The 142,809-nt window shown below is 36.7% G+C and overlaps 16 protein-coding genes across 21 annotated transcripts; 6 read left to right on the top strand and 10 right to left on the bottom strand.

Moving 5' to 3' along the window:
• Positions 1–1,131: 1,131 nt before the first annotated feature.
• On the bottom strand, positions 1,132–3,097 carry LOC140819403 (glucan endo-1,3-beta-glucosidase 14-like). Its single transcript, XM_073179485.1, has 3 exons — positions 2,574–3,097; positions 1,469–2,505; positions 1,132–1,400 (listed from the first exon to the last, which is right to left on the bottom strand). The coding sequence occupies exons 1-3, from the start codon at positions 2,671–2,673 to the stop codon at positions 1,317–1,319; spliced, it is 1,221 nt and encodes a 406-aa protein (XP_073035586.1). The 5' UTR covers positions 2,674–3,097; the 3' UTR covers positions 1,132–1,316.
• A 116-nt stretch (positions 3,098–3,213) lies between these two features.
• On the bottom strand, positions 3,214–5,342 carry LOC140819405 (methyl-CpG-binding domain-containing protein 10-like). 2 transcript variants are annotated; one of them, XM_073179487.1, is made up of 3 exons: positions 5,118–5,342; positions 4,948–5,041; positions 3,214–4,183 (listed from the first exon to the last, which is right to left on the bottom strand). In XM_073179487.1, the coding sequence occupies exons 2-3, from the start codon at positions 5,023–5,025 to the stop codon at positions 3,707–3,709; spliced, it is 555 nt and encodes a 184-aa protein (XP_073035588.1). In that variant the 5' UTR covers positions 5,026–5,041; positions 5,118–5,342; the 3' UTR covers positions 3,214–3,706. The 2 variants fall into 2 exon arrangements, with proteins under 2 accessions (XP_073035588.1, XP_073035587.1); XM_073179486.1 differs by having other exon boundaries at positions 3,214–4,192; positions 5,118–5,341.
• Positions 5,343–7,459: 2,117 nt separating this feature from the next.
• LOC140819686 (uncharacterized) lies at positions 7,460–8,992 on the bottom strand. The gene is made up of 3 exons (XM_073179862.1): positions 8,253–8,992; positions 7,977–8,149; positions 7,460–7,852 (listed from the first exon to the last, which is right to left on the bottom strand). Exons 1-3 carry the CDS (start codon positions 8,823–8,825, stop codon positions 7,687–7,689), a joined length of 912 nt encoding a protein of 303 aa, XP_073035963.1. The 5' UTR covers positions 8,826–8,992; the 3' UTR covers positions 7,460–7,686.
• A 9,221-nt stretch (positions 8,993–18,213) lies between these two features.
• Positions 18,214–19,069, bottom strand: LOC140820007 (EPIDERMAL PATTERNING FACTOR-like protein 8). Its single transcript, XM_073180303.1, has 3 exons — positions 19,002–19,069; positions 18,736–18,890; positions 18,214–18,564 (listed from the first exon to the last, which is right to left on the bottom strand). The coding sequence occupies exons 2-3, from the start codon at positions 18,824–18,826 to the stop codon at positions 18,296–18,298; spliced, it is 360 nt and encodes a 119-aa protein (XP_073036404.1). The 5' UTR covers positions 18,827–18,890; positions 19,002–19,069; the 3' UTR covers positions 18,214–18,295.
• A 32,080-nt stretch (positions 19,070–51,149) lies between these two features.
• Positions 51,150–51,920, bottom strand: LOC140819719 (uncharacterized). The gene is made up of 2 exons (XM_073179899.1): positions 51,681–51,920; positions 51,150–51,525 (listed from the first exon to the last, which is right to left on the bottom strand). Exons 1-2 carry the CDS (start codon positions 51,838–51,840, stop codon positions 51,281–51,283), a joined length of 405 nt encoding a protein of 134 aa, XP_073036000.1. The 5' UTR covers positions 51,841–51,920; the 3' UTR covers positions 51,150–51,280.
• Positions 51,921–52,801: 881 nt separating this feature from the next.
• Positions 52,802–56,629, bottom strand: LOC140820273 (phospholipase D alpha 1). 2 transcript variants are annotated; one of them, XM_073180613.1, is made up of 4 exons: positions 56,546–56,629; positions 56,215–56,317; positions 53,575–55,474; positions 52,802–53,490 (listed from the first exon to the last, which is right to left on the bottom strand). In XM_073180613.1, the coding sequence occupies exons 2-4, from the start codon at positions 56,305–56,307 to the stop codon at positions 53,057–53,059; spliced, it is 2,427 nt and encodes an 808-aa protein (XP_073036714.1). In that variant the 5' UTR covers positions 56,308–56,317; positions 56,546–56,629; the 3' UTR covers positions 52,802–53,056. The 2 variants fall into 2 exon arrangements, with proteins under 2 accessions (XP_073036714.1, XP_073036715.1); XM_073180614.1 differs by having other exon boundaries at positions 56,478–56,606.
• A 2,805-nt stretch (positions 56,630–59,434) lies between these two features.
• Positions 59,435–60,954, top strand: LOC140819494 (protein TOO MANY MOUTHS). Its single transcript, XM_073179615.1, is given in 2 exon segments — positions 59,435–59,890; positions 59,892–60,954. Coding segments are annotated over 2 exon segments (1,452 nt in total). The 5' UTR covers positions 59,435–59,464; the 3' UTR covers positions 60,918–60,954.
• A 560-nt stretch (positions 60,955–61,514) lies between these two features.
• On the bottom strand, positions 61,515–73,088 carry LOC140819355 (pre-mRNA-processing-splicing factor 8A-like). The gene is made up of 26 exons (XM_073179401.1): positions 72,619–73,088; positions 71,440–71,563; positions 71,233–71,325; positions 70,703–71,093; positions 69,944–70,430; positions 69,046–69,836; positions 68,869–68,954; positions 68,562–68,744; positions 68,107–68,421; positions 67,624–67,928; positions 67,084–67,538; positions 66,837–66,963; positions 66,466–66,707; positions 66,224–66,347; positions 65,952–66,141; positions 65,753–65,860; positions 65,157–65,410; positions 64,398–65,014; positions 64,213–64,319; positions 63,875–64,129; positions 63,319–63,792; positions 62,993–63,154; positions 62,623–62,820; positions 62,266–62,544; positions 61,939–62,181; positions 61,515–61,856 (listed from the first exon to the last, which is right to left on the bottom strand). The coding sequence occupies exons 1-26, from the start codon at positions 72,936–72,938 to the stop codon at positions 61,665–61,667; spliced, it is 7,122 nt and encodes a 2,373-aa protein (XP_073035502.1). The 5' UTR covers positions 72,939–73,088; the 3' UTR covers positions 61,515–61,664.
• Positions 73,089–83,839: 10,751 nt separating this feature from the next.
• LOC140819622 (adenine phosphoribosyltransferase 5-like) lies at positions 83,840–86,681 on the top strand. Of its 2 annotated transcripts, XM_073179791.1 has the most exons (7): positions 83,843–84,137; positions 84,325–84,435; positions 84,535–84,627; positions 85,057–85,206; positions 85,298–85,356; positions 85,823–85,893; positions 86,308–86,681. In XM_073179791.1, the coding sequence occupies exons 1-6, from the start codon at positions 84,047–84,049 to the stop codon at positions 85,877–85,879; spliced, it is 561 nt and encodes a 186-aa protein (XP_073035892.1). In that variant the 5' UTR covers positions 83,843–84,046; the 3' UTR covers positions 85,880–85,893; positions 86,308–86,681. The 2 variants fall into 2 exon arrangements, with proteins under 2 accessions (XP_073035891.1, XP_073035892.1); XM_073179790.1 differs by lacking the exons at positions 85,823–85,893; positions 86,308–86,681 and adding an exon at positions 85,440–85,790 and having other exon boundaries at positions 83,840–84,137.
• A 1,303-nt stretch (positions 86,682–87,984) lies between these two features.
• On the top strand, positions 87,985–95,779 carry LOC140819391 (uncharacterized). The gene is given in 12 exon segments (XM_073179470.1): positions 87,985–88,531; positions 89,173–89,241; positions 89,735–89,824; positions 90,335–90,459; positions 91,156–91,351; positions 92,029–92,178; positions 92,180–92,205; positions 93,145–93,274; positions 93,887–94,047; positions 94,674–94,765; positions 94,905–95,001; positions 95,388–95,779. Coding segments are annotated over 12 exon segments (1,491 nt in total). The 5' UTR covers positions 87,985–88,222; the 3' UTR covers positions 95,434–95,779.
• Positions 95,780–96,493: 714 nt separating this feature from the next.
• Positions 96,494–101,110, top strand: LOC140819685 (signal recognition particle subunit SRP54 2). The gene is made up of 9 exons (XM_073179861.1): positions 96,494–96,884; positions 97,260–97,359; positions 97,572–97,725; positions 98,613–98,763; positions 98,845–98,993; positions 99,455–99,555; positions 99,665–99,822; positions 100,374–100,488; positions 100,663–101,110. Exons 1-9 carry the CDS (start codon positions 96,654–96,656, stop codon positions 100,989–100,991), a joined length of 1,488 nt encoding a protein of 495 aa, XP_073035962.1. The 5' UTR covers positions 96,494–96,653; the 3' UTR covers positions 100,992–101,110.
• Positions 101,111–101,637: 527 nt separating this feature from the next.
• Positions 101,638–104,399, top strand: LOC140820028 (checkpoint protein hus1). 3 transcript variants are annotated; one of them, XR_012115334.1, is made up of 3 exons: positions 101,638–102,697; positions 103,875–103,942; positions 104,189–104,399. XR_012115334.1 is itself a non-coding variant. In XM_073180325.1 (2 exons), the coding sequence occupies exon 1, from the start codon at positions 101,731–101,733 to the stop codon at positions 102,685–102,687; it is 957 nt and encodes a 318-aa protein (XP_073036426.1). In that variant the 5' UTR covers positions 101,639–101,730; the 3' UTR covers positions 102,688–102,697; positions 103,875–104,086. The 3 variants fall into 3 exon arrangements, 1 of the variants encoding a protein (XP_073036426.1); XR_012115333.1 differs by having other exon boundaries at positions 104,223–104,360; XM_073180325.1 differs by lacking the exon at positions 104,189–104,399 and having other exon boundaries at positions 101,639–102,697; positions 103,875–104,086.
• LOC140820030 (VQ motif-containing protein 11-like) lies at positions 104,188–104,862 on the bottom strand. Its single transcript, XM_073180326.1, has one exon. It carries the CDS (start codon positions 104,763–104,765, stop codon positions 104,190–104,192), a length of 576 nt encoding a protein of 191 aa, XP_073036427.1. The 5' UTR covers positions 104,766–104,862; the 3' UTR covers positions 104,188–104,189.
• Positions 104,863–109,435: 4,573 nt separating this feature from the next.
• LOC140819523 (glycerol kinase-like) lies at positions 109,436–112,047 on the bottom strand. The gene is made up of 4 exons (XM_073179652.1): positions 111,752–112,047; positions 111,174–111,395; positions 109,888–110,854; positions 109,436–109,795 (listed from the first exon to the last, which is right to left on the bottom strand). Exons 1-4 carry the CDS (start codon positions 111,883–111,885, stop codon positions 109,550–109,552), a joined length of 1,569 nt encoding a protein of 522 aa, XP_073035753.1. The 5' UTR covers positions 111,886–112,047; the 3' UTR covers positions 109,436–109,549.
• Positions 112,048–116,682: 4,635 nt separating this feature from the next.
• Positions 116,683–123,676, top strand: LOC140820274 (pyrophosphate-energized vacuolar membrane proton pump 1). The gene is made up of 8 exons (XM_073180615.1): positions 116,683–117,046; positions 119,795–120,369; positions 120,445–120,824; positions 121,144–121,230; positions 121,337–121,667; positions 122,149–122,559; positions 122,956–123,015; positions 123,093–123,676. The coding sequence occupies exons 1-8, from the start codon at positions 116,791–116,793 to the stop codon at positions 123,294–123,296; spliced, it is 2,304 nt and encodes a 767-aa protein (XP_073036716.1). The 5' UTR covers positions 116,683–116,790; the 3' UTR covers positions 123,297–123,676.
• Positions 123,677–124,150: 474 nt separating this feature from the next.
• LOC140819462 (DEAD-box ATP-dependent RNA helicase 35-like) lies at positions 124,151–128,096 on the bottom strand. Its single transcript, XM_073179566.1, is given in 4 exon segments — positions 124,151–125,206; positions 126,588–127,186; positions 127,188–127,508; positions 127,981–128,096. Coding segments are annotated over 4 exon segments (1,788 nt in total). The 5' UTR covers positions 127,984–128,096; the 3' UTR covers positions 124,151–124,341.
• Between the last annotated feature and the right edge of the window lie 14,713 nt (positions 128,097–142,809).

Genomic DNA, 142,809 nt, shown 5'->3' with positions numbered 1-142,809 from the left:
GATAAACTTCACGATATAGCTAACAAACAGATTCTTCGAAAAAATTACATCAGATAAAGTAAGAATTATCCAGCATGTCTCCGACCGAGAACGTTTTGCCCGAAGCCGAGTTGGGGTATGAAACAGAACGATCGTAAGTGGAAAGCTCGTGTTCTTCGGTCATTGATAAACAATTTGTTGGACTCCTAGACTTCCTAATATAAGACCCGATCCCACTATTACGAGGTACATCCCAGCCCATTCCATCTCCGACTGCACAAATTTTGCGCTGCAGCAAAAGTGGCCCAAGCAAGAGTCGAGAATGGAGCTCTTTTCCTAATTCTTTGGAACGTGGAAAGGAATAGGAAATTATACGAATGCTGCTATCGGGTAACTTCATGTTTGGTCATTCAAATCAAGATTGACTTTTCCAAGTTTCTATCGCCCTAATAAACTCCTTAAAAATAATATTTAATAGCTAATACGTCCTTATTTTTTAAAAATCAAACACATTTCATCATCCTTATGTTATAATGCTCATACATTTACCCTTTCCAATAAGGGGTTTTATGTTTGAGTTTAAAAACACATACTCTAAATAGTTTCTCAGTGTTCGTTAAACAATTTTTAACGAATGCTATCACATCATTATTTTATGATCTCACGTCATTAATCTCCTATGCTACATAATACTCTGGTTAAAAAAACTAAAATTGAAAGAAAAAAGTGCAGAACAGTGAACTAAAATCGTTAATTTTCCGAAAACAAGAAAATGAAGGCGAACATAAATTATACAAATTTAGTGTTTTTCATTTATAAATCTTCCACAACCCAGTCCCAAATAATTTTTCTCACTTCGGTATTAATCATAATTTCATTAAATTTTTATATACAAAAATAAAATTTAAAATATAATCAAGAAGTAGTGTACATATAAGAGCAAGACGATATATAGCTAGTATTAATTATCATATGATTAATCGCATATGAAAGCTCCATATTATTAAAAATCCCTTGTGAAAAAATGTTTTCAAATCTTGAGAAAATCCACCCTTGTCCATACTTGATTTCAGGGGTATATGTGCTCAAAAAAATCATCTACGACATTGTCACGTGTAAAGTTTTTATTGGCGCGAATTATGAGACATTTAGAATAATTTGTTTTCATTCAATCACACTGGTATGCTTTGTACAAGATGAACTAACTTCCATGCATGATGAATCAAATTAAAATCCCTTTTTGGAATCAAAGTAAGCAAAAGGAACGAAACAGATGAATTTGAATGTGAATAACTCGGCTGGCAACCGCCTGATTTCTTCCAACTTTTAGCTAACAATCAGGAGATGATAATAAGCACAACTGCTGCACAGATTGCCCGAATAGACAGCCGCTGGAGTCCACACCAGTTTTGTCCATTCACCTGAGAATTAATGCAGAGTAAGTAATTTGTCAGAGTGGAAACAAGAATAGTTTCTGTATTTTTCATACCTTGATGGATCCAAGAATGGAGAAACCGGAACTTGGAACGAGTCCTGTGAATCCGATGTCATATGAAATGCTTCCATCAGCCTTGAACAACCCAAAATTCCTTTCTGAAGTCGGTCCTGGCTTCGAGTTCTCGTTAAACAAGGCAAATATATAAGCCTTAACCACCATCTTTGGCCTATATGGAGTCCCTTTCTTTTTCAAAAGTTTCTTCCGTAAATTACGATTGTAAGTCCTAGCGTTTTTTAGATTAGCTCCCACTTCATTTTCATCTCCTTTTGAAGCCCAACCGGTCTCAGAAACTATCACTTCCATTTTACTAAAACCAATCTTTTCCAACGCAGCGTAAGCTGCGTCTATCTGAGCCTCAAACATGTTGTCGTAATGAAGTTTAGTTCTAGCATCGTAAATTCCGGGGTTCGGCTCAAAAAGAGCGTAGTTCAAGTCGATATGTGATGGATCACTAATATAGGCTAGAAATGGATAGGCATTGACGTAAAAAGGAGTGTTAATTTGTGAGAAGAATTGAAGGAGCGGCCCCAGGTAGGGAAGTAGAGTCTCCTTAAACGCCCCAGCCGAGGGCGGGAATGAAATGGCGAATACGCCCTCAGAATGCGGGCTCGACACTTCTACTTTATCAGCTAATTGGAGACGATCAAGGGCACCATAGACATTCCTCACAGCCGGCACAAGAACCTCCCATAGTTCTGTATCAGTACCTCCTAAGACCTCGTTTCCAACAGCAATACCAGTTATAAGCGTGTCTGGAAGAAAGGGCTCCACGTTCTCTTTTACCCATGCTATCGCATGGTCTAGGCCTATGCTCATGTCTCTCAAAGATTCATTCGGTAGGCCAACGATTATTTCGATTCCGGACCCTTTAAATGCCCTCAAAACTCCGTGATCAGGGTCATAGATTCTGATGTTCTTGATCTTGGCCGCTTTTAAGAGGGTCACAACACTTTCTGGTGGTGGAAGATTGTCCGCTACCCTACCGTAATTTACTCCATATGTACCAGTAAAAGCATGAACTGCCAAACCTGAGAAAAGTAACAGAAATAAAATCAGCTTTACAAACGGAAAAAGCGCAATTTGAGATATTGTATACCTTCTGGTGAGAGAACTCTCGAGAGCATAATGAACCAGAGGAAGAACAAAAGGAAGTTCATGGCCTTGAAACGAGGAGTAATTATACAGGGACGATGCATTTGTAGGTGTAGGGACACTAAGCAATATGAATATGACAGCTTCAACTCCGACTCTGGCAACAGAAGCAGTTTCTTGTAAGATGCAATGTTTTCTCTGCGGCCATGCCATTGTCAATGATGATAGACGAAAACATAAAAGATTCCTAACCTTAACCTAAAGATGAGCAAATATTTGGGATTTCTGGAGGGAAAACGTTGTTCAGCTTTGTGGGATTGGAATGAGATTCCTAACTTTTCATCACCTCCCATGCTTTTTTATTCTTGAATCTTAATCCTTTTGTTTCACTCTCTTTTTGGAGGGACAAAAATTTTTCTTGTAGGTCAATGGTCTGCGCCTCGTGCCTGGATGCTGCCAACGAATTGGTCAGATGTGACAATCACCCTCCACTTAAATATCAGTTATTTCAGTCGGCGATTCATCAAACGTCGTCCCTGTTGCGGTGTCACAGGACACGACGTGCAAATTAACATCACAAACTGCCACATATATCTAACTTAAATGTTCTCACATGAGACGAACATAGCAATAACATTCAAGTATTGTGTCAAATAAACAAGTCCCTCCATTAACAAAGAGAAGCTACAGGCGTCAAATACAATCCACAGCTGACTCGCTAACTAAAAACAAATGTATCCCAGCCTAATTATTACAAATCAAAAGTACGTTCGCCCAGGTTGATGATGTCAGAAATAGTTACAACAAAACTTAACTGACTGGTAAATATCGTTCCTGTTCAACAACTAATAGGAGTCGAAGAAGAATGATGTGGAGCTAAGGTTGGTTGATTCACCTTGCCATTCTCCATAACATCTCCTTTCATATTCTTTTCTTGCTCCTCCACCTGCATCTCAGTTATGTCTCTGTTTTCCTCTACGGCGACGGCATATCCACCAGATGCAGGTGCCACGCCATTGGCGTAAAACTGTTTGAGCTCCATCAAGACCCGATTGTGGATTTTCAACAGGTCCAGATATCTGTTTGTCTTCGGCCTTGTCTTTCAAGGTTGAACTTTCTTCGATCCCATTAACTTTTTCATCCTATCTCAGCCTTGTCATCCTTTGCAGGGGTTTTATCATGTATCCCAACAGCAGTCACAGCATTCTCCTGTGGGACGTCCTCTTGCAATTTTTCACCTTCACACTCGTCCTCGGTTTCCTTGTTATCTTCGACTTTCTTCTCATTGGATTCCCCACCTGGGATTTCAATTTCTTTCGTCCCTTCAGTTTCTTCTTTGTCTGCATCCATCTTTTTATCTTTCTTGGCAAGAGACGATCGTCTGCCGCGTTTTGTAGGTGGCTCACTTTCTTTAGATGGAGGAGTTGCCTTGACCTTCTCACTGATCCTTGTTGATCTTCTTGGAGTTTCACCGGTGCCCCAGTCAAATTCCGATATTGCAGGATTTCCAGGGTATAATTTCAGGTACTGATCCAGCTGTTTGCGACTGTTTATCTCCTCCCCAGTGGGCGAAATAAATAGTATCTCGTTTTTTTTCGGAGTGCCTCCTTTTTTCTGCAAATACTGCACAGAAAATAAGAAAAAAGATGGGACCGAATGGGTGAATGAAATAACAGGGTAGCATGCCCGATACCCTATTAGATAAAATCAAATTACTTACCAAGAAAATACTTCACAGTTCTAATTTACAGAAAAATACACAGAAACTTTAAAGACACGCTTGCAATCTCCTGACAGTCCTCACATCACATTTTACGATACTGCGCATGATTGAGGAAAAAAAGCCCATAGATACTATCTAAAACGACAACTCAATTATTTCCTGAAATGTGATTGCACACAATTCCACGAAAAGGGGAAAAACATACACCAACAAGTTCGAAGCAGCTAGCTCACACAAACTCAAGGGTAGTGTGTGTGAGTTCTCGAGGCAGATTTGCAGAACTAAATATGATCTCAAAAACAGGAAATTATAATCGCTCCTTGTGATGTGAACCAGAGAAGCTACCAAAGATAATGAGAAAACCGCAAGAAATACACAAACTCAATAATCGTTTTGGTGAATAAAAGGTTCCAAATAACGATGTCCATATCCAAAATTTAAGCTAGCGATCAACTATAAAGTCTAAAACACAGGGAAAACAAGAAACATTTTGAGAAATTTAAGATAAAAAAACAAATTTTTGAAACGACTACTGGCTCAACATCACTTGTTTTTTTACCAATATTTTCCATAGTAGATCACCATAAACAGCGTCCCTCACGCAAAATTCAAGCTGTAATTCAAACAACAGAAGCTAAAAATCCAAGAAAAATACCAATTTCTTCCATGAACCGGGAGCAGGGAGCTCCACCGAAACAACATCGTCCTTCTGTCCAGAGTAAGCCTCCGCCATTTCTCTCCACCAAAACCTGAACACCAAAAAGGAAGCTCAAGGTACTATACCACACGCAAAGGAAGAACCGAGCTGAGATTTTTTCCCCATACCTTTCACTCTTCCAGGAAGAAGAAGAATATGCCCCAAAACTTCACCGCCACGACGCCTTATTTCAGAGGGTACAACGCTAAAGCTACCTCGAGGGCACCCGAAGAGGCTAAACAGGACACGTGCGATCATTTACAGCCGTGAGATTTGACCGTTGAAGTTCTTTATCTGAATCCTCCAGAAGAGCCTGCACACGTGCCCTCAGGCGGGTGGCGGTTTGAAATGGGGTTACTTTATCGTTATCTCCACTAACCTACGTTTTAGCGATGACTGAAAATGACGCGCGATCTAATGGTTGTGCGTTGACGGGGGAATGTGCGATCGTAGGATGCGGTGTGTGCGATTCACGCTCTAAGGAAGAGATTGTTCGAGAGTGGTGTGTATGGATAACGTTATTGAAATGGTTTTATTAACTGAATTGGAAGGAGGATTTGGTATCCGAATCTGGATTAGGATCTATTGAAGCATTTACACAATGTTATTTTTAAAAAATACGTGACAATACTTTTCAATATTAATAAAATGACAAAAATTTGTAAAGATAGTTTTATCGGTCGTAGTTTATGAAACGGATCTTTTATTTGAGTCATCTATAAAAAAGTATTATTTTTTATGCTAAGCAAATTACTTTTTATTGTGAATACCGGTAGGATTGACTCGTTTCACATATAAAGATTCGTGAGACCGTTTCACAAGAGACCTACTCAAATAAATAATTAAAATTTTAAATAATTTCATTCATTTTAAGAATTATTTTTATAAAAAATATCTCAAATTTTTATTAATAATATAACTAGGTAAAATAAAATATAATAATTATTTGTACTGCTTCTAAATACATTTTGCAAAGAAAAATTAACAAAAAAATACCAAGTTACCTAAAAAGATGGTTGTTGATGAAGATTTGTTCCTCTCAATGACTACTGTGAATTTGAATGTCTTAACCGATAACGAGCATTAATCAAAGACAAACAGGCGAATCGAAGGAATTGTAAGCCAAGTGGCGGAAGGTTCGATCCTGGGTGTGGGGACAGTGCCCACACCCAAAATCAAGGTTGAGATTCATATCATGGGGAATAAAAAAATTTAAAAAAAATAAAAAATTGGGCCAGAAAAAATTCTGGCCCTTAGATGTACCCCTACAGGCACTGCTGTAGGGGTAGGGTGAAATAATCCCCAAGGGGCCATATCAGTTGAACTTCTTGGACATGACTAATGAATCCAGGAGGCCAAGATCAAGCCAGAAGCATGTACATCCCCTTTACACGCTCGCAACATCCAGAAATTTGTGCAAACAACATCATACATGATACATGGAGTGGTATACTCGATCGTTTAGTCAGTGAATCGTTTAGTCAATGAGGCGTACCTAAGTCGACATAGCTCCACGTATATGTTCTTTGAAGCTAGAACCGAAGTACAGAAGGAAATGAAATAATTCAAGCTTAGGGAGACAAACATGGCTCAAGAGTGTCGATACAAAGCTCTTCTCTCCACGAACTCTTTGTTTGAATGGTACTTGACGAATCTCCAACTCCAAGTCGGCTAGGACGAGAATAACTTCCACAGGAGCCAGTCAATCAACCAATTTGAGTCCATCAATCGTAAGTTTATATTGTAGCATCACTATCATATTACAAAACCGTGTTCTTACAAAAATCATAAATACTGCATCACTGCACGTTGATTCAAGTTGGTGAGTGTGACTAAATGTTAACGCGTATGTCCTTCTTGGACAGTGATTGCTGGTAGAGACATAACAAATAGGAGTCAAAAAAGTATCCGGGAGGGAAGCAGTGTGGCTGGGAATTTCCTATAAGGTCAATACTTTCCCTTAAAAGGGACCCCATGGTTAAGCATCAAGCAAGTGTTGAGGCCTCAGATTCACACAACCCACAGCATAAAAACAAGAGGATAATAAAACATGGATATTCTCTTGGCTTTAGAATCCAACGGTCTATATCTATCTACAACTTGATTACACACACATCACTCAAATTCAACATCGAATACCTGTACAAAAGGAATTGAAAACGAGTTCTTGAATTTTCAAGAGCAAACAATATCAGATAAGATATTTAGAGATGTTTGGAACAGCTGTTGGCTCTACCATCTATAACAAAGGTGAACAACGATCAAAACATGATGTTTGTGAACAATCAAGAACGACAATTATTACATCCACAATCTGTAGTATTTATACATATCATACAAATATTGAAAGATGTTATTGATTTGATTTACATAGTTATCGCTTGTTCTGTGTTATAAAACAACGGCAGGTATAGATCTGCTGGCATTCTTGGTACCAGTTTACATCTGCATCCATGCAGAAGTCAAGGTGTATACGATGTTTGTGTTTAACCTCAGAAAAGGATCTATATCACGGCATAATTTAGATTTCTTAGTCAAACTACGAATCAAGAACGCAAATATGAAAAACAAAAACCTCTTCTTGGTGGGCCTTAGAAAGGGTGCAAACACACTATTGCATTATGAATAACAATACTCTGTACATAGTAGACTACATATGTATGGTACGTAGTTTACATGGAGGAAGAGGACTTAGATTCAAGAAGCTGCAGCTAGATGAGGCCAATGAGATTCATCTTGGAAAAAGTTAGATGGTGAGTGATACGTCTTCACTTTGCATTCGCTTGTTTTTAGATCCTCCTCCTCGTCTTCGTGATCCGCATCCGCATCCCACAGGAATCGAGCATAGGAAGCTAGAACATAACTGCACAGACGTGAAAATTTTGTTGAGTATATGCAACAGTTCAGTCAATAAACCGAGAATGGGTGCAAGTTGAGCTCTGAACAATGATATGCTAATGGAGAATGGTCTCTGAACAAGAAAATACCAGTCATTGGGGTCAGATTTAACAGCTTGTTCAAAATAAGTTTCAGCTCTAGCAGAATCCTTGTGTGTCTGCCATATTAGATCAGCATAGAGAGACAACACATTGCCGTCGTTTGGATTAGCTAGAATTGCTCTTCCACAGTACTCTTCTGCTTTTGTTAAGTCTCCCTTAACCTACAAAACATGAATATACTACAAAATCAGTATCCAGAATTAGGCACAATCGGGAAGTTGAAACATACTGCCAAGATTGGAACTTTACTGAATAGTCACCAACCTCTTTCAAAAATTTAGCGTAATTTGCTAAAAAGAGAGGATTCCCAGGATTTGCCTCAATCATCGTCTCATAATAAGCGTCCGTAATCTCTGATCCACGCCAACTCCCCGGATCTTGAGAATCAGAACCCGATCCGTAATCCGACCGTCTCCCACCACCACACATGCCACCACCTTTGCTACCACCACCCCTGCCCCCCGCCGCCACTGTCTGCGGCGTCTTCTTTCTCTCAGTTATTAAGCACCCTTCATCAACTCTCTCACCCACCGCCGCACCCAACCCGGAGCTTGACAGCAGCATGTGCCCCATCTCCTGCTTTATCTTTACCGGGCTAGGTGCACCGATTCTCCGCAAGCTCTTCCCGAGCTTCGGATCCGAATGATCTACTGCTTGTCGGGTGAGAGAACATCTCCCTGGACTATCATCAAACGAAGTCGTCATGCAGACTGATCGTATGCGGGTTAACTGCGGGAAGGCTAAGGGCAAGGTATCCGATTCCGGTGACGACAACACGGCTGATGAGTTGGGCAGCCATGAATTCAAGATCGGCATCGAAGAGCTTCTCAGCAGCATAATAATTTTCAGTGTTTTCCACTGTCTTGAGACTGTTTAAGATAAGAGTACTCAGGCGGAGGTCCGCCGTTTCATGCGGAGAGGAGGTGTGGAGATAGGCAATTTAAATGGAAGTATGGGAAAGGCGAGTTGGTCGAATGCTGGCGGGCTGGGAAATGGACAAAGATTATTGATGGGTTGCTGTAATTCACACCGTGCTGAAAGACAGAGAATCGTGGTTGAAAACAATAGTTCACGTGCAAATTTGCTAGGTGTCGGGCTGGTAATGGCTACGGAGGTCTCCGGCGGGGCCAACTTCACAAGGTATAGGCCCGCCGACGATGAAATAGTAGGTGGCTATGGTATTCTTTAATATTATCTGTGAAGACCATATAATATATATAGATTAAAAAAGTTCAGTATAAATATACTTACTATCCATTAACTTAATTTTTAATAAAAATATATTAAAATAAGGACTGAAAAAATACCTTAGTTTTTTTAGAAAAATACAATCAGCTAAATAAAGTTCAGTATTTCATGATGAAAAATTTCAAAAATACCTTTTGACCATACAATTATTGGAATAACTACTTATGATCGATATTAAACATCCATCAAATCGAAAGTTAAAATAAGGAACCAAACAAAATACAGAGACGACTACAATTAAAAAATTATATAACTTCTAAATTTTAGTTGATGTAAAAAAAAGGGCAAGTTGTGAGCAAAATCGCAAGGTTTTCAGCCTATTTAGTTGGTTCATCACTAGTCAGTAGTTTATCATGTAGTGATGGTCGAGTGGTTCCTCATTCACTAGTAAAATAGTTGGATCACATATTTTCTTTACTTTTTTTCGAGAAATATTTTGCTTTTGTAAGGTCCAGAGGAAAACTTTAATTGTGTGGATCTTCACCACTGCGATTCGTCTTCGTATTATATTTTCGGTCAGATCTGGGCCAGAAATCTTTCTCGAATTCTGGCTCTTTCGGGTTTTGGCATTCTGAGCAGATTTTTTCTAACCATCTTCCTACATGAGTCATATTGCAGAATTTACGACGAGTTTCTTTACTTCCGGCCAGCTTGCTATTTTTACTGAAGATTTCTTTCTTTTCAAATATTTCTTCTACAAAGCTTGTAGTTTTTTCCTGTCAAGGTTTTTAGCATAAAATATTCATTAAAATAATGTTGATAAAACTTAAATCAAAACTTGATTATGTCTATCTCTGTGAGAAAGACCCATAATTTCTAAGCTCGTCTAATGGAGATGTCGTCTTAAGTGAGTGATGAAACAAGAGGTGTGTCATTCTTCGGATGATCCTTGATGAAATTTTGAATGTGCATGTGTGGTATTCTCAACTTGATGAAGTGAAAGGCTTCATCATTCATGCGAGCCTTTCCAGTTTGTTATGTTGTACTAAAAAAGTAAAGCTCCAAAATATCTCTTCTTGATACATTTTGGTAGTCCCAGATTTTATTTATTTGTGTTGTAATATCAAATACTAGTTCGAGTTATCTCCCTTCTTCTGGCGTCTAAGTTTTCCTATTGTTGAAAATCTTTTTAATACTTGTTGGGTTTCCTAAACATGTGTTTTCCCCTCATTTATGACTTATTATTCTATTTCCTGAAGATAGTCTTCTTGATTCTAGTTTAAGATTTTGATTTATTTTTAGAATCGTTTTGTCTTGGATTTAAATATTTATTTCATGTATTAAAGGAAACTCGATTCTTTCCAAATAAATTGTCTGAGCAATTTTTTCAAATAATTATGATATTTCAATAAATTCATTTCTAATAAATAGTTATGAGTGATGTGTATTTGATCGAGCATATGAAATTTGATAGATAACATAATACGACCTATCATCCAATTTCATCAGCCTCTTTTCTTTGAATTTTTGATGCAACGTTAAAGCTCTATTGAAATCTTGATCTATCAGGTTATAGGCAATTCTTGGGTAAATTACTCTTACAATTTTTCATGCACATATATTCTCTGAGATTGTTCCCAATATTGAATCTTTAAGATTATCATTCATTTATCACTAATAGCAATGTCAATATATGAATATATTTCTTCTTTAAAACTATTTTGTATCATGATCTAAATTGCTCCAATATAAATCCACGACATTCTTCGTTCTACTTCTATCTTGAGTTTCTGCAATTTCTCCTTAATTTCTTTAGAAGGAATTAATTGCAACTCATACGGTTTCCTGTAAGTTCCATTGGATTGACATTTCTCATCTGAAAACTTTATAGATTAGATGATATTTTTTGTTTATTAGGTCAAGACTTCTTGAGATTTTTGTTCATATCCTACAGAGAATCTTTGATATCTATGTAGGCTAGGATTTTTCTCATTATCTTTTGGATCATGCTATAAGATATTGTCGTCTAGCTAAAGAAACCAAACAAGTCTGCTTTTGTTCCTTCAAATTCTTCCCGACTCAAGATTTCTTCTTCATACATACTCTCGTTTGAAGAGTCTGAAGGATATCTTCAAATTGTTATACTTAAACTAGATCTTAGTAATAAGTTGTTTCTTCAATATTTGGAGTTGATTGGAAGCATTTTATCCATTTTCTTTCATTTTTTGGATAGTTGATCGAAATATGACATCTTGCTTCACATGTCCAACAATTATAATTTTTAAAACTTTCACTAACTCGAGTTTGAGATCTTCTGAAAGTTTTCTTTGTTGGTGTACACCCTATGCTTCGAGATGAGTTCGATATTTGGGATGGCATCCTACTTATTGATGGACCATTTATTTTCCCAGATTTGTTATATCTGACTTTTTGTCTAGACAATATTGTTCTTTATTTCCAAGAACTACTCCTACTTCTTCTCCTCCCGACATAGGCATTATATCTAAAGCCCTTCATTTTCTGTCTTTGTGACGTTGGAAGATCATTTTCCTTATATCATAAAAGAGCTCCATGTAATATTGGTGAATTATATATAAATTTTCCTTGCCAGAAAAAGATTGGTGAAATATATATGAATTTTGAAATATAATATATGTTTTTACTGAAAAATTGATCGAACATGATGTTTTAATCATCCTATATTTGAAAAATAGAATTTATCATCTATAATCATCGTATATTTGAAAAGTAGAATTAAAAATATTATCATCTATTATAACTTTAGATAAAATTTATGATAATTTATTCATTTACCGTGACAGGGGAGGATAGAAGTTGAAAGGGATTGTGAAACGATAAGATTGATACAGATGCAATGGGTCAATTAAAAAGTATTTCTACCTTCACATACTCGAGCGTTGCAGACACCAACGGTGAGCAATTAGTGAACAAATTTCTCCAATCTTTTTCTGGTAAAACAACAAATTTAATATATTAAACAATATTTTATGTTCTTTTTTTAAAAAAAATTCAAAGATATTATAATATATAATAAGATGATAGACTTTAAATTTTAGTGTCCCGATGTATTTTTTTTATGTTCGATTTTTTTTTTAAAAAGAATTTTACAAAGAAGGACTGCATCTGTGTAATTGGGAAAAAATTCATGTGAGACGTCTCACGGGTCGTATTTTATGAGACAAATATTTTATTTGGGTCATCCATGAAAAAATATTACTTTTTAGGCAAAAACTTGTGTGATACGGTCTCACGAGTCGTATTTGTGAGACAGATATCTTATTTGGGTCATCATGAAAAATATTACTTTTTATGCTAGGTATTACTTTTTATTGTGAATATGAGTATGGTTGACCCGTCTCTAGGGGTGAGCATTCGGTCATTGACCGAATCGAACCGAACCGAAATATTTAGCCATAACCGAACCGACCGAATTAATTTTCATAACCAATGAAAATCGAACCGAATTAAATCGGTTAATTCGGTCGGTTTAACTTTAATTATATATATAAATTTTTTTTTTGGACAATACAGTTTACACAAATGCATAAAAACATAAAATTACACGCATCACAAATATATAAATTTTATTTGAACACAATTAATACATATTATATCGATTTAAAATTAAAAATTAAAATATTTATAAAAATTGATAAATAAAAAAATTTATTAAATAATAATATTTATAATATCGGTTAATTCGGTTGACCGATTTCAAAATTTTGAAAACCATAATCGAACCGAATTAACCGATATAACCGAATTTTTTTAATTTGAAAACCAAATTTCTGAAATAACTGAACCGAATTTCCGAATTGGCTCTGTTCGGTCGGTTAATTCGGTTTAATCGAAATCTTGCTCATCCCTACCCGTCTCTCAGATCCGTGAGATGGTCTCACATGAGACTTACTCTACATTTTATTATAAGAGTATTATTTTTTATTGTGAATATCGATAGGATTGACCCGTCTCACAGATAAAGATTCGTGAGACCGTCTCACAAAATATCTACTCATGTAATTGTCACCAAATTTACAACTTTTTTTTAGAAATATTGGAACTGAATCTATAACCTCTAAATCCATGTTATTTATGCAAAGCTAATTTTCAAGTTTATGAAAACATCCATTTTAAAACGCCTCATATTCTTGTATCATTTCCAATTCTTCGGAATTTTGCGAGCCTTCGGAGTGTTAATTTGTTTTATTATATTTTACGCATACATTGAGTATGTCTCGATTATTGTTTATATGTACATTAAAAGATGTTCATAATTCGTTAATAATTTTTTAAAATAAATGGAATATATTTGGATGGAATTATGAGAGTAGGATTTCCACGATAAATTTCAAAGATTCACGAAATTAAATTATTAAAATTTATCTATCAAATTATTATTATTTTTTTAACAGCAAAAACTTGTAATTTTATTGAGAAAAATCAAGAGTTACAAGATTTACTAGCCACAGAAAGAACTCGTCATTCTTCCAGACAAAAGATGAGTGGGAGCAAGAAGAAAAATGAGCAATACTATGAGCCACATTATTAGCCAATCTATTCTCATAAGTAAGACTTGACACTATCGGCTTCTGTACCAGATCTTTGATTACCGAAGCCCGTAATCTTACATAGCTAATGTCATCCTTAAAGGTCGTGACTGCTTGCACTGTCAATAAAGAATATGTTAATAACTTGATACCTGCATGAACTGCCTCTAGTTCTCTCATAAGCACTGAGATTGGTTTCGAAATTTGTTTCCCAAATTACTAGGCATTTGGTTGGGCTCAGCTCATTGAAATGTGGGTAAAATCTTTAATCCAATGGGCCTGTTCAGCCCAGCGTAGAAACCCAGCCCTAAAAATAAATTTAATTTTAAAGTAAGCAAATATCTCTTTCCAAAAATTTCGGGGGAAAAAATTAAGCCATAATAAGATGAACTTTTCTTTTGTTTCTAATATTAATCCAAGATAAAGTTTCTTGTGATACAATATTTATCTGTGAGATGTGTCAATCCTACCGATATTCACAATAAAAAGTAATACTTCTACCGATATTCACAATAAAAAGTAATATTATTAATATACAAAGTAATACTTTTTCATGGATGACCCAAATAAGAGATTTGTCTCACAAAATACGACCCATGAGACCGTATCATATAATTTTTGTCTTAATCCAATAGCAATATTTTGCTCATCTATACTAACTAAATAAAGCAAAAAAAATCATGATGACCAAATATCACGTTCGATCAATTTATTCTTGAAAAATAATCATGATTTTATTATTGGTCAATACGATTTGAAGGATTTGAGCTTCTATGATAGCTTGTGGCTTTGAAATCTATGGAGTTTTCAGTTTTCCAAAAAGATTGAGATTTATCTGACATTTGGAGGGTTTCATAGTCGTGGTAGACAGGGGCGGATTTAGTGTAGGGCGAACGGGGGCCACGGCCCCCCCAAAAAATTTAAAAAAAAATTTTAGTATATATTAAATTTTTTTAAACTAAATATATAAATAGATATATATATACATGGCCCCCTCAAAATGAATGATACGTTCATGTATCTCAGTGGCTAAAGCCACTTATAATGTTTCATCCGCCCGATTTCGAAACCTGGGAGCGCTTATTTTTTCTGGCTTAGCGACGGTTGTGACGGAAACCGTCGCAAAATTTGCGACGGTTTCTTAAAACCGTTGCCATATAGCGACCGTTTTTAAAAAACCGTCGCAAATTTCGCGACAGTTTCTTATAACCGTCGCCATATGGCGACGATTTTTGAGAAAACCGTCGCAAAATAAACTTAGCGGCCCCCCCTGTCCCTAAATCCTAGATCCGCCCCTGGTGGTAGACAAAAAAATCTAATAGATGAAGAGAGACAAAGATGTTGCAAGGTGTTACTCGTTAAAAACTCATTCAGACACATTCATAAACACCAGGTATACATGAGCATGAATGCATGATATATTCTATAATGTTTGTATGATGGAGGATGAGAAAAATAGTGAAATATAAATACTTCTTGAGATGGTGTGGCTGGATGCGAAAGAGTTTGAGGGTGGCAATTTGTTTGAAAGTTGAATGGTGTCTCGACTCTCGATGTGAACCACGATGCGACAAGAATTGGCGAAGAATCGATACGGGTAAGTGAGAACACGGCGGGGGGTCCAACTTTATTTATATGAAGGTAAAAGTTTGAGAATTGATTTGTGTGTGGACTTGGCTATTTGAATAAAGATTGTAATAATTAGTGAATAAGATTTAATCGAATTTTACTTTAGTCCATCGATAATTCAATTCAATCAACAACTCGAGCAAATATTCTATTTAAATTTGATCAAATTCAATTCATGTCATATGGCATCTTTTCCAGTAGATTTTCTTCAAGTTTTAGCATATTACTCCAGTTTTTCCAATTGTATTTGTAAATCTATTTTATTTTATTAAAGTTGAGGACATGATAGTAACCACCTAGGAAATACATCAACTTTTTCTTTAACTTTACTTTGTATGATACTAATATCACACTTTTGTTTTTTGTTTTTTTTTTCAAAAATATTCAACACGCTTTTATTTTTATTTTTAAATTTTAACAATTCAAATATCAATTTAGTCCCTTCATAATTTGTCAAATTTCACTTTGATCCATCGATAATGATGAAAAAAACTATACACACACGCATCGCGTGTGCATAGTAATTAGTTTTTTTATTATGAATCATAATAGTATGATTAAATTTGATTTTGTTAATGGATTTTTTTTACAATTTTCATTACATTTATCGGTTAAATTATTAGGTTTGTGGCTATATCCAGGGAGTTAGAACCAACCAAATAGAGATTCACAATGTTTGATAAAAGAGGTCATATAAATCGTAAATTTAATTGGCACGATCACCTGTCTCGCACTTCCCACAATTTTATGTGCAAAAACATATTTTTAATATTTTGTACTTTCATCCCGGAAAAAACTTATCATTAATTCCTATAGTTGTTATACATGTTTGTGTACTCAAAAATCATATGTTAGTGTTAGATCTGAAACATTTTATACTCAAATATCATATATCAGTACCGTATGTTCAATTTTTGTACCGATTTTCATTCGAGAAAATACATGTAATTAATACAGTACTTGTTATACAAGTTCGAATACTTAAAAAATCATATATACTTAGTTTCAGATGTGAAAAATTTTGTATTTAAATGTCATATATCCATCTTATATTTTTCAATTTTTTTGTACTGAATTTCATCAACAATTGGTGGCAAGGAGTGAAAAACATTTTTTTTTATAAATCAGATACTCCAGAAAATATTTTGTTCTTACAAGAGACTAAGCACAAATACAACTATGTTATTGATGATGTATTGATCATTTACTCTTATATTATGATATATATCAATTTTTAACATATTAGAGAGAAAATAATGTCATGATCAAAAATATCTTTTTCTTTATCTTGAAAAATCAAATTAAGTTTCTGTAAGGAAATTTTTTAGAATAATTTTTTTTTCAAATCAGGGAAAAAATTAATTTTTGTTTTTTTAACAAAAAATATTCATATAAAATAATCCGATATACAAGCATGCAAGAGCAAAACTTAAAATTGCATGGATTATGTGTAGGAATTATTACCTGGCTTACGCATGCAATTGAAATAGTGACTGATTTTGAAAGAGAATAAAAAAGAAATAGAGATTAATATTCGATGGAAATACCGACAAATTAAATATGGTGGTGTCATGTCATTTGAATGCTTTCAAAACAAAAATAGTACACCAACCTATAAAAAAGAGAGTTGGGAAATGTCCAATCAATTTTGAAATCAAAGGACGATTTTTCTGTCCTTGGCCCCATTTATTTAACAAAAATAATAACATCATTAAAATATAAACTTATTATTTAAAGTAATAATTTATAATCAATACACAAGATATTATTTATTGAAATATCTGATAAGTCCATGGCAAGAATTAGAAATCGAAACAAAAATAAAAAAAATACAGCCAACAACATAATAATTGGGAAAAATATCTTAAATTTAGTAAATTTTAAAATTAATTTCTTGTTGTTTCAAGATTCAGCTACATTAATAAAAAAAACACGCAGTACATTTTAAACACGCAGGTCTCAAAAAAAATGTCAAAACCAAAATAAGATATATAATTATCATATTTTTTTTCGTAACAAATTTTATTAGAGAAAACATATATAGATCCAAATATTTATGGTGTGAACAAAATATTGTCAAATAATTTTTGATATGATGTAAATTGAACACAAATAAAAGGGTAGATTTTTGTGAGACGATCTCACAAATCTTTATCTGTGAGACGGATCAACCATTCCGATATTCACAATAAAAAATAATATTTATTCATGAATGACCCAAATAAGAGATATGTCTCACAAAATATAACTCGTGAGACCGTCTCACACAAGTTTTTGTCCAAAATAAAAATATGTTATTGGGATTCAAATAATTGGTTTCGTTATAAATTTTAATAAAATTAAATATTCATATATACACCCGATTTAGTTACGATTTTCTTTAAAAATGATTTAATTTATCCAAATCACTGATAATTCCTTGGTAAGAAAATGTAACAAAATAAAAATACAGGAGAAAAATATCTTGATTTAAATATAATTTTAAAACTAATTGCATGTTGTTCAAAGATTTAGCTACATTAATCTCCAAAAGGTTGAATTTTTATATGAGTTAGAATCCTCTTAATCTTAGATCGGAAAATAAATCAAGAGATGTGCACGAATATGCAAAGATCTGAGGGAGAGTACAACAAACACCGATCTACAGAACATATCTAATCCTACGATCTTTCAAAACATAATATTTCAGTGAAAAATATGTTTGATAATCGATCATGTCACTTCACCAACCTACGTCTCCCCAAACTTTACCAACTTGTTTATCTCGTTTGGCAGATTAAGCTACGTTAATAAACAACATGCGGTACATTTTAAAGACATCAAAATTCACATCTCGGAGAAAATGCCAAATCAAAAACATAACATAAATAAATATAATTACGTACAGAGCCATTAATGGATTTTCCTAATATTTTATGAATTTCAAGGTTGATAGAACTTATCTCCACACCTACATTTCCAAGAAAGAAGATAGTAGCTGTCATCTTCTCTGCGGGATGATTTTTCGTAAGCCCTTTCGATGTTTTTATTCTTTTTATTATCGTTGTTCCGGTGAGGTGGGATGACTAGGGTGGCTTCACATGGCCTGCAGTTCATGCATTTGTCCACACTACAAGCTGGTGGCCTCGATCCAAGAATCATCTTCTTCAGCTGCTCGTCGATATTGATGCTCGATGTATGATCCATCCCACCTGCAGATTATCATCCAATAATCAGTCAGATCAAGAAATTAAGTGCCAAAAACCTCAAGCTGAATGTGCAACAGAAGATGACGAAGCAAACTGTTTTTACATGCATAATCAAGAAGCTTCGAGTGTAAAATTCAGCATAGAGAATACAGATGGAGTAGGGTTGTTTTTTACCTGATTTAGAAGGGAGCAAAGTGAGAGAAAAGAAGAAGATGGCCAAGGCTGCGAAACTGAGAGATAGATGATAGTTTGTTGATAGAGCCATCACCCCCACAGAGGCAGCAAATGAAGCTACCTAGGCACTCAGTTGCATCTAACATATCTGCATGCTAACATACAACCAAGTGTGTGCGTGTAAGGATTATTGAATTGCTATCTTTGTAACATTATTATTAATATTAACGAAAATATGGATGAAAAGTGAAATTCTTTATACAGACAAGGTGAAGCACTGTATCCAGAGGAAGGGACATGAGTGGTACAGTGTTGTGATATCATTGGGTTTAGATGACATCTCACACAGAAAATAATGTTTTGGTTTCTCCTTTTGTGAAAATGTAGCGTTTCATCACTGTGGTATGGGGGGAAAGTTTGAAATGACCTTTTCAGAATCTTGCGCCACTACGAATTTTACTACGGGAAAGAAAATTATAATTTATATGTATCAACATTGTTTGAACAAAACAAAAGTCTGTAAAAAGTGTATGATTTTGAAAAAAAAGAGAAAATTGAGTGCACACTAAATGAAACTATTGTTCTGCATGATATTAATTAACAACTTTCTTGGGAAAATTGCCTTCCTTTCTGACGGACAAAAAACCCTGAAGTCAATGACATGCGTTAGTTTAAGCTGACTGTGAACATTCGTTTGTGAATATTGTTGATTAAGTTGGAAATTATGTAAAGATGGAAAATAGAAAAAAATGTATGTTGACGGGAATAGTTTTCATGTTAGATTTTCTCAAAAGCATGTTTCTAAACTTGAAAGAACATGGTAAACAAATACACGGAAGAAGATCGAGAATCGTGTTTATTTCTTGGTTTGAATCCTTATGTATTTTTGTCTTTTACGCGTCTTCCACCCAAAAATGATACTACGGTTGTGCCGACTCAGGTATGTCTCCCTTAATGATCTTTGATATGGACTACAATTCGATTTGACTACAAATATTCAAATCTTTCTAACAATTGATGCATTTTATTTGGAGATGACTGAATATGAACTTTGGAAAATGTTAAGACAGGAAATCCATATTTTTCGTATGAAAGTCATCGGGTAGGACTTGGGAGCAGTAACAGTCGAAACCATTCCGAATTTCCGACCTTTGTGTTGATGATGTTTGTCAAAAACCATCCTATATTAAGAAAATATTTCGACAATTAGTCAAGTTTTATGATTTGTTTTCTGCTCTCATTACAAGAAACCAAAAAGTGGGAGCAATTACTTTCTCGAAAAATATATGTGTACGGATCTTAGTTAGATTTCACAGTGGCAGTCCAAACATATGAGAGAGCACCTCTGCAAAGAAAGTATTTTTACCCACTTTTGCCACAGTAACATGGAGATTTGGAGAATCCAAATGGTAATTTTGCGCCTATGACTGTAGAAACACGCTTATAACGTCATTTGTCAGTGATCTTTCCTCCTGCTGTTGCGTGCAGTTTCCATTTCAGAGAATACCAAGCCTCCTATGTGAAAAAAAAGGTTTCGTTACTATGTTCTTCAGTAGGACAAAAAACTTGTGCATTTTCCCATTAAATATGAGAGAAACAATCCACCTTACAGTCTCTAAAGATTTTAAATTCTTCAAGTGTATTTTTTCCCTTAATATTTCTCAGCTTCACAACTCGAATGCATGCCAGAAAATGTCAATGCCTTAGATTACTTACACTGCCATCGATTATATAGCCGATCTGACCATGATATATACTCCCGGTGGAGCAAAGACTATATATGTTAGTTAATTCATGGTGGCTGACAGGAACAAATATTCGTCAATACACCTGGTGTAGCATAGAAACTGCTCTCCGGAATATGCATGAACCGCAATATCCAACATTAATTCGTGCTACTTTACAGTTAAAACAGTTGGATAACAGCATCAAGAAACCTATATTTGAACATATAAAAACAACAATGATTTTGATCCAAAAAGAAAAAGAAGAAAAGAACTCCAATGTACGTACGTAGGCTTATGCAAAGCAGGATATATGGCTTTTCTTTTCTCCAGATATTTCTCCAAGTTTCAATTTCTTAATGTTGGAGAAAGGATTATTTATGGGTATAGTCGTATAGACGATATTCCTGCCATTTTGTTCCAAATTATCTTTGAAAAGCTTTTACTCTAAGAGTTTCATTATAAACTCGAAATTTTTCATGTTTTTAGAATTATAAAATTATTCGTTGCAAGTACGAATTCATAAATTTCAAGATTTGCCTAATATTTGAATCAAAATTCAGTGAGGTTTCTAGGGTTCGTATTTTTTCTTAAAAAATCCCCTCGCATTTTCTATTCTAAATAGAGTATTCAAATCATCAAGAATATTAGAAGAGCAATATAAGATTAATGTTGTATAAATAGAAATGAAGGGCTAAAGTTACTATAGTAGGTGATAAACAGAAGACAGAAAGAGAAAATTACATTTTTTGTCCAACAATTTGTTTTTTTTTTCTTTGTCATATTATTGAGAAATTATCTGTTTTAGTTCATCTGTATTTCGTATTCAATTTTTGTCTATTTTCAATCGGAGTGATTACGTGACACCAAAAAATGATCGTGTGACTAACGTGTCTGATATCACGTCGATACTCCGATGAAAAAGTGCTGATAAAGAATTTAAAAAGTACAAATTGGTGGAACAGAAACCGTGAATTGACTAATGACATGATTTAAAATGAAAAACGTACAAACGATAACATCAAAAATATAATTTTCCCAATAAAAACATAGTAAGTTTAAATCTAGGGAAAATAAATTTAAATTCAGTAATTGTAAAAATAGGGGGAAAATTACTGGTGATACCCCTATAAGGGCTCGGGTCCTGGAGGACCCGGGAAATGTCATTGAGTAGCCCCTATAGAAACCGGGAGGGCGATTGTTACCCACGCGACTGGGCGCTTCATACATGACCGGGTATTTACTTACCTCCCGAGCAACTAGGGACCGGGCTTTCATGCTAAAACCGAGGGCTCAATACTCGAGTAACTTACTTAGAGGATCTTACAGATTTTAGGGCAGAAAGCGACTGGGCGGGAAGTCAACGTCTTCCGCCTGAACGTATCCCCGAAAATATGGAGAAGAAAGGGACTGGACATGCAGTCAACGTCCCTTATTCTTGGAATACCCACGAAGCTATCGGGTAGAAAGGGACCCGACAGGCCGTCAACGTCCGAGGGTACAGGTAGTAGGTGAGCACGCGCATCAAGGTAACCCTAGCTTCTCTTCAAATAGCAGGTATCGTTGACATTCTACCTGTCTGAAATTTCTTCACTCTCAAGCATCCATACATATTGCTTTAAGTTCCTCTCTCGACAAACCTGCTGACTTAAGCATCGGAGTGGTCACGCCGGACACCCTTCCGGCGCCCATTCACGAGTTCCTTTCATTGTTTGCAGGTCACGATCGAAGCCATCTACCTTGTTCATTTTCCTAACAACAATATAAATTCTTGATTTGACCCGGTGGAGCACCCGACCCTGCTCATCCATTTTACCCGGATCACATCATTGGCGCCGTCTGTGGGAAATTGAGACTAAGGCGTTGATATGGCTCACACGAGGAAAACTAACCAGAACACTTCCCGGGTCCAGGGAGTTGACGCGAATCATTCAAGACAAGAGGACGCTCCTCCCGATCTTATCACTATGACTCCAGCGGAGTTTGATAGACGCATTAACGAAGCCGTAGAGAGAGCTATGGCTAGGCGGGAAGCTTCCCACCATGATATACCACTCGAGAAGGAACCAGAAAAAGAGCAGGAGCAGCAGCAAGAATTGAGGGAGGAGGAGAAGAGGGAAGAAGTGGAGGAATCCTCTGCTGGTTCTAAGTCACCAACGATGGTCGAGGAAATGCTGGAGTTAAAACAGAAAATGAAAGTCCTGGAAGGACAGCTGGAAAATCGTGGTTCTTCTCGGACGTTTGTCAAAGGACGCCCGTTTGCTGAGGCTATCATCCGGGAACCTCTTCCTGGAAACTTTAAATCTGCTAAAGTAAGGGTATATGATGGAAATGAGGACCTGGAAGAACACTTGGCCAGGTTCGAGAATATGGCTATGCTGCACTGTTACACCGATAGGATCAAGTGTAAAGTGTTCTTGACCACGCTATTGGAGTCAGCTCAAAGATGGTTTGATGGGTTGGCTCCATTGAGTATTAAATCATTTGAGGATTTTCAGAAAGCCTTCTTACACCATTTCAGCAGCAGTAAGAAGTATAAGAAAACTGCTTTCAGTTTGTTCGAGGTGAGACAGGGGCCGGAGGAAAGTTTGAGGATGTATATCAAAAGGTTTAACAAAGTGGCCTTGGATGTGCCAACTTGTGCTGCAGAGACAAAAACTACTGCCTTCACTCAAGGCTTAAAAGAGAGTGAGTTCTTCAAGTCGTTAACGAAAAAAGTGCCTGAAGATTTTGAGGATTTGCTGTCTCGGGCAGAGAAGTATATCAATATGGAAGAAGCCCAGAAACAAAAGAGGGAAGCCATCAGGAAGGAAAGAGGGGACCGGGCACCTAAGCCCGAGGAGAGGGGACCGCGGCGGGGTAATCCAGGACACTTTTCCCCGCATGTGCCTTTGAAAATTATCCGTGAAAGAGAAGTGCAGGAATGCAGTAGGGATCCGGTTCCTAGTCATCCGCTGTCCCAACCCGGGAAAAGTGGATTTTGCACCAGGCATGGTGTATGTCAGCATAACACCGAGAATTGCAAAGCTTTGAAAAGAAGTTATATCCCACCCACCAATCAGGGGCACGACCAGTACACCAAAAGGTCGAGAGGTCCACCTTGTACCCCCCGGCCACCAGTATCCCATGCTCGAGTAGACTCAAGAAACAACCCGGGAAACCATATGGGTAGGAGGAGGGAGCCGGAACCTGAGAAGAGGAGCCCTTCATCCCCTGTTGCCGGATTGATTAAGATGATATCGGGAGGATCCACCGATGGAGATTCAAATCGGGCCAGGAAATCAAGAAGTAGGCGGGAGTGTCTGGAGGTGGAAGGATCTAGGAGGAACGAGGCCGTGATCAGCTTTGGCCCGGAGGACCTGAAGGGAATAAACATGCCCCACAATGACGCTTTGGTTATCCAAGCCCGGGTGGCCAATTACGACATTCTGAGAGTCTTCGTGGATTCTGGCAGTTCAGTCAATGTGATTTTCAAAGATGCCTTAGTGCAGATGGATTTGCAAGGGTTTAAGTTGGAAGCTGTGGAGACTGCCCTTTTTGGTTTTGCTGGACATGCAGTTTATCCGGAGGGAGAAATTGTTCTGCCACTCACTCTAGGCTCCCGAGACATCAAGAAAACGGTCATGACCACCTTCACAGTGGTGGATTCCCCATCATCTTACAATATCATTCTGGGGAGGCCGGCCATGAATGAGTTGAGGGCAGTAGCATCTACTTATCATCAAAAGATCAAATTTCCAGTGGGAAGCCAGGTGGGAGAAGTTCGTGGAGATCAACCCTCTTCCCGAAAATGTTATGTGGAAGGTATCCGGGCAGATCAGGGCAAGTCGAAAAAGGAGGGGAAGAAACCCAGGGTGGAGGAAGTTTGGAAGGGTAGAGTGGAGAAAGGAGAAGTTCACTTTGTAGCAGAGGAAGAGCAGGAAGCTGTGGAGATAGGACCAGGCCGACAGATCCGGGTGGCCCGAGACCTCGATATATCCACCCGGGTCAGTTTACTTAAATGTTTAAAGACTAATATTCATGTATTTGCCTGGTCCCAGCAGGAACTAACAGGGATTTCACCCCTGATATCTGAGCATCAATTAAACATTCTCCCGGGAGCTCACCCGATCAAACAGAAGAAGAGACACTTTGGTCCCGAGAAGGACAAAGTTATTGATGAACAGGTGAAAGAGTTGCTGCAAGCCGGCCACATCCGGGAGGTACAATTTCCTACATGGCTCTCGAATGTGGTGCTGGTACCCAAAGCTGCCGGGAAATGGAGGATGTGTGTTGATTTTCGGGACCTCAATAAAGCTTGTCCCAAGGATCATTACCCATTGCCCCGGATTGCCCAGTTGGTGGATTCCACCTCAGGCTTCGAGCTGCTCAGTTTCATGTATGCCTATCCGGGATATCATCAAATTCCCTTAGCAAAAAATGATCAAGACAAGGCCAGTTTCATCACCTCGGGAGGTACATTTTGTTATGTTGTGATGTCTTTCGGGTTGAAAAATGCAGGGGCCACATATCAGCGTTTAATGGATAAAGTCTTTGAGAAGCAGCTGGGAAGGAATCTGGAGGTTTATGTGGATGATATTCTGGGAAAATCAAAAGAGGTGATGGATTTTATTGCTGATTTGGAAGAAACCTTTACCACTCTGACATCTTATGGAATCAAGCTCAATCCTGCTAAATGTATTTTCGGAGTCAAGAGTGGTAAGTTCTTGGGCTTTATAGTGACAGAGCGGGGGATCGAGGTCAACCAAGAAAAAGTGAAGTCCGTCTTATGTATGCCTTCTCCCCGATCTGTCAAAGAAGTGCAGAAGCTGACCGGGAGGATTGCCTCCCTATCTCGGTTTATATCTCGGTCAGCCCACAGAAGTTATCATTTCTTTCAGGTTCTCAGGAAAGCCCAAAAGTTCGGATGGGATGACAAGTGCGAGCAGGCTTTCCAAGATCTTAAAAAGCATCTAGCCCAGCTTCCAGTTCTGGTAAAGCCTGAGCCCGGGGATAAATTGTTTGTCTATTTATCCACTACTGAATATGCTGTCAGCTCTGTCCTAATAAAGGAAGAAGGCTCGGATCAAAAGCCTGTCTATTATGTCAGTCACGCCCTAAGAGGTCCCGAGCTGCGGTATAGTGAAGTGGAGAAGATGGCCTTGGCTTTAGTTGTGACTGCCCGGAAATTGCGGCCTTATTTTCTATCGCATCCTATTATCGTTCTTACTAACAGCCCGCTTGGAAGAATTATGACTCACTCTGAAGTATCCGGGCGGATGATCAAATGGAATGTGGAATTGGGGGAATACGATATTGAGTATAAGCCCCGGTTGGCCATAAAAGCGCAGGCTTTATCCGATTTCCTATCTGAGATGATTCAACCTGCTGAGGAAGAGAGATGGAGGGTGTTTGTAGATGGGGCTTCTTGCCTGGTTGGATGTGGAGTCGGAGTCGTGATAATCTCCCCATCAGGAGAGAAGATTAAATTGGCAGTCAAAATTGGTTCCCGGGTAACAAATAATGAAGCAGAATATGAGGCTGTTCTAGCCGGCATCCGAGCTGCTCGAGAAATTGGAGCGGCTAGGATTATATTGTATTCCGATTCACAGTTGATTACTCAGCAGATCAAGGGCGTGTATGAGGTCAAGGACGACAAAATGCTCAAATATTTGCATCTCATCAAAGCCCAGGCAGTCGTATTTGTGGATTGGAGCATCGAACAGATACCCCGAGAAGAAAATGGAGAGGCTGATGCCCTAGCAAAAATGGCTGCTTCTTTGTCGGAAGACAGCACCCGGGAGGTTTTATTTGTTTCCCGAGCAGTTTTAACTATTAAAGAAGAAGAAATGTTGACAATACCCGAGGATTCTTGGATGACCCCTCTGATCAAATTCATTCGGGACAATGAATTGCCCGAGGAGAGAGCTCAAGCACAGAAAATAAAAAGACAAGCCCCCAGGTTTGTTCTCTTAAATAATATCTTATACAGGAGATCATTCCAGGGACCATTGTTGAATTGTTTGAGCGGGAAGGAAGAGATTTATGTTCTTCAAGAGATTCATGAAGGATGCTGTGGTGAGCATTTGGGGGGAACATCTTTAGCTCGGAAAGCGATGCTAGCCGGGTTCTGGTGGCCGACTCTTCACCATGATTCAGCTCGAGTGGTCCGGACTTGTGAAAGCTGTCAACATCATTCCAACTTTCAGCACAGCCCAGCCACTCCTATGAAGCCTGTTTGGGCATCTTGTCCTTTTGATCAGTGGGGTATGGATATAGTCGGCCCATTTCCAGTTGCTCGGGCCCAGAAAAAATTCCTGTCGGTAGCTGTGGATTATTTCTCCAAATGGGTGGAAGCTGAGCCCTTGGCTAAAATCACCGAGCAAGAGGTCTTGAAATTCTTATGGAAGAATATAGTATGTCGCTTCGGCATACCCCGGCGATTGATCTCGGATAATGGGATACAGTTTCAAGGAAAAGAAATAACGTCTTGGTGCCAGGAAATGAAGATCACCCAGTCCTTCACTTCTGTTGCGTACCCTCAGGCCAATGGACAGACAGAAGTTGTAAACAGAATCATTGTGCAGGCTTTAAAAACAAGACTGCAAGGCAAAGGGAAGGACTGGGTAGAAGAATTACCCAGTGTACTATGGGCATACAGGACTACTCCCCGGGCACCTACTCAAGAAACTCCGTTCAGCTTGGTGTATGGATCTGAGGCCATCCTTCCTGTTGAGATCGGTCAAACATCTGCCCGGGTAGAATCTTACCCGAGCAACAATGAGGATAGCCGTGCATTGGAACTGGATCTATTAGAAGAAAAGAGGGACCAAGCCATGATCCGGATGGAGGCATATCGAAACCGGGTCATGAAATCCTACAACAAAAAGGTCCGAGTTCGAGACTTGCAGATAGGGGACTTGGTGATGAAGAAGGTTAATCCAGCTGGGGATGTGGGCAAGCTCGAAGCTCGATGGGAGGGGCCTTACAAAATCATTAAGAGAGTCAGTTCAGGATCCTTTTACCTAGAAGATGCTCAGGGTAAACTTCTTAAGAGACCTTGGAATGTACTTCATTTGAAGAAATATTATGCTTAGCCAATGTACAGCTGTAATTTTCACTTTGAAGAAATAATAAAGGATCGTTTTCCTCATACTTTTGCCTGCTATAAGTGATATTGCGTAAAACTGAGGAGACATAAGCCCAGGGTTCTACTCCCTGGCTCGGGGCTCCGTACCTCGACCATTCCAAAGTCCCGGGACCTGTTCCTCGGCCTAAGGTTCCGCACCTTAGTGTTACATAAGCCCAGGGTTCTACTCCCTGGCTCGGGGCTCCGTACCTCGACCATTCCAAAGTCCCGGGACCTGTTCCTCGGCCTAAGGTTCCGCACCTTAGTGTTACATAAGCCCAGGGTTCTACTCCCTGGCTCGGGGCTCCGTACCTCGACCATTCCAAAGTCCCGGGACCTGTTCCCCGGCCTAAGGTTCCGCACCTTAGTGTTACATAAGCCCAGGGTTCTACTCCCTGGCTCGGGGCTCCGTACCTCGACCATTCCAAAGTCCCGGGACCTGTTCCCCGGCCTAAGGTTCCGCACCTTAGTGTTACATAAGCCCAGGGTTCTACTCCCTGGCTCGGGGCTCCGTACCTCGACCATTCCAAAGTCCTGGGACCTGTTCCCCGGCCTAAGGTTCCGCACCTTAGCTCCTCATAAACCTCGGACACTACATCCTGTTAAGTGTCCGTTCGTTCCAGACATTCACATCACAGATATCCATTTAAAGTGCGGAAGGCTAATACCCGTTCACATGATTTGGTATCTTAGTTAGTTCTCAACACTTGGCAAATTGTTAGATTTGTTAGAACAAGAATATCCTGATTATATAAGGATCGAGTACTGAATTTTTATAAATATTGCGAAGAAGGATAAAAGGAAAAGAAAATATTGCATTACTACGAAGCCCGAAGGCAGGGAGTGAACTTAAAAATGAAAAGATTACGAGCCTATTCTATATCAGCAGGGCTGTTTTCTGGCTCTTTCGCCTCCTCTGTCGGCTTCTTTATTTGCTCTGCTTCTGCCTCTCCAGGTTTTCCTTTTTCCTCCCCCTCTACGGACTTCTCCTGCTTTTCCTCCTCTGCAGGTTCCTCCCCGTCCTCCTCTTCTGATGTACCTTCATTGCCTCCCACCCCGGCTCTTGCAAGAGATGCAATGGCTAGCTCGAAATCTGGAAAGTTGGCTCTATCCTTGGGGATAAGCTCGGCTTCCTGGAATTGTTGAAGGCATCTTTTGAAGCCGGTCTTAAAGAAAGGATAGGCTCGATCCTCAACGGCCGCCTTGAATTCTGAGGATCCCAGGAAGGAAGTCCGCAGTTGCTCTTTTTGGCGCTCAGACTCGGCTAGAGCCTTCTCTGCTCTTTCAGCCCGAGACATTTGTTCTTCTACAGCATCCATCAGGGAGGCGTTCTTGCGATCAAGAATCAATTGATGCTTTTGAAGAGTTTCCTCCCTGATATGACTTTCCTTTAATTCCTCCCGGGCTTTGGCCAGCTCCGACTGAGCAGACTCCACAGAACCCTGAAGGGTTGCCACTGTCTGTGAATGGAATCCCTTCAACTGAGCAAGCTCCGCTTGAATAAGCTCGTGCGTCTCTTGGAAGACCCGGAGTTGGGGAGCCTGGTGGTTGGCTAAGGAGGACACCTCTTCATAGGCTGACATTAACATATGTGCACCCTATTTTTCAAAGAGAAGGCAGGGTTGGCAAGGCCATAATAATAAAAAGAGAAGAGAGGAGAGGGGAAGAAAGAAGCTTACAGCCAGAAGCTTGTTCAAGCCATCCAGGCATCGAGGGGTTGGTGGCATGCTCTTCAGGAAGGCCTGATCAGTAGGAAGGAGCATTTGCTTGAGGAAGTCTGCCCCGACCCGGGAGACTCCTTCGGTGGAGAAGACAGACCCGCTGGGCTGCGAAGGGAGGATGGGCCCTGTCAAGGGCCCCTGGAAAGATTCTGGGAGAGGCCCTTGAAGAGATTCCTGTGAAGGTTCTTGGAGGGGTGCCTGGTCATCGCGCAGAAGGGGAGGCGTGTCTGATTGAATCGCTTGAAAGGATGCCTGGCCTCCCGCTTGATCATCCTCGCTGAGAGTCACCACCGGGATGGTCGTGACTCTTCTTGGCCTTTGGCTAAGGGGGAGGAGGTCCTCATCATCTTCCCTGGATTCAGGCTCCGCTCTCTTAAGTTCAAATTGTACCCGGGCCGTCTCCTTCGCCCGAGCAGCCACATCCTCCGCTCTCTTTTCAGCAGCAGCCTTTCGGGCTGCCCTTTTCTTCTCCTTGGCCGCCTTCTCGGCTGCCCACCTCCTAGCAAAAGCCTCCTCCATTAAATCTGCATATAAAGCAAAGGAGGTTAGAATCCAAGTGCAAATATCAATAAAGGAGATGATGGCATAACAGGTAAATGAGAATTACCGGGCTGAAGGCCCGAGCCAGCAACTTCGTCGACTACTCGGTTAATCGGATCTTCAGCCCGGTTACTTAGGTGATAGGTGGCCAGATGCTCTTGGGTTATAAGGGTGGAGGAAGAAAACTTTTGACCCTCCACCAAGGCTAGGCTTCGGGTATAAAACTCCTCAAAATTATACGCTTGGGGAAGCTCTGGCTGACGAGGAAGAGAAGGAATGAACCCGGTCGGACAATCGAGACTAGCCGGGAGTTTGATAAAAAAATATCTGCCTTTCCATCCCTTTTGAGAGGAGGGGATATCATCAAGGAAGCGGGCATTAAGCCGAGCAGAAAGGGAAAAAGCATTATCACCTAATCTACAAATAAAAAAGTAATGAAGAACTTTGGAATTTATTACTAAGTCATGCATTCGGAAGAGGACAAAAACCGAAGCCATAATCCGGAAAGAGTTGGGATGAAATTGATTAAGAGGTACACCAAAGAATTTGGCAACCTCGATATAAAATAAGGGAATAGGAAATCGGAGACCATTTCGAAGCTGGTCTCGGAAGAAAGTAATATAACCCGAGGGAGGTTGATCAGCCCGGTCAGAGGGCTTGGGTATGAGAATAGTGTGTGAAGAAGGAATGACCCCCAGGGTTCGAAGTTCTTCCTCTGCTCCTGGACGCAAGGAGCTTGGCAGAGAAGAAAACCAGGGAATCTCTGGGAGGTCGGCTGAAGGTTGGTCAGGTACCCGGGCTTTACCCTTACCCTTATCTTTTTTGGGGATCCGGGATATGCCCGAAGAAGAAGGTTTAGAAGGTCTCGAAGAAGATGGGGGTTTCAAGCTTATAGGTTTGCTGGCGGCATGGGTAGAAGGGCGGCGAGAAGTGGGAGAAGGAGACGAATCAGAACGAAGAGCAGCAGATTCATACCCCGCCGAGCCTCGTGCATTGGCCCCGGAGGTGGAGGAAGTAGAGTTAGACATGATGGAAAGGAAAAACTTACAGATACGGTGGAAGATCGTCGGAGCAAGGAAACTTTGAATGCCGGAACTGCGAGAAGAGAATTTGCAAGGGCTTCGCCGAGAATGCTGATTTGAAAGTGATTTTTGGGAAAACCTAGGGTCGCTATATATAGGAGATGGGGAATGATCGGAACCGTCGATTGAGTGAACACGTGTGCGGTTTCGATGTGCCTCGAAAGTCGCGACGGGCAGAACGAAAAGACAGTTACACAGATCGAGATGTCATGATGTTTTATCTCCTCGGAATGCGAAACATTACTAGCCGTCGGGATAGATGAACACGTGTCGTTGTAGTGACGTATGGATAGGCCGGGAGGTTTAGGAGAACTCGGCAAGTTTGTTTCATAGCTCGGGAACCTAGAGACCCAGGACGGAGATTTCTAAGTCCGAATAATCCGAGACCCCGGCATCTTGTTATAGTCAGAAGGTTCGATAGCCCGGGATTATATTTTAAGTTCAGGGGGATCAGGTTATTACAAATAACTGTAAGTCTATTGATTCGGTCCGCATAAATTCGCACAAGATTTATTTGCAGAAGAGTAAAGCAATAGAAGTCGATAAAATTTCCATTACATAAAATAGCGGCGAAAAGTTATGGGATCCATTATGTTAGATACAGAATCCTGCCACTCCGTTATCCAATTAGTTAATTCGTGAATGCGGAGGTCAATGAAGGATTCATTCTTCATTATCTTGTCCAGGGCATGCCACTCTTTCCACAGCATCATGTGCAGCAGAACTTCATCGTCAACCAGATCGGTCACCCGGTCTACTACGAATTCTCGGATATACTTCCTCGCTCTGGCTCTTTGCGCTCGAGTAGTGGCCAAGCGATTGCGATAGGTATAATCCAAGTCATGAGCCTTGTCCCGCACGGCCATGACCTTCGCCCATATATGTTCCTCGATTTCCCTCTTCAGTTCCTCCACATGAGGACGCATCTCCGGGGTCACCAGGACATGTGTACTGCTGCAGGCACTGGAACCGCTTGAATTCGACATTTTGAATTGAGGGTCACTTTACATCTATCCCCCCTTATTTATAGGTGAACGTTTTTAAATGTGGAGGAAATACAAGGGTCCCAGCCAGCGGAATCGTCCCCTCTATGAGTCAAAGGAAAAAGTTAATCGAAGCTATCGAATCTAAACACGTGGGCGGTCAGGATATTCCTTGAAAATTGTGCTAAGAAGGTGAAGGGGCATTGACGGTTACCAAGGCGCCCGACTGATACATCTAGGAATACGGAACGCTCTCATTCGGTGAAAGTTTTAATGATGAGTTGTATATCATCCGGATACCACGTGAATAGTCCGGGAGGTTTGAGATCCCGTCACATTATTCTAAGCCCGGGAGGTTTGAGATCCCGGCACATTATTCTAAGTCCGGGAGGTTTAAAACCCCGGCACGTTATTTTCAGTCCGGGAAATTTGAGGCCCCGGCATTTTATTCCAAACGAAGCTCTAATTGCTTTGTTTAAAGTAGGTGAGATTTTTGTTCTGGATGATTCAATCGCGTATTTACGAATTATATTCGGTTTATCATTGATAAACGTGCGAAGAAGAAAGTGAAACAAATAAACAGATGTTATTCATAAAGGAATCGCTCATGCCTAGCACCAATTATTAGTACACCTACAACATGCTGCCACTCATGGATCCAGTTGGTTAGTTCAGGAGACTGGGCGATGTTAAAGGACTCAGAGGAGGAAATCTTTTCCAGTTGACGCCCTTCCTTCAGCAGCATCGCGTGAAGCAGGACTTCATCAGTAGCTAGCTCGGCAACATGGTTGACTTCGAGCTCCCGTTTATACCTCCTCGCCACCGTTCTTTGTGCCCGAGTGAAGGCCAAACCCTCTCGGAGCGTGGCATTAAGATCTTGAATCTTATGCCAAGTGGACATCACCTTCGACAGGACCAACTCCTCAATGGTCCTCTTCAGATCCTCCATATGAGGAGGTAGGGTATTGGGCGCTGGAACGTAGATGCCACTGCAGACCGTAGATTCGCTCGAACTTGCCATGTCGAAGATGATTATCTCTTACCTTCCATTGCCTCCCTGTATTTATAGGCACATAGCATTTATTATCGAGGTAGACGAAGAGACTGTTACGAATATCGAGGTACTAAAGTATTAATCGTCGGAAGGGGAAAGGACACACGTGATTATCGAGGCGTTAGACTTATTTCTTTCCTGAAATGCGAAGCGTCTCCAGGAAGGAGTTAAGGCTTACACCTGTTATCATAACAATCGGGACATCCGGGTAAGCGGGGAAATATTTGTATTGAGTCCGGGAGGTTTAAGGCCCCGGCATTTTATCTTCAGACCGGGAGATTCGAGGTCCCGGCATATTATTGCAAACCCGAGAGATGCGGAGCTTGAGCACCCTTTTTGTTTTAAATACGGAATCCTCACGTCTCCGTTCGTTACTTATTATTAGTTAATCCTGTCAGTCGAGTTATGCAGCCCGTGGGATATGCATCAGATAAAGTGGTGCAAAGACAGTAAACTCGGATAATAATTTTATTTAACGAAATTACTTCGGATTACATCGAAATATGCCTCCTCTACGAAGGCTTTCCACAGGAACATCCAACGTCTCACTTCTCGTGTAGCCCTTCCTTCGTAGCCCTTGGTGTCAGTGATATCGTTGAGAGTGTTCCTCTCTTTTCGAAGCATCAGTTCGTACATACGGTCCTCTTCAAAAGGGTCCCCCAACTCGGAAATATTTAGATACTCCCGATACTTCTCCAATTTCGCCAGAAGCCGAGGAGTATTAGCCTCACCGCAGTAGTAGAGAAGCTGTAACTCCTGCAGTGCCTCCCAGAAGGCAAGAATCTTGTGAAAGACCTCCTCCTCTATTTCCGTCTTATGCCTCTCTGTAGATGCATTCATGAACTCTTCCGCCAGATCAGGGACGCTGGGATTGCTAGCACCTGCCATTGTATCTTCCTAACAACACTTTGCTGGTATGATGGCGGATCGGTAAGGCACTATTTATAATAAGAACAAATTAATAATGACCGTTGATCTTCAAGATGCCTGAACGGTTGAGATAAGTTTTGAAAATTGTGCCGGGAGGTGAAAAGACGTGCACAGTTGTCGAGGTGTCAGTCTTATCCATTTCTCGAGATGTGGAGCGTTTTCTAGTAGGAATTAATTGTGGGTGCATCTCATTATAACGAATGCAACATCCAGAGGGGCTGGATAACAATTCGTTAGGGTCCGGGAGACAAATCATCCAGGTGTGACATCTCTTCTACGGGATATTTAAAGGCTCCGATGCTATTATACACCGTGAATTATTTCACACCAATCGGGACAGCGAGTGAGACTCTAGCCCGACTATTTTAGGGATGGGTGGTGATACCCCTATAAGGGCTCGGGTCCTGGAGGACCCGGGAAATGTCATTGAGTAGCCCCTATAGAAACCGGGAGGGCGATTGTTACCCACGCGACTGGGCGCTTCATGCATGACCGGGTATTTACTTACCTCCCGAGCAACTAGGGACCGGGCTTTCATGCTAAAGCCGAGGGCTCAATACTCGAGTAACTTACTTAGAGGATCTTACAGATTGTAGGGCAGAAAGCGACTGGGCGGGAAGTCAACGTCTTCCGCCTGAACGTATCCCCGAAAATATGGAGAAGAAAGGGACTGGACATGCAGTCAACGTCCCTTATTCTTGGAATACCCACGAAGCTATCGGGTAGAAAGGGACCCGACAGGCCGTCAACGTCCGAGGGTACAGGTAGTAGGTGAGCACGCGCATCAAGGTAACCCTAGCTTCTCTTCAAATAGCAGGTATCGTTGACATTCTACCTGTCTGAAATTTCTTCACTCTCAAGCATCCATACATATTGCTTTAAGTTCCTCTCTCGACAAACCTGCTGACTTAAGCATAGGAGTGGTCACGTCGGACACCCTTCCGGCGCCCATTCACGAGTTCCTTTCATTGTTTGCAGGTCACGATCGAAGCCATCTACCTTGTTCATTTTCCTAACAACAATATAAATTCTTGATTTGACCCGGTGGAGCACCCGACCCTGCTCATCCATTTTACCCGGATCACATCAATTACCATGGTCGTAGTTTTTTGGTATCAACCAAGAGTCAAAATATTAGGAATAATTTTATTTTTTTAAGAATAAATATTAAAGACAAGTATAAGATAGTGTGTTGGGGATAGAGGAACAAATCATATGAGCAAGAACTATTTAAAATTACTATTACCAGAAAAACAAACAGTCCAATCTTGTATCAAGCAATTAACATGATTGAATTATTATAGTAGTTAAAAGGTAAACCTACAATAAAGTTAAATTTTAGATCTTTTACACCCCCAAGGTAGAAGGTGTTAGACAAGACCGAGAAGATCGGATCACAAAAATTAATTTCTTGTGATTTCAATCTTCTCCTTTTTTCACAGTATTGATTGTTCTACGTATTTAACACGAATCAATTAATTACAACACACAGGAAATTAGAGATTACCTTTGAAGCGTGCTTACGATCTTCCTCTGCACTGGATCTACGCTTCAAACCTCCAAGCCTTCTCTGGTGTTCTCTCAAACTCTAAACGTAGGATTGTGTGTGGTCACAAGTTACAATATCACATATATATATGTACAATATATTTGTGATATCTTGTAACAAAAAGATAACTAGAATATCTTTTAAAATATGAATTTAAATGGACAGAATATATTATACCATATCTAGAAGATTAGCTGATAAACTTCCATGTATAATTCTGTCTAGATAAATTTATCCCACATATACCATAAATTATAACTCATATAATTTATCCGAGTTTATATTAGAGCCACCAAAGGGACCTGATCGGATTCAATTAAATTAAGCTCCAATAAATTAATTTGATCCAATCAACTCATGATTTATCAAAATAATTTATTAATCTTATTCTATTCCACTAAAAGGATAAGACTGCACTCTCAAATTAATTGATATTACTGAAGCACAAAATCAATAATAATATCCTCTAATTTATCGACCCAACATATCACCTCTGTCGATCAATTAGAACATCTAAAACAGGGTATCATGACCATATAACCCATATTAGATATTCATAGCTTCTCAACCCTCATCTTCTCTTTGACAGTCCCATGTGATCACATCACATAATTAATTCAACAAGAATGTTGAACTACTGAGCTCAGATTTTACTGTCTATAGAAGAACTTGTGAGTTTATGATCATACCTATTGACTAGGTGACAGATTCCATATTACGAATATATGTTCTTTGTTATTTCACTTTAATTCCCAAAACATCGAGATATTTACCAATGGTTTGGTCTCACTCATTGATGTATCAAAGAACTTCAAGTTAGTAATCAAAGTTCATTATCCGCTCAGGATTAAGGTGTTATGTACGACAATCAAGTGATTTTGAATTAGTATGGTCAAATCAAATTCAAATCTCACGTGGTCCAGTCCAATACAACAAAATGTATCCTCAATTTTATTACCAAACCAAAGATAGGCTTCAATAAAATTGAGACGATCTTATCAAAATAATTTGTCCTTATTTATTTACCGATCGTGGACAATAAAACTTTGGATTGAATTACAAATTGAATCTTTCCGTGTTTAACGACTTAAACACTCAATTTATAATAATACAACAATTCAATGGACATATGCATTGCTCAAAGTAAATTTATTTAAACAAATAAATGAAGATTATTTTAATTTCAAAATGTCATCAACATATAACAAAAGTACTCAATGGGCATCATACTATCGAACATTTTCCTCCCACTTGCCCTAGAGTAAATGAGTCATGTCTAGTACACCCATATTTTGAATATGTTCCTCAAAAGCTCTAGCAGGTAAGCTTTTGGTGAAAGGATCAGCAAGATTTTCAGCAGATGCTATCTTGCACACTGTCATGTCTCCTCGTTGAACAATATCCCTCACTAAGTGATATTTTCGTTCAATGTGTTTTCCACGCTGATGGTTTCTTGGTTCTTTTGCATTTGCCACTGCACCACTGTTATCACAATATAAAGTAATGGCATTTGATGCAGCAGGAATAACCTCAAGGCTTAGCAAAAACTTTTTCAGCCAAACGGCTTCTTTTGATGCTTCACAAGCCGCTACATACTCTACTTCCATTGTGGAATCAGCCATACATGATTGCTTGATACTCCTCCAAACAACGGCACCACCACCCAATGTGAATACAGATCCCGATGTGGATTTACGAGAATCTCTATCAGCTTGAAAATCAGAATCAGTATAACCCACATGTGCCAACTCTGAAGCCGAGTAAACCAACATATACCCTCTAGTTCTGCGAAGATACTTGAGAATATGCTTTACAGCAATCCAGTGCTCTGGTCCTGGGTTTGACTGATATCTACTAACAATCCCAACAGCATAACAAATATCTGGTCGAGTGCATAGCATAGCATACATAAGACTTCCTACAGCCGAAGCATAGGGAACTCTTTTCATGTATTCCACTTCACTTGGATTCTTGGGATTGTGGTCCTTTGACAAGTGAATTCCATGTCTAAAAGGTGTTTGACATTTCTTGGAATTTTGCATTGCATACCTCACCAATATTTTATCAATATATGAAGATTGAGATAAAGCAATCCGTTTGTTCTTCCTATCCTGAAGGATTTGGATACCTAGAACATAACTTGCTTCTCCCAAGTCTTTCATGTCAAACTGTTGAGACAACCAATTTTTAGCAGATGTCATCACCCCTACATTATTCCCAATAAGTAGGATGTCATCCGCATATAGCACAATAAAAATCACCTTGTCATCCAAAATTTTCTTATAGACACAAGGCTCATCAAGATTTTGATCGAAACCATAATCTTTCACAGATTGATCAAAAACGATGTTCCAAGACCTTGACGCCTGCTTAAGTCCATAAATAGACTTTTTCAGTTTGCATACTTTATGCTCTTGACCGTTGTGAATAAAACCGTCTGGTTGTACCATATAAATGGTTTCGTCAAGATTTCCATTAAGAAATGCTGTCTTGACATCCATTTGCCACACCTCATAATCAAAATGAGTTGCAATGGATAAGAGGATCCGAATAGACTTTATCATAGCCACAGGTGAGAAGGTTTCATCGTAATCGATTCCTTCTCGTTGGCTAAAACCTTTGGCTACCAATCTAGCCTTAAAGGTCTCTATTTTCCCGTCTATTCCTCTCTTTCTCTTGTAGACCCACTTACACCCTATAGGTCTCACACCTTCAGGAATGTCTACAAGAACCCAGACGGAGTTAGTGTACATGGATCTCATTTCTGATTCCATGGCACTCCTCCATTGGTCAGCGTCAACATCCTCCATAGCTTCTTTGTACGTGATGGGATCCTCCTCTTGTTCAATGGAAACCGCATCAAACGATTCTCCATAGAGCAAGTGTAGTGACCCGTTCCAGAATCACCTACTAAACAGAACTTAAGCATGCAAAATTAACATTTAAAACTGAATCAGGTAAACAGCGGAAAAACAATAATACAACCCAATCGAATCTGTAAGTACAAAATACTTAAACAACCAGATCGAACTAAATTCCAAGAACAAATACCAACAACTACAGGTCAACCTCTGCCAGCTCCCTGTCCACTCCCTCCTGGACCGTCTAACCTGAGACCTGTCCCATCGAATAGGGTGTCCAAAACAGAGATAAACCGAGGACGTGAGCATAAAACGCTCAGTACCGAAAGCATGAGTATACAAAACTATGACATGCATGTATGCAAAATGTACTGGATACCAGGATCTGGGTATAACGAAATACTGCTCAGACAAATGACGTCAAGGTATGTAGCACTCTGCGCCGTCGCACCAGGAGGTGGCTCCCATACCAAATGAACCTGTGGATATACCGGTGACCTGACCACCGTCGGCCAACGGGGTCCAACCATCCACAACAAATGAGGGCTGAGCACCCTCTCAACAGGCTATCTCAAAGATAATCAGGCTCAACATGATTATGCAAATGCCGCATAATAAACCATGCATCATATGACAGATAATAATGCAACACATAAACATGCAACACATAGTAAAGCATACTCAATCCTGCTATCTCGGATAGTACTTTCGTACCTCAAACCAGTAGATCCTAGCAATCAGCCCTAGAATCAAGCCTACAATCCAAGTGATACCATATCACTAAACCACATCTAAAAGCCTTAACTAGACTAATAGATACTCCCAAATCTCAAAGGGAACCCAGAACTATACCTGCGTCCGTAGTCAGCCCACTGATGCCGCTAGCCCCCAACTAGAGCACAGCTCCGCTACAAAACCAGTAGCTCCCCGCTAGTGCCCGAACCTCGGGAAAAGACTAGAAACCCATCAGAAACGACTAAAACGCTCTGGAACTCTCGGAATTGGCGAGTGAAAAGTGAAGCCTCGCGCTTCTATTTATAGACAACGATCGGACGATCCGATCCACTTCGGACGCTCCGATCCGGTACACTTCGGACGATCCGATCCACTTCGGACGATCCGAACATTGCATGTCTTCCATGTGTCCAGCCACATGTCTTCGGACGATCCGAACCCTGATCGGACGATCCGAACTCTGACATGACATGACTCGTCTGACTCCGAACAGAACGGTCCATCCGAACCCACTTCGGACGATCCGAACCAACTTCGGACGATCCGAACCCGGTTCGGTCCTTCCGATCCCACCGAAATACAATTAATCCAATAATTAACTCAAATTAGGCATCGGGATACTACATTCTCCCCCTCTAAAAAGGATTTCGTCCGCGAAATCGAGTCTGAAGAATGACAATTCTGAACAACAATACATTCAACTTAAGAATGAATTACAACTGAAAGCACAACTGAAATTACAATCATAACTGAAAATACTACAACTAGAACAACTCTGGATGCTCTGACCGCATGCGACTCTCTAGTTCCCAAGTAGCTTCTTCAGTACCTCGGCGCTGCCACTGCACTAAGACAAGAGGAATAGTCTTATTCCGCAGTACCTTATCCTTCCGGTCTAAGATCGAAACCGGTCTTTCCACAAAAGACAAATCCGGATTCAGCTGAACTTCTGTCGGATGCAAAACATGAGACTCATCCGCTACGTATCGTCTCAGCAAGGACACATGAAACACATTGTGAACACTAGACAGATACGGTGGCAAAGCTAATCTGTAGGCCAAATCTCCCACACATTCTAAGATCTCAAAAGGACCAATGAATCTCGGAGATAGCTTACCCTTGAGTCCAAATCTCAGAATCCTCCGAAAAGGTGATACCTTGAGAAACACTTTCTCGCCTGCATCAAAATGAAGAGGTCTGCGCTTGGTGTTCGCATAACTCGCTTGTCGATCCTGAGCAGTCTTGATCCGCTGTTTGATCACAAGAACTTTGTCCATGGCCTGCTGAATCAATTCTGGACCCTCAACCTGTCGTTCTCCGACTTCTTCCCAGAACAGGGGAGTACGACAACGTCGACCATACAATGCTTCAAACGGAGACATACCAATACTCCTATGAAAACTGTTGTTGTATGCAAACTCTATCAGTGGCAGATGATCCTGCCAAGCTGGCCCGAAATCCATCACACAAGATCTCAACATATCCTCAAGAGTATGAATAGTCCTCTCTGACTGACCGTCAGTCTCTGGGTGATATGCAGTACTCAAACTCAAGGTAGTGCCCAAAGCTTGCTGAAAGCTGCCCCAAAATCTAGATGTAAAACGAGGATCTCTGTCACTAACGATACTCACGGGCACACCATGAAACCGTACAATCTCCTGAATGTACAACCGTGCCATCCGATCGAAAGTGAAATCTCTGTTATACGGAAGAAAATGGGCAGACTTAGTAAGCCGATCCACTACTACCCAGATAGCATCTCTATTCCCCACAGACATAGGCAAGTGAGTCACGAAGTCCATCGTGATATGCTCCCACTTCCACTCCAGAATAGGAAGATTCTGTAACAAACCTCCGGGTCGTCGATACTCAGCCTTCACCTGCTGACAGACTAGGCACTTGGAGACATACTGATAAATATTACGTTTCATACCCTTCCACCAAAATCGAGTCCTCAAATCTTTATACATCTTGTTGCTCCCTGGATGAACACTCAACTTGCTACGATGAGCCTGGGACAAAATCTCCTCCCTCAAAGTGTCATCTTCCGGTACAACAACACGACCAGATAAGCACAAAAGACCCTCGGACTGATAGTGGAATCCAGAAGTATTATCTCCATCAGCCAACCGAGCTAATTTCTGAACCTTAGAATCAGACATCTGAGCATCTCTAATCCGAGAATACAAAACTGGCTCGGACAAAATAGTAGCTATACGGATACTCTCTGTTCCCTTCCGATGCTTACAATTGAATCCCATCGAACAGAAATCCTGAATAATCCCAGATACAGCACAAGTCTGAAGAGCAGATAACCTCACCTTGCGACTAAGAGCATCGGCCGTGAGATTCGCAGATCCTGGATGATACTTGATCTCACAATCGTAATCCTTGAGTAGATCCATCCAACGACGCTGACGCATGTTCAACTCAGCCTGAGTGAACAGATACTTCAAACTCTTATGATCAGTGAAGATCTCAAATCGCTCACCATACAGATAATGGCGCCAGATTTTCAAAGCAAAAACGATCGCTGCTAATTCCAGATCATGAACAGGATAGTTTTCCTCATGAGGCTTTAACTGTCTCGACGCATAAGCAATCACATGCTCATTCTGCATCAGAACACACCCTAGTCCCTGTAAAGAGGCATCGGTGTAAACACTGAAACCACCAGATCCAGACGGTAAAGCCAAAACAGGCGCAGATGTCAAACGTCTGCGAAGTTCCCAGAAACTCTCTTCGCACTCTGATGTCCACTCAAATGAAACATCTTTCCGAGTGAGCTGAGTGAGTGGCTTAGCAATCTGAGAGAAGTTGGCAATGAAACGGCGATAATACCCAGCCAACCCCAGAAAACTGCGGATCTCGGCTACTGTCGTCGGACGCGACCAGTTCAATACCGCTTCCACCTTGCTCGGGTCAACTGAAACTCCCTCGCTAGAAATGACATGACCAAGGAATACAACCCTGTCAATCCAAAACTCACATTTACTTAGCTTCGCATAAAGCTGATTCTCGCGAAGTGTCTGTAAAATAATCCTCAAGTGTTGTGCGTGTTCTTGCTGATCATGCGAATAGATTAAGATATCATCTATAAACACCACAACAAACTTATCCAAGAAATCCCGAAATACCCGATTCATCAGATCCATAAAAACTGCTGGTGCATTCGTCACCCCAAAAGGCATAACCAGAAACTCATAATGCCCATACCGGGTCCTGAATGCAGTCTTCGATATATCTCCCTGATGAACTCGAAGCTGATGATAACCAGACCTTAAATCAATCTTGGAATACACAGAGGTACCTTGCAGTTGATCAAATAAATCATCAATCCGTGGCAACGGATACTTATTCTTTATCGTCGCACGATTCAACTGCCGATAATCTATGCAGAGCCGCATAGAACCATCCTTCTTTTTGACAAAAAGAACTGGTGCTCCCCACGGGGACACACTGGGTCGAATATACCCCTTGTCAAGAAGATCCTGCAACTGCTGTTTCAATTCTTGCATCTCCGATGGAGCTAAACGATAAGGAGCTCTAGAGATTGGTGCCGTGCCTGGCACTAAATCAATGCCGAAATCTACTTCCCGAACAGGAGGAAAACCAGGAATCTCCTCGGGAAAAACATCCGGAAAATCGCAAACCACTGGAATGTCACCGACACCGATACTACCTGCGGACGAATCAATAGCATAGATAAGGTAGCCTTCCCCGCCCGACTCTAAAGCACGACAGGCTTTCAGAGCAGAAACCACAGGCATCGAGGGTCGCGCTCCCTCTCCATAGAAAAACCAACTGTCGCCCTCAACTGGACGAAACTGCACAAACTTCTGATAACAGTCCACAGTAGCTCTAAACACAGTCAGCACATCTATTCCCAGAATGCAATCAAAATCCTCCATCGCAAGAATCATCAAATTAGCAGTTAAAACATTACCCTCAAACTCTAGAGGACAACCCAAAACTAGACGTTTAGCTAACACCGAATGACCCATCGGTGTGGAAACAGATACCACAACGCCCAAAGAAGTGAAAGGTAACGCATGACGCTTAGCAAATCTCGCCGATATGAATGAATGCGATGCACCAGTATCAATGAGAACGTAAGCAGGTAATCCACATAATAAAAACACACCTGCGATAACTCTCTCGTTCTCCTCAGCCGCCTGATCCTGGTTAAGAGCAAAGACCTGCCCTTGAGTACGCGGTCGGAGGTTAGAACCCTGAGTAGACTGTCCCTGCTGTGGCCTCTGATGAACTGAAGCCTGAGAACCAGATCCTGATCCTCCGCCCGTCTGTGGACAATCTCTCTTCATGTGGCCCATCTTACCGCACTTGTAACAAGCACCCGCAACCCTGCGACAACGCTCCGTCGGGTGATCCTTCCCGCAGTGCTGACACGGGCCCCTCTTCTTCCCAAAATGGTGAACTCCTCCAGATCCAGAGGAAGAAGAAGTAGATCCAGCCTTCTTAAATGCTTGGGCGCGGGGACCCAAAGAACTAGTAGGACGAGCAGACTGCATGGCTCGACCTCTCAACAAACTGCCCTCAGCCTGGCGACAACGATTTACAAGGCCCTCATACGATGTCGGATCATCGCAGACAACAACCCGATCATAAATCTCCTGATTGAGGCCCTGAAGAAAATGGTTATACTTGGCCATAGCATTGTCACTGACATGCGGAACATATGGAAGCAACTCAAAGAACTTCTGCTGATACTCATCAACAGACAAACTTCCCTGCTTCAGATTGATCAACTCAATCGCCTTGGTCTGCAGAAGAGCTGGCGGAAAGTAAAGCAACATGAAAGCGGCTCGGAAATCGGCCCAAAGAACTCGACCCTGTCGCTGAACTATCGGTGCAGAGGTAGACCTCCATTACTTGCGCGCACCACCCTCCAGCAAGAAATCAAGGGTATCAATCTGCTGCTCCGCCGAGCACTGAAAAGTCTTGAAGCAGCTCTCCATCCTCTCAAGCCAGTTCTCCGCAACATCCGGAGTCTCACCGCCCGAAAGAGGTTTCGGCCCCATCTGCAAGAACCGATGCATACTAAAACTCCGAGGCTCATCACGACGGTGTTGACGACGTTCTCGATGCTCTCGACGACGTTCCCGATCGTCGCGGTCTCCCCAGCGTCCAACGCTGCCATGACTACTAGCATCGTCGTCAAAACCAGACATCTCTTAGCTACAAAAGTTACCAGAGATTAAACCCAAAAGAACAGTTCTAAATCTCAAAATCTTAATGCATGCTCTGATACCATAAATGTAGTGACCCGTTCCAGAATCACCTACTAAACAGAACTTAAGCATGCAAAATTAACATTTAAAACTGAATCAGGTAAACAGCGGAAAAACAATAATACAACCCAATCGAATCTGTAAGTACAAAATACTTAAACAACCAGATCGAACTAAATTCCAAGAACAAATACCAACAACTACAGGTCAACCTCTGCCAGCTCCCTGTCCACTCCCTCCTGGACCGTCTAACCTGAGACCTGCCCCATCGAATAGGGTGTCCAAAACAGAGATAAACCGAGGACGTGAGCATAAAACGCTCAGTACCGAAAGCATGAGTATACAAGACTATGACATGCATGTATGCAAAATGTACTGGATACCAGGATCTGGGTATAACGAAATACTGCTCAGACAAATGACGTCAAGGTATGTAGCACTCTGCGCCGTCGCACCAGGAGGTGGCTCCCATACCAAATGAACCTGTGGATATACCGGTGACCTGACCACCGTCGGCCAACGGGGTCCAACCATCCACAACAAATGAGGGCTGAGCACCCTCTCAACAGGCTATCTCAAAGATAATCAGGCTCAACATGATTATGCAAATGCCGCATAATAAACCATGCATCATATGACAGATAATAATGCAACACATAAACATGCAACACATAGTAAAGCATACTCAATCCTGCTATCTCGGATAGTACTTTCGTACCTCAAACCAGTAGATCCTAGCAATCAGCCCTAGAATCAAGCCTACAATCCAAGTGATACCATATCACTAAACCACATCTAAAAGCCTTAACTAGACTAATAGATACTCCCAAATCTCAAAGGGAACCCAGAACTATACCTGCGTCCGTAGTCAGCCCACTGATGCCGCTAGCCCCCAACTAGAGCACAGCTCCGCTACAAAACCAGTAGCTCCCCGCTAGTGCCCGAACCTCGGGAAAAGACTAGAAACCCATCAGAAACGACTAAAACGCTCTGGAACTCTCGGAATTGGCGAGTGAAAAGTGAAGCCTCGCGCTTCTATTTATAGACAACGATCGGACGATCCGATCCACTTCGGACGCTCCGATCCGGTACACTTCGGACGATCCGATCCACTTCGGACGATCCGAACATTGCATGTCTTCCACGTGTCCAGCCACCTGTCTTCGGACGATCCGAACCCTGATCGGACGATCCGAACTCTGACATGACATGACTCGTCTGACTCCGAACAGAACGGTCCATCCGAACCCACTTCGGACGATCCGAACCAACTTCGGACGATCCGAACCCGGTTCGGTCCTTCCGATCCCACCGAAATACAATTAATCCAATAATTAACTCAAATTAGGCATCGGGATACTACAGCAAGTATCTAGAAGGTTGTCGAATGACCCTCCCACTACGTCTAAGCTGTGGAGGTTCTTGGTTGATTGGAATTGATTGTCGTTGTCTTAAGTTCTCTTCTTGATCATTTCCTTCATTCTCCATTTGGATATGATGGGGTGACCGATCATTGGAACCAATGTTTTCTACCACTTCATTTGTTTGGAAACCAGTGGTTAATGGTGGTAGAAATGTGAATTCAAACTGAGTAGGTTCAGTGCGGATCTCTGGAGTAGATGATTCAGTAATCTCTTCCAAAAGAACCTTACTCTTTGATTCACTCTCTTCTATGTGCTTGTCCTCTAAGAAGGTTGCATTTGTACTTACAAATACCTTCTTGTCTTGAGGACTATAGAAGTAATATCCTCTTGTTCCCTTAGGATATCCAACAAACATGCATAATTCTGATATAGGTTCCATTTTATCCATCTTTCTCTTTAGCACATAAGCATGACATCCCCATATCCGAATATGTCTTAGATTAGGCACGCGCCCATTCCACAATTCAAGGGGTGTTTTAGAGACAGACTTAGAAGGAACCATGTTCAATAAGTATATTGCAGTTTGGATAGCATATCCCCAAAAGGATGTACTGAGCTTAGAGAAACTTAGCATAGATCTGACCATGTCCAACAAGGTCATATTTCTCCTTTCAGAGACACCATTCTGCTGAGGTGTAGCTGGTGCGCTCAATTGGGATATTATCCCATTATCTGATAAGTATGTTCTAAAGTCACTGGATAGATACTCCCCACCTCTGTCTGATCGAAGTGTTTTTATGCTCTTACATAATTGTTTTTCCACTTCATTTCTGAATTCCTTGAACTTTTCAAAAGATTCAGATTTGTGGGACATTAGGTAAACATAACCGTATCTAGAGTAATCATCGGTGAAGGTGATGAAATACTCAAATCCACCTCTAGCTTGTACACTAATTGGTCCACATACATCAGTGTGCACTAATTCCAAAACTTCATTGGCTCTATGTCCTTTAGATTTAAAAGACCTCTTAGTCATCTTACCTTCCAAACAGGATTCACATACAGGCAATGATTCCACCTTTAAATTACTTAAAGGATCATCATTTACCAACCGTTGAATTCTATTAAGGTTAATATGACCAAGTCTCAAGTGCCACAAATAAGTTTCATTAGTGGGAGACAATTTAATTCGTTTGTTGGACTCAATGTGATGCAAAGAGCTGTCATCATGTTTTAAGACATATAAATCGTTATTCAAATGTCCCTTGCAAATAAGAGCTTTATTTAAGGTAATATCAACCACCATTTGTGAAAAATGGACATAATATCCTTGTCTAAACAATAAAGCAACAGAAATCAAATTTCTAGTAATCTCCGGAACATAATAACATTGTCTTAAAACCAAATGTTTATTATTCGAAAAATAAAGATAAACAATTCCAACAGCTTTTGCAGACACCACAGCCCCTGTGCCAACTCTTAGAGTATGTTCCCCTTCATTGAGGCTTCTGGTTACTTGGAACCCCTGCAAAGTATTGCATATATGATTAGTGGCTCCAGAATCTACAATCCAAGTATCAGTAGAATCAACCACTAAACAAGACTCAATAAAAGATAACTCACCACTACCCTGCTTCTTGGAAGCTAGATATCCTTGGCAGTTTCTCTTCCAATGACCCTTCTCTCCACAATGGAAACATTTTCCCTTAGGCTTGCCATCTACCTTGACTTTCTTCTCATTTTGTTGTGGACCCTTCTTGTTGGGCTTCTTCCTTTTATTCCCATTTTTACCTTTCGGCTTGGAATAAGACGGCCCAGCAGAAGCAACAACAAATGCATCACCAGTTTTAGTCTTAAAAACACTTTCAGCATTTTGGAGTTCCTTCATCAGCTCAGTCAGGGACATGTTTAGTTTATTCATGTTATAGCTAACTTTAAACTGTGAGAACATCTCAGGGAGAGTCTCAAGTGCCATGTCAACCTGTGTCTCTGATTTGATTTCAGCCCTTAACACCTCAGCCACGTTAAACTGAGCGATTAATGCAAGCATATGATCTCTCACGGGCGTCCCAGGTTTCATGCGCATGTTCATAATGGTTCGAATGGCTGCTTGTCGTGCCTGACGTCCTTGATGCTCAAACATTTCTTGGAGGCTATCCATGATTTTCGTAGCAGTGTCCATATTCTGATGTTTCTGTTGCAGCACATTTGAGATGGATCCCAAAATGTAGCAACGGGTCATATCATCAGAACTGATCCACTTATCATAAGCTTGCCTTTGAGCTGTCGTGGACTCCGTCGTAGGCACCAATGGACAGGGTTCATTGAGCACAAACTTGTGTTTCTCCGCAGTTAAGACAATCAATAAATTACGTTTCCAATCAATGTAATTTTCTCCGACTAGTTGGTTGTTGGTTAAAATCATAGACAATGAATTTCCAGACATTTTTCTGAAATTAAAATAAATTTAAATGAGCAATGCAATAATTAAAATTTCGTGTTATGCATGAAATGCATTTGTAGATCCCAAAAACTACTACAACACAGCAAATTACCTAAAACTCCAAAATACATAATTTTTTCTTTAGAAAAAAACATGTTATTTATAGCTAGGCTGGGACCCTCCCACTAAATTCAATATATCTAGCAACTCATGCAATATCAATTTAGTATTGCTTGATTTTGGCCATCAAAAATATTGTAAAAATATTCTATAGGAAATTCTCACAATATCATTGACTTAAGTGTATACCCTTAAATTAATTTATTTATCAAGTATCAAATTAATTATGTCATTTATAGGGTGGTCACAATTAATTTTACTATAAAATAATTATAATAATTAGTCCAATCAAGTAACCGAAACAATGTAGCCCTCCTATAGGGAGACCAATAAAATTGGCACGAGGCATACATAATTCTTACTAATGGACTAATAAGGGAGACCGTGGGCTTATTAAAAAATATACCCTCTCACACTTAATATTTAAACTTTAATTTTGGGTTTTATCCGATTAATAAAATCATGACTATTTTAACTCTTAAAATAGTTCAATTATTAATCAAAATATTTATTCTCCAAAATAGAATAAATAAAATTTTATGCATGACAATATGGTACTTAAAGCGGTGTTTATGCAATCCACGTGGCATGATACATGAATGAAAAATATAAGCAATAATTAAACAAGAACAAATTTATGGCTCATCCTAGACACAATAAAATTAAAGATCTAATTGAGCCCAAAAAATTGGCCCAACACTCCAATTCTTAAAAGTGTCCAGCCCAAGTTGATCCAGCAACTTGTTTGGCCCAAGAAAAACTCCAGATCCGACCCGAAGCCCATGACCCGAAACCCGCGACCCAGAACCCATTTCGACTTCTCTTCAACCCTGCAGCAAAAAAACGCCGCCGCCGCCGCTGCCCCCACGCCGCCGCTGGAATCGTCGGAAACTTGCCAATGCGAAGATTTACACCGCGCTAGTCATCCAGAAACCACCGAGACACCAAACCCATTTCGAAAACGAAAATCGGTGCCCGATTTTTCCAAGATCCAGCGCGAAAAATTTTGTGATTTTCGGATCTCAATCGCGCCCACTCCAACGTGAAGAACGACGCATGAGATGGACCGTAAGTCACTTCGCACTCGTTCCTCACCCTCGCGGCCGTGGCGTTCCAGATTTCGCGATCCAGATTTGCACTTTCATGGTGGTTTTTGGAAATTGCAGAACAGGCCCCTGACGATTTGAAGAAGGTGCACTCCGGTCCCTGGAATTCTTTGGACGAAATTGCAATCTGGTCCTTGTAGTTTTAATCGAAATTGCATACGGCCCTCCAATTCTTTAAACAGTAACAGAAAAGCCCAAATCCGAAAAAATACAATAAAATTGCACGAAAATAAACAAGGGGAAACATGGAGTCGTAATCCACCCCCTTGGTTACAGACTCGAAAATACGAAATACAATTTCACCAAAAAAACTAAGGCCATAAACTGTTCAAAAATTAAATAAATCAATCCATTCAAACCATAATCACATAAAACTAACACCGCTTTAAACTAAAACATGCATAAATAATTAATTAATTCGAAATACGCAAAACAATATCAAAACCCGTGGCTCTGATACCACTTGTTAGACAAGACCGAGAAGATCGGATCACAAAAATTAAATTCTTGTGATTTCAATCTTCTCCTTTTTTCACAGGATTGATTGTTCTACGTATTTAACACCAATCAATTAATTACAACACACAGGAAATTAGAGATTACCCTTGAAGCGTGCTTACGATCTTCCTCTGTACTGGATCTACGCTTCAAACCTCCAAGCCTTCTCTGGTGTTCTCTCAAACTCTAAACGTAGGATTGTGTGTGGTCACAAGTTACAATATCACATATATATATACAATATATTTTTGATATCTTGTAACAAAAAGATAACTAGAATATCTTTTAAAATATGAATTTAAATGGACAGAATATATTATACCATATCTAGAAGATTAGCTGATAAACTTCCATGTATAATTCTGTCTAGATAAATTTATCCCACATATACCATAAATTATAACTCATATAATTTATCTGAGTTTATATTAGAGCCACCAAAGGGACCTGATCGGATTCAATTAAATTAAGCTCCAATAAATTAATTTGATCCAATCAACTCATGATTTATCAAAATAATTTATTAATCTTATTCTATTCCACTAAAAGGATAAGACTGCACTCTCAAATTAATTGATATTACTGAAGCACAAAATCAATAATAATATCCTCTAATTTATCGACCCAACAGAAGGCTCATTACGGGTTCAGATATTTTCCTATAAATATCAGCAGCACCATAACTGCTCTCCACCTATATTTTCAGTCTCTGACTTGAACGTCAGAGGGGCTACGTTGGGACACCCTCCTGGCCCTCTTCTCACAGTTTTATTCGTTATTTCAACTTCAGGGCAATTTCGAAACCTGCGTCTAGACTAGTGACACTTGCTGGAATTGGACCATAAATTTCTCGTGTATATCACATAAATTTTTATATGAGATAAACTATCGTTAGTTAGATTCCGATACATGTAAATGGAATGCACAAAAACTCTGTTTAACGAGTCAATTGTGTGAGGCGAATCTCCTACGCACTTGACTCGACCTATGAAAAAGTATTTTTTTTAGTCCATTTTCGACGAACTGACATGTATTACGAATATAGATCCGTGTAACCGTTTCACAAAAAACATACACGATGAAACGTGAGATCGGAAAATAACATGAACCAATTTACACGTCTAAAATTATATATTGTTGAAGGTAAAATGGGAGCTTTATGAAAATTTAGATCGGATCAAGAAAATCAATAAAAGCATAAATAATTACAAGAAAAGAAATATGCTATCATAGAAAGAATATTATTAATATTTAATCATTTGTATTCTGAAGTGTTCAAAGATTTGTTATTCTAGAATTTATACACCCCAAAACTGGAGATTTTAGAGCTAATTAATCTTCCTGTATTTACAAATGGTGGAGAAAATCCAAGAACCATTTTCTTCTTTTTTTGTCCAAACATTTTTCTGTACAAGAATTCTTCCCAAGAAAACCAAAAAAAAGACAAAATATACATTACAACCAATCAAAATGAGTCAATACGAATATTCCATAGTCTGGAAACGATTCTTCAGAATCCCACTGTACAAAGCCACTCGATTCGCAGGCATATTTCTCCGTAATCCAAGCATCTCTTTCCCGCAACGATTGCTCTCAACTTCAGCTACTTTCTTGTTTCCCTTTTTGTCGAATTTCTCATTCGAGTCCCTTCTTGAATCCAGCTTCACGTCATCTGCGAATCGAACCCTTTTCCTCCTTTTTCCATCCCTTCTCTTCCCACCTAGACATGCAAAAATGTTGAATAAAAACCGTACAACATGCAAACCAGGGATTGATCCAAGAATATGATCCATTATAATTGCAAAACTTGAATAAATACCAGGATTGAATCTAGAACATTGATACAAAAAAAATTTGTCTTGTTTCTGGTTTTACCTGATGATAAACAAGATTTCAGTTCTTGTTTTCCATGGAGAGGGGAATCTTGATTTCTGGGAGTTGGGGAATATCTTTCGTGGAAAAGATTGAAGATGATTATGGTGCCAGCAGAGGCAGCCATGGCTGTGGCCAGGACCAGAGCTTGAGAAGTCAACATTTTAGCGCAGAAGAAAACAGGACCACAGAACCAAACAAATTGCTGGAATTGTAACGTATGGGGGGGCCTAAACAGGCTTTTATTTTTTGAATATGAAAATCTGGTGGGGTTGGTTGTTTGCGAGTTGGTATATTTATTTATTATTTATTATTTATTATTTATTATTTGTAGATATTGTTGCCTATGGTTTAGAGTGTTTGGTGGGGTAGTTTATCATTTGATCATGATCTCTTCAAAATCTTTATTTCTTGTCTTCTCTACTAGTATCAATCAATTAAAAGTCGATGACACCATTTTTTCTAAAACATAATGCATATATCATACATTTTTATCATACCATCTCACGAGTCAAACGTACATGTTACCGATCAAATTATCCTACTGTTTTTTATGTATAAAAAATTGGTGAATTAATGAGAAGAAACAGTCTGGAAAGAGACAATGCATTCATGGTTTTCATGTGTTATACCGAAGGTTCTTTCCAAAGTTGCGTATGATATTATTACATGTGGAGAATGTTGTGGAACATGTTTCTTTGGTTCTTTCTAGTTCCCTCTTGTTTTATGCGTATGTCTTTTTTTCTCATCAAAAAATATTCTTGACTTGCATAAAATATTATCAATGTTTATAGTTTCAAGTGATAGGAGTTCGTTTAAGCAAGATCTCGAATTTGAGTGTGCAGAAAGAACTATATGCATAGAACTTGTGATGAACCTGATCGGATTCCACTTGCTATTTGTCCATGATACAAAGGACAGCAGGTCCAAGAATGATAAAAACCCAAGTGTCCAACGTTCCAAGAAAGTACTAGGCAAAATTGAATTCTTGTACCGTAAGCAGACGATCATTGTTGACAACGCGAAGATTTGATGCCATATTTCTGCTATATTTATCATATATACGAGGTTATCATTTAAATGACATACGATGTAAATTTAATCCATATTTCAGTAAAACAAGCTAAAGTAAAATGCAAATGTAAGATATAAACTCGAGGTGCAAATACGGAAAACTGCATATTCAACACACATCAGTTCAGTCACAAAGCCGACAAAGATCAGAAACAACTCGAACCCTTAAAGAAACACAACATCTCTGCGGAATTAAAGCACGATATCCGCAGATCAGCACACAAAAACAACGCTTTTATTCGCAGGAAATAAAAGTTCATAGCTGGTTAAGATGACAAAATATATGCATGGCATTGTTGCACGTCTTAGGTGGTAAGGATAGGTGGGAGGTAGTCAGACTTTGTGCCAAGGACACGTGCTTTAGTGTCAGGGAAGAATTCAGTTCCAGGAAGCTCTGTAATATCGCCTTCACTGGCGATCCCGATGGGGTAGCGGAGCAAGTGACCGGGAAGATCCTTTTCAAGCTCTTCACACGAATAGAGATCCCAATACTTGTCAGCTATCTCATTCATTTTCAGAGCACATTCCTTGCTTCCCGGATGAAGAAACGTCTCGTCCAGCATGCCCAAATGCTCGTACCATAATGACATTCGGAAACCATGGATTTGGCCTCTTGCTGGCTGCCTGTTGGCTAAATGATAGGGTTGGTAGGCTCCCATGGCTATCTCCGAATCCCTAGCACCATCCATTGATCTTTGGTTGATGTTGGCTGATCCAATTATTATGTACTCGTCATCAACTGCAAGACAAGAAAGATTATCAGAAACCTGTAACAATCAGTTCATGGAGAGATTCAAACATCAAGCCAGAATTTATTACAAACCTATCAACATCTTGGCATGTACGTATATCATAAAACGGCGAGCCTCCTGCGCTTTCAGATAATCTGTATCAGGTTCTGGTTTTTCAGAAGGCTCGTATTCGCCACTTCTCTTGACCTCTCTATTCCCAAGGCAGAAGAACGTCAAGTAATTTCGAGGGTCCTCCACAATGCCTTTAGCTTGAAGAGCTAGAATGATGTCTTTATACATCATCTCCATTGTTCTCCTCTGCCAATCTAAGATAGCTTGAACAGATGCACTCTCTGGAATCCCTTCAGGCCACATAGGAACGACTATGTATACGGTGAACCTTTCTCCAGCCTCGATCTTACTAACAATCTTCAAAGAAAGTTCCTTAGGAATGAGATGCATAGCTCCAATATCTTCGACCTTAATATCATGGCCATCCCAACCGAAACAGCTTCCAAGAAAATACTGATTTTCGATGTAAATAAAATCTTTGGCCCGACGTATGGCATGAATATATGCATCTTGAATGCTCCTGTCAATTATATTATCTTTTCCACTAACGAGACCCGCTTTGGCCGCATCTTCTGGCGTTTCAGGGAATCCAAAGGCCGCCCCACCATCAATAGATCTGAACAATTGGACATTCCACGTCTCTTGATCATCGGGGTATGTAGCTGGCGATGGAGGAATAATAACATCCTCCAGATCCCTAAAGTTGAGTAATATATCCTTCCCACCTTGCTTCTTCCATCTCTGTTCAAAATTAAAGAGAACATCCCACGCAATTGGCCCTTCCAACCGAGAATGAATATCATGCCAAGGCTCCCTTGGCCCACCTTTCGTGATTACAGCTCCAGTGAAATTAGGCTGATGAAAATCATCGTGATGGGCTGTGTCTAGTGTCCTGAAAAGCGAATGGAAGGGAGTGTCGTATCTCCCATCACAAAGATCAATACCCCCAACAAAACTCACGATTCTCCTCCTCTCGTCCTCTCCATTAGGCAAACTACTATCCACCACAACAATCTTCTGATGATGAGTGAACATGGTAGAAATTTGTAAATCTTGAACAAAGCTTCCACCATCATCTGGATTACGAGGGCACAACACACAATGCACTTCAGTCCCTTGGAAGTAATGTTCAGTTTCTTCATCATGGGTAGCCATCAACCCATCTTTTTTCAGCAGACCAACAGAAGTTCTATCATCCCAAACAAGCATAATAACCTTCACGCCTTCACTTGCTTTCTTCTTAAGCAGCTCACCCAGAGTCGTATCACCTCCTTCCTTTTGCCTCCTAGAGTCTCGTATCAATGATATTTCTGTGTAGACTGACCATCCAGTGATGTAAATCAAATGTTTTGCATTGGTAATCGCATCAAAAACATCTTCCCAGCATCTGTGGGGCTCGTAATACTTTCCCCCAGATAGAGGGATCTTTGGAATAAATCGGTCTGGTACATGAGCATCCTGGTATAAAGAAACCCGACAACATTTTCTCTGAGCGAAGAAAGTATATGGAACCCCAGGATACTTGGAACTTTTAATTCCACGAGCCCAGTTACGATCTCGAGTCAAATCAAAAAACTGCAACTTTACATGGATCTTAGAACCTTCACTTATAGGATTCTTGTCATTGTCCAATATCTCAACCCACCTATCCACTTCTTCCCCTTCCATAAGCTCAGGAACAGGTACATAAGCTCTTCCAATTAAAGTGGCACCGATGGGATTGTCGTCTTTGACAGTGAATATCACATTTGATGCCATATGTGCACAGTAAATATGAAAAGACTCGTACCACCTAGGGTTACTAGGTTCGTTTTCAATAATTTTCGTTCTCCCAACTCTAGCCTTTTCTAAATCAATAGTTGCATAAATTTTTTGAGTTCCTTTGCCAATACCAATCGTTTCCTCAAAGTTCTCCTTGAGCTGATATAACATTAACCAATGATATTTATCAATATCGATCAACAATCAACACGACAGTCGATATAATAAACAGCAACTCGGGAAAAAATTAATGGAAATATTAATATTTTCATTAAATTAGCAGTATAACTATTGCAACAACAGTCAGACCTGCAGACCTGATATTATTCCATATACGTAAAGAGCATTAAGAAGGGGTGCACACTCCTGCTAAGTCTAACAAAGTGATGAATTTATAATCTGCAAGCTCTGTGAATTCCTTGCAGTGAGAACGATGATTGCTACAGAAAGACTCGAAAAAAACGAACAAAAGAACTTTCCATAATACAGTTCAAGAAATATTCTTCACGAATCTGATCAATGAAGTATATGATAAGATCAAGGACAAATCACATCGAGCAAGTTGAATTGAGTTAAAGCATCATCATCACCTAGGATTTTCTAAAAAGTACAAGTGTGTGTATATCCAAGCAAAGTCAATAAAATTCAAACAGCAACCATACCCAAGAAGATCAAAACACTATAGATCCTGAGGGAGTCAAATCAAACTATCAAATGCTTCCCAAGATCCCATCTCCATCTCCGGAATTCCACAAGCAAACGGCATATAACTAAACTTACACGAATCAAAGTCAAATCTTTACAAGAACAGATCCAACCCACATGGAAAAAATTGTAAAAACAGCGAAATCCAACAAAAAAGATAAAAGATTTAAACCAAATGAACGATGATTTTATACCTTGCTGAAAAAATTACCACCCCCTCCACTTCCCAACCTATCCACTTCATAGATCGTGACATGGAGAGTCCCATGAAGTAATACCTGAGCCATTTTTGTTCACCTGAATCACAAAAAAGAGCAAGAAGTTCCACATCATTTTCCAAACTCCAGAGGCAAACCATAAAATAAAAAACCCGCAGACCGTTTCCTAGTCAAAATCAAGAAAAATAAGAACCTTCAAACATTAGCATTTTTTTAACAAAAGAAAAATATCATAAAACCTTGCAAAGTGGGAAATTAATAGAAGGGTTTTGTCAGGCCAAAAAACGGAATGCTGTCCGATTATTACCGTGTGCAGAAGTCGGCAGAACTCCGAGAGGAATGGATTGTTTTTGCAGAGCAGCACGAGGCCTATCCACAAAGAGAGAGGATATTTCTATTTTTCGTTTATTAATAATTAATAATATTACTAATATATTAAGCCCGAATCTCTATGATATATATCCAAATTTTGTATGGTTTGCGTTGAAGATCCATTTTTAAATGAGTAGGTCTCATGTGAGACCGTCTCACGGATCTTAATCCGTGAGACGGGTCAACCCTACCCATATTCACAATAAAAAGTAATACTATTAGCATAAAAAATAATACTTATTCATGGATGACCCAAATAAGAGATCCGTCTCACAAATATGACCCGTGAGACCGTCTCACACAAGTTTTTGCTTTTTTAAATTATATAATATAATTATTTATATTTGTTGATTACTATAAAATAAATATTTTATAAACTTAACATTCTAAATCTGACAATTAAAGATGTTTAAACCCAATCGATAAGTAAAATTTTATATGGTTTATAGGTTTTAATTTTACTTTTTATATGTTTACAATTTGAAATTTAATCTGGTATATAATTTTAGTTGACAATATTAATTGATTACGAAGATAATAATAATAATAATAATAATAATAATAATAATAATAATAATAATAATAAGACGATATCATATATATTCATATCTGTGAGATGAGTTGACCTGATTAATATTTAGAATGGAAAGTAATAATTTTGTAATAAAAAATAATATTTTCCAAAAATCAGATTGGATAAAAAAATCAAGCTAACAAAATTGATATATATTACGTTCTCATTTATGAATTTTGTGTAATAATTATTATTAATTATTAGACAGTTGCTTTATTTGCAATTGGATACATCATTAAAAAAAATCAAGTACATATTATTATCAAAATAAATATCATTATTAGAGTATGGTGGTGGCTGCTTGCTCGCTTCTCTAGCAATTATGTCACATTAATTTTTTGAAATCCCATATCTAGATTATGACAAAAACTTGTGTGAGATAATCTCACGGATCGTATTTTGCGAGACGGGTCTCTTATTGGTCATCTATGAAAAAATATTACTTTTTATTGTGAATATCAGTAGGTTGACACGTATTACAGATAAAGATTCATAAGACCGTCTAATAAGAGACGTACTCCTAGAATATATATATATATATATATATATATATATATATATATATATATGTATGTATATTCTATATTATATATTGAGACACAACTCATTATTAATATGGTCAAATTACACCAAAGTAATATTATTACCACATTCATCAATTATATGAAATATATTTTATATATTCTTAGAATACCTTTTTTCAAATCTTTCAATATTATATTTATCTATATATTTTCAAATTCAGTTATATCTTTATCTATGTTTTTAAATTTTTAGATAATTATATAATAGAAATCTGGACGCGGCCTATATTTGGCATTGGAGGGAGGAGGAATGTGAATTTGCCGACAACTCGAAAGAAATAGACGTTTGTACATTATGGAACATAGCCGGTTAGACACCTCTGATCGCATCATCGATCATGATATTCTACTTAACATGGATACCTTAATTTTTATTTTTATTTTAAGTATCGGATACGTCAAAATCCGTATCATTGACTTTGTTTAGGGTTGACCATCATCCAGATACATTTTGGACACGGCGAGGACACGTCATAGACACGCATGAATACGTTTTTCGGATACGTTTGAGCAAAATTGCAAATACAATTTCTAGGGACTAAAAGAAAATAATTTAAAATAAATTTGACTGAGCTTTTGAATCCCTAAATACATTTTTCCGTCTCTTTCATTCCATTTCTATAATTTTTACTTTTCAGTACTAAATTTATATAAATATAAATATATATAATATTTATATATATATATATATATATATATATATATATATATTAATGATTGTTGTATACTAGTCGTATCGTGTCTAATATTTTTAAAATTTGACGTGTCGTCGTATCCGTATCTTATTCGATACGATACTCATACTCGTATCCATGCGACATAGCCTCCCACTTGTATTTCTTATGCAGTTACCTGAATTCATACAAAGACTTACTCTCAGGTGTGAAACATGAGCATCTCTTTGCTGCAAACCACTGATGTACATCCAGTCTGAATGTGCTCTTTTTTCGGATACGCTAAGCACACTACTTGTGAAGCTCGAGTAGAAAAAATGAATGGTTCGTAATATCTTCGAAGGCAAAAATTTGTGTGAGATGGTATCACGGGTCGTATTTTGTGAGACAGTATCTCTTATTTAGGTCATCCATGAAAAAGTATTACTTTTTATGCTAAGAATATTGGCTTTTATTATGAATATCAGTAGAGTTCACCTGTCTCACAGATAAAAATTCGTGAGACCGTCTCACAAAAGATCTACTCATCTTAAAATACTCTTTCGATTGACATCGACGATGTTGCATTTGTTGCGGAACCGGCTTACCTAATCTCGGATGGGGATCAAACACTTACATTTTAAAGGTATAGTCTGCTTCAGTGGGAGAGCAGAGTATCGTGCATTAATAAAATATAAGGTTGAGGCTCTTAGTTCCAAATGTTCATTATAAGATAAATGGTAAATAAATTAAATATTTCATGATAATTATTAAAAATCAAGGGCCCGCACAAATTGAATTTTATCTACACTAAAACTCTATATAATAATATACAGCAATAATAGAAATGAATCCTAAGGTATGAACTCCGTGATAGACATTAATACTCCAAGGACCTACTCCTCTCAATACCCGTGACCTCATTATTACACATTACTTCAATTTATGTAACCAACAATTTCACCAACTTATAATTATATCATCAAATTCCTTACTTATATATTTGTTTTCAAACTTCATTTCTCCAACTTGCCCACCAAAAAATGGATTCCACTTTCTCTACAATATTGATCATATCATTATTACTCCTTTTAGTTAGATTCAGCATGTCGTTCACCGTGATCATGTCCGATTCGGGTGCGCCACCTGCTCTAGTCGATGGGCCGCAATCCGGTCTGACCAGCTCCAGAAGTGGAGCTAAAACTGACCCTATAGAGCAAGAAGCGGTGTATGATGTGATGAGAGCTACCGGAAACGAATGGGCTACCGAGATTCCGGATGTGTGCCGTGGTCGTTGGCATGGGATCGAGTGCATGCCCGATAAAGACAATGTCTTCCATGTCGTATCGCTGTCGTTCGGTGCATTGTCCGACGACACGGCGTTCCCGACTTGCGATCCGACCCGTTCTTTCATCTCCCATTCCATTACTAGGCTCCCACATCTTCGGACCCTATTCTTTTACCGTTGCTTTACCTGATAACCCACAGCCAATCCCATCTTTTTTGGGCTTGTTGGGCTCCAATTTGCAAACTTTGGTTCTTAGGGAAAATGGACACATTGGGCCTATCCCATATGAGATAGGCAATTTGACCCGTTTAACAATCCTGGATCTCCACAGAAACAATCTAAACGGGTCGATTCCGATTTCACTCGGCCGGATTTCCGGTCTAAGTTCGTTAGATTTGAGTGGCAACAGACTCTCCGGTTCAATTCCTGATGTTTCTTTCCAAAGACTAAGCATACTAGACCTTAACCAAAATCATCTCACAGGTTCCATCCCTACACAACTTTTAAGCTGTGATTCTCTCCTAAAGGTAGATTTAAGTCGTAACCGCATTTCGGATCCGACACCGAATCTAAATGGTTTGAAAGACCTTATCCTTCTGGATTTAAGTTACAACATTATATCAAATCCATTCACATATCCTTTCAAGAATCTCAACTCCCTCCAAGCTCTAATCCTCAATGGCAACCCCTCAACGGCTACGACAATCCCGGAAGACGCTTTCGAGGGATTGAATAGTTTGATGATCTTAGGTTTATCCAACATGAATTTAGAAGGGCTGATACCGGAGTCAATAGATAAGCTGACAGAACTGCGCGTGTTGCATCTTAATGGCAACCAACTTAACGGAACCATACCACCAAATCTTGTGAATTTGAATGGTTTAAGTGAGCTTAGGCTAGATAACAACAGATTGGAAGGGCCTATTCCTTTCACAAGAGAAATGGTTTGGAGAATGAGAAGGAAATTAAAGCTTGATAATAATTTGGGACTTTGTTTCGATGCAAAAAGTGGGCTAGGAATTGATTTGGACACCTTGTCTGATGCAGGCATTGGCCATTGTGAGACACCGGAAGTCGGGCCAACAGTTACTCTGCAACATATGTTGAAATCAAACTCCAAATCAAGCGCTACGATGCACAAAACAACACTTTTGAGGAGTTTTCTTGGGCTGACTGCTGTTTTCTGGTTTGTTTTATGGATAGTGTGATCGAAGATTTTCTTGAAATTTCAGTGTAAGATTGTAAATATAGAGTATTTGTGAGTAGATGGTAAATTTCATTTTCTTGGTGACATTTTTGTGTTAGGTTGTGCTTCTTGTTTGTTCGAGTAGTCAACTGATTAAAAAAATTGTTGAAATGCCAAATTTTATGATCTTTTACCTTCTTTGACACTCGGATAATTTGCTCGATTAGGCCAGCCGTCTCTTATAAAATATATATATATATTATATACAAATGGAGGAAGAAATATTGTGGCGCACACAAATAAAAAATTGTTTAAGATGTGACGAAGGTGAATATTCGCTCGAGATTGATTTAGCCCAATGTTTATTACCAGTGTACAAGCATTTTATATTTTTTAATTTAATTAAAAAATTGGCAAAATGTTAAATTTAATATAAACAATCACAAAGAAAATTTAACTTGCAACGATCTTTTGGTGTTATTGAATTACATTTTTATATTTTAAAAAAAATAAAAAAATTTATGAAAAGTGGATAACTTGAGTACGATACATTTTAAAATATTTTTTTTTTTGTGAAATAAATAGATTCTGAAGAGCGTCGAAAGTATTTTTGCCAAGGGAAATAAACCTGCAACTACTTTACTGAACAACATAGAAAGAGAGAGACATTTGTTGGATTTCTTCAAAATGAGTTGCTCAACAGAAGGTAAATAATAAAATACCTTCGAACTTTAAAGTACAAAAAACTCTGGAGGTAGGGAATACTACATTATACAAAGGTATCTTCCCTATCACCTTCTGCAGTTTCGCCTTCCTCCAAGTTGCTGAATTCCAGGAAATGAGTAGGCCGATGATCCTCGTGATAGTATTCTCGAGGCGTCCCGAGTTTCATCCCATATTTCATGCTCACGGTATGTTTCACGCCCATAAAATTGTAATTCCATGGACCGTTGTCGGGTACCTGCACAACCAAAATTGATCACAAATGAGACTGGCAAGAGCAAGCAGATTACTTAAAAGAACTGGAGGAGGGTGTGATGTACCATGTAGAAACCGAGGAATCTATCACTCAAGAGCATTTGAACTTTCTCGTAGAAAGTCGGAAGGTAGCCATAGGGGTTACTCGCAGCATCTGTGTTGCTTTTTCCCCATTCATAACCAGAAGGGGTCAACTTATACGCGGTTAAAGAGCAAGAACCAGGAGTAAAACTGCATGTCAAAATTATGCACTTCTCTCCGTCCCATTGTTTGTTGTTTGACAAGATCCGTGCATGAGCAGCAAGGTCCTACATTCAGCATTAGATGATGATATGAGAGTATCCATGCAAAATGAGAGTAAACGAAGTATATAGATCGGGTCAAGTAGAAACCTGGGGTGACAGCTGAGGCAGTTCATTTGGTTGTGTATGCATCCATCCTAGAGGCTCCAAATCGTTCAGGAAATCATGCTCAGGAAGAGCTGATGGAAGATGAACCTGCTGATGAGTCCCCCACTGAGGGGGCATTGCAATACAACGAATCTCTTTGACTTGAGGGTTGTCTGGAGGACTTATGCCATAAAGGTAACCAGAAATTTGGGTGCGGAGGTCAGCAATACATATAAAGTTCTTCAGAATATTTTTAGGCATGATGTACGTGAATCCGGTTTCCTGCTCAAGAAAGGCAATCTTAGCGAGTGTTTTCCATGATAAGTACTTGATTCTAATATGACTTCAGGATGAAATTACCTTAATGTCTTCAGAGTTCACATATATGTGATTCACCCGGAGATGAAGATTTGTGGCGGATATTGCTCTGACTCGCCAGTCGGTTTTCGAACCAAATGCTGCTTGCTCATAGGGACTTGTAGTGGTGACTATTAATTCGTCTCCATGCACATTTGTGGTCCTCGTAGTGACTGCAGTGAGCTGACTAGCCTCCTTTGCCTAAACGGACATAAAAGTCAATTTATGATTAAAAAAAAAAAATTTTTTTTTGATAGGAAACATTAATATCTTAAATTAAAACATAGTTACATCATAGGCTTGGATAAAAAAATACAACTACTAAGCAGCAAAACAATAAACATACTGCAATTTATGCATGAGATGGGATCACCTGTTTCTCTATCTCAGCAATTTGTTGTCGCTGTTGTGAAGGTGGAGTAATCTCAGCTCCAAGAATTATATCACGGATCTCGGACTGGGTTAATGCGGACGTGTTCACATTGTTCTTCTTCGCATAGTCAGAAAGTATAAGATCTCTTAGAGCAACTTCAACCTATGTTACAGTTCACAAGAGAACAAAAGCATTAGAGAGAGTTGTTATATTTAGAAGCCATCAGTGATGTGAAATACAGAAATTTTCCCTCGGAACAGAAAACTATTGCGACAGCCACTGTCATACACATGGGCAATACACGGGCATGGACCGAAAAATCTCACCTTCATCCACTGTTCATCTGATAACGAAGGCCAGATGTGGTGAGCCTCGGTGACAATTGTCTTATCAGGCTTCAGCAACATCTTAGCTTTCTCATTGTTGACATGGAGGGCACGTAAAATCAATATCAGCCTAGAGAATGCCGTGTAAGATGAGATACTTTTCAGCCAATCATCATAAATGTTAAACAACACCATTTGTGGCTCTGTGGCCTTCAATATTAGATCACCAAATTTTTCGATCTTCAAGCAAGCCTGGAATGGTAACTGTAGCTCACTTCCTTTTATCACAATATTAGGGAAATCAAGCAAGTGGACCTCTAATGGATCCAACATGCCCTTGCGAGTCACAATAATCTGTTTTGGCTGTTCTTCGACAGGCAATGACCGTACCAGAGCAGCCACTTCTTCAGCAGTTTTCCACTTGGCCAGCTGACCAAGACGCTTTTGCCCAGCCCAGACACTTGTGTGGATAACCTGTAAGAGATTTACACAAACACAGTAAATTTATGCATAAATATCAAGATATTCGGGAAATATAGCAGGTTGTACAACCAACCTTCAGAAAAAGTTGACCAGTTCTGGGGTTGAAAATAAAAATGGCACCATTAATAGGTTTTGTCGTAAGATTTCCCTCAAAAGTTTTGTGAATGGTGACTCGATAGACATTTGTGTCATCAACAAACCAGATAATCTGATTGCTAAATATCTCCCCATAGTTCTGAGATGATAGATAAGGCTCTGTAGGTTCTGAGGAATACAACTGCAGCCCTTTTCTTATACGTTCTCTTAACACGTACAATGCTGGATTTGACTGCGTGCAAAAGATTTTAATATTAGCATGACTAGCTAACTAATCGGCAACAATAAATGTTAAAACAAAAAATTGAATGACACCTTCATAATCTTGTTCATGGCCTGGGCAAGTAATGGTTTTGACCCAGGGAACCAATTTCCAAAAGCAGAATGCAAGTTGTAGGCGAGATCCAGTCCTATCATTACCCCTGCACATGGAATCAACCAAGTTACTCGTCTGAGGTGTCAGCACTTGTAATAAATCATCTATTATATAAACAGCATACCAGTTGGTGCTGGATAGATAGACATATTATCTGTTGTGTAATCCATAAATTTTGCCCTGTTATATCGCTCAATATCATGGGAATCATAGTCACCCCAGCGAAGTTGAACATCAATCCAGTATTTATTGCTGGCTTTTTGGTCGAATACATCCTTCGATTCAGCCACAAGACTGGGCTTTGACATATGCCATCTTTGAGCGGCAAAAAGGAGAATGTCAGCACATGAGCTGTTCATTTTGTAGCTCTTTCTCGGATGAATTGTCTCTTTCTGAACAGTTTCTATCTCCAGAGCGTCCAACTCTTGATCCAAAACCTGGCAAAGGTCCATCACCACACTCTCATGTATCTTCTGCCACAAATGCGCACGGAATATCTGAATCAGAGATATCTTAAGCGTTGGTATCTTTCCATGCATAAAAATCCCTGTAAGATCCAGCTGCACTTGGAAGCCAACATATACATTTGCTCGGTTTATAGTTGGTGACCACCATAGTGTAAACCTTCTGTTAGGAATCTGATTGAGCCCAGATCTTTGTGCATTGGTTAATTTCTTATACTTCATGGACTCCTCAAAACCTGACGCTTTCTCCCAGAAAAGACCCTCCCATGTAGGGAAGCTGAAAAAGCAAGGAAGAAATATGGTGTCATCAAGTGGATAAAGGCAAAGATCGAGCAATAAAATGTTCAATCCAACATTTCACAAAAAGGCATTTCCACATATAAGTGTATTAAGGGTACAATAAACATACTGTTACTTACTATGTTCCCTTAAACAATGTATGCTCAAGAATTCCTTCAACTCCTCCCAGAGCTTGAATGACATCAGTACGATAGTTGTTTAAGTTCCACAACTTCCCATCATGCCTTTGGTGTGTCCACCAAAATGGATTTTGTTTCAGGACCTGATACTGTTTAAAATCTGTTCTCACCCTCCACCCTTTGTCATAAGCAAGGGTGTGTCGATCCTTTTGAAATAGAGTATTAATTCGAGGTATTCCACGATCCCAAGAATCCTACAAATCAAATAGAAAGAAATGTGTCAACATGCTTTTATTAAAACAAAATACAAGAAATATGCCCTATCAAGGAGAACACCTAGATAAACCTAGATATTACAAGAAAGGCCCAAACATGCTAAACCTTGGCGCACAATGTCCGTCAAAACTCTACTTTTTCTTTCCTTCAATGATCATGTTTTACATTTTTCGAGGGTGTGAAGGGAAAACACACTAGAGAGATACCTTGAAAATTGCAGCTACTAACATTGTTAAGTGTGTCACTAATATTATACCCCCGGAAGGCAAAATTAACAAAAAACCTACAGATTGGAAAAGTAAAATAGTTTTTAGGCTTACTTCCAAATCTTCCAGTGTTAAACGTCTGTTCTGTGCCTGGGCCTCCTGCCTCTTCAATGCATATTCAGCCCAAACACGCTGTGAATCAATGAACTCACTCTCCCATGGCTATCACAAAATTGAAGGCAAGATAGAGGTAAACAACAAGGTGAATTTAGAGCAAAAGACATGATAAAAGCAAGATTTCAATTCATCATACCTGTATGTAGCGATACAAATTGGGAATTAGTTGGTCCTCTTCATGACTCATTCCACTTCTAAAATGAGTCACGCCAACATCTGTTTGTTTACTATGCCGAAGGTCACTCTGAGGAATCAATATGTGCCCCATTGAAAGCATTCCAAGACCTCCAATTTCCTTTGGGGTGTAAAAGATGACAGGTGGGAACCTGAAAAGAAGAAATTTCAAAAAGATCTCAGAAATCAGGAAACAGAGAAAACAAAACCCACAAGAATAATTCATATCTTTACCTGCTAGGCATCTTCGAATTCAGCCCGATCTTAATACGAGTCTGTATTTTATTTTCACATTTTACTAGCAAATCTAACAGCTCCTGTGTGTGCACAGTTGCTTCACGGAAATAAGTCATAAGACCTGCCGGAACAAAAACTATTCAGTGTAAAAATAAAAGCAACAGCAGCACTACAACAATATACAGTTCATGCATTTTGGAAGAAGCTTCGAGCTCTAGAAGGAGATACTGAATCATTACCTATAAGAGCTGTATTCCATTTGTTGACAATCTTTGTAAATGTTGTTGAACCAGAGGACATGAGAATCTGTCTTACTCGATTCTCAAACACTTTCATGTGTTCATCATCTACCCGTAGGAAAGCAACAGCAGTGCGTTCTTTTGTCTGCTCATTTTGGAGGTTCCAAACCCCATCTCTTGTATTGCTAAAAGCCTCTTGTGTCATTCTTATCTTCGGTAAAATACGAATTTCAAATCCAGACCTGCACACATCATTAATTTATTATGTTTCAAGTGATATGCATATGTGTGCGTGTGTACATCAATTATATAGCAGATATACAGCTATATAGTTGAAAAGGTAGAGTAACAAAAGAAATAGTCTAAAGTACATGCTAAAGAGCAAGTTCGGATTGTCTTTGCTATAGACAGACACAAAGCTGTTCTCCCATTCAAGTGTGGTGATGCTTCTAGGTAGGCGGTTCTTCATATCCCAAAAGACACTTCTCCCTAAATTGACTGCAAGATACAAAATGCCATGACCAAAAGTTTGCATCGAATTTAATTGGCTTTGACATTACAATAAAAATATAAAATAATACTAAATAATTGAAGGTGGTTGGCAAAGAAGAGCATTACCATCATGCTTCATGAGTCGCATTCTGGCATCTCTTGGCCAGCACTTTTTGTTATTATAGCCAACCATATTTTCATTGTTAGGATCAGGATGCTCTGTGAGGTATCGCTGGATAAGGTCCCGAGCCTCTTCATGGGTAAAACGAAATAGTATGTGAACCTTATCAATGTATCTGGAGTACAACCGAATTGGATGCCGTGTTTCAATTCTAGTGTCATGGTACGTAATAAACTCATTAGGCATCTGTGGTGGACCAGCAATTTCACTGGCTCGAGTTAGACCAAGAAGTAGAAGATCCAAGACAAGTCCAAAGTACTGCACCACAAAAGAAGCAAACTGCAGACCACGAATAAGCCCATATGAGTTTGTATGACTCATATCTTTGTACGAAAGGACAACGTTATTCTTCGCAGTAACATAATCAGCTATGTTATGGTCAAGAACCAGCCGAAGAAGCCTGCAACAATATTAAAATATAATATAAGCACGTGATTTTAAACCCCCCACCCACCACAAAAAACAGAGAAAATCATGTTGCTTACCTGTTAAGCATGGTTAGATCAATTTTTTCGAAAAATTTCTCAAATTTAGTCTGAAGCATCACCACACACTGCCCTTCACTGGTGTCCCAAATGCTTTGTAAGTTATTTATACCCTGACACCATTTGTAAACGAGCAATGGTGGTGGTTCTGAATCTGCAGGCTTAATCCAGTTCGGAAAAAGGTGGCGCTTATCACCTTCGTACCACAGGTACTGATCGAGATATGCATCAGTAATCTTTTCAAGTGGTTCAATCTCATAAACTGGAATTAGATAGCTATACAGATCCATGAACTCAATGCCAACCTGCAGACCACTCAAGTATCAGCTTAACATGTTTATTTTCGAAAAATTGGGTGCAATGGTAAACCGCAAGTCTTTCTTATCATTAAACCACAAAACATTTTGCACCTTATGAGAATATTTATGCTTCCCAAAAGCTGTGAATTTACATAAAGGAATTTGGATTTCTTTGGCAACTTACTTCCTTGAAGGCACGCTGTGTAAGCAAATGACGCTTAATACGAGACAACGCCTCATGAGGATTGTCATAGGCTTGTTCAATCAGACCCAACTCTTCTCTTTGTAGCTGGTTTAGCCTGACAGCAACACTGTAAGATTCCTTCAGTCTCTCCAAAGCAAGAATGAGAAGCTTTGTGTCATGCTTGTAAGATAATGGAGGGAATGGTATAGGAGAGAATTTTCTTGACTCCAACCAATGCACAGTAGTTGTGTATATTGCCACGGCTTCCTCAGGTGTGACATATGGGCCATCTTTCAGATAGTTGTGCTGGCGTTCCTGAAGAGAGTGAAAAAAAGAAGTTTCAGAAAGTGGCATTACAGAGAATATTAATAAAAACCACAGGAGGAAGAAAGACTGGAGCAAGCATCCAGATTACAACACAAATTCTAAGTGAGAACATGATAAAAAGATCGTACCTGTTCTGCCTTTAGCCAAAGGCGAGTCAACCTTCCAAGATTCTTTCGACAAACAGTTTTATCAACGGTTGCTCCTCTCCTGATACGTTCACGATTATAATGAGCAACATTCGTCCACCAATCAGCTTTTGACTTGACATAACGTAGTATCATGTTCTCAATGGGAACAGGTAAACCAGGTACCTAATACGAGGAAAGATAATTGACAACAAACTTCAGCCCAAGTCCAATCAAATAAAATAATGATATTACCATCAAGATCATCGCAAGGAATTGTCAAACAGCAAAGAACAGCAAAGATACATACCTTCCAGGGAATATTTGCTTTCCAGCAACGCCATGCTTCACTCAAATGCTGCAAAATAGTTCTTGCTTTATTCTGTTTGATACCCTCTGCGGAGTCAAATGGACATGGCAAAAGGACATTTAAGTCACATGGTAGGGGGGAAAAGATAAAAAAAACAGAAACTGTTTATATACTAACCTGGCATAGCATCAAGAACATCGTGCATGACAGCAGCACGAAGCTCCAAATCAAAGTGGCTTTCAACACGCTGCTTTGTGACTGTTTTAGCCACTCCTTTGGAATGACGTCCCTCAAACTGTCTAGCAAGTAAATTCCCTAACCACCTTTCCAAGAGAGGCACTATTCCACGAAGAAAAAACAACCATACCCTCCACATAGGTGCCCAAAAACCACATCCAGGACCTTTTCCAACAGGCCCGGTATTAAATCGGTAATAAATCAAATGCTTCAAATCTTTGCACATTCGTATCTGCCGCATGAGCCTGTATTTATACCGGTACATACCGGTTAACTGGCCAACGTGTGAAAAAATGTATTGCAGCCCATCTGCCAACTGAAATGCATCGACGTTTCCCAACCGGAACTGAATATTCGCATCAACAACAAGCTTTGTCAATCGCAGAATTTCACGACATAGATGAAAAGCATTACCAAACCGTGACTTTTTGCGTTCCTTGGTGGTAAGGGTCTTCACAGGCTTCAAGTTAAAATTATAGTCAAGGTGGAGATAGTTCAAATTCTTCCTATGGATCAGTAAATTCAGCATATTGTACCCTTGCTTACAAACTTGTAGGCCAGCTTCAGCCCAATCAAGTTCAGTAGTCTGGAAAAATTTTGTGGATTGCAGAGACCTGAATAAGTGCTTCTTCTTCTGAGCCTTTGGAGGTCGGTGATGCAGTTCATTCAACACAAAACATTTCAACAGTTTCTGGTAACTGACTCGAACTTTAACAGGGTATGATGGAGGACTGAAGAAATGCAATCAGGAGAATATTAGGAGAACAAGGTATTAATGGATTTGATAAGACAGTCGTTCAACATGCATAACCCTAAAAATTGAAATTTGGAAGCTTACCAGTGTTCCTTAAACCATTCAGACACAAGAGGTATGTCTTCAGCCCGCCGCATCCGACCAGATCGCATGCTAAAGGGGCGTGGGGCAAACAAAAGTGAAATTCCAGCAGCTGTAGTGTCAGTGTAGATTGGCGTACCAGAAAGTAATGGTTCGACCTCCTCCGGCAAGACAAAATCATCATCTTCATCATTTTCATAATTCTTCTTATCTCTCCTATCTTTGTTCGTGCTTGTTATTGGGTGAATAAGAGGATCGTAATAAAATGCAGGTAAATCGGGATCCTCAGTTTTTATGTACATCACCATTGGAGTGTGATAGATGCAAAGCTTAACTTTCCTGGGTCTATTATTATACAGGTGAGGGAAGGCAATCCTGTACTCTGTCCTGAGAGGAGACCGGATGATAAGTTTATTGATGTCATTAAATTCATTCCAATCTTCATCACCTTTCTCCATGTCACGATACAAAGGTTCAAACTTAGGCCCACCTGCCAAAGGACATCGTCAGAGCATATTCAAGGAAAGTGACAAACATGGACCAATCTTCACTTATCAATCTAAAAACCACTGAAGCACCAAACCAAAAATTAGGAGAGAATGATTTGTAGAAGGCATGCAATGGAGCTCTCCACAGATATTGTGTGGCATTGCACAATACATAGATTAAATAAATCCAAATGCAGAAAAATTCACAAACAAGTCTATAATTTTAAAACTAATGTTTCTGCAGTAAATTATGAACCCAGTTTATCAATCATACCAGGTATGCACATGTTCAGTGCTTTTGCAGTGAAAAATGACTCCATGTCAAAAAGGTAATAATAATTGCCATCGCTCAAATCAGAAAGCAACTGTCCAGAAAGCCGGTGTAGTGTTGCCATAATTGGAAGTGAGAGATGCCACTTCCGGTAGCTGGGCCCATTTATAAGCTTTGTTTTCACGAGAGGCTTATGATCATAGAACCAAGTATGAACCGCTGAATCTTCTTCCTCGTCCATCTCTAACTGGATTGGCTCCAAAGGATCCACATCCAGGATATTATCAGCATAGTCCAGTGGGGGTTCTTCATCATCAAATGGAGGAAAGCGCATTCTCTTGAAGTGCCGTCTATCTCTTTTCTCTCTTCGCATCATGATCCACATAGTTCCCCACTAAAAAATTATCATACACAATATAAACATAAATTCAGAACTATGTTGTTAAGATTATATAAAGACTCCCAGAAAGGTCACTAGACAACAAACAGAAAGCCGAGGACATAGGTGTAGCTTTGCACGCATAAAGCCATACCTGTGCTAAATAGATTGGTTCAACAACCCATGGTATTTCATTTACAAAAGTAATAGCACCAGTAATATGGTAAAGAACCTTCACTTCACGAACCTATGGACATAAACCAAAAGCAAATTAATATGAATGCCTCCTTGACCCTTGTACCACATCACAAATCATTCAAGAGGAAAACCAACCATCACACCATTTATCAAACATGAATACCTGTTCCCATGGCATGGGCATATTTTCAAGAAGTTTATATACAGCATGTGGGACAAACTTGAGAGCTCCTAAATAGACACGTTTGTCGTGACGAAATTTCTTTGATGACATGTCACCATGATCCCTGCCAAATAAGAAAACGAAGAAATCTTGATAGTTAAATTATTGGAGAAAACATGTATAAAGTGGGTGTAAGAGAAAGCCACATCAAGCTGTTAAACAACTAAATAACATAAAACTGCGTATCGAAGTTGCAAACAAAACTCTCACCACTTAAACAGCGAGTAGTTCATAATTGGATGCTAACGTAATTATAGTTTTAAAAAGATGAGAGAGTGGTCAAACAAAAGATATGAATGGTAAATGAGATGTTAATCTTAGATAAGCAAGAGCCCAAAACTTGAAATTCAAACTGTGATCGAAGGACACTTGTAAATAGAGTGACATAAAATTTTAGTAAATGACTATCTGGTAGTTAATAAGAACTTACATGATCGGACAGCGTGAGTTAGCTGTTAGAAAATAAAAACCTAGATATATATCATGGTGGACAGAATAACCAAAACTAATTCAAGTATCATCCCCCTAAAAAATAGGAAATGTTTTCCCTTCATTATCTTCAGTTCTTTCCCTACCACCACAAGGCAAGACCAGACTTTTACAGTCCTAGGTCCAATAATGTAGGTTAACATCATAAATCAGAATCCACCAAACTTGAAAGCTTTCCAGGATTGTGAAAGATTGGCATAGAATTTTAATTGAAGGAAGAGTATGAAATAAGTACTGGCAATGTACAAACATTAAAGGTGACATAGAATCACCAGTAGACAGTAAGATTAAGAGTGATCACTAACAACTAACTGACTTAGTTTTCACAGGTTGCGTCTAATAAATCAAGGAGAACCAAACTCTCCTAAAAGAAAACGGAGATTCGTATAACTACAAAGAGATTAAAGCTTTGCATAGAAAATACTCTGAATTTGCCAGCGGAGGAAGGAAAGGACGCACTATCAAAGTGCAGTTGAATGAATAGGCAAAAACCATCACCAACCAATAGCAACGTTTAAACATAAACAATTAAAAATCTTCCAAAATTAAACTTCAAAGCTCCAGGTAACATATCTTAAGACTAAAGCAAGCTAGAGTTTGAACAGTAAGTAGGCAAGAAAGTAAACATACCGAATGATTTTCCTCACGTGTTCGGGTGGCATGTCCTCCTTCTGCGTCTCAACGAAACCGAACTTCCTCTTATCGCTGTACCGTTTCGAGTTGAGCTGCATCCACTTCCTCGCTCTCTCGTCGAGCTGCACCTCGCTCGGAACCACTGTGTACGATGGCGGCAAAGACATGGGTGGAGGAGGAGCAACCGGTGGCACTCCGCTTGTTCCCGGAGGCGGAGGAGGAGGAGGCATCCCCGCAGCTCCGCCGCTTCCACTCGTCCCCGGTGGCGCCAGATTGTTGATATTAGTATTCCACATTTCCTGCCCGTTGTTGTACATGATTTACAGGAAACAAAACATGAATCCGAAGTTCAGAGATTTTGGGGAATTCCGGTAGGGTTTAGGGGTTTCCGAAGCTAAACGAGTGATTCAAGCGTTCTTCTCAGTGGATCCGGAGACAGACAGAGAAATGAGACGAAGCTCAAAATGGGCCGGACTTTGTATATACCGTTACCAAATGGGTGATAAAACGGTCAATTTCACCGACCATATGATGTGGGCTGATTCCATTATGGGCCTTTTGTATTATGGGTACTATTTTTTATTTGGGCTCTCATATGATGTACATATAGGCCCAGTTGAGGTTGTCATGGAAATTATTTTGAAGAATTAAAAATAAATAAATATTAATTATAGTAGATTTTATACATACTCAAAATATGAATCATTACTCGAATCCTTCCCAAATCAAATATATCCTTCTAAATTAAATCAATCATTATCAATAAATAATTGATTGGAGTGATGAAATTAATGGAATTGATTTTAAATTATTTCATTACATTTTTATGGTGTAAAAAAATTACAAATATTGATTGATTGACTTTAGATTTTTTGTTCAAAAAAATATCAAAATAACTTATTAGTAGCTTCCAAAACTCAGATGATGAGATGCAATCAATGAAGTTAGTATCATCATATTATATCGAATGTCCAATTTTTTTTCTAAAGACGGTTTGTGAGACGGATCTCTTATTTGGGTCATCCATGAAAAAGTATTACTTTTTATACTAAGAGTATTAATTTTTATTGTGAATATCGGTAGGGTTGACTCGTCTCACATAATAAAATCCGTGAGACGGTCTCACATGAAACTCACTCCTATATTTTTATAGATGACATATATATCCAGAACAATTTTTGGACTCTTGGGTAGTGTATTGTCCTTATATTAGCATGAACTCAACTTCGAAAAGGCACCCGTCGTCAAGTTTGGTACTTTTCAAAAAAATGCATTTGTAATTTTATTTATTTAATTTGTGGTTATTGTTATTGATCCCTCGAGTTTAAATCTTCTGGGTTTTATATAGAAGCGTTTCACGATAATATTCGACATTATGCAAATAATCGTATCGCATTATTTTTCCAAAAAATAAGTAAAGTAGATTGTTAAGATAAAATTTAAATAAAAGTTATCGTGAATTAAAAACTAAATTGATTTGACTTGGCCAAAATTAATGAATACAGATCATCTAAACTGAACTGACTCGCTGGAAGAATTACTAAGCTGATACAAGATGAAACGGACAAAACAAGTCGTGTTGTCCAAACTAAAATTATCTGAACAATATCTACAATAACTTAAATAGAAGAATGTTGTTCACATATATTATGTAGTAGAACATATCAGCTCGCATGTTAATCTGGTAATATTATCTGAGAACAATATATAGTTATCTCCAAATATTTTCCAAAGATAGAATATAAGATGTGTTGGTTACTCCTTCTAGCTAGTATCCAATAAATGCGAATTGGTCATTTCTATTTTCGGAAACAAGACAAGCGCACATTACATCGTTCTGCACAATTTGGTTATTCAATATATTTGTGAGTATCGTCTCTATTTATTGATGTTAGAAACCAATATCTATAAAAGATAATGCATCTAAATTGAAGATGACTATCGTTACATTGAACATAATCAGCATTATCAAAATACTCAGCATCTCTCAAGCGGATTTATCATAAGCTGATTTGTATACACATTGAGTTCTATCAGATCGATTAAGGATCATCTTGCCCACACTTTGTTCTCACTCATCATTTGTAAAACGCACGAGCTTCATTGTATTGTGAAAATATCTGTAACTGTCAGAAGTCTGTTTCTAAACATATTAAGTTAAGAAATAATTACTAGAAGTTTCGGCTCAATATGGTTGGTGAACCAAATTGTAGTATATTTTTACAAACGATGGTACCGATAAAATATTTTAGTGAAATCTTTCTGGAAATAGAAAAATGGGGTCTATAGAAACTCAGTTTTTCGAACTTACATAAATAAATTCTTGTATTTTTTATTTTCAATCATCTTACATGTCATATGTCATTACTTGTGATGTTTCATTTACTCGAACTGATATGTTAAACTCACTTAAAAACTTGGTGTTATAGTAACTCATTTTACTCAGTTTAATTGAAATGTTATTTTAAATTCTCAACGTAGTTTAAGTTTCAAATTATTTGTCATATTTAAATAACAATTTATTTATCTCTCTAAATCATTATTTTCGATCAAACGAATGATGATATACTTATCACGTATAATGATTTTGTATAGTGATCATATAGTGATTTTCTATGATTGGTTAAAAAAATCAAAATTAGATAATGATTGATCGAGTCTTTGGTATAAATGATTGAATATGATATTATAATATCTTATAAAGTAAAGTAACAATTATGATCTTTTGAGTATAAAATAACATTTTATATCGAGTTAATTACATATGTCTTTTGATATTTATAATAAATATATATAAAAAATCAATTAACTTCGAAAACTACACATACTTTTCATGAGATTGGTACCGATCTTAAATACATCTCTCGGCTTTAAAATCTACATATACTCGATTGAAATATATGTTCATTTTACTATTATCCTTTTGTATTTAAAGGTTAAGTTGTAAGGTTAATAACAACCTTAGAGAATACACATATTTAGCCGAGATTAATAAAAAATTATGATATCGTTTAGTTCGTGAGATGGATGATAAAATAAATATTATGTATGAATAAGATAACTGTAAAGTATAATATTTAGTAAAACTTGATTCACACGTTCGATGAAACAGTACGTGTAGTCAACTAATTTTTCATCTTTTATGTCAAGTGATGAGCATACTCGGAATTCAGGGCCCAAATGTAAATTGGGGTTTTTTATTTTATAATCTCGGTCAACTATTTTTTTAAGAAAATGTCATCTTCAAGTATATTTCAAATACACTTGAAGATGTCATTTTCTTAAAATAGAGTTCATCGAGGTTATTTAGGGGGTGATTGTTAGTATTATGGTATCTTTGTTCATCATATAAAACACAATTTTCATGAATTCGTTTGGTATATAATAAAACAATTTAAGATAGATTCCAAAATCAAGTACTAAATTGACCTCTTGGATTTAGACAAGAAATTATGAAATCCTAACGATCCTTTTCCCATTTGTCTTGTTATTATGAATTTATCATGACAACTGTATCTACCAAAATTAAAGCAATCAAACAGCCTGGACCATATTTCCATGTCCTTTTTACGACAAATATCATTTAGCAACATAAGATTTTGTAAACATAACAGCTTAAATTATTATACATGTCATTTTGCAACATATTGGATCCATTAAAATAATTTTTGAAAGAAAAAAAAAAATCAAACGTCTCACGAATTAGTTAAAAAGCAAAAACTTGTGTGAGACGGTCTCACAGGTCGTATTTGTGAGACGGATCGCTTATTTGGATCATCTATGAAAAAGTATTACTTTTTATGCTAAAAGTATTACTTTTTATTGTGAATATGGGTATGGTTGACCCGTCTCATGAATTAAGATCCGTGAGACGGTCTCACATGAGACTCACTCAAGTTAAAAAACAAAAAACCAGTATATTCTTACTTTAACATGATATCTGATACAAAAAAGATAGACATACGTGTTAGAAAAAACAATCTGAAAATATCATAGATAAACTTGAACACTACATGAATTTTTCAGGTATAGTAGATTTCCAATTTTCATCTCTGGAAACTTGAAATGTGAAATGTCTGACTTTTCAAACTTGTTTGATCAATAATCAAGAGTTTGATTTCTTCGTTCAATATTTTTTCAGACGAATCTGTCGTATAATCGAATGATATAAACTCGAGTCTTGGAACTTATGCAGGGCTACTCACTTGCAATGTTCGAGAAGATGTGTACACTTGCAAACAAAACACTGTTTATATTGATAAATAGAATATGCATATTAATTAATTTATACACAAAAATCAAATCCAATCACATCAAATCATCACATGCAACCATATCATTAGTTTCACCTCTTTGGAATCGGTAATCCAACTTGTAATCCAAGGTTGAGTATCCATCCATCCATACCGAAAACTCAATCGACCACTCGATCAAATGGAAATGGGGTTTTTGAAATGTGATATTGAACAATATTCAAAATAAATCTACCAGAATTTATTAATCGAACCCAAATAACATAAGAAACATGACTTATCCGACTAGGTAAAAATGAGTGTGAGATATGTGGGCAATTTCATCGGATCGGATTGTAAAAATGATGAAGAATAAGAGCCTAGTGAGATGTGTCCAATCCAGATACTTCTTCTTCCAAGAAGACCAATGGTGATCTGTCAACACTACGATAACCACGTGAAACACGGACATAAGAAACAACATAATTCAAAGTTGTAGTGATATTTTCGCTGAAAATTTCACGGTTTTTATAACTATTATATTGTATATGCATGTAACAAAAATGTAATCCTTCCCCTATATACCAAAACTTTTTATAACAATTATATGTGATATTCTCGAATCTTTGGCTCATCATTTGCACTAAGACAAAACAAATGAGAAATCCAAAAAAATATGATGTCGTGCTTATTTGTTTTCCTTTTCACCTCATCAAAACTTATGGATCGTAGTCATTCTTTATTTGACTTTAATATGTGAACATAATCATAATCATAATCATAATATATATATATATATATATATATATATATATATATATATATATGAATGATGGACATTGGACAATGGGATGCGAAGAAATCTTGGAAATTTAGGATAAGTAGGGTAATAGGGCCCCCTCCTGATTTAATAATAATTAAGGTATCATGCTTGACAGTACACCACGCGTGCGCTTGAACAGTGTTGTACCATCATATATAAATATATATATATATATGATTTTAAAAAAAAGATATATTATCCATGTAAATATACTAATCGAGAATATTATCCGATGAATTAAGCGATTAGCGCCATAGTTATCATTCATGTAATATATCAAGTATGGATATTTAGAATGTAATTGAGTCGAGTTTGGGTAAGATTTTATGTCATTCGTCATTATTTCATTTATTATATTTGTCAACATCTTCATTGTATTACACATCGGGTATTTAATCTTATTTTATCTTCATATACGTCAGATGATTGAGTATTTATACTCGAGTAGATCTTTTATAAGATTATCTCACGAATCTTTATCTGTGAGACGGGTTAATCTTATCGATATTCACAAAAAAGTAATAATATTAGCATAAAAAGTAATGTTTTTTCATAAATGACCCAAATAAGATATTCATCTCACAAAATACGATATGTGACATCGTCTCACACAAGTTTTTACTTTTATATCATACTCAAATATCATATTATCACTTATAATTTCATTTTCTCAAATTTGAATTATTTCGAGTATGCTTTCTAAATTATCGAGAACAATAAGTAAAAATGTTAAATAAAAAATTAGCAAATTAAATATTACCGAAAAAATAACAAAATATTAAAACAATTTATCGTAACATCATTATCCTACAAAAATAACATTATATTAATAATTTTTTTCACTGCATCAAACAAATATTATTCAACAAAAACATATTAGAATTAATATAATAAACAAAAAATAATATATATTAATTTAATCAGATATTTGGATAGAGTATTAATGGTATTTTTTAAGTCCGCATCCATCCCCATATCCGAAAATATCCATATTGATACAAGTTCTATAAAAAAACAACTATAATAGGATACTAAAAGCTAAAATATGGTAGCGGGAGTATTTTAAAAATGGTTGATTTTGGTAAGTACATCATCATATCGTCTAGACATTAATTATTATTTAAAATTTTGTTCACACTTTCATAACAATTACTCAATCTAGGGTGGGATATTCATGATCGTTCGAGTCGAGCTCTAAGTAATTCAACAAAATATTTCGATTCACGATCTCGATCGGGGAATCGAAAGCTTATGCTTATAACAAATATAAATCAATGATGAATAAAAATTATAACTCATAACACAACACAACAAAACTCTAATTGGGATGATGCTCGAAGTAATCGGGTTCGAGTTAAGTTTAGATCAGACCGCACAATTTGACTCGTTCCCATTATATGCCAAACCTTAAGGATATTGTAAAATATTGTTCATTTGAAAAATGGATTGAAATTGTTCTCCTGACCACGGGTATTTAAACATAGTAAAGTGTCGAAACAATTGTAGAATTTGTGTACACTTAATTTATTATCCAAGTGGAGAATAATATTAAAGGATATGCTAATCCCAAGCAAACAAGAGGAGATAATTTATTTAATATTAAGTTTCCAATTCACTATGAATTTGATATTTATCTTCGAAATCGCGGTTTCTCTATGCGCCAATTTTTCCTTCTAAACAAAAGGAAAACAACTGAGTAATGCGATAAGGCACGTATCTGAGATTAAATAATTTTATCATGTTATTATATCGGTAAAAGTTGTCTCTAAGACCTATGAGGTTTTCGGATTCAAATCTTCATAGTTGGGGTGAGATTTTAGTTAATTATGTTAGATTTAGATAAATCTCCCACCTCGATTGTATAAAAAAGACAAAAACTTGTGTGAGACGGTCTCACAGGTCCAATTTGTGAGACCGATTTCTTATTTGGACATCCATGAAAAAGTATAAATTTTTATGCTAAGAGTTTTACTTTTTATTGTGAATACGAATAAGGTTGACCCGTCTTACATATTAGTATACGTGAGACGGTCTCACATAAGACCCACTCTAAAAAAATTAGGTTTTTTGTCAGATCGATCGACACGGTCCATACATACAGTAAAAACTAATATTTTTCGATATAAAAATAATATTTTTTCGTGAGTCGATTGGTTATCCGTCTCAAAAAATTAATATTGAGACGGTCTAATGAGAGTTTTTTGTTATATATATGTGTGTCTGTGTGTGAGATATGATCGATTGGAGGATAATCGTTGAGCTACAATAGTTCGGATATTGAATATTAAACACAGATAAAATAAATTGAGTTTGCTTTTCAAACCAAACGGAAGACACTAAAAATAATCTTTCATAAAAATCGATTAAATATTTTGAAAATTATTTAAAAGATATGCATGTTGAATGTGTAAAAATGTTTTGTTGACATTTTTTATCAAACATTTGGTATGCAATATTTTGAGTTTTTGAAAATCACATAAAATGTTTCAACAATGCATATTAAAAACAGTGGCAATAATTAGATGTGATAAATAAATAGACACGAATTTGTTTATGAATGTTCGGATATTAATAACTCATATGTCACTCCTTATTTCACCTAGAAATGATCCATTAGAAGATTTTGATATATACAAAAAAACATTTCAAGTTATGCTTATCTATTGCTTAATTGAAACTCCTAGCACACTTAATTGTAGCCTGCAACCTCACAATCTACACAATATTTAACGTCTCTTATGCAATGACAATGTCTTCAATGCCTTTGTGTGAAGATTCATTCGACTAAATTTTGAATCTCAAATCTCATATATATATATATATATATGTGTGTGTGTGTGTGTGTGTGATTAATTTTACCGTGTATGTATGTGTGTGTGTGTATAATGTTTCACATTTGAGCCTGCTCTCATTCTAGCTAATTTTTCATGTAGGTACATGATTTGAATCTCATTTCAAAGCTTGAATTTGATCTTCGATATGTTATATCTATGGCCTCCAAAAATGATATGTGAGTTAGATACAATAATATGACAATTTGGAAAATGTTGTGTACGGATTCTGACATTGAAAATGTCAAATTCATATTTATGGCTGTTTTGCGAAACTGGGCAGTTGATGGTCTGATATGATCTTCCATCATATCAGCTTAGGTCTGATATATTTTGCCATCAGATCATGTTGGTCTGACCTGGCCAATCTATTTGGCCTGACTTGAGCTAAACCAAGTCAAGCTGATCAAATCGAGTGGTTCTGGTCTTTTGATTATAACTTTTAATTAATTAAGTTGCGAACAATGTTAAAGAAAGTTATACATTTTCTATTAGCTTTCTATATAATCAACTCGATTCCAAGTTCTTATGAGAGAGATATGTTTGACATATTATACAGTTAACAATATGGAATATGTTATTGATTTAGTCCAGAACCAACAATTTCATCGTGGTTTATCAGTTTATTCTTTATGATTTAGAATTTGAGTTGTGAAGATTATTTGTATATCGTTATCTTATTTGTGTAACATATACTGAATCATTCAATTTGAATAATCGAGCTAAGAAATATAACCAAAATACAAGAACTGGTCAGACTGCATTGATTGATGTTTCCGTTTCCGTTAGCTCGATCTTGCGATTAATATTTCGCCTATATAATTTTCGAACTAATTGAGCTGTTATGAAATATGACATGTGTATAATCGACTTTCTATTAATTCATTTTAGCGTCTTGTCATTTCATCATCGAACAGTGAGATATCATCAAAACACCGCAGCTCGTCAGATTTTCAGCTTGGTTGATTTCGAGTTTTAGCCTCCAACTTGATATAACAATTTAACACTTGAATAAATATATTAAAAATATAATAAAAAATCCGTGATCATCAACATCAAGATTGCTTGTATTTTTTAACACAACAATATATACATATTTAATCAATGGGATTTGATCATGTAGTTAAAATGAGACGATTTGATCAGTCCATATTAAAGTGAATAATTAAATCTTTAAGTTTTGTTGAAAAAAAAAATACATTTTAAATATGAATATAACTATAATTTTTATTTGTCACTTTTGAGCATATTATAAATATTTATCTATGTTATTCAACAATGGAGGAAAGCAAGAGAATTTTGTCCTATTTCCCACAAGTTCCTTGGAGTTTAAAACGATATTAGGTAACTAGGTTCTTAACTCCACAAACTTTATAATACAACGATAATGCAAGACTCATGTGTCATCCATAAATAAATAGAAAATAAAAATTTTATCTAAACATGTACATGTCCAAAATATATATAATAAAAAAAGTCGATGACCGATAGTTCATCTAGCACCAACATCAAGATCCCAAATTTGGGATAAGATATTATTTTGGAGATCTAGTTATAATAAATTTTTCTCCAACTCTATATATATATATACACATACACACACATATATATATTAAAAAATAAAATAATGTGAACCAATAAATGAAGCAATATAATATAAGGTAAAAATTTGTGTGAGACGGTCTCACGGGTCGTAGTTGTGAGACAGATCTCTTATTTGAGTCATCCATGAAAAAATATTATTTTTTATGCCAAAAGTATTATTTTTTATTGTGAATATGGGTAGGATTGACTCGTCTCACAGATTAAGATCCGTGAGATAGTCTTACACGATACTCACTCGTAATATAATAGATGGTGCAAGCAAAGCAAGTGGATAAGATGATATTAAATAAAAGAGTCGTGATGATAATATATGGTATTGGAAAAGGCGTGCATTTCATATTTATTGTACCTTTGTGTTTTGTTCAATCAAGTGTCACGCTCTTTGACTCCACACACTAAATTTTTAGGTCATAAATGTATAAATTGATATGCTTCTTTTTTCTTTTTTTAAACTACATTCAAGATGAGGTTTTTTCGATATCACTTGGATCGAACTTAAATATCTTCTCTGTTAAGAGATGTTTATGCTTATGCACTACGGTAGAAACTTTTTTATTTTTCCGATATACCGAGCTGGCGAGCTTGTTTTTTGAAAAAAAAAAATTAGGTAACAAACATATAAACCGATATGATTTTTCTTTTTTTGTTACATTCGAGACGAGGTTTTTATCACTTAGATCGAACATAAATCTTTTCTCTAATTAATAATAATAAAGATTTATGCTACTGCATGACAAGTTTAAGATTTTTATTTTTTATATGTTGTTGATATACATTTTAATCTTACTTATTTTTGAAAATCAAATTAATAATACGTAATGTTTTTTTTTATTATCTTACAAAACATTGATGAAGTCTAGATGCTCATGTACACATTTTTTTGCATCTTTATTTTTTTTTACTTTTTGCATCTTTTATATGATCATTATATATATAAATATATATTTATATATAAATATATATTTATATATAAATATATATATATATATATATATATATATATATATATATAAATATATATATATATAATATGGTTATTAAGTGATCTTATATAATATAAATCAATATTGTTAAACACGACTCTAAGTTATTTTTCAAAGGCAAAATGTAAAATAAATTTTTGTATGTATTGGTGTGTGATATTTTTTATCATGTATATTTTGTTAAATTAATTATAATAATGTAACCATACTTTTTCTTCTTCTGATTTTAGCCATTTTCGTCAAAATATGTAACTAAATGACTAATATAATTGCTAAAATTTATAATTATATTTTTAAACACACGTGCATATATCGAGAAATTTTTTTAATCACACAATTACAAAATTTAACAATAATATTAGTAATATAAATACTTGATTTTTTAAAAGAAATACTAAAATTGAAAAAAAAAAAAAAACATAATTACGACTATGATTTATTAACAAAACATATAGGACATAATGTCACATACCAACAAATACGGACTAAAATTGACATTTTGTCTTTCTTAATAATATGAATCAAATCAGTATAGTTACTAAATTGTAAATTGATATCAAAATTAAGATTTTGTAAGTCTATTTTATATTTATTATCTAATTATATTTCATAGTAAATTTTTAATAAAGAAGTAAATTTAAAATATAAATTATTTTAATGTATAAAAACTATTTTAGATTGTACTATTCAATTTTATTACGTTTAAGATCATAATATATTTTCCAGCTATGGCTTCTATTATTATAAAATAAAGCCACCATGCAAATGGATCTTTACCAGTTTAGCTTCTCTCTAGCTCAGAGATCGTTTGCATCTGTTATTCACTTTCCCACTCTCCCCACTTTGAAAGGGAACTGAAACGTGATTTTAGGAGAGAAAAGGCTCTCGAAAAAAGGCAAGAAAAGAACAGAAAATAAGGAGAAAAAGGAAAAAGGGACTCTGGAAAGAAGGATGTTCGCCGCAGAGAATGGTTTAAGGGGTGACCCAAGATTGAAGGCCATTTCTGATGCCATTAGAGTCGTACCCAACTTCCCAAAACCAGGTCTTTTCTCCTCCTCGAACGAGAAAAATCTGTCTTTTTTTACTTGTGATTTTTGGCCCTCAGTGTTGATTATTGGCTGTTTGTTGTTCTTGTGAGGGAATTGTTTCTGGAGAAATTCACATTCTTGTGATTCTGATACGTGTTTTGGTCCTGTTTTTGGTCTTAAATTTTGTATGGGTTTTTGCAGGGATTATGTTTCAAGACATCACGACACTTGTGTCTAACCACAAGGTTTTCAAGGATGTCGTGGACATATTTGTTGACAGATACAGAGACATGGGAATCTCCGTTGTTGCTGGTAAAATTTCAGTCTTGTTAAAATTTCATCTGCTGCAAAACTTATGGAATTCCCAGATAATTAAAGAAGTTAAATTTGTGTTGTTGAATTATGTTGTAGGAGTCGAAGCCAGAGGATTCATTTTTGCTCCTGCAATTGCGTTGGCAATCGGCGCCAAGTTCATTCCCCTGCGTAAACCAGGGAAGCTACCAGGTAAACTAGAATGATTGGATTCATGAGGGTAATCATTCTCGTAAAGGAGCACAGATACGAAGCATTTGCCAGCACAATTTCGCTTGCACGAACCCCAAATAGTGGGCATGGGGTGTTACATAAACTTCCACCACCAGCTTAACAATCTTGTCACATTACACACTTACGCTTATGCCGCAGTATTTTGGTCTGTGCTTGGATTTGAGAATTTCAAATTACTTGTCTTGCTTAGATGAACAAAATTTAAATCCACTCCATGTCAAGTTCCTTCCCCTGAATCAAATCAAATCCATCTATTCAAGCTCAACCTTGGTGAATTTCGCAATTTACACAGCCACTCCATACCCAAATATGTTTCTTCACAGAAATCTTGCAATGCCTCAGATATTGCCTAGTCTACTCGAGAAACTAACGTTCAGTATTGTCCAGGTGAAGTCATTATGGAAGCGTACGAGCTCGAGTATGGCAATGATTGTTTGGAAATGCATTTGGGTGCTGTTCAACGAGGCGACCGAGTGTTGGTAATCGACGATTTGGTGGCCACAGGCGGGACTCTATCGGCTGCCATAAGGCTATTAGGTGTGGCCCTGAAGTGGTATTTCAATATAAATTGTTGTGGCTTCTATTTATGTGTTATATTGATCCACATCCATGCTCTTTGGTTGCCCAGAACGTGTTGGAGCCGAGGTAGTTGAGTGTGCATGTGTTATCGGACTACCCGAGGCCAAGGTGACTAAAAAAAAGTGTATTGCCTGTGAATTCTTCACATTGTGCAGTTGATTATCTGTGATATTTATCCTGTTTTCTGTCAGATTGTTATATGTGTGAAACAAGCCAACATTTTTTGCCCATGTTTTATTGGTTTAGTTTGATAGCATCGTGGGTACTTCTTGCATTACCAAGAAGATGCACGGTATTCATGATCTTGTGGATGATTCTTTAAAAGCTATGCTTGAATGGATATTTCATCTCAGCAAGGAATTTGGATTAACATATTTGAAACGACCTTGATTTAGTTGATATGCATGGTTCGAAAAATAACTTAATATTGGAATTCGAATGGATTAGTCTGAAATGTTTGAAATCCAAATCTACCAAATCCTTCCATCATCACAATTTCTAATCAATCTCATTATTCTGGTGTTACGAGGGCTTTGATTCTACGTCAGAAATTCATTGTTTCATCGCTGTACAGGGGCGGCGCAGATTGGATGGAAAACCACTCTACATCTTGGTAGAGCCTCGGCAATAGAAATTTATCATCTGGTACTTTCTTTGGATACCCACGCCCTTTATTCCTAGTCATTGCACATCTTTCAGTTCAAATAGTTGTGGTCACATAATGGATGAATGCCCTCTATATCCTGGTTATTGCACCTGCAGCCTGGATTGGTGGTCACCGGATAGACTACCGATTTCGTTATTTTTTATTTTTCTTGCAAGATTTATCTCCACATGATCGAATATAATCTGCACACCTTTAAGAATAATGCTAGTAGTATCACTTGGAATAAGGCCAAAGATTTTGTAAAGCAAGAGATTTCTGTAAAATAATGTTGAATGCAATCATGGTTCCTACCTGTGGTCCTCAAGAGTGAACACTGCATAAGTGCTAATTGCACCCTCTAACAAATTCTGCTGACATTATTCACTTTGTTTCTTTTCTGCCCATTTGATCAGATCCGGGGATCGAGTTCTTCTGAGAAAACATCATTTCATTAGACGTCCCCCCGAGCTATGCAGGAATGGTGTAAACTTCTGAGATTGCACATGAAGTGTGATTCTTCTGCGACTGGACTCCGCCATGTATACGCTTAGTTTCAGCTGTGGAATAAGTTCTTGCATCTTTATGTTCCCTTTTTTCCTTCTATGTATTGCTCTATCTATGTATTCACCTTGTGTCTTTTTCTCTCATTACATTGTATTGGTTTGGTTATTGCAGGTTTTTTGAGTCACCATTTTTTCCTTATTTTAATGATGTTCTGTAATATCTAACATAGATTCAAATTTCAATGTCTACTACTGGACAGAAGAAACAAGCAGCTTATTTAGTCTCTCTTATTTTTGCAATATGCTACTTATTTTTGTTTTTCATGCTCATCTAATTAGTTTTAGACAAAAACTTCTGTGAGACGGTCTCACGAGTCGTATTTGTAAGACGGATCTATTATTTAGATCATCCATGAAAAAATATTACTTTTTATGCTAGGAGCATAACTTTTTATTGTGAATATCGATAAGGGTTGACCCGTCTCACAGATTAAGATCCGTGAGACGGTTTCACATAAGACTAACTCTTAGTTTTAATGCAATCATGAAATGCTCACGAAAACATAATCTTCTCATGTAAGATTTTTTTTTTAAAGAAAATGTGTAAGACCTAAATTTTTGGGATTTTTTAAAAAATAAATACACTTATATTGTCTATTGTCTAAGATTGATTGTAAGTTCGAATTTCATCAAATCCAAATGGTAAAAGAAAATAAGAAATTTTTGGGATTTGTTTTAAATAAGTACACTCGTGAGTTTAGGTTCATGGCATCGATAAGAGCAAGTTCTGAAAAACTTGTAATTAGTCTAACCATTAGAGCGAAGTTTAAAGCTTTTAAATTAAATTAATACGAGCTTAAAGATAAAAGTTTTAAATTTAAAATATAGATTTAATTGTTTCATACAAATAAATAGAGTAAATAATAAATAAATATTCTAAATTTAAGAGTAAAACTTTAATTTTTCTTAATCGAATTTAGAATTCAATATATTCTGTAGTTCATTTAATCTCTTATGCCTTATTAAATTGGACTACTTAAAAGTATTAACATTGATATGTATCACAAGGCAAAAACTTATGTGAGAAGGTCTTACCGATCGTATTTTGTGAGACAGATTTCTTATTTGAGTAATCCATGAAAAATTATTATTTTTTATTTTAAGAATATTACTTTTTATTGTGAATATTTGTATGATTGACCCGTCTCATAGATAAAGATTCGCAATAATGTCTCATAAAAAACCTACTCATATCATAAGTTGTAAAATGTCAATATCTAACACATATTACATCACTACCATTAACTATCTAAGATTGTACATAGCTACTTAATTTTTTGATTTATGTTTGTCGTGCATCAATCTTACTTCAGAAAATATTCGGATCGATGATATTACTTGTTACTAAAATCATTAATTTATGTTCCATATTTACTTTAGAAAACATTCGCATGGATAATATTACTTGTTAATAAAATCATTAATTTATTCATCGATTTTGTTTTTGTTTTAAAAAGTCGAAGTTAAGCATATTTAATCTTGTAGACAAGCTTAAACCTAAATTAAGATTTTGGAACACCTGTAGGAAACCAAAAAACGTGCTTTAATCGTCGCTAAAGCGCACCAGCCCCACAAGCTCTCTCACCCACACAAAAAAGAAAACCGAAAGAATACCAAACTCGAGCTGCTCGCGGCAATGACCAAAGTTCAAGTCTTGATTCTCCGCATTTTCTTAGAGCTTAAATCGAACACGTACAGATAATTTCGAAGTTTCAACTTATTGGGTTGCTTAAAATTTGCTGAATTGCCTTACTTTATCTCAACAATGGCCGCCGCCGCGTCCACCACCGCCACATCAATACCCTTTTCTTCTTCAATTTTAATGCCTCGTGACTGGAGCAATTCGCCGTCTTCCTTGTCCTTTTCCGTGCCCGGTGTGGCAATCATGTCGGGACACAAGAATTTTCTGCTAGTTTCTGTGTTCTCTGGCACTCGATTGGATAAGAAAATGTCTTCTAGGAGGTACAGAAGAGCGGTGATTGTAGCTGCAGCTGATTATTACTCTACTCTTGGGGTCCCGAAATCTGCTAGTAGCAAGGACATTAAGGCTGCTTACAGAAAGTTGGCCAGGCAGGTATTATTCCTTGGAGTTGAAGCAAATTTACTTGTCGTTTTTAATAATGATTGGCATTTTATTGTTGTTTTGGTTTCATTTACCAAGTTTTATTCTTTATTATCAATGTAGATGTTTACATATTGGGCTTTATATTTCACAACGGTTGAGCAGAGTACTTTATCTAAATTCTTTCTGTTCTTGATATCAATAATTCATTTTGAATTGTTATTTCAAGATATTGCGACTTGGTATTTTTGCATTGCTATAGTGTTTCACATAATGTCGCTTATCCAAAAATCTTGAGCCATTCAAATTGCTTTAGATGATTAATCATTTTGGAATGCTCACTCTAGGTGAAGATATTCCTTCCACATTTATTCAAAAAGACGTCTCTATTTGCTGGACCTGGAGCCTTTTTATTGGCAGAGATTGATCTTCTTATCTGATAATTGGTTGCCTGCATCCTAAACTATTTGCTTCGAGTTTAAACTAGGTCAATTTATTGGTTTCGCTCTTATATTTACATGTGTGCCAGTGTTATTAAAATGCTACTATGGTCGGTTGAAACGTACTTGCCATCTCAATTTCTATGTGATATAGCACCATGGATATGTTGATTGCTTACTCTGACAGACATTGGTACTTTTTCCTTGCATCAGTACCATCCTGATGTCAACAAAGAACCTGGGGCGACTGAAAAATTCAAAGAAATCAGTTCTGCATATGAGGTAAGGGACAGGACGTGAAAGTTTAAGTGTTGTTTGACCTCTGTCATTATCACCTGATTGTATGTTTCTTTATACTTGTAGTGTTCATCTTGCAGGACTGTTATCGAGATTTTACTTAAATTTGTACTTTAATTGTTCACATTTCATTTCATTTTGAAATATATAAGCCCTTAGAGGCATTTGAGTTGAAGATTAATTCATTGTAACCTGCGGGTCCGCACAGACTTTGTTCTTTTCGTTGGCCAACCAAACTTTCTAGTCCCTTTCCTCTTTGTTTATGTTTACACCTCTCTCTCTCTCTGTTTTTAAAGTGTATACAATGGTCGTTATGGTCGAACTCTGCTTGAGGCATCTGTGCAATTGTTTACTTTCCACTCGTTTATTAACTGGAAAACTCATTTTCGGTTCATCACGGTTGAGTTGAGTTAGACTCGTCTCTTGCAAGTTGCACATAGGAACTACGCTTGAGTAATCTGAAGTGTGATATTGTCAGGTACTATCAGATGACAAAAAGCGAGCTATGTATGATCAGTATGGTGAAGCTGGAATGAGAAGTGCCACGGGTGGAGCTGGTGGTTACACGGTATTCCCTATATAATTTTTAGCTTTTCAAAATTTTCAATTTTTTTTCTGTTTTTGTTGGAGAAAATTATGCTCCACTTGTTAAAACACTGCGGCATGGTGATATGCCACTCGTGTGTATGCTGAACATACCTCTATCATGGCTCAACCAAATAATGATAGATAACTTCTCTCTGGCTCAACTAGTATTAGGACTGTTGCTCGTTTCCAGAGATTTCTGGCCAAACTTTCTAATCCGCTGTGTGTTCCTTGGAATAATTATTTTCCTTTTACCATTAGTTCAATGTCGCGGTTATGATTTGAAGTTTATTAACCTTATTTGTTATTAACTCTAATCGTGACACATCCTTCTTAAAAGGTTATTCACTCTTACTTCTGGCAGTCTTGCAAGATGTAATTAATGTAGCACCTCAGAACACCAGAACATTTGAGATCATTTTACCTGTAGCAAAAATCAACAAGAAAACAAGATTAATTTGTTATACTAATGATACATTTGTTCCTTATGTAGGCAACAAATCCTTTTGACCTATTTGAGGCATTTTTTGGGTCCAGTATGGGTGGGTTCCCTGGCATGGATGGAACTGGATTTGGAGCAACACGTCGTAGTACTGTTTCCAAAGGTGAAGATCTGCGGTGAGTCAAGTTTGAGTGATTATGCTTGTGATATGTCATTTCATGTTCTATCACATTCATTATTTAGAATATATACTTGCTAGTGATTCTCTCTAATTCGAGAGTTTTAGGCAGGAATCAGGAGTTGGGATAACTTGCATGATTATCTCACGAGAATGGCTTTTAAGAACTTATTAAGTTATATTTAATTATTTTTTATCTGTCGAGATCTTTAAACTCCTTTATTTATACTTCATAGCTTTATGTGGGTTCTGGTGTATGTTACTATTGTCTCAGATTGATATATTAAACTAATAAAAAGTGACTTATAAACTCGTGAGGGGTACCATCCTAAAAAGTTGTCACTCTTTATCAGACAATTGTAACATTGCTGACTCTTTGAGAAGTCGGAGTCCAGGGTTTCCACTCTAAACGGTTTTCACTCACCAGCCCTTTTCTAGGACGTCCCTTTCGCTACGCCGACTCTCAACGAGAGCACCAATGCTAGCTTATAAACGCAAGAGGGGTACCATCCCAAAAGGCTTGCTTATTTGGCGGTGTAACCTCTTGAGTTTATAAGTCCACTTTTTATTAGTTTAATATATCAATGCGAGACAATTGTAACAATGTGTTTAATAGTGTGAGTGCTGCAACAAAATGAACTTTGACAATTAGTATCTTCATCAGATTTGACTCGTTATTCAAAATGCATTTCAGTTATGATATTACTTTGGAATTTTCTGCGGCTATATTTGGGGCTGAAAAGGAATTTGAGTTATCCCATCTTGAAACATGTGAAATTTGTGCTGGTACTGGAGCAAAAGTAGGCTCCAAAATGAGGATATGTTCTACATGTGGAGGCAGAGGTCAAGTTATGAGAACAGAGCAAACACCTTTTGGCATGTTTTCGCAGGTACTCATCTAGGTATTTAATTAGTCTCTTGTTTCAAAGGTTCCTTTATGTCACGAGCTTTATCGGAAACATGTTGTGTCTTTGTGGTACCGAGATTAATTCAATCTAATTGGGAACAACACAGCTATCATTTTAAATGCTGTTAGTGAATATTAGAAAAAACAGTTATACTACTCAACATATTTAATTCATGATCATGTTCAGTTTGTACAATATATTATTTCTACGAATTGAAGCAATAGAGTCCAATGAACTTGGCATATATGGATTATTAAAGAGGTTAAATTAAATAAATCAATATTCTTGAGTGACACTAATAAAATACTCGAAGGTAACATTTTGTATACAAAATCGCCAGGGAGTTACAAACATGCAATGGTTGATTTTTTTATGTGGAAACATTTGGCGTTCCATATTACATCTAGTTATATGTGTAAGTGTGGAATCGGTATTGTTATTGTACGCTTTTGGTGAATAAGTGGGCCTCATATATATTTTAAGTTTCTTTAATGAAAAATTAGGACAAAGATGATATTAGGAACGACAAATACGGAGAGAACTTCATTTTGATGTGTAGTACAAGTGTACAACTGTACTAAATTGATTTCGGAATTATGTCAGTTGGTCGTTACTCATGCTTCTGTTTGATATGACATTAAGTTTGTGGAATGTGTCAGGTTTCTGTATGCCCAAATTGTGGTGGGAATGGTGAAATGATATCTGAATCATGTCGTAAATGCTCTGGTGCTGGTAGGATACGCGTTAAAAAAGATATCAAAGTCAAAATTCCTCCTGGGGTGAGCAAAGGTAGTATACTTCGAGTTGCCTGGAGAGGGTGATGCAGGACCAAAGGGGTATGTCTGGATTTTACTTCTAAAAGATACAGTTTGTGATCTAGTATCTTATCCACCCACACCTATAAGTTGCATGATTGTGAAGTAGTTGTTATGCTATTTAAGTGATGTAGTTGAATTAAGATTGTTTCATAAGTTTTGACAATATCCTTTCCATACTCAGTGAAGAAGGGAAAATCAAAAGTCATTTTTTGAATTTTTATGTGCTCGTGTTGTCTTCTTAAGGAGAGCCTCTCCATCTCAAAGGAATAGATTTCCCTTTTTCTTTACATATCTTTTATGCATTATAATTTATGGCTATCTTCTTTTAGAATGCACTATGTAAAACTCACAACTTATGTGGGAATATCTTGTACTTTGACCTCATGCTAGTAAATCCTTACAAGGAAATTGCTGCTTTTTACTGGTGCTGACTGCCTTTGAAAATTTAAGTACGTCACTTCTTGGATGGTATTTAGATTTGGATCCGAGACAGGTAGTAATGATCACTGGCACATTTCATTTGCTCTGGCTGTTTCTTCACATTTCTCTTTTCCTTCCCATCATCCCCTGTTCCTTTCAATTGGTCTGCTCTGTTGCCCTCCCAGAGCAATTAAATGCAAGGTTGGCTGAAGATATTCAAATCCTATTTTCATAGGATCTTCAGCCTAGGTCATTTTTAAGCCCTCAAGAAGCGTGTTATATAACATCGATTGGGCAGATGTTTAGAAAGCGATAAAAGCTTTTGAGGATAAAAATAAGCATATTGTTTGAATGCTTTTCTAGCATATTGTTTGAGTGCTTTTCTTGTGCATTGTATGCTGAGTTTCTTTTACATGCCATTGGTTACCCTGAACGGTCTACGTTCTTTTAGGTAAAATTTAATATATCAGAAATGTGAATGATACCTAGTGAAATTCATAGGTTTCACTCTTCCTTGTGCTTTTCATCTTTGTGCAGGGGTCCACCTGGAGATCTTTTTGTCTATCTTGACATTGAAGAAATACCTGAGATTCAAAGAGATGGCATAAATCTTTATTCATCAGTTTCAATTAACTATCTGGATGCCATTTTGGGAACTGTTACTAAGGTACATCTGATTTTGTACAGTTATGATTTAATATTTAGGGCTTTTACCCTTAGTTTCGATCTTTGACTTTTTCCTTTAAAATGAATATCTTCGGAGTAGGTCTAACAGTGAGCTTCTTATTTGACTTTGTTTCAGTACGTGGTGCAGAAATGTTGATTGCATGTACATATGTTTTTACTTAATATGGGACTAATCATCCATGTTTTATGTGTATTAGTTAACATTTTCCAGCAAGTGGTTAAGTGCTATGTTTTGAATTCCTCTCAGTTGATTTTGAGACACTTGTAGCAGCCAACAAAAGCTTGCGGGCTTCACATTTACTGCTTCACTGAATGGGTTCTAGAATGGGACTTGTGCATGTAGCATCCTGTCCCACATAGCATTCATACTGACCACCTTCTTGAACACCAAGTTTTAGACTCAACCTTTTTTCTGCTTGTAAATTATTTAAAATATTTGCATACTTCAAGCGATTCCTTAAATCACCTCTTGTTGGAAATAAAACACTGTCGTGAAAAATTAAGTTAAAAAATAAGGCACATAAAGTTTTCATACCGTGTTAACTGGTATTTGCTGAATGAAGACATTCTGATTCGGTGGTGTATGAAATAGGTTAGAACTGTTGAAGGAATGACCGAACTGCAGATTCCTCAAGGTAGTCAACCTGGAGATGTTCTTGTCCTGGCAAGGAAAGGTGCACCTAAATTAAATAGACCGTCTATACGTGGTGACCATTTTTTCACTGTCAAAGTTAGCATACCAAAGCGCATAAGGTATGTAGAATTCTTTCTCCTTTGCTACTAACTATTTTATTGCATATTATGCAAACTTTGCTGAATTCTGGCGGGAATCAGGAAACTTTTTGGTTATCCCTGTAAGAACAAGACACGAACTGTTTTACACTTGTTATCCCTCTAAGGGTCCTACCATCCCAGGCATGACCTTGCTAAGCTCATTCAGACTTTTGACACACTGTTATTAATGTACTTGAATAGCTGTGAGTGCTAGTCCTGTCTTACTTTGCTACTCTTTTTCAAAACTTTTGATGGTGTTTCTTCCCAAATCCCAGCATCAGCTACTATATTAAAAGCTATGCCTTGTTGTTCAAGTTGTTAGTGCGTAGTCTGTCTTATATGCCTACAAGGGCAGTTTTGCCGCCATCTCTGCATCATATTCCATACACAGGGTTGTCTCTTTATTTGTGGTTTTTTGTTTTCTTTTTTGAACTAATTTTTGGGACTGTCAGACATTTATGTTAGAGCTTCTTTATGTGTCCATTGTCATAAATTCATGCCTGCGTGTTAGGTTGTTGCTTCTAGTTATGTCACGGATAGATAAAACCATAAAAGGTACCATAAAATTTAACTAGAGTGGACATTCATTTCTCATTTTGATTCAGTGCAAAGGAACGTGAACTACTTGAGGAGCTTTCTTCTCTCGCCAATCCCTCAACCATTCGATCAAAGACACCCACGAAGGTTCAACAACCTGGTAAGAAATTCTTTGTAATTTTGAACAAAAATGAAACTTTACTCTTATTTGCTGTTCTGTTCAAGTAAAACTTCGTGTGTTTATTTGAAATATCCAATTGCTATCAACCATTAAAGCCTGGATTGATCTTTATATACAGTTGAAAGCACGACAAGTGAAACAATTCCAGTTGAGGAAAAAACCGATGAATCAGCGGATCAAAAGGACTTGTGGAAGAAGCTGACAGATCTAGCTGGGTAAATATTTCCTCTTCATTTTCCGCTGGAAATGCATTGAATTTTATGACACAGATATATATGTCGCAACTTATTCTGAATAGACAAATAAGGTACATGACATTTGAGTTTTTCACTATGAAAAGAAAGTCTTTAGAAAATGACGAAAATATGCGAATGTTATGGTGGAAAGATGGTTAAACAAGAATGAATCGAATTTCAACGTGGAAGCATACAAGATAAGTGTTGGGATTTCAATTACTGCAAAAAACATTGTGTTGGAGATTTAACATGGTATATGAGTAGTGTTGTAGACACCATTATGTAAACATTTATGTTGTATTTTAGTCATATATCGCTGGCTAACACGGTGATGATGCGCATAAACATGAATGTGGTGCTTGCAGATCGGTTGTAGATGGAGCTTTCAAATGGTTCAAAGATAACATCTGATTCTCCACACCCTCGTCGCATACCTACATGTAAATGCAGTCGCTTGGTACCGATAAAACGACCAAAAATGGTTGGTGAAAGGATTTTGTACGCCATTTACTCTTCTATCCAATGCCATTATCAGATTTTGCCTGAGAAAATGAACAAGAATCTGTTGAGAATTCTTGGATTTTTCCCCACACGCCAATTGGTGTTGTAGTGTAGCATGGCTTACTATAGAGCGGGACCTCTCTTGAATTGTATTCTTTCGTGTGCTACGTACGTCTCAATTTACTTTTGTTTATGTTTTGTCAAATAGAGTAAAACAAAATGAAGCGGGGTTATTAATATTTTTTTAGAATGTAAACATTTCCCTTACATTTAATCCATATTACAAATTGTTTGTGGCTAATTTACCTAGGAGTTCACTTAATAATTTTATCACATTTCATTTATAATCACGTTATTTTATGACATGATTTGACACAATTACTAAAACACATCATGATTTATGTTGAGATATATATAATAATGAAAACATATTATGGACAACCTACCATAGACATACGTGTAAACATCGTTGATGTGATATCTAATATATATGGTACATCAGTTATATTCATATAGACGGTCACGGTAGGATCAAAATTGTGAGACGGATATTTTATTTGGATCATTTATGAAAAAGTATTATCTTTTATGCTAAAAGTATTATTTTTTATTGTGAATATCGGTAGAGTTGACTCGTCTCACGGATAAAGATTCGTGAGATCGTATCATAATAGACGTACTATAGTTTTATTGTTGACAATATATTAAATTTTAAATGTATATCTTATTTATTTATATATTATTTACACAAATGGATTTCAAATTATACTATCGATATATAAAATACTAAAGAAACACCACTATGATTTCGTTTCTCTAAATAACAAAAATAAATTTAAAATTCATAAATTTGAAATATATTTAGATGTTAAATTTGATGGGATGACTTTCCCTAATCCCATTATTTATCTAAACAAATGGTTTTAGTATTGGAATCTTAAATACTACCGGGCGTCCGGGCCTTGTTAATTCGACGTCGTTTTGTAAACCAGGTAGATAGATTTGGGATCTCCCACCTCATCTCATTCCCATCGGCGAACTCTTGATACCTAAAGCCCTAATTTTACCCTTGTGTTGACCTCCTGTGCGTTAATCACCACAGTAAACGGAGGAACCAACAAGCCGTGAAGATGGTGCTCGCGCAGTTAGGTGGAAGTATTTCCCGCGCTCTTCAGCAGATGAGCAATGCGACCATCATCGACGAGAAGGTGCTGAACGATTGCCTTAACGAGATCACGCGCGCTCTCCTTCAATCCGATGTGCAGTTCAAGCTCGTTCGTGATATGCAGACCAATATTAAGAAGATTGTCAACCTCGATGATCTCGCTGCGGGCCATAACAAGCGTAAAATCATCCAACAGGTGAAGTGAAAGGAAGGATTTTGCTTTCCCTTATCGTTGATTTTAGTATTTCGATGGGAAATTTACTAGCAAGAAGTTTAGGTTGTGTCTCTTTGAAATATGTGATCTATGTTCTGGGGTTGAGTCGAGGTTAGCTTTTATGAGATGTTAAATGCGTGGTGTGTATATGAATGGTTGAATCTCGGCAATGAAAATTTTGATTAGAACTGTTTAACCTCATGCACAAATAATTTAAAGGTAGCTGTTCTCTGTAGTTATAGGGTTGTTTCCTGAATTTGCTTCGACTTTATCCATTGATGTTCTATGATATATTAAGCTCAAGCATTTCTTTCTCTCTCTTCTTTGCTGTTTTTAAAATTTTGGGCTTTGGTGCAGGCTATTTTTAATGAGCTGTGCAAGATTTTGGATCCTGGGAAGCCCTCATTCACTCCAAAAAAGGGAAAACCAAGCGTGATTATGTTTGTTGGTTTGCAAGGTATATTCTTGTACTTGAGTAACTGTAAGTTAGTTGTGGGCGATTATACATCAGTGCCTATGCACCCATTATGTGCTCCTACACTCGAGCCTTTAGTCTTATGCTGTTACGGACCTGCTCCACCACTTAGCCTAGTTGGTTGACCGCACACTACCTCTTTCCTTCCATTCTTTTTGAGAAACAAGATCTACTTATTCATGTACTTTTCACAGGATCGGGGAAAACAACCACATGTACAAAATATGCTTACTACCACCAGAAGAAAGGATGGAAACCCGCACTAGTCTGTGCTGATACTTTCAGGGCTGGTGCTTTTGACCAGTTGAAGCAGAATGCCACCAAAGCTAAAATTCCTTTTTACGGAAGGTGCCTTTTTTCCTCAATATTTAATGGATTTGTTTTCTTCCTAATTTTTCAAAATGACATGAATTTCTTAAATTGTTCCGTTGACCTTATAGAGAAAAAAGTCCCGTATTAATCCTTCCAGAAAAGATTGTGACACATTGCACGAATTGGTACCTTTGTCTTGTGAAGTTTCCTAGAAAGAAAATTTGTCTATCTGTTTCCACTGATAGAACTGAACAAAGAAAAATAGTACGACAGTTTCAAGTTTCAACTTTCTAATGCAAGTATCACAGAAATAAGGAAATTCTGGGGCTCTTTTCTTCTAGGTTTGGGTTAACAAATCTCAGGATATATTTGCTTATATGATACAAAAAATATCTGTAGTGATATGCTTGCTTAAATTCTGTATTATTCGACATAAAATTTGGCTGTTGATGTTGTAAGTTGCTTGTAAGATTGGAGTAATGCTTTATTTGCCAATTGCTTGATAACACTCCTCGTATTCTAGTTATGCTTCTTTAAAGAGAGAATATTTTGGCACTTATTCTTTTCCGCTTTTAGACTCTTTACCTCGCTGTCATTCTCCTTTTGTTCTGAGGTAAAATAAAAACAAAATCTTGATCAACGTAGTAGGTTTGGAACTTGGAACCATATTGGATCATGTATAAAAATTTCATGGTAAATGTGCTTTGTCTAGTTCTGTTTGTGTTGATGGCCATGATTGTTTCAAAAGAAATCTTTCAATCAAATGTGGAGAATCAATGCCATGTTTCAGTTTTACTGATTAAAATTTGTGGATTTGGAACCTTGATGTTTCTTTATTTTTATGTATGGATTATAATTTATGCATGAATTATGAGTTATTACTTAATTCATATAGTGCTTTGGCTTATTTTTTTCTATAACAGCTATACAGAGTCTGATCCCGTGAGTATTGCTGTAGAAGGTGTTGAAAGATTTAAGAAAGAAAATTGTGATCTTATAATTGTTGATACAAGCGGACGCCACAAACAGGAGGCAGCTCTTTTTGAAGAGATGCGTCAAGTTTCCGAAGCAACGGTTAGTGTTTCTGTTCTAATCCTGTTTTGTTAGCTCAGAGTCTCTATTTACTCTGCTTACATTTCCATTGGAACATTCCAGAAACCAGATCTTGTTATATTTGTCATGGATAGCAGCATTGGTCAAGCCGCCTTTGATCAAGCTCAAGCATTCAAACAAAGTGTTGCAGTTGGGGCTGTGATTATCACTAAGATGGATGGTCATGCGAAGGGAGGTGGTGCACTTAGTGCGTAAGTTTAAACACAATTCTTTTAAATTTTCTAGTTCTAGCAATATGTTTAAACCTGGAATTGATGTGTGCCACATCTATTGTCATGCTTCTGGAATACTAGCATCTTCTGAACTGTACTTTCAGAGTATTTAAGCAATAAGCTTGTGGACAGATCGATTATGGTACCTTGATCACAACTTTTTCAAGATTCAAAATTTGGGAAATTATAGATGTGTATTATTAAATCCATAATGTATAGGTTGCTAGATTTATCGTAGTAAGAAGTATAGCAAGACGCAGCTGTAATTGATTTTTGATTGACGACGTCATAATTTTGAAGTATTGTTCTCATGGTGACTTTGACTTTGTCGATACATTTAAGTTATGCCTCATAGGTGAATAAAATACCCATCTTGCACGGACATCGATAGCGATAACACCATATAATATGGACAATTGATATCTCCTCTCAATTTGCAGAGTTGCAGCAACAAAAAGTCCTGTTATATTCATTGGGACGGGTGAACATATGGATGAATTTGAAGTATTTGATGTCAAACCATTTGTTAGCCGCCTATTAGGTTGGCGTCCTTCAATTATAGTTCCTGTTATTGCTTTTAATTGGATTTGTGCTAATAATATTTGCACAAGTTTTTTTTTCAGTTAGTAATCTATTATCTATTTTATCAGGCATGGGTGACTGGTCTGGATTCATGGACAAAATTCATGAAGTTGTACCCATGGATCAACAGCCTGAACTCCTTCAGAAGCTTTCAGAAGGAAACTTTACTTTGAGGATAATGTATGAGCAATTTCAGAATATATTGAAAATGGGTCCAATTGGCCAGGTTTGTCATTTACTTTGTTTGTGACTTTTAAATGCCCGCTCTACTGTTCTAATTAATCGAACATGTTTGATTGGTGTTAGTTAATCTATATCACTCGTTCCTTTAGCTTAGCTTCTTTCCGACATTCAATTCATGTCAATAGATATTAGATTTTACACCATTAATTATAAAATTCTTCATATTTTATTATTTTTTGGTTCATACAAAAGTTTTTGTGGTGTACTTGATACTGCTATCAAGGGAAGTATTTTTTAAAATATGCTTGTTTACATGGACTATGCCATTAAATGGGGATGTAATTAAGTTTATTTCTAACAAGATAGTCTTCATAGTTTTAAATTAAAAGTTGGAATTGCTTCCGTTTGAATGGATGTGTCCTCCTTTATGACAGCTGCTCTAATGAATTCTTTTACTGCTGTATTTATACTTATCCTTCTCTTTAACTGCTTGACGATGTGGGTACGCAAAGCTAAAATATTTGTGTGTCTGGATTTGTAAAGTTGAAATATTTTACGAATTCCATAAATACTAAGAAGCTTGTTTATTTGTAGGTCTTCTCTATGCTTCCAGGATTTAGTCAGGAGTTGATGCCCAAAGGACAAGAGAAGGAAAGCCAGGCAAAGATTAAAAGATACATGACCATGATGGATTCAATGACCAATGAAGGTAAAACTGATTTCTTGAATATTATATATAAATAATATTATGGTCGATCAAGTCCTAAAAATTATAAAGATTATAATGGGCTCACCTATTATCTAACTCACGTTTAAATAATTTGAATCAACCTAATCGTTGCAAGTCTATTTTTTTCTAATGTCATGATGGTGAATATCCCAGAGTTGGACAGTTCCAACCCAAAGCTAATGAATGAATCAAGAATCATGCGGATAGCTAGAGGATGCGGTCGTTCTGTGAGGGATGTAATGGAAATGCTGGAAGAGTACAAGCGGCTGGCCAAGATTTGGAGCAAGATGAAGGGACTCAAGATTCCAAAGAAAGGAGAAATGAGCGCCTTATCGAGAAACATGAACGCGCAACACATGAGCAAAGTGCTTCCCCCTCAGATGTTGAAGCAAATTGGTGGAATGGGTGGATTGCAGAACTTGATGAAGCAAATGGGTTCTGCCAAGGATATGATGGGCATGTTTGGTGGTGGGGATAAATAGAACTTTCACCAGTGTCGGGAAAAAGGGTTGAATTTTCATTTTGTAATTACTCTGTCCTTGTTAACTGGGGAGATAAATTTTGGCAGTTACTGCTCTAGCAAGTCTCTTCTATTCTTCTCCCCCCAAAGCAAATATTATATTTATCAACTAAAAAAGCATAAAAACATTTTCAGTATTTATCTAAATGGCAAAACTATTCTACATTTTTTAATAAAATATTTTGAAAAACTTGACTTATTTAAATATTTTTTTAAAAACGCAATTTTTGAAACCAAACTCACTCGTACTTTGAAATGCATATAATCTTATATGTAAATTTGGTTGAATTAATTATATTCCTATCATTATTTTACAACAATCTATTTTGCTTTGGACAAATTATATGAGACAATTTCACGGGTTGTATTTTGTGAGACATATCTCTAATTTGAGTCATCAATGAAAAATTATTATTTTTTATGCTAAGAGTATTATTTTTTATTGTAAATATCGGTAGGATTGACACATCTCACAAATAAAGATTCGTGAGACTGTCTCACAAAAAATCTACTCTTTACTTTGTAGTGTGGTGTGTTAACATGAAACAATTTAAAATTTAAAGGGGTGGAACAGCAATTATTTAAAACTCTTGTCCTTCACAGAAAACCGCCAAGCATAAACCAAATTCTTCCCTCCCATTTTCTCCCCCAACTCTCCAAAACCCTAAATCCCCAAACCCTCTGCTGCATCTCCAATCAGAATGAAGTTCAAAGCTCTCCTCACCGACAATGGCATCAACCTGCTGGAGAAAAGAATCCTCCCAGCTCTAGACAAAATGGGCAAAGTTTGCCACCTCTTCTTGACCCGCGATCACGCCTTCTTCCTCCACAACCTTCTCAACTCCGATGGCGTTCAATCCATTGCTCAGTTCAAGAAGGAATCCCTCTTCCAAGACTACCGGATTTCCAGCCAAAACGACGATAAAATCGCTTTCTCCGTCGACCTTGCCCTTCTTCACCGCGCCCTCCGCTCCATCCTCGCCATCTACGTGGAGTCCAGGGACTCCGATTTCAACTGCCTCCAGATCAAATTGGTGAAGAAATCGCCCCCACACTCGAACCAAGCGGTGCCATTTCTTACGCTCGAAGCAAAAGGGTATAAGTCAGCTGTTGTCCAAGATGTGCCCATTTCGAAACCCTTATCACGTGCCGATGTCGATGAGCTACAACTCGCCCTCGAAAATGCCCAAGAAGTGCCCCCGACTTTGGTGAAAGCCCCCGAATTGAATTTGTTGCAAAGCTTTGTTGATAGGATGAAACATGTTGGGGAAGTTTTGGGTGTTTCCGTCAGTAAATGTGGGGACTTGCATTTGCAGATTTCGACTTCTTCGATCACATTAGGTGCCGAGTTTAGGAATCTGACGGTTTTAGGAGAGCAAGTCGATGGGGCGGCGGTTGACATAGGCTCCAGTGCTCAGACCAGGATTGAGAGGGCTGTGCAGAGAGGAGATGCTATGAGTGTCCAAGTGAGCGTGAAGCATTTCTCTAAGAGCCTGCAGGGTAGCTTGGCGAAGCCCGATTGTGCGTTTTATGGGATTGTGCCGCAGGGCGCTTGCTTGATCGTGATATTTCAGTTCCTTATCCCGGGGACAAGGCAGATGGATAAATCTATCAGCTTGCATTGTAGGCTTCCTGTGCTTGATCCTGGTTCCAATTGAGGGCCTTGAGGTGATTATATCCATCCAGCTTTATTGTTTGTTGATTGTGTATTCTGTTGATGCATTTGTGTGATTTTCTTGAGCTACTGTTGGCAAATGAATAGTTGGGTATATAAATATGTTGCATCTAATTAAAACAAAAGAGTTCAGTTCTGTTCAGTTCATATCAATGCTTTTTTAAGCACTGGTGTAGTTTGGTTGTTTTAGTTTGTGGAGCAAATTGTAGGATGATTTACAAGAATAAACCTTGAAAAAACTTCTAACCTTTTAAGATGCAAATTAATTATTTTGGCATAATTTTTTTAGAGTTCGTTTCTACATTCCAAAATTTTTTAATGGAATTGTATTTTTTTCATTTAACATCACCTACTCAAATCATAGTTTCATTTAATTGTCGATTCTTGTGCTTGTGTAAGCATGCAAGCAAGCAAGCAAGCATTTGACGGATGAGTATATCCTGTAAGACGACTGTTAAAATCCTTTCATATTATATAAAACTGGTCGAATTAATTAATTCCAAATTCCTCATGACTATTTGTTTGGCGCTTTGGTACAAAGTCGACACATTCTTTATTATATTAATAATTGATTGTCACTTCTTATTAAATTGCAACTATTTTTCTAATGTATCGTATTTATAAATTTGTCACACCCATGAAATCCCTGAAATGTTACTGCTGGCCATTTTTTCCCATGTCCACATGGGCTGCACCTGCTTGTAGAGCTTGTGTGCATATGTGTGTGAATTTGAGATAATTGTCCGAAGATTTTATCCTATGACTCGTGTCTGCTATTTACAGAAAATAACATCTAGCATTAACAGAAACCTTTAGGAAGACGACGTTGGAAGATCCGAATCGAAATTATTTATATTTCTTTACCAAGTCTTGATGTTTTTTCTCTGTTTTTGATGTACGTTGTTTTTGACTCGATCTACTTTAATGAATTTGAAATTAAAAAACAAACCCAATTCAGCGAGAAAAAGTTTGAAAATTGTCTCAAAATCACTACACAAGAATCAAAGATGCCAACGCTTGATAAAACAAGCAACCCGGGTGGAAGAAGAGTGGCATAGCATGCCTATGGGTTTGGATAGAAATCCAATTATTTCACAACTTTGGTATTACTTATTCTTCTTTTTGAATATCTCTCGTGTTTAAATTTTTACTTTTGCTCACTATTTGCAGGAATATGGAAGCAAGTACTTGGAAGGACATGAGAGAAAAAGTGACCGGACAAGAAACAAAAAATTAACGTAAATATATGTCAACTTTTATATTCTTTTTGCCAAAAGTGAGAGATAAATTTGATAAAAGAGTTGTGTAGTCTGGAAAAAATTATCTTTCATTTTTTTCTAATATTGATATCATGCAAATTTTATAAACTAAAAACAATAAGCAATAATTAATATTTAATAATTGATTTATAATAAAATGAAATATTTAGCATGTTAGTTTTAACAAATATGACTTTAAACCTGGCTTTTATTTCTCGGGCATAGATCACTGGTTATTATTAGCTCTTGGTGAAAGAAGCGGAAACAAAGGCAGAAGCTCCGGCGGGTCGGATCCTCTCGGGGTGCTTAACGGACTCGGGTGCAAGTAGTAACCCTTTTCAGCGATCAATCTTTCTTCATCTTCCACACTCGACCTCGGAGTATTCGGACCCCCACGTGCCGCCAAGTACTCCAACGGCGAGACTGGGGAGACCATGACCATATGCTCCATGAGAAAATTACGGTGAAGGCTTCTCGGAGAAGAGAAGGGAGAATGTAACAGAGTGGCGGCGCTCACGTTGGAGCCACCATTGATGTTTTTGTTGAGCTTGATCTCCAGCTTTCTCGCGGCGGTTGGCCTCCTTTCGTGGAGCTTGAAGTGGGTTCTCCGGGGACCCATTTCGGCCGAGGCTTCTTTTCCGGTGAGTCTTTGGACGACGGCTCGGAAAGTAGAAGGATCGGCTTGGACGAAGGTGGTGTTGAGAATGGAGGTCGGGTCCGATACACTTGGGAATGTGGGTGGAAACGAAGGGGTGGAGTTTGAATTGTTGTTGGAGGAGGAGGAAGTAGAAGAAGCAGCCATTGAAGAAGTCCAAAATGGAAGCGGGAAGAAGAAGAAGAAGAAAGGTAGATTGAATAGAGAGAGTGTAACACGTCAGTTTTATTAATAGAACACAACTAAATTCATGACGTGGGATTTATTTAATTAATTTTTTTTAAAATTTTTTTATTCAAAATTACAAACACATATATATATTACACACAATTTGAGGTCATGCAATACCAATTAATTTTTACAAAAATATTATATTTATTTAAATAATTAAAAGTCTTCATATAATTTACACATAAATACAATATCTAATATATTTTAAAAATGCAAAAATTTAGACATTATCTCTGTATATTACATATTTAATATAATTTTATTATCGTTATCTAAATAATAATTAAAAATTATAACAAAAATTTATGAATTATGATATGAATTGGAAGCTAAATCGAGACATCGGATCCGAGAGCCCCACGGTAGGGTGGTCAAATATTACCGTCACAGCGCAAAAGCCACTGTCCAGAAGGCTAGTCCAGAAACCTCCCCGGTAGGGATGTGAAAACCCAAAATTTTACTATACAAAAGTTATAATTTTCGAGTATCAAAAATTCTGCCTAATTTCAGAAAGTTTTTATCATTGTTTTACACTTCCAAATCCGGTCTCCACCGTTCAGAATACACCGACACATGTTTTGAGCAACATATCCAAAATTCAGATCGATCCAACGGCTCAATTAGGCGCATATATTTTTGCAAAGTGACTGGTCAGTGTCAAGCTCCAACTTGTTCATTCTAATATTTTGGAACAGTCTTTCATGTATATGGGTTTTTAATATACTTTATGTACACTTGCATTTCATATATATATATATATATATATATATATATATATATATATATCGACATGTTTTTCCTTCGTAAGTATGTCAAAATTTGCTTAAAAATATACATTATATATGTTTCTTGAAATTCGATCGGTATGATATATTCGTTTCTATTTGTTATATACATTCTTGAACAATTTGTTGTTGAATATTAGTTATAATATTTGAAAGCATGTTTGAAATATTTGAAATGCACTGTAATGATTCGAATTAGAAATGACAAGGAAATTCCGTTATTTGATATATTTTGTTTAAGGGCCTGATGCGGTGGGATATAATAACAGTTATTTTGGATTCGCCCCTTAGACGAGTAACATATAGGGGACTGATTAATAAACCATGAAAATGAGATGATTTCAGTGCTATGTTTGTACTTTGTTTATATTCGACTCAACATGCTTACTATTGTAATTATGATAATATATTCGTATAATTATAATTTTGATATTCGTTATGCCCGATCGGCCCTCATTTACTTAGTATTTCCAAAGTACTCACCATTATATTCTCATCCCAGATAAGAACGAGGAACAAATCAAAGATAAAGAACAAAAATACTTTTGGGAATTTTTGATCCGATTCAAGACCAGTCTCATTATTATATCTGTTATTTATATTATCGAATTTTAATCTTCTGCATTTCGTTTCAATCGCATAGTAAAGACTACAGACGATTATTGATTTATGTAATAGACTGGCTTTTGGTTATTTGATGTACTACATGGCTTGTTGTTATACGATTTTAAATTGGTAAACAACGCCGATGTCATGTCTCGGTTTCGAGGCGTGACAAAGGCGACCAAACATTACCGCCCCAGCGCCAAAGACATTGTCCAGAGCGCCCAGTCCAGAAGAGTTCGCGCTAGGGATTCTTTTCTAGTTTAGAGTCCTAAGTTATTTGATAACTAGATTTTGATATATTTTAGATTTTGTAAACATATATGGACGAAATTTTACGAACTTTTGAAATAGAGTCCTAAGTTTTGCTCTCAAATTTCAAAGTTTGGCTTTGTATATACATTTTTATGTTTCTTCAACCAAACTTATCAAAGTTTACAATCCGAGTTCTTTGAATGTTCGCTTGAATTTCAATTGTTTATATTCGTTAATATTTGTTACTAAATTTTTCGTAATTTAGAGGTGAATATTACAAACTTACTTATTCAAAAAGATCGAGACAACACAACGTTTTTTTGTTTCATCGAATCGATGGCGTGACTCCGTTTTTTAGCGCATTTGCTTTTCGTGGTCAAAGAATCACTTCAAATTAACTCGAACTATTAATGATCGTGATCGTGATTCATATATATAATATCATGCATCATTTGCTAGTACTATCTAAAAACTTGAACATCTTACATAACTGAACTTGTTCCGACTTAGTCATACCAAACTAGATTTACATATCTAAGTGACAAAAACCTAAAACCAACATAGGTAAAAAAAATAGAACTTCAAAATTTCAATCTAACTCCTCATAATTTATCACACACATAATGTACATGCATGATCTACTAACATAAATATATATCATGTCTTAGTGTGTCACATAATTTCTCTTGGTAATATTTAACAAAATGATTCTTTATATCATCTTCTCAATTGATAACTTTATTAGGTCTTTTAAAATAATCAAACTATATAAATATTTTACGTCAATGGGGAGATATTGCTGAATATTATATAATATATATATATATATATATATATATATATATATATATATATATATATATATATATATATATATAATAGGTGGAAGCCACAAAAAAATAATTGAAACGGGAAACGAGGAGTGGACTTAGGACAGATGAAATAATTGATGGATTGGGTCAGAAATTGTACCATCCTAATGCATACATGTACTTTGTTTTCTTTCCCTCCGATTATTGTAGCTCATACAAACCTGAATTTTGGAACAAAAGGTTTTTTAGATGAATTAATTTGGTTCATTGCGAGTGTGAAGTGAATAAATTTATAAGAGACGGTCTAACGAATTTTTGTAAGTATGATGGATCAATCCGATTCATACATTGAGCAAAAACAATATTTTTGACATAAAAAATATTTATTCGTGGATAAAATCGAATAAAAGATCTGTATCACAAAATTAACATGTGAGATGATCTCATAATAATCTTCCTGATAAATTTATTTACTTTGTTTTTCACCATTTTCCTCCATTTCTAAATTTATAAAAACAGCTTTCTTTTAGGTTTTGTTTGCTAGCGAGATATGAATAATGTTCATGTATTTAGTTTTCTTTTCTTTTTCAGTCTTCACGGGATGTGTTTCCTTCCTGCATTTTTCTGCTGCAATAGTATTAATATATAGTGATCAATAATATATCATACCTTCCAATTAATTATTAATGTTCCGATCCCATTTTTTATCCAACAAAAATTATATTACAAAGTAGAAATAAATGTCATTATTTGGCTTGTTTAACTAACATATAATATAGTAAATATTTGATGACATCACGAATCTTTATCTATGAAACGAGTCAACCCTAACGATGTTCACAATAAAAAATAATATTCTCAGTATAAAAAGTAATATTTTTTCACGTATGATCCAAATAAGATATATGTCTCACAAAATACGATCTGTGAGACTGTCTCAAATAAGTTTTTGTCTTAGTTATCTTCATTTATCAAATATTAAAAGAAAATGGAAGATATCCCCCCATCCAACACCTTCCATTTCACGATTTTGAACCCACAATATTGCTTTAGTTATCTTCATTTAATAGAACAGTTTACAACTTAAGGGGCAAAGCATGCATGAGTCAGTGATTCAGATTGCAGAAATTAATGCTTGGAGACACAAAAAATGAAATAATTTTATTAAAAAAAAAATTAACCCCTCAATTTGAACAATAATTTATTAAATTTATTATTTGGCGTTTTATATAATTTAATTGCGATCCATTTAATTATAAAATCTCAAGTGAATTGTAGTTTGTTGTATGCAAAATAAATATTAGAAGTTATTTATCATTTTGTTATCTTCAGTTGATTTCTCAGTATAGTACGTCTCATGTTAAACAATCTTGTGAGAATGTATTAAATAAGATAGTAGATCTGTCTCACAAAATTGATTTCAAGTCTATTCATTATATCCATCTATTCTCGTTCCATTTTTTCATCAAATAAACCTTAATCAATTAAAATCATTTTGATTATAATGTTCCTCGTAGCAGCAAGATCCTTTGCCCCATATAGACTTCGAGACATTCCACCTCGTTGATCAATGATGTATGAGCATTGATCCCTTTATTGTAAGACAAAAACTTGTGTAAGACGTTCTCACGAGTCGTATTTTGTGAGATGGATATCTTATTTGAGTCATCAATGAAAAAATATTACTTTTTATGCTAAGAGTATTACTTTTTACTGTGAATATCAGTAGAAATGACCCGTCTCACAGATAAAGATTCGTGAGATCGTCTCATAAAAGACCTACTCTTATTATAAAGATAGAGGCATGAAGTTGCTCCACTTACTAACACCGGGGTGGTCACTCGATCGAACAAGAGGCTCAAACTTTGGGTAGAAGAGCGTAGCGTTGCTGGTCTTACATATATCTCAATATCGAGGATGATACCGTATATACATATTTGCTTGTGGAGCACATTGATATTTTCAAAAACAGAGTTAGGATATCATATCTCTTTAAAAAATGTTAGAACTGAAGATAGACAGGGGTAAAATGAAAAGCATGTAACACAAAAGATGTAAGCCAGGTCTTGAAGTAAGAAAAGGCTTTATATCCAAAAGGGACAAGAAGTTTCAAGAAATTCATCAGCAGAAGTACTGTCATATCCTTTATTTCTACATTTCTCTTGAAATATTACTATCTTTTAGGATGTAAAATAAACAAGAAAATAGATAAATCAAACGAGATTGCAGAATTGAAACAATCCAATTACAGAGAGAGATCAGCCAAGTCAAAAGTTCTTGAAATTGCCTTGCACCAAGAATCCGCCTTCTTCTTCCTCAATTCTTCATCCATGATGGGGAAAAACTTGGTGTCTTTTTTTGTCTTCTCACTAGAAGAAAATATTTCGTTTTCGGTCCAAACACCAACAGCTAATCCAGCCGCATAAGCCGCCCCAAGAGCAGTCGTCTCTATATCAGCTGGTCTCACAACTGGGTTTCCTAGCAAGTCCGCCTGTACATTTTAAAAAACACAAGTTTAGGAATCGATTTCGTAACCGTGCTCTAAAGAAAATGTTAGGAACCAGAGTAGCAAGAAAATAATACCTGAATTTGCATCAGCAAATTGTTGACAGTGGCACCGCCATCCACTCTAAGTAAAAACTCCCCTTTCTCGTTCTTAGCCTCACCCCTCTCTCCAGCATCCTTGTTCATCGAATCCAGCACATCTTTCACTTGAAAACACATGCTCTCCAGCACAGCTCGAGCAATATGGGATTTGTTTGTAAACCTTGTGATTCCTATACAAACGCCACGAGCATCATCACGCCACCATGGCGCAAACAGACCATTAAATGCCGGTACAAAATATACCCCCCCAGATGAGTCAACCTGCAAAGCCAATTCCTCAATCTCACTTGCACTCTTGATTATACCTAGACTGTCCCTAAGCCATTGAACTGCTGCACCAGCTATGGCAATCGAGCCCTCTAGTGCATAGTTAACGGGGGCTTCTGGCCCGAGTTTATAAGCCAAGGTGGTCAGAAGCCCATGTTTCGACTGTACTATCTCTTCCCCGGTATTAAGAAGTATAAAAGCCCCAGTCCCATACGTGCTTTTAGCTTCGCCTTTCCGGCAAGCTTGCCCCACCATTGCTGCATGTTGATCACCGAGACATCCAGAAATTGGTATGCCAGCTATCGGCCATCCTTTGCTTATATCCCCGATTATCTCAGCATTACTAATAATTTTAGGCAAGATCTCAGCTGGGATCCCCAGAGTATTCAAAGTTTGTTTATCCCAATCTAGTGTTTTGAGGTTCATCAACATGGTTCTTGAAGCATTCGACACATCAGTGACATGTAAACCATTTTCTTTTCCTCCTGTCAAATTCCAAATCAACCAGGTATCTATGGTGCCAAACAATGCATCTCCTTGCTTCACCGCCTCCTTTATGGAATCAACATTTTCCAACAACCACAACAGCTTCAAAGCACTGAAATAAGTGCTTATCGGCAAACCACATGTCTCTACGAAATGAGTTCTTCCACCTGGTAACTCTTTCTCCAATTTTCTAGAAGAAAAAAACGGAAAAATAAAGAATCGTTTGACAAATCACTCATTTATTTGTTCTTCAGGGTCGCTTCACGACCAACCTCTTTGCAAGTAGTGGTGCTCCACGATTCAAAGTTCTCTTTTGGTAGTTAATCAAAGAAATACCAGTGAATGGAAATTTATGCTTTTCGCAATAAAAGCTCATTTAAGAACAAAACTTCTCAACACCAAGATGACAAAAGTAAGCTTAACCCAATTCAGATACTGTCGCTAAACAACAAAAAAACACCAAGTTGGCTAAAAAATATTATATCTTTGATCCAAAATCGAAAAATTACCTGCATATTGAACTGGTACGTGCATCCATCCAAACAATAGCATTGTAGAGAGGGGAGCCGGTGGATTTGCTCCAAACAACAGTTGTTTCTCTCTGATTCGTAAGACCAATGGCTTTCAATCCACTGTCGACATTATAGCCTGCAGCTGTGGTTTTATCAACAGCCTTTGCAATACAGAGTCTCACGCTTTCAAGAATCTCCATTGGATCATGCTCAACCCATCTACAAAACACTCAAAATCAACCATTTTAGGTATCTTCTCCATCTGTTCCAAAATGTTGCTTCCTACTCGATCAACGCAGATGCATTAATTTTATTCTAAATTTATATCAAACATATGCTTTTGTCAACAGACAGGCCTCTGAAACTGGATTTGTGAGCTGAAAATACATCAGTGATCAAACATATACGCCCCCGAAAGATAATCCAAAGAAAATTCAATCTTTTGATTATTTACAGAAAAACACATACACCCCCGGAAAATAAAAAACGATAAAGCACGAGAAAATTGAAGAAAAGATTCAATCTTTAAACAGTTTAAAGTAAACAAAAAACAAAAAAACAAAAAAAACATGTACCCAGATTGAGGATAGAACTGGGTGAACTCGACCTGGTGAGATCCAATGGGCTGCGCGGCGCGATCATAGACGATGAATCTTGTGCTGGTGGTGCCTTGATCGATCGAACCCACGAATACATCTTCCCCGGACATCTTGGTAGCAGGTTGAGTTTCTTGGAAATGGTGATGGAGTTGATCCAAAAGGATTTTATTTTACCCAATAAATTTGGATATCAATCAATGATTATTTAAAGATTGGAAATCTGACCATTTGGAACTTCGTTGATTCCAATTTCCCCTTTTATGGATTATATACATATCAATTTAAGCCAAAAAGTTGGGAAGGATGATTTTGAGATTATAAAAAAATGTTCACTAAAAGGTAATCACTATCACGGACTTATGTTTTATTAATAGTATCAGCGAACGACGCACACATGATGCATGTATAAAATAATAACTATTATGTATATGAATCATGTTCATAATCATTAATAAATTCAATCGATTCACAAATTTTTTTTTATAATTTTTAATTATTATTTGGATAACGACAATGAAATTATATTACATATGTAATTTATAAATATAATATGTGAATTTTTGAATTTGTAAAGTGAATTAAATACTATGTTTATGAATTATATGAAAAATATTATTTATCTAAATGGATAGAATATTTTTGTTAAAACGTATTAATTTAACAAACCCGGACCACTAAAGATCTCGACTTTTATATATAGTAAGTATAGCTATAGATTTATTTATTATTATATTGAGTGAGTCTCATGCGAGACCGTCTCACGGATCATAATCAATGAGACCGATCAACTCTATCCATATTTACAATAAAAAAGTAATACTCTTAGCATAAAAAGTAATACTTTTTCATAGGTGGCCCAAATAAGAGATCCGTTTCATAAATACGATCCGTGAGACCGTCTCAACAAAGTTTTTGCGTATTATATTATATGATGTATAAATTTCTTGGTATGCCCAGAAAGCTGGGCCTGGAGATTCTGATCTGGACTGGCAATCAACTGCAGGCTATAGCCCATATATTCTAAGAAATTGGGCCCTCACTTCCGGCCCTATTTAATCGAAATTGCTTACAAAGTGTGAACAAGTTAGCCAATTAAATTGAACTCCATAAAATGATCTCTGTTGTGAAAAAGTAAAAATTTATGGTAAAAAGTAAAAATCTCAAACTCTCAAAATTTACCAAACTACACACTTTATAATATTTTTCTCTCTACTCAATTGTGATTTTCTTCACAAATGAGAGATCTATTTATAGAGTTTCATTACACATAATCCAAAAATAAAATACATCATTACCTACATCATCACACACAAATTTCTAACTTTACAACTCTTATTTTCAACATTCAAATATTCAACTATTACTTTTTCAATATTTAAATATATTATTTTCAACAATCTCTTCTTTTTCTCTTTGTTTATTTCTGTTTATCAATAAAATCTATTTGAAGGGCAAATAATAATTACAATAATAAAAACGATAATAATAATAGAAAATTGGATCTCGAACCAAAAATCGCATCCCAAATTAAGAGATCAGTAAAATAAGTTATAAATCGTCGACATATTGTATTCGAATCCGAGCTTAACGATAAATGTTGTATTGTCTCATGGTTTTGAATTTGATGTCATAAGAAATGATTAATTCCCCATAACTTTGTCCCAAAAAATGTGCATCCATATTTTATTTAATAATAATAAGCCGACGTTACATCTGCAACAAAGTATAAGTTTGTCAATATCATTTTCGAGGAGAAATATTTCCAATTGACTTTTAAGTATCGAAACAATTTTTAATTATGACAAAAACTTGTATGAGACGATCTCACGAGTCATATTTTGTGAAACCGATCTCTCATTTGAGTCATCTATGACAAGTATTACTTTTTATGTTAAGAGTATTATTTTTTATTGTGAATATCGGTAAGGTTGTCTCGTCTCACGGATAAAGATTCGTGAGACCGTCTCATAACAAAATACTTTTTTTTTATTATAATGTTGTATTAAATTATTTTGGAGTTATTTAAAGTGAGAGCGTATGGGGAAAAAATAGCATTATTTTATAGAGAAGATTGTCCAATAGAAAGTAATGGCACGCCGTTCAACAAAATAATGGATCTTCTGTGAGCTGGTGCTGTGCATCAAGCCAACATTGAGGAGATTATTATTGTTTAATTTTCATGATATAATAAAAATATTATAAATTTATATATCTATTTTAGAGATATTATAAAAAAAAATTATGTTATTTATATATATAATAAATTTTATATTAATCAAGAGTTTTCACTTAGAAATAAAAAGATTTTAATTCTTATCAATGTACGATTCTCATATGTCATTCATTCGTTATTCACATACGATTACTCTTGAATATTATTTCGAGTTAAGTGTCGCATTGATTTCGCATTCGAGTGAAGTCATGTCACTTTTTTTAAATACAAGTTTATATTTTTCGATGGTTAGGTTCGGTTCCATTTTTAAAAATTATACAAAATTTTTAATTTTTTAAAACAAATGTTTTTTTTTTTTTTTTGCAATATTGTTTTGAATTTATTTAATCTGTTGTTGAGAAATGAGCCCATAAAATCTTGTAACCTACGTTTGTGACACCAGCATTTTTATAATGCATATTTGGTTGGTGTGATAATTGTCTTACTAGGATTAATATATTTATGGACTGATGTGAAGGTTGGTGTGACTGTGTGCTAAATTATTTTTCAACGCCTAGTCGTTTAAATTATCGAATTTGATTCGGAGATTTTGCGAGCATCAGAGGATAAAACGATCGAATTTATCGATAATTAACCAGATGAAATATGTTCTAAAAATTATATCGTATACATGAAAATATATACGATATGATTGCATTGTTAAATATGATATATGATATGCATTGCACGTATTTATTTGTTCATTCATTCATTCATTCATGAGTGAGTCTCATGTGAGACCGTCTCACAGATTAGTATCCGTGAGACGGGTCAACCCTACCCATATTCACAATAAAAACTAATACTCGTAGCATAAAAAATTATACTTTTTCATGGATAACCCAAATAAGAGATCCGTCTCACAAATTTGACCCGTGAGACCGTCTCACACAAGTTTTTGTCTTCATTCATTTATTTATTATTATTATTATTTTTATTATTATTATTGTGACCCCATATATTGGTGTGTGAACAAGAAGCTACACCAACTTCTTTCTATGCCATTAAACAAAATAACTTCTTTATTTGATGATCCACCGAATTGGGTTCAAGATCCTGCGTGTATTTACTAATATAATAATTTATAATAATAAATAGATCTACAACCAACAAACTGCAAATTAATGATTCAGATATTTAAACGAGTTAGTGCGTCAAATACGATACGGTTTTATATATCTATATGCATGAGATAGGTCGATCCAGCCTATGTTCGGATTGCAAAGTAATATTTTTGGTGTAAAAAATAAGATTTTTCAATATGTCAGGTCGGATGAGAGATCTGTAACACAAAATAAATCTGTTAAATAGTTTTGTTGGAGTTTTTGTGTATACGAGTGAGTTTGAGAAATAACTAACATATTTGATATTTTTACTATAAATATCAAATCACAACAAAACTTGCTGAAAAATACTATTTTTAATATTTTAAGTTAGTCATTTTTAGAGTATATTATCAAATATAAAGTAATATATATCTTTTTTTATTTGTTGATGGGAAAATCATAAATAAAATAAGGCAAAAATTTGTGTGAGACGGTCTCACGGGTCGTATTTGTGAAACAGATCTTTTATTTGGGTCACCCATGAAAAAATATTACTTTTTATGGTAAGAGTATCACTTTTTATTGTGAATATGGATATGGTTGACCCGTCTCACAGATTACGATCCGTGAGACGGTCTCACATGAGACCCACTCATAAAATAAATAAAACAAGGCACATGATTCATTAATGTCCCATACATTTAAAACGACTTTCAATTAAAATATTTACTGTGGATAAGATTTATACATTTTTTGTTATATATTTATAGAGATCAGAATAAAGAGGGTATTAATTAAGAGTAGGTCTCATGTGGACCGTCTCACGGATCTTAATCCGTGAGACGGGTCAACCCTACCCATATTCACAATAAAAAGTAATACTCTTAGCATAATAAGTAATATTTTTTCATGGATTACCCAAATAAGAGATCCGTCTCACAAATATAACCCGTGAGACCGTCTCACACAAGTTTTTGTCATTAATTAATTAGTTTCTCTCCTAATTATGAAAACTAATTTGTTTTACTATATTTAACATTTGTTATTTTGGCTCAATATGGGAACTAACGTGGCAAGAAACCATATCCAATTCTTGGAAATGGTAAATTTAAACTACTTGTGGATAATAACATATATATACATATATATATATATATTGTTTTTAAAATAAACATATATATATATATAGATAGGAACTCGAAGTATTTATCAATGAATAAGTCTTTTGTGAGACTGGTCTCACGAATTTTTATCTGTGAGATGATTCAGTTCTACAGATATTCATAACAAAAAATAATATTCTTAGCATAAAAAGTAATATTTTTTATTGATGATCCAAATAAGATATCTATCTCATAAGATACGACCCGTGAGACCGTCTTACATAAATTTTTGTCTTTATTTAATATTTCTTACCATAGACTCTCCTATTTATATTTATTAATTTGAAATTTGTTAGTTATTATAGAAAAGGGGAAAAAAACTAAAATCAATTGAATTTAAATATGTTCAAACAATTAGAACAAATTTAGATTTCCAAAAATGATTTCAAAATTGTTAAAAAAAAATTCCCCTTACGGTGGACTCTCACGCACACTAAGATTCCCCATTCCGTATATCCGGATATTATTATCCTATAAATATTCCCTCGTCCGCCATTTCAGAACCTCCCCAAAATCGTGACTCTCTGTATTCCTTCTTCTCTACTCTCTCTCACTCTACAATTATATTCTTCGGTGGTTATTGTGGCGGTGAGAATGGTGTCTTCGGCTTTGCTACCAGATCTGGGGACGGAGATCGTTATTCCGGTTTGTGCTGTCATAGGCATAGCATTCTCTCTCGTCCAGTGGTTCCTGGTGTCGCAGGTGAAGATGTCTCCTGAACGCGGCGGCGCGTCTGCTGCTAACAACGGGAAGAATGGTTATGATGACTACTTGATAGAGGAGGAGGACGGAATGGGCGACCAAAGCGTCGTTGCTAAGTGCGCCGACATCCAGAGCGCCATCTCGGAAGGTCAGAATAGTTTTTAATGTTTACGTTACGCCAAGATCTAGTTTTTTAGTTATTTTGATATAATTTTTCTCTGTGTTTGTGTGTGTGTCAAGTTTCTTTCTCTTGTTCTTGCTGGATTTAGCGCGATTTGACACTGGAGAGCTGAAAAATTAAAGATTTAGAAAGGAAATTTTGAGTTCTTGATATATTAGTATTATTATTATTATAAAATATAAGCTCATCTTTGTTTATAAAGAAGCCTCTTTAAGCTTTTTGCTCAACAAAGGTGATTCTGGGTAGCAATATGACAGCTTTAGCTTCTTCTTTTTTTGTGTTTCCAATTTCGATTCTTGGAATTGTGATACTCCCTAGATTCCAAATCGAACTTTCTCAAGACGAATCAATTGTCAAATGTGTAGGACTAGCAGTTCTATTAATTTATACAGTTTGTCAGAACGATCTTAAACTAATATGGCATACACAATTTGTGTCCTGCGGAGTAAAGATTAAATCATATTGTATAACACACTTTTTGGTTCAAAGAATAATATTTCTTCTCAACATTTATTTATTTTATGTTCTCATAAGTATTTAGTTCTTAATCACATAAATTATAATGGGATAAACTTTGTGTTGTTTGATTTTCTTGATGGTGAGTTTTTAGTATAATAGGGTTTGATTAGAAGGTTGGTGCAATGTGGTTGGAGTCAAATAATGTTATAGATTAGCTGGCACCAAAGGAACGGTGAATAAATTGATTATATTATGTTTCATTCTAAGTTGCTCATTATTTAATACTAGTTTTGTTTACCAAGGTTTTTTAAAGTGTGTAGTATTTTATTGACTAATTATTCAAGGAGAAACAATTGGGTCTTATTTACTGTATGAATATTTTTTTTAATACAGTATTATACTATATTTTTATATCATAAATGAATAAGATTATTTTACTGCCCCGCATGTGTACAAGATATGGTGCTGAGTGAGTAGTGACGTCTCGTCCAACGACTTTGTTGTGTAGCTTTTTCTTAGTTTCTACTAGTTTTTCTAGAAGACGGAATCCATGACGTTGGTATAGTAAGTGCTTGAGGTTGGACATTAACTATTTCTGCATTTTTTTATATATTTGATTACGCTAAAATTATATTAGAATTATATTTTTACTGTCCTCGATAGAAATCTTGGTTGGACTGGCATGAAGTTTTACATGAGAATTAAAAAGCGAATTATTCGAAATTCTTATATTTTGATATTCAAGAGTGATTGCTAGTCCATGGTGGTGCATCATGAATTAATTAATTCGCAAATATATGGGGAAAAAACCATCATGTGAATTAATGAAAACATAAATTACTGCATTTAAAAGTAGCAGCTTTAGTAATAGATAATAAAATGCTACGCAAATTGAGTATCTAGAGAATATTGATCGTGAATTACTTTTCTGGTAATATTGCTGTTGATGCTGTATCAGTTTTCTTTTTTGAGGTATTAAAGATCCTATATAATTAAAATCTTTTAAGCTGCTAATTTGGGATTACTCTTTTTTTTTTAAAATAAATATTTGGATTACACTGGATTTGCTTAGTTTATGTTTTGCATAAAGATGTTATGAATTCCTGCTATTTATTGCATTCCGTTACTTTTTTTAAAACGTTAGGGCCTACATTGGTGATACCCATGAATGTTACTCACTAGAAATGATGAATAATTTGATTTTATTATTTTGTTTCTATATGGCCTCATTGTTTAATTGCAGTTTCATATGTTTACCAAGGTTTTGGAAGTTGTATAGTATTTTATTGGCTATGCTACTTACTCAAGGAGAAACAACTGGATTTGTTTGTTTTCCAACTTATCTTAGTGTGTGAAGTAAATTGTTAATACATTTTTGTACTACATCATATATGAACGTTTATAATTTACTTCACTGCATGTGTACCAGATATGGAGCTGTGTGACGTCTTATCCAACGACTTTGTTATGTAGCTTTCTTTTTATTACGTTTAGTTTTTATAGAATATGGAATCATGTGACGTTGGTGTATTAAGTGCTTGCGGTTGGGTAATAATTATTTCAATATTTTTTTTATATATGATTACGCATTTCTAGAAGATGGAATCATGTGACGTTGGTGTATTAAGTGCTTGCAGTTGGGTAATAATTATTTCGATATATTTTCGTATTTGATTACACTAAAATTATAATTTGTTTTCCGCAATAGAAGTGCTGGTTGGATTGGCACGACGTTTTACTGTTTTGCATGAGACTTGAAAAGTTAATGATTTGAGTTATATTTTGACATATAAGAGTGTTTGCAAGTCCATGGTGGTGCATCATTATTTCCAAATTATGCGGAAAAGAGAAACTAGCATTTGAACTAAAGAAACACAATTTAATCATTTGAGCATAATTAACTGCATTGGGAGAAACTTTAGTGATTAAATAATTAAATGCTATCCAAAAAGGTGATCTAGAGAACATTGATTGTGGATCACTTTTCTGGTAGTTGTGCTGTTACTGCTGTATCTATTTTCTATATTGAAGTGGGCTAGTAGTTAAGATGCTATATGGTTAAAATTTTTGGAGATGCTAATTTAGTATTACACTTGATTTGCTTGACATATAATTATTATTTAATGTTTGGACCTATATGCTAGTATGGATTTTGTGGTTCATAATTGTTCACGATTTTTTGCATTCGATGTTCTTGTCCTATGTAATATAACTTGGCTTGTTATAGCTGAGACTTATATTATTCTTGTTTAACAGGTGCAACATCTTTCCTCTTTACGGAGTATCAATATGTTGGAATTTTCATGGTTGCTTTTGCAATCCTCATTTTCCTCTTCCTGGGCTCAGTTGAGGGCTTCAGCACAAATAGCCAGCCTTGCACTTATGACAAGGAGAAGTCATGCAAGCCAGCTCTTGCAACTGCTGTCTTCAGTACAGTATCCTTCTTACTAGGTGCTATCACCTCCGTCGCTTCTGGTTTTCTTGGGATGAAAATTGCAACCTATGCAAATGCGAGGACAACATTGGAAGCTAGGAAAGGCGTTGGGAAAGCATTTATCGTGGCGTTCAGATCTGGTGCAGTAATGGGTTTTCTCCTTGCTGCAAATGGCTTATTGGTTCTTTATATTACTATAAATCTTTTCAAGCTCTACTACGGGGATGATTGGGAAGGCCTTTTCGAGGCAATTACTGGATATGGTCTTGGAGGATCCTCCATGGCTTTGTTTGGGAGAGTTGGAGGTGGTATTTACACTAAAGCTGCTGATGTTGGTGCTGATCTGGTCGGAAAGGTTGAAAGGAACATACCGGAAGATGACCCCAGAAATCCTGCTGTAAGTTACTGTATTTATTTGAAATTACTATTTCAAAAGCGACATATTGTCAACAGATTAATTTTCCTTTGTCAGGTGATTGCTGACAATGTTGGTGATAATGTTGGAGATATTGCTGGAATGGGGTCTGATCTTTTCGGTTCATACGCTGAATCATCATGTGCTGCCCTTGTCGTGGCCTCAATATCCTCCTTTGGAATAACTCATGACTTCACTGCAATGTGCTATCCTTTGCTTATAAGTTCCATGGGAATCCTTGTTTGCTTGATCACGACCCTTTTTGCTACCGACTTTTTTGAAATCAAGGCCGTAAATGAAATTGAACCAGCACTGAAGAAGCAGCTTATCATCTCCACTCTTCTTATGACTGTGGGAATTGCAATTGTCACCTGGACTTGCCTGCCGTCATCCTTCACAATCTTCAACTTTGGTGTCCAGAAAGTTGTGAAGAACTGGTAAGGACTGATTCAGCTGTTGAAAAATGGAACTAGTTATACTTGTATCTTATATTTCTGTTTTCAAATTCTCTCTTGAATGACCAATCTTGTATGGGTATTTAATGGAAATAGAATCCCTTTCTCCTTCATAGTTGCAATTTTCTTTTTGTTGCAATTAAAATTGAGGGTCAATTGAGTTTCCTGGAGTTTCCAAACATGTTTGAAGAATGTGATTTGGTCCCATCATATCTGCTTTTGGATCTGGTACTTTGTTTATCTTCACTTTGATAATCGTATGCTGTGATTTAAATTGACATTACATGACATTTTTTCCCAGGCAACTGTTCCTCTGTGTTTGTGTTGGGCTATGGGCTGGACTTATTATTGGGTTTGTGACTGAATATTACACCAGCAATGCTTACAGGTGCACAAAGGAATTCCTTTACATATTTGATTGATCATTATTTTTCATCTTGCTGGTTGGTTCTTTTATTGTGATAACTTGGTTTTCTAATTTATTTTTTGTTCAGCCCTGTGCAAGATGTTGCTGATTCCTGCAGAACTGGTGCTGCCACCAATGTTATTTTTGGCCTTGCCTTGGGATACAAATCAGTTATAATTCCCATTTTCGCAATTGCTATAAGTATATTCGTGAGTTTCACCTTTGCTGCGATGTATGGTATTGCTGTAGCTGCCCTGGGAATGCTGAGCACAATTGCTACGGGGTTGGCCATTGATGCTTATGGTCCAATAAGTGATAATGCTGGAGGAATAGCTGAGATGGCTGGCATGAGCCATAGAATACGTGAGAGAACGGATGCCCTTGATGCTGCTGGTAACACCACTGCTGCAATTGGGAAGGTATTATCTCTCTTTTGCTGCTCTATTGGTATTGCATGATTTAATTTAATTATCAAGTATTTCTGTGTGTTAGAACTCTACACACCCAGAAGTTTTATGTTTAAGAGCGGATCTATTGATACAAAAGGAGAGATTGCTTTTTTTTTTTTGTATAAGTTGATTGATTTCGATGCTTCCTACTTCATTTTACACATTCTGATTTCTCAAGATATTTAATATAATATTAAACATCTTTTTTCTGTTAATAATAACTAATAGATAACTCAATAAAAGTAGCGTATCTTTCATTTTATTTTAAAACCTCTCTAATCACTTCCCAAACTGATCATTGTTCGGTCTTGTCTGGGTACTGCTACATGGGGGGAAAAATATCTGCCTTTCTTTTTAACTCACATAGATACAGGTTTTTCTGTGTTACACCCTAAGACTAGAATTTCTTGGCCTTTATAACTTTAATCCAACTTGATGCCTTCGTTCTCAGGGGTTTGCCATTGGATCAGCTGCACTTGTTTCATTGGCACTTTTCGGTGCATTCGTGAGCCGGGCTGAAATTACTACTGTCGATGTTTTGACTCCTAAAGTTTTCATTGGTTTAATAGTGGGTGCCATGCTTCCATACTGGTTCTCCGCCATGACCATGAAGAGTGTTGGCAGTGCTGCTTTGAAGATGGTCGAGGAAGTTCGCAGGCAGTTTAACACTATTCCTGGTATCATGGAAGGTACTGCCAAGCCCGATTATGCTACTTGTGTGAAGATTTCCACTGATGCATCTATTAAGGAGATGATACCCCCTGGTGCTCTTGTCATGCTTACTCCTCTGATAGTTGGAATCTTATTTGGTGTTGAGACCCTTTCTGGTGTTCTTGCTGGTTCTCTTGTTTCTGGTGTCCAGGTATGTTTTTTCCATTCTTCTTGAAACTCGATTATTTAAATGCGCATGGAGCTTGCACGTCCTTGTGCCTTGTTATAAAGGTAGGTACATGCCTTATCATAGTGTGTTAGACCGAGTCATAATATTTGTAAACTCTAGGTAGACGGAAGGAATTATGTTATAGTATTTATTTCTATATTTTCTTTTCAACTAATGAATGACAACGGATAATTTCTCCATTACATTTGCATTGATGGCAAGTTTAAAGCACTTGCGCATTTGAGGCATTTCCTTTCTAAAGTGCCTCGCCTTGCATCTGGTCATGTGCCTGAAGGGATTATAGTTACTCTGTTAAACTAATGTTTTCAATTGTCAACTACCGACAGTTTTCAAGCACCCCTATTTTTATCCTTACAGATTGCGATATCTGCTTCCAACACTGGCGGTGCATGGGACAATGCTAAGAAATACATTGAAGTAAGTGTAAATGGTTTTATTTGTACCAGTTTAACATTTTAGGGGCATTGTTTTCTTACCTCCACTCTATTCTATAGGCTGGTGCTTCAGAGCATGCAAGAACCCTTGGCCCCAAAGGATCAGAACCACACAAGGCAGCTGTCATTGGTGACACGATTGGAGACCCTCTGAAAGACACTTCAGGTCCCTCACTCAACATCCTTATCAAACTCATGGCTGTTGAGTCACTCGTGTTTGCTCCCTTCTTCGCCGCTCATGGTGGCATCCTATTCAAGATATGAGGTACAGATGAATAGGCAAGGGAGTGTCTTGGCATCATCCGTTTTAGTCCTTGGAGCTTGTACCCGTTTCTCTTGTATTTCACCACTTTATCTATGGAAGGTTTTAAGTTAGCTCATCTGCCCTTCATATATTATTATTATGATTGTGAGGGTAAGGATGATGATGAAATTCTATGTTTTCGCCTTGGGAGTCTCGAAATCGGATGTGTCGGATTTTGTTTCAATCCATTTTACAAACATATGGTTTTAATTTTGACATTTAATTTTGTTTTTACAAGAATCCATAGGGGTCTTTAATTCTATATTTTGTTTAGCTTAGATATTGCAACTATATTGCTTCTTGGAGCATATGGAATTATTGATGATTTGGGCTTTTTTTAGGCTTCTGTGTATCTTCTTGATTTGGTACTTGGATTAAGTCTCTTGCACTTTATGCATCTGATATTCATAGTCTTTTTAAGTGTAAAAACCATTACATATTTAAGTGATGGTTAAATACATGAATTTAATGAGAGATGAATGCTAATTATCCTATTTAAAATGGATCCCTTCATCTTTATTTTAGTATATCCTATTTTATTTTAATAATAATAATTTACTATTAACTTGATAAATTTGGCAATTAATTTAATCATAAACACTTTTCACCGTGGCGCCTGCTTTGGTCTTCCTAGAAAGAGACCTGGTTCGATTATCCGACACATTTTGAATCTTGATTATTGTTTTAATTAGGAATGGAAAACTCTGCTTTTTATTTACATTTTTATAAGAGTAGCAGATTATTGGGCAAAAAAGGTATGTTTTTTCTTTAGTGGTAAATTATATCATGATAACATCGTGTAAATATTTCAATATGTCTGAAGCACATTTTGACTTGCTTTATATGCATATAAATACAAAACGGCTCCTATTAAAATTGCAATTCCAGATGTTCAGATTCAAATTAATAAGATACAAAAGGACACATTGTTGCCGCACATCAAATTTCACTATAAGGATATTCCACACAGGGTACGAATTTCAGATGAGCAAACAAGAGTACAAGTCAAATCTCCCCTCGATAACCCCCTGACCCGAAATAATCCCTTCTTGAACTGGCAATTTGCATGCTCTTTTGATGCTCCAACTTGGGGCAATCACGGATACGATGACCAAGCCCTCCGCAGTAAGCACAACCCTTGACTCCACTTGCATTAGCTATCTCTTCCACATCTTCCATTGGATCGTTGAGCTCTGCAAGAACAGGCGGTATCCTCTGCTTTGCTTCTTGTAAGAGGTGCTTCAAATCCAGAAGGGTTGTTTCGCTTTGGTTCTTGTTAATAAACGTTGTGGCAATTCCTGTTTTCCCACATCTGCCAGTTCTTCCGATTCTATGGACATAGTTTTCTATTTCTGCAGGCATATCATAGTTGATGACATGCTGAATGTCGGGAAAATCGAGCCCTTTGGAAGCCACATCCGTAGCTACCAAAACATCCTTTTTGCCAGATTTAAAGGTTGCGATGGCATATTCTCTCTCTTCTTGATCCTTCCCTCCATGAACTGCAACAGCTTCTACTCCCTTTAGAAGAAGATACTCATGAATGTCATCCACATCCGCTTTGTTCTCACAAAATACCAGAACAGGAGGTGGGGTCTTTTGCAAGCATTCAAGGAGGTAAACGATCTTTGCTTCTTGCTTCACGTACTCCACTTCTTGAATCACATCAAGATTAGCTGCTCCGGCCCTTCCAACGTTCACAGTTACAGGCTTCACTAGAGCACTCTTAGCAAAATTTTGAATCTTCGTGGGCATTGTAGCTGAAAAAAGCAGGGTCTGTCTTTGTGCTTTGAAGTGATCGAAGACTTCTCTTATGTCATCTTCGAAGCCCAAGTCAACTAAGCGATCTGCTTCATCCAGAGTTAGATATCTGCAGAATACCGTGCAACCAGTTCAGATCTATTTCCATATTTGTGTAATCAAGGAAAACACATTTCTAAAGGAAAAATGTACTTGAAATCATTCAAACAGGACTACAGGAGTTAAAGAAGAAAAGTAAATGCATTATAATTATACATTATCAGCTTCAACTGTAAAAATATTAACTGCTTCAACGTTTTCAAAATTACAAGCACAATGCTTGGATAAGCCCAATACTGATACACTGTTTTGCACATTCAAAATTGCTACCAAAACATATCTTGAAAATGTAGCAAGTAAAATGCTAAATTCTCATCTCGCTCGTAACATACCAAAGTGAATGCAACCATATCCAAAAACAAACAAGTTCCAAGGAACACAACACTCATGAATCAGACTAGTGCTCACAACCATGATTTCCTTCGAATTGATTTCACAAGCATGCAGATCCAAGATTAACTTGCACCTATGGCCCAGCCATGATTTCATTCGAATCAAAAATTGAAATCAGAATTGACCCCCGAAATAGAAATGAAACTAAAATTGTGAACTTACGGTTTGATTCTGGTTCCCTATAAAGAAGAAACCAAACAAGAAACAAGAGGAACCATAAACATAAATTCATTTTAGAGTTCACATAGATACATTAGTTCATGTAATTTAAACTATATCTATAAAAATTAAATTCAAAATCTATTCATTTTCATTTCTAATAATAGGAATACTAATAATAATAATAATAATAATAATAATAATAATAAACTATTAATATTCAGGACACTTTGCAATATAATCGTTAATAATTAAATTTAATCAGTCTTATTACTACACGATCACACTTTATATTTCTTTTGAAAAACTCAAAAGAACAAATTTTGTCCCAAATCAACTTAAACCGTAATCAAAACGACTAAAACCATATTGAGTACATTTATTCCAACAAGGGATCGGGCCATATTTTCAGGGTCAAGACACAATCAGATCTTTGCATCGAGAATTGCACAATCAAATAAAACCCATAAATTGATGCCTAGAATGTATTTTACAACAGAAAAACAGCATAATCAAGGTTCAATGATTTTCTATAACAGAAATGCATTCGTAATTCCAAATCCTTACAGAGATCTACAAGAATAATGTACCAGAGACAGACTTCTACAATACAGCAACAACACTGTTTGGAGAGGTGAAAAGAGAACTTTAAATGTTGACCATCCCCTAATTTTATGATTTTGAAGGCAAGTGAAAAATCGTTATTGATTGGGCCAACACTAATTCAGTGCAAAAACTCATCACTGCAAATTTAACTTTAACATGCAAAATAGTGAAGTGAGCGTAAGCAAAACCAAATCATGACGAACTCTAAAGAAAATGGAGAGAAGAAAACAAACCTGCAATTATCAAGTTTCATTTTCTTCTTTGCTAGCATATCCTTCAGCCTCCCCGGCGTAGCAACAACAATGTGAACTCCTTTTTTTACGACATCAAGTTGCAATTTCATATCAACCCCACCAATGCAAAGCAAAGGTCGCAATTCTGGATAGCCAGCATCTTTCATTGGTTCAAGAAATTCTTCCACAACTTCGTATGTTTGCCTAGCAAGTTCCCTAGAAGGACAAATAATTAATCCAAACGGCCCTTCTCCAGAAGCAATTGGCATCGTCACCTCTTCTTGCAAAGCGATCATAAGAAGTGGCAACACAAAGACTAACGTCTTCCCAGATCCAGTGAAAGCAATCCCAATCATATCCCTTCCTGACAAAATAACCGGAAGCCCCTGGACTTGGATAGGAGTCGGTTGCACAATTCCCTTGGACTTTAACTTCTTTAATATTGGTTCCGGAAACCTCATATCTTTAAAATTCTTTATCGGCGGTGGAACATCATCTCCATCCACAATAATGTGCCACTGCTTCCTAATGGCATCACAAGCCTTCTTTGGCATCCTCCGAATCGGTAAGGGTGGCTTCCACCCAGTTAACAATGGCTCCTGAATAAGTGATGCCTTTCGCCAGCTCCCGAACCGACATTAAAGTTTTCCTATCTGATAGATGTTCAATCATCTCTTTTTCCTGTTGTACGATTTGCTCCGTTTGTGTAATCTCCGGCTGCTCTTTCTTGAGTTGAGAAGCTTTGACAAGCAAACTTGGTTTAGCCTCAACAAGTTTCTGCTTCTCAATCTCCTCATCAAGTGGAGAAGACTTTCCTTTGCGTTGGAGAATCTTCTGAGCTTCCATTGCACGACGCTTGGCCACAGGTACATACTCAATATATCCATCATCTTCTTCTATCGTGTCCTGAAAATTTGACCTCTAAACAGTCAATTATAATAGGCATCACAAACTAAAAAAAAAACACGAAAGTCAAATGCCATACGCTTGGATTTCAGCAAAACCTCAGGCAAATAATAATACAATCTTCACAAACAGAAAACAAACTCATTAGAATAAAATGTAATGGAACACTGATACATCTAATCCACGGGAAGAGGAAGTCGGCCTTGCTCGTAGAATTAAAAAATTAAATACTTGAAGTCGGTTCCACTCACTCAAGGCAACTAAGATTTATAACTTTGAACGAGGAGTCAAAAAATACCACGCAAAAATCACGAAGCCCAATGACACAAGCATAACACACGAAATTGCAAGTATCCCAATCAAACATCTAAAGAAAAATCACGCCAACACCGAGAAAGATCAACACCGAATAAAAAAAATTGAATTTTGAAATTGAATAAACAAATTCTAGAGTAAAAATCGAAGCAACTGGAGGATTTATTATTACCATAACTGCGGTCGAAGAGGCAAGAAACCGGCCACCGCCGTCGATTCCCCCGGTCGCTGAATGAATAAAATTATTTTTCCTTCTTTTTTTTTTCACTCGAAAGAGTTTATTTTGTGATTACGCCAATCGCCATTGATATATTTTTGTGTGCGTATGTAATAACAAGTTAAATGCCGAAAATACCCCTTTCACCCCAATTAAAGTTGGGCCTTTGGCTGAATTGGGCCAACCCCGGTGGTTAGGGCCTATGCCATTTATTTTCTCATCTACTTTTACAGGGAGATGGACGATTTTCTTTTTACCACTAAAATTACCCAGTTTTCCTTTAAAACAACCACCAAAGCGGATTAAGCCAACATGGTATGAAAAAAAAAACCAAGAAATAAACAATCACTAACAAAATTTTTAATTTTTACTTCGCCACTGGTAATTTCGGCGATTATTAACTATGAAGTAGTATATACCAATTAAATTCGATAATAACACTGGTGAAGTAAAACATTATTTTTTACTTCAAAATTTTCGGAAAGAACAACTTGACCTCCAGACGTGAATGAAGAAACTTAACAAAATACAAAGAAGAAAGTAAAGGATCACAATGTATACCAGAAAAATAAGTGAAGGGAAATATAATTTCTATATTAAATTGATTTTCCTAATATTATCTTTTCCTTATCTATTTGATTGAGTATAATATTTAATTATGGTTTTACTTTTCTAGACAATTATGTTAAGATTTTATTGTGATATAATTTCTTCCTTAAATTTAATATTGATAAGATTATGTGGAATATTTTGTTTTACTTTTCTAGATATTATCTTTGTGATAAATATCTTCTAGATATAATATTTATGATAATGATTTACATGATATGTTATTATTGATTTGTTTCTAATAGGATTATTGTTTACCATATCTTATAGATTTCTTTATGGAAGATAAACTCTAGGAGAGATGAAAGCTATACACAAGAGGTGATCAACGTGAGGTGATTGAGGGTGAATAGAGAGAAGATTGTAGAGAGAGACTAAGAGAAATACATAGAGTTTTAGTGGAGGAGTTTTTTTTGTGGGAAAGTTTTCGTGTGAGGTTCTTGGAGTTTTTCGTGGGAGATTTTCGTGGTGCTCTCCTCTCTCAATCATCTACACTTACACGCACTTGTGCACGCCGTGAAAAAGTCAGAGAAATAATCCTTCGAGGGACGTGCTGTTTTGAAGAGTGCAGACACCAGGTGTTGCCGTCAATGTTTGGAACATCTGCAGACAACATCTGTGAAGAAGTTGGCTGAAGACAGTTTTCGTGGATTCGCTTTTGGTATCACGTTTTTAGCTTTCTTGATTAAGTTTTTATTTTGGTTATTTGTTTTAGAAACCATTTGTTTTCCCAACTTGTTGAGGAAATTGATTTTTGGTACAATCACTAGTGATAGGTTTTTGTATAAACATTGTGGTTTTCTAGTGATTAATTTTTGTCATAAGGTACCGCACAAGTATTTATACTTGTGCATATTTAATCTTCTACATCCATTTATTTCAAATCAATTTGTGTTACAAACATTAATTTTCCGCTGCATGTAGATGTTGTCCGAGATGTTGTAACATCTGGCACAACATTTAATTCTGACAAAACACAAATTTACTATTTTTAATCATATTCTGATATTTTCATTATTTTTTATATCTGTCGGACAAAATAAACCTAACAAGTGGTATCAGAGCCAACTATTGATATACTAAGTGCTGATTCTGGTTTTTATTTGTTTTGACAGAAATATTTAATAGACACATCACTTGAAAACGGAGCACTTCGACCACCAGCTCCTAAACCTCCTGTCCAACAACAGTTACGGCCAATGAATGAAGAAAAACGCTGGTTGCAAGTGAATCCTGTAGGTGTTGCCCTAGGTGTTGCCACACCTGGCCGCAACATCTGCAAAAATTCAGTTTGTTTGAAATCTACAACTTCTGAAAATTCGGGTGGAGATGATGAATCAGAAACTGATGATGAAGAAATCACTCTTGAGAGTGTGAAAAAGCTTTATGAAGAGTTGTTTGAAGATTGGACCAAAAGAAACAAGTTGAAAAGTCTTATGAAGGAGAACATTGATCTAAAAGCCGTAGTTGCCAAACTTGAGGCAATTTTGAGCAAAAAGGATTTGGAACTTCGTAAAACCAAAGAAGAACTTCAAAAGACAACTGAAACTTTGTCCAAGTTTAATTCAAGCACATCCAAGCTTGATTCCATACTTTTAATGGGAAGAGATGACAAGAAAGGCTTAGGCTTCAAAGACAGTGTGTTTGAGATTGGTGAATCTTCCAAGTCGACTATCTTTATGAAGGGAAATGATGATACATCCATACAACCACAATCCAAACCGCCGATCAAAAGATCTCCACCAAAAAGACAACATACTACACATGTCCCTAAGAGAAGAAAACGAAGGTACGTATGTCATTACTGCTTTAAACCTGGTCATATCAGACCCTACTGTTTTAAACTCAAGGATGACTGCATGAATCGAAAGTCGAGCAGGATGTTGCCCCGAATGTTGTCCAACACTTCCCGCAACATTTCCCACCATCGACCTACAGTAAGATAAATTTGGGTATCAAAGGTAAAAACTCACTGTAATGTTGTCTATACTTCATTGAAAACTAATACTGCAGGTCATTGGTACTTTGATAGTGGAAGCTCACGCAACATGACAGGTTCAAGAGAACATCTCATCGATTATGTTGAACAAAAATGTGGTAGAGTAACGTATGGAGGGGGAGCTAAAGAAAAAAAGATTGTGGGAAAGGGAACTTTGAATGTGGAAGGACTACCAAAGCTCCACAATGTGCTTCATGTTGAAGGATTAAATTTGAATTTGATAAGCATAAGCCAATTGTGTGATGATAATTTGCTTGTCAAGTTTGATGGACATACTTGTGAAGTTTTTGATGAAACTAATATGTGCATTATGATAGGTACAAGGTCTTCGGATAATTTTTACCAAATAGGTGAAGATCTTTCATGCAAACATATGCAAATCACCGAACTTGACCTTTGGCATCAAAAACTCGGACATGCAAACTTCAAAACCTTAAAGAACTTGAGTAAGTACGATGCAGTACGAGGTATGCCTACTCTTTCATTTGGTATACCATTTGTGTGCGGACATTGTCAGAAAGGTAACCAGACTTGCGCGTCACACCCAGTATTGCCATCATCTGGGACAACACGCTGTCTGGAGTTACTACATATGGATCTTATGGGTCCTATGGAAGTTGAAAGTTTCGGAGGTAAGAAATATTCTTTTGTGTGTGTAGATGACTTTTCAGAATTTTCTTGGATAAGTTTTTTTTTGGAAACCTTAGTTGTGTACTGTGATAATTGTAGTGCAATTGACATTTCAAAAAATCCAGTACAACACTCTCGAACTAAACACATTGACATTCGACACCACTTTATTCAAGATTTAGTAGAAAAAGGATTGATTCGAATTGAATTTGTTGGTACAAATAACCAACTGGCTGACATACTCACAAATGCATTAGACTTATAGAGATTCTTCAACCTTAGGAAATCTCTCAGCATGTGTTCTGTCTGATCATTCATAGATGTTGTCTCAGATGTTATAACATCTTGGACAACACCTAACATACATGTGCATTTCTAGAACTTAGACATACTGCATTTGTATTCATACTGTTATATGATGTGTTATCACATGTTGCATAATCTTTTGGTGCACTTACAATTTCTTGTTTTATCTAAACTTAACACACTTGGATATGATTAATAATCTGATTAAATCACAAAGTAGTTGAAGGATGATCATATACTCCATGATATTATCACATACGAAAAGTGACTTGAAAAGATTGAGTAAAAAGAAAAATCAATTATGCATATGCTCTGTATCAGAAGAAAAGATGGGAAAAAGCTACCTAAAAGAGTCCAATGAAGACTGTGCTTTTAGTGTGGGAGCTACCTCTTCTGAATTTAATACAAAGGGCAAAATTAGAAGAAAATGGAAAAAGCTACCTAGAGGAGTCCTAAAGAAGACCGTTCTTCTAGTGTGGGAGCTACCACTTCTATGATTAGAAAATTGATAAGTCTTTAAGTGTGTAGAAAAATTGAAATATATTTTGAAATTGGACGTGTTATCAGAAGATGTTGCCAACATTTGTGACAACATTTCATTTGTGAACATATCTCATATTTGTTTTCATGTTTCTATTTCTGTTATTAGGCATAAATAGGTCATGCATAAACATAACATTGTGAATATTGTTGGTCAAGAGGGTATGCGTATTTCAACAGAGAAAATTCGATGAAAATCCGGATTTTGCTAGAAACCCAATATTTGTGATTTTTGATGGTTCAGTGGTGTTAACTCGATGTGGGTTTCAATTCTGGAATTTTTTTTTGAAATAATTTTGACGCAATTATCTCAGTAATTTTGGATAGTGATTACGGGCTAAAGTTGATCTCGTCTCTTATGAGAACTTAGTTTTTGACTATCGTCTGGCTATAGAGGTAGATGTCCATTCTGGACAAAAAGGAGGAGAAGATGCGACTCAAACTCAAGAGACTATGATTTGAAAGGCTCAAATGAATTGAAAGGATCAAATGATACATTTGCTTGATTTCGTTTTTAATGTTCTGCTTTGTTAAGATTCTGTTGCCCTGATGTGTTTCTGTTTTAATGAACTGTTAATGATTATTGCAGATGTTGTCTCAGGTGTTGCCAACACAACGAACAACACCCGTACCAACTTGATTTTATTCAGGAGGAGAAAAATTCTGATATTAAGCGGGAGTTAACTAGAGGTCAACTAAGAAATTGAGTTTGATTTGATTTTGTCCAGAAAGGTAAAAAGAGGGAGATTGAAGGGAAATATAATTTCCATATTAAATTGTTTTCCCTAATATTATCTTTTCCTTGTCTCTTTGATTGAGTATAATATTTAATTATGGTTTTGCTTTTCTAGACAATTATGTTAAGATTTTTTTGTGATATAATTTCTTCCTTAAATTTAATATTGATAAGATTATGTGGAATATTTTGTTTTACTTTTCTAGATATTATCTTTGTGATAAATATCTTCTAGATATAATATTTATGATAATGATTTACATGATATGTTATTATTGATTTGTTTCTAATAGGATTATTGTTTACCATATCTTATAGATTTCTTTATGGAAGATAAACTCTAGGAGAGATGAAAGCTATACACAAGAGGTGATCAACGTGAGGTGATTGAGGGTGAATAGAGAGAAGATTGTAGAGAGAGAGACTAAGAGAAATACATAGAGTTTTAGTGGAGGAGTTTTTTTGTGGGAAAGTTTTCGTGTGAGGTTCTTGGAGTTTTTCGTGGGAGATTTTCGTGGTGCTCTCCTCTCTCAATCATCTACACTTACACGCACTTGTACACGCCGTGAAAAAGTCAGAGAAATAATCCTTCGAGAGACGTGCTGTTTTGAAGAGTGCAGACACCAGGTGTTGCCGTCAATGTTTGGAACATCTGCAGACAACATCTGTGAAGAAGTTGGCTGAAGACAGTTTTCGTGGATTCGCTTTTGGTATCACGTTTTTAGCTTTCTTGATTAAGTTTTTATTTTGGTTATTTGTTTTAGAAACCATTTGTTTTCCCAACTTGTTGAGGAAATTGATTTTTGGTACAATCACTAGTGATAGGTTTTTGTATAAACATTGTGGTTTTCTAGTGATTAATTTTTGTCATAAGGTACCGCACAAGTATTTATACTTGTGCATATTTAATCTTCTACATCCATTTATTTCAAATCAATTTGTGTTACAAACATTAATTTTCCGTTGCATGTAGATGTTGTCCGAGATGTTGTAACATCTGGCACAACATTTAATTCTGACAAAACACAAATTTACTATTTTTAATCATATTCTGATATTTTCATTATTTTTTATATCTGTCGGACAAAATAAACCTAACAAGTGGTATCAGAGCCAACTCTTGATATACTAAGTGCTGATTCTGGTTTTTATTTGTTTTGACAGAAATATTTAATAGACACATCACTTGCAAACGGAGCACTTCGACCACCAGCTCCTAAACCTCCTGTCCAACAACAGTTACGGCCAAGGAATGAAGAAAAACGCTGGTTGCAAGTGAATCCTGTAGGTGTTGCCCTAGGTGTTGCCACACCTGGCCGCAACATCTGCAAAAATTCAGTTTGTTAGAAATCTACAACTTCTGAAAATTCGAGTGGAGATGATGAATCAGAAACTGATGATGAAGAAATCACTCTTGAGAGTGTGAAAAAGCTTTATGAAGAGTTGTTTGAAGATTGGACCAAAAGAAACAAGTTGAAAAGTCTTATGAAGGAGAACATTGATCTAAAAGCCGTAGTTGCCAAACTTGAGGCAATTTTGAGCAAAAAGGATTTGGAACTTCGTAAAACCAAAGAAGAACTTCAAAAGACAACTGAAACTTTGTCCAAGTTTAATTCAAGCACATCCAAGCTTGATTCCATACTTTTAATGGGAAGAGATGACAAGAAAGGCTTAGGCTTCAAAGACAGTGTGTTTGAGATTGGTGAATCTTCCAAGTCGACTATCTTTGTGAAGGAAAATGATGATACATCCATACAACCACAATCCAAACCGTCGATCAAAAGATCTCCACCAAAAAGACAACATACTACACATGTCCCTAAGAGAAGAAAACGAAGGTACGTATTTCATTACTGCTTTAAACCTGGTCATATCAGACCCTACTGTTTTAAACTCAAGGATGACTGCATGAATCGAAAGTCGAGCAGGATGTTGCCCCGAATGTTATCCAACACTTCCCGCAACATTTCTCACCATCGACCTACAGTAAGACAAATTTGGGTATCAAAGGTAAAAACTCACTGTAATGTTGTCTATACTTCATTGAAAACTAATACTGCAGGTCATTGGTACTTTGATAGTGGAAGCTCACGCCACATGACAGGTTCAAGAGAACATCTCATCGATTATGTTGAACAAAAATGTGGTAGAGTAACGTATGGAGGGGGAGCTAAAGAAAAAAAGATTGTGGGAAAGGGAACTTTGAATGTGGAAGGACTACCAAAGCTCCACAATGTGCTTCATGTTGAAGGATTAAATTTGAATTTGATAAGCATAAGCCAATTGTGTGATGATAATTTGCTTGTCAAGTTTGATGGACATACTTGTGAAGTTTTTGATGAAACTAATATGTGCATTATGATAGGTACAAGGTCTTCGGATAATTTTTACCAAATAGGTGAAGATCTTTTATGCAAACATATGCAAATCACCGAACTTGACCTTTGGCATCAAAAACTCGGACATGCAAACTTCAAAACCTTAAAGAACTTGAGTAAGTACGATGCAGTACGAGGTATGCCTACTCTTTCATTTGGTATACCATTTGTGTGCGGACATTGTCAGAAAGGTAACCAGACTTGCGCGTCACACCCAGTATTGCCATCATCTGGGACAACACGCTGTCTGGAGTTACTACATATGGATCTTATGGGTCCTATGGAAGTTGAAAGTTTCGGAGGTAAGAAATATTCTTTTGTGTGTGTAGATGACTTTTCAGAATTTTCTTGGATAAGTTGTTTTTTGGAAACCTTAGTTGTGTACTGTGATAATTGTAGTGCAATTGACATTTCAAAAAATCCAGTACAACACTCTCGAACTAAACACATTGACATTCGACACCACTTTATTCAAGATTTAGTAGAAAAAGGATTGATTCGAATTGAATTTGTTGGTACAAATAACCAACTGGCTGACATACTCACAAATGCATTAGACTTATAGAGATTCTTCAATCTTAGGAAATCTCTCAGCATGTGTTCTGTCTGATCATTCATAGATGTTGTCTCAGATGTTATAACATCTTGGACAACACCTAACATACATGTGCATTTCTAGAACTTAGACATACTGCATTTGCATTCATACTGTTATATGATGTGTTATCACATGTTGCATAATCTTTTGGTGCACTTACAATTTCTTGTTTTATCTAAACTTAACACACTTGGATATGATTAATAATCTGATTAAATCACAAAGTAGTTGAAGGATGATCATATACTCCATGATATTATCACATACGAAAAGTGACTTGAAAAGATTGAGTAAAAAGAAAAATCAATTATGCATATGCTCTGTATCAGAAGAAAAGATGGGAAAAAGCTACCTAAAAGAGTCCAATGAAGACTGTGCTTTTAGTGTGGGAGCTACCTCTTCTGAATTTAATACAAAGGGCAAAATTAGAAGAAAATGGAAAAAGCTACCTAGAGGAGTCCTAAAGAAGACCGTTCTTCTAGTGTGGGAGCTACCACTTCTATGATTAGAAAATTGATAAGTCTTTAAGTGTGTAGAAAAATTGAAATATATTTTGAAATTGGACGTGTTATCAGAAGATGTTGCCAACATTTGTGACAACATTTCATTTGTGAACATATCTCATATTTGTTTTCATGTTTCTATTTCTGTTATTAGGCATAAATAGGTCATGCATAAACATAACATTGTGAATATTGTTGGTCAAGAGGGTATGCGTATTTCAACAGAGAAAATTCGATGAAAATCCGGATTTTGCTAGAAACCTAATATTTGTGATTTTTGATGGTTCAGTGGTGTTAAATCGATGTGGGTTTCAATTCTGGAATTTTTTTTTTGAAATAATTTTGACGCAATTATCTCAGTAATTTTGGATAGTGATTACGGGCTAAAGTTGATCTCGTCTCTTATGAGAACTTAGTTTTTGACTATCGTCTGGCTATAGAGGTAGATGTCCATTCTGGACAAAAAGGGGAAGAAGATGCGACTCAAACTCAAGAGACTATGATTTGAAAGGCTCAAATGAATTGAAAGGATCAAATGATACATTTGCTTGATTTCGTTTTTAATGTTCTGCTTTGTTAAGATTCTGTTGCCCTGATGTGTTTCTGTTTTAATGAACTGTTAATGATTATTGCAGATGTTGTCTCAGGTGTTGCCAACACAACGAACAACACCCGTACCAACTTGATTTTATTCAGGAGGAGAAAAATTCTGATATTAAGCGGGAGTTAACTAGAGGTCAACTAAGAAATTGAGTTTGATTCGATTTTGTCCAGAAAGACAAAAAGAGGGAGATTGAAGGGAAATATAATTTCCATATTAAATTGTTTTCCCTAATATTATCTTTTCCTTGTCTATTTGATTGAGTATAATATTTAATTATGGTTTTGCTTTTCTAGACAATTATGTTAAGATTTTTTTGTGATATTGTAGTGCCCAAATTTAATACACGTATAACCCATGCATTCATTTAATTATTAAATCATTTAAATTAATTTTAAATGAGTTTTGGCGATGCATGATTTATTTAAATGCATTGTTTTAAATTATTTATGTTTATGTGATGCACGTTAAAATGTCTTTCGAGTCTCATGTTTCAGGCGATCATTCGAGGCGGGATTGAGGAAAAGACCCGGTGACGATTTTTGGCAATTTTAGATATGGTATTTTATTTTAAGTTGAGTTTGGGGGCATTTTAAATAATTTAGTGAGTGTTAGCATTTTTGAATCCTAAATTTAATTATTTTGTGAGTTTTTGATTTTAGAACTTTTAAAGTCTAATATGGTGTGTTATATTTTAATTATAGAGTTTTATTTAAAAAGTTGAGTGTGAGTTAGTGCTTTAATTAGTAGACAATTATTTTAGTAAACCAAAAGTTAGTCTTTTAATTAATTAAAACACACGCCTCACACACACAAACACACTTTTACACACAGTAATACACGCCTAAACACACACACAACAATTCATTCAAGTTTTATTATTTTTTTTGAGAGAAAGATTAGGGTTCTTATTCCCCTAGAGTAGCCGCCCCCTTCCCTTCAAATTCCAGCAAGATTTCGGTCAGTTTTATTCAAGAGTAACGGTGCCACGTTCGTCCCGGATCAACCTCGCTCCTATCTCCGCTTCGGTGTCGTCTTTCGGTAACGTTATCATCAAAAAGGCACGTATACTCTGTTCTTGCTGTGTCGATCAAGTCATATTATGCGTGTGTCGATTTTTATGCGTAAAAGTTATGTATGATGATAGTAGTTTGAGCGGATCATGAATCGGATCAACTTCGAAGGAAAATTTTTAGATCTAAAACTCGTTTTTTACTGTTCATGTCAAAGCTGCGATTTTTCTGTTCATATTTTGGGAAAACTTTCAACGGCAAAAACGTGTAACTTTTCGATACCTTCGATTTGATATATGATTCGAAATTTTTGGACAAATATTGAGTGAGTTATGGCATTTTTCGTGGGACTGCTCAAACTGCGTTTCAGAAAAGTTATGATTTTGATAATTCTTGAAGTTTCAGTGTTGCAGGCTTCGTTGGAAACTGACGGGCGATCGTTGCTGCGTATAAGCATGCTAGTTTTGAGGTTTGGTGTATTTTTAAGATTTTGATGCAAGTTGTTAGGCGTTTGAATGAGTTTAAAGTTGTAGGAAAGGGATTGAGGTTAATTGCATAATTTGTGTTGCGTTGTGTAGTATAGTGGACGTCGTATTGTGAGGTGTTTGTATAAGTTTTGATGCAATGTTATGGTGTTCTAAGAAGAGTCCTAAGATGGTAAATTTCGTTCCATTGATGTGCAATTAGGAGATTAGGCAGGTGCATAAGTTTTCTCGCAGGTTTCGAAGCAACGAGCGAACACGGACCCAAACACGGACCCGGGCACGGGGTCCGTGCCTTTGTTATTCCTTCAGTGTCAATTTTGCGAGACAGCACGGACCCTTACACGGATGAGGGCACGGGGTCCGTGCCTTTGGGTTTCACTTAGTGTCTTTTTCCAGTATCTACACGGACCCTTACCCGGACCCTGACACGGGGTCCGTGCCTTTGCTTCCTTTCAATGTCTTCTTCCAGAGTCTACACGGACCCCCATCCGGACCCGAGCACGGGGTCCGTGCCCCTTCCGTTTCCCGACACACTCTAGGCAGTATGTACACGGACCCTCTCCCGGACCCAAACACGGGGTCCGTGTACCCTTGTTTTTGGGAAATATTTGTAAGTTCATTTTAAGTTAGATGTTATGGGTTAGTACAAAGATTATTAAGGGCGTGTCGTGGGAAATTGTAGAAGGTCCTAAGGTCTGATTGAGCTTGAGAGTAAGCATGAGTTTTCTACGTCTAAGTAATGCAAGTTAAGTATGAAATTCACGTTAGTAAGTAGCAGCAACGGCCCCAGTCGAAGTCCAACGAATCCCTCAACGCCAAGTAAGTATGTTGACGTGCAAGAAAACATTTTTTTTTAGTTTTTGAGGTATGCTAAATGTCTTGTGACCAAATTATGTTAGGATTGGAAAGCGTTAAATTATGAACGGGGACCAATCCGCCCGTGAAATTATGAACGGGTTAGATCGTGGTTGTGAAGCGTTAAATTATGAACGTGGATCAACTGGCCTGTTAAATCATGAACAGGGATCTTATGTATGCGGCAGCGGATACGTCCCTGTCAGCCCAGTACTGTGGTATAGTCTGATCAGGCTCATTTATGTTACGGGTCACTCGCTTTGAAACATCCTCTACGCAAAATGATGAAGTTATGTATGTTAAAGTATGTTCAAGTATGCAGCATGTTTATGAAAAGTTTAAGTTATGGCACGTCGAAGTATGTATGTACGTATGTTCAAGTTTATTATGCAAGTTCAAGTTCCAAGTATGTATGTCATATTTTCAAGTTGCATGTGGTTTTATTACGTATTACTCGTTATTTCCAGTTTATACGTGTTGAGTCTTTAGACTCACTAGACTTGATCGATGTAGGTGACTATGTTGAGGAGACAGGAGGTGATGACCAAGGGGCAGGCTTGGGCTGAGTGGCAGGCTAAACCCGAGGACCGCAAGTTTATGTTGATGCAAATTTTTAAAATACTCTGATGTTTTGATTTGAACGTGAGACGTTTTAAGACAGTTTATTTTAGCAAAATTTTATTGGTGACGGATGATGGTGAGATTTATTTTTATGAATGTTGAGTGACGACCGTATGAATGTTTTTATTTAAGAAAATTTTTAATTCTTCTGCAAATTTTAAGTAGTGTAGAATACGGTTCGTTACAGATATAATTTCTTCCTTAAATTTAATATTGATAAGATTATGTGGAATATTTTGTTTTACTTTTCTAGATATTATCTTTGTGATAAATATCTTCTAGATATAATATTTATGATAATGATTTACATGATATGTTATTATTGATTTGTTTCTAATAGGATTATTGTTTACCATATCTTATAGATTTCTTTATGGAAGATAAACTCTAAGAGAGATGAAAGCTATACACAAGAGGTGATCAACGTGAGGTGATTGAGGGTGAATAGAGAGAAGATTGTAGAGAGAGAGACTAAGAGAAATACATAGAGTTTTAGTGGAGGAGTTTTTTTTGTGGGAAAGTTTTCGTGTGAGGTTCTTGGAGTTTTTCGTGGGAGATTTTCGTGGTGCTCTCCTCTCTCAATCATCTACACTTACACGCACTTGTGCACGCCGTGAAAAAGTCAGAGAAATAATCCTTCGAGGGACGTGCTGTTTTGAAGAGTGCAGACACCAGGTGTTGCCGTCAATGTTTGGAACATCTGCAGACAACATCTGTGAAGAAGTTGGCTGAAGACAGTTTTCGTGGATTCGCTTTTGGTATCACGTTTTTAGCTTTCTTGATTAAGTTTTTATTCTGGTTATTTGTTTTAGAAAGCATTTGTTTTCTCAACTTGTTGAGGAAATTGATTTTTGATACAATCACTAGTGATAGGTTTTTGTATAAACATTGTGGTTTTCTAGTGATTAATTTTTGTCATAAGGCACCGCACAAGTATTTATACTTGTGCATATTTAATCTTGTCCATCTATTTATTTAAAGTGAATTTGTGTTACAAAATATAATATTCCGCTGCATGTTGTCTCATATGTTGTAACATCTGGAACAACACTTAATTCTGATAAAACACAAATTCTTTGTTTTACATCTTATTATGATATTTTTATTATTTTCGATATCTGTCGGACAAAATAAACCTAACAATAAGCAAAAGCAAAGAACCTTGAGCAGTGAGTGACAAGTGACTGAAGAACAATAGGAAACCAAATCATCATCTTCAAAACAGCAGAAGCAGGGCAAAGATTTTGCACTTCCCTTAATGTTCTTTTGTTGGTTCCCTCCCTTGCCAGCACCCAGCAAACAGTAATAGTATATATTTTTTTCCTTATATATATATATATATATATATATATATATATATATATATAACGACATGGATCGAACATTATTTTTGGAAATGAATTCAATCGATCAGAAATAGCATTCTCCGACGGGTTGCTTTATGTGTTTTCAGTCGATAAATATTATAAAAAAAACTAGTAATAGTAGTACTTTTAATCAATCTCACGGGGCATATAAGTCTTCAATTTCGAAATAGTTTTCCAGAGATTCTTCTGGCCACCTTCTCCTGTTTGTTGCTTCTCGATTTCTAACATTATTTCAGATGATGTTTCCTCATATTTTGGCACAATCAAATGATACAATAATCCAGCAAGAGATCACAACCGATAACCTGATGAACTTCAGGCAATTCTTGGATCATATTGAAAGGTGAAAGCTCTTGGTACATTTTTTTTTTAAAAAACTTTAAACTCAAGAAATGTTGGGATTGAATTTAGTAGTAATTTTTCCCACCCTAACAAAATTTGAACCATGTGTTGAAATTTATTTTTTGTTGTACCATTGGGGTATTATTGTCTATTGATTATCATATAGTTATAAAATTGTTACATAATTAATATTTGTTTTATTAGTATAAATATTATTTTACATTCTTAGGGAAACTCTAATTTATATTATTAACTTAAAAATTTATACAATAAAAATATACCAAACTAAAATGATAAATCAATATGTTTTAATAAAATAATTTTTTTCTTGAAATCCTTACCATTATTTTCTTAAATGAATCTAACGTTATTTTCTTTTCAAAACATAGATTACATCTTGTAGATAGACATTGCTGCTGTTTTTTTTTTTAAAAAAATAATTAAACAAAAGTCAATTAAGTATATTAAAATAAATCATGAAACTTATCTTCGACAGATCCAACCATAAAATATAAAAATGTTAGATTTACATATTAATTAAATGAATAAGTCAACTGACACATTCAATTTGCACACACTAGCTACCAAATTTGCATAGATCCTGACATTTTATTATTGAAGAAGTTGGTGAAAAATCCTCTATCAAAACATTTTTTTGGGTTTACTTTCTACCCACAAAATTGTGGTACTATGTCATACAAATGTGGTACACTTTATGTGGAAATGTGGTACTAAAAAATACTCAGAGACTGAACACAAAAAAATCGACGACTGAAGACTGAAGGACAATTTCCTGTTTATTTATTTGTGCACCTAAACATACTACACTTTCATTTCTTTTTTCATCTCTCTTTCTCTAAGCCCAAAGTCACAATACCCCATTTCCCTTATCTCTCAGTCCAAAGAGTGCTTTGTTTTTCTTGGGAAACTCCTCTTTTTTTTTTCCCTTTGTTTTTTCCAAGGTTTATCGAAATCCCTTCTTCAAGAAAACAATGGAAAGCCACCCTTCCCGATGCGATACATGCATGAGTTTTATTTGGTCCGACATTCCCTTTTGTTCCTTTGCAAAAGTTGCTTAAAATATTGAGAGTTGGGAGGTTTCATTTGACATTGCCACATTGGGAATGTTTCCCAAACAGACCACATAACACAGATCAATAAAGGGAAACTTGTAGTTTTTGTTTGGACAAAAGCTAACTTG

Source organism: Primulina eburnea, chromosome 18 (genome assembly GCF_022965805.1).
Source record: "Primulina eburnea isolate SZY01 chromosome 18, ASM2296580v1, whole genome shotgun sequence".
Classification (NCBI taxonomy): Eukaryota; Viridiplantae; Streptophyta; class Magnoliopsida; order Lamiales; family Gesneriaceae; genus Primulina; species Primulina eburnea.
The sequence above is the reverse complement of the archived record's forward strand: the minus strand, read 5'-3'. Positions and strand labels throughout refer to the sequence as shown.

Coding starts and splice junctions, on each gene's coding strand:
- LOC140819403 (XM_073179485.1), bottom strand. CDS start 2,673: ATGCATCGTCCCTGTATAATTACTCCTCGTTTCAAGGCCATGAACTTC. Junction 2,506..2,573: donor GAGAGTTCTCTCACCAGAAG/GTATACAATATC, acceptor TACTTTTCTCAG/GTTTGGCAGTTCATGCTTTT. Junction 1,401..1,468: donor CCATTCTTGGATCCATCAAG/GTATGAAAAATA, acceptor ATTAATTCTCAG/GTGAATGGACAAAACTGGTG.
- LOC140820273 (XM_073180613.1), bottom strand. CDS start 56,307: ATGGCTCAGGTATTACTTCATGGGACTCTCCATGTCACGATCTATGAA. Junction 55,475..56,214: donor GTGGTAATTTTTTCAGCAAG/GTATAAAATCAT, acceptor ATGTTATATCAG/CTCAAGGAGAACTTTGAGGA. Junction 53,491..53,574: donor ACATGCCAAGATGTTGATAG/GTTTGTAATAAA, acceptor CTTGTCTTGCAG/TTGATGACGAGTACATAATA.
- LOC140820028 (XM_073180325.1), top strand. CDS start 101,731: ATGAAGTTCAAAGCTCTCCTCACCGACAATGGCATCAACCTGCTGGAG.
- LOC140819405 (XM_073179486.1), bottom strand. CDS start 5,025: ATGGCGGAGGCTTACTCTGGACAGAAGGACGATGTTGTTTCGGTGGAG. Junction 4,193..4,947: donor CCGGTTCATGGAAGAAATTG/GTATTTTTCTTG, acceptor TTTTCTGTGCAG/TATTTGCAGAAAAAAGGAGG.
- LOC140819686 (XM_073179862.1), bottom strand. CDS start 8,825: ATGCTGCTGAGAAGCTCTTCGATGCCGATCTTGAATTCATGGCTGCCC. Junction 8,150..8,252: donor ACGCTAAATTTTTGAAAGAG/GTTGGTGACTAT, acceptor CATGTTTTGTAG/GTTAAGGGAGACTTAACAAA. Junction 7,853..7,976: donor AAATCTGACCCCAATGACTG/GTATTTTCTTGT, acceptor ACGTCTGTGCAG/TTATGTTCTAGCTTCCTATG.
- LOC140819719 (XM_073179899.1), bottom strand. CDS start 51,840: ATGTTGACTTCTCAAGCTCTGGTCCTGGCCACAGCCATGGCTGCCTCT. Junction 51,526..51,680: donor GAAATCTTGTTTATCATCAG/GTAAAACCAGAA, acceptor TTGCATGTCTAG/GTGGGAAGAGAAGGGATGGA.
- LOC140819355 (XM_073179401.1), bottom strand. CDS start 72,938: ATGTACAACAACGGGCAGGAAATGTGGAATACTAATATCAACAATCTG. Junction 68,955..69,045: donor TGTTCTTGATGCTATGCCAG/GTTAGTATATAA, acceptor TTGACTCCGCAG/AGGGTATCAAACAGAATAAA. Junction 65,861..65,951: donor ATTTGTATCGCTACATACAG/GTATGATGAATT, acceptor ATTTTGTGATAG/CCATGGGAGAGTGAGTTCAT.
- LOC140820007 (XM_073180303.1), bottom strand. CDS start 18,826: ATGGCTCTATCAACAAACTATCATCTATCTCTCAGTTTCGCAGCCTTG. Junction 18,565..18,735: donor TTTGCTCCCTTCTAAATCAG/GTAAAAAACAAC, acceptor GATAATCTGCAG/GTGGGATGGATCATACATCG.
- LOC140819622 (XM_073179790.1), top strand. CDS start 84,047: ATGTTCGCCGCAGAGAATGGTTTAAGGGGTGACCCAAGATTGAAGGCC. Junction 84,138..84,324: donor ACCCAACTTCCCAAAACCAG/GTCTTTTCTCCT, acceptor GGGTTTTTGCAG/GGATTATGTTTCAAGACATC. Junction 85,207..85,297: donor GGCTGCCATAAGGCTATTAG/GTGTGGCCCTGA, acceptor TTGGTTGCCCAG/AACGTGTTGGAGCCGAGGTA.
- LOC140819685 (XM_073179861.1), top strand. CDS start 96,654: ATGGTGCTCGCGCAGTTAGGTGGAAGTATTTCCCGCGCTCTTCAGCAG. Junction 96,885..97,259: donor AGCGTAAAATCATCCAACAG/GTGAAGTGAAAG, acceptor GCTTTGGTGCAG/GCTATTTTTAATGAGCTGTG. Junction 98,994..99,454: donor GGAGGTGGTGCACTTAGTGC/GTAAGTTTAAAC, acceptor CTCAATTTGCAG/AGTTGCAGCAACAAAAAGTC.
- LOC140820030 (XM_073180326.1), bottom strand. CDS start 104,765: ATGGCTGCTTCTTCTACTTCCTCCTCCTCCAACAACAATTCAAACTCC.
- LOC140820274 (XM_073180615.1), top strand. CDS start 116,791: ATGGTGTCTTCGGCTTTGCTACCAGATCTGGGGACGGAGATCGTTATT. Junction 120,370..120,444: donor ATGACCCCAGAAATCCTGCT/GTAAGTTACTGT, acceptor TTCCTTTGTCAG/GTGATTGCTGACAATGTTGG. Junction 121,668..122,148: donor CCACTGCTGCAATTGGGAAG/GTATTATCTCTC, acceptor CTTCGTTCTCAG/GGGTTTGCCATTGGATCAGC.
- LOC140819523 (XM_073179652.1), bottom strand. CDS start 111,885: ATGTCCGGGGAAGATGTATTCGTGGGTTCGATCGATCAAGGCACCACC. Junction 111,396..111,751: donor CAGTTCTATCCTCAATCTGG/GTACATGTTTTT, acceptor AGTGTTTTGTAG/ATGGGTTGAGCATGATCCAA. Junction 110,855..111,173: donor CGTACCAGTTCAATATGCAG/GTAATTTTTCGA, acceptor TTTTTCTTCTAG/AAAATTGGAGAAAGAGTTAC.